The sequence below is a fragment of the Primulina eburnea genome, chromosome 12, assembly GCF_022965805.1.
Source record: "Primulina eburnea isolate SZY01 chromosome 12, ASM2296580v1, whole genome shotgun sequence".
Taxonomy (NCBI): Eukaryota; Viridiplantae; Streptophyta; class Magnoliopsida; order Lamiales; family Gesneriaceae; genus Primulina; species Primulina eburnea.
The window spans coordinates 2,826,345-2,967,196 of record NC_133112.1 but is presented as its reverse complement, the minus strand read 5'-3'; the positions used below and the strand labels follow the sequence as shown (position 1 = coordinate 2,967,196).

At 34.5% G+C, this 140,852-nt stretch overlaps 15 protein-coding genes, 3 long non-coding RNA genes and 4 pseudogenes across 37 annotated transcripts in view; 9 read left to right on the top strand and 13 right to left on the bottom strand.

Annotated features, from left to right (window-relative positions):
* LOC140807876 (uncharacterized) overlaps positions 1–1,805 on the bottom strand; it is a 4,964-nt gene extending 3,159 nt beyond the window's left edge. The window contains exon 1 of the mRNA XM_073164834.1: positions 1,627–1,805. Coding sequence (XP_073020935.1) covers positions 1,627–1,805 — 179 coding nt within the window. The remainder of the gene's footprint in view (positions 1–1,626) is intronic.
* Positions 1,806–3,034: 1,229 nt separating this feature from the next.
* Positions 3,035–19,216, bottom strand: LOC140807261 (phosphatidylinositol-3-phosphatase SAC1-like). Of its 5 annotated transcripts, XM_073164041.1 has the most exons (17): positions 19,153–19,215; positions 18,916–19,078; positions 17,952–18,156; positions 17,660–17,825; positions 16,647–16,869; positions 15,746–15,822; positions 15,030–15,217; positions 14,815–14,912; positions 14,096–14,229; positions 13,882–14,016; positions 5,920–6,313; positions 5,688–5,809; positions 5,371–5,478; positions 4,592–4,795; positions 4,021–4,209; positions 3,812–3,923; positions 3,035–3,598 (listed from the first exon to the last, which is right to left on the bottom strand). In XM_073164041.1, exons 2-17 carry the CDS (start codon positions 19,069–19,071, stop codon positions 3,350–3,352), a joined length of 2,760 nt encoding a protein of 919 aa, XP_073020142.1. In that variant the 5' UTR covers positions 19,072–19,078; positions 19,153–19,215; the 3' UTR covers positions 3,035–3,349. The 5 variants fall into 5 exon arrangements, 4 of the variants coding, with proteins under 4 accessions (XP_073020142.1, XP_073020144.1, XP_073020143.1 ...); XM_073164043.1 differs by having other exon boundaries at positions 3,036–3,598; positions 5,920–6,304; positions 18,916–19,215; XM_073164042.1 differs by having other exon boundaries at positions 3,037–3,598; positions 4,592–4,789; positions 18,916–19,214.
* A 1,086-nt stretch (positions 19,217–20,302) lies between these two features.
* LOC140808288 (uncharacterized) lies at positions 20,303–21,304 on the top strand. 2 transcript variants are annotated; one of them, XM_073165368.1, is made up of 4 exons: positions 20,303–20,565; positions 20,757–20,816; positions 20,904–20,950; positions 21,117–21,304. In XM_073165368.1, the coding sequence occupies exons 1-4, from the start codon at positions 20,398–20,400 to the stop codon at positions 21,202–21,204; spliced, it is 363 nt and encodes a 120-aa protein (XP_073021469.1). In that variant the 5' UTR covers positions 20,303–20,397; the 3' UTR covers positions 21,205–21,304. The 2 variants fall into 2 exon arrangements, with proteins under 2 accessions (XP_073021469.1, XP_073021470.1); XM_073165369.1 differs by lacking the exon at positions 20,757–20,816.
* Positions 21,305–21,962: 658 nt separating this feature from the next.
* Positions 21,963–24,851, bottom strand: LOC140808289 (uncharacterized). Its single transcript, XR_012112855.1, has 2 exons — positions 24,460–24,851; positions 21,963–22,268 (listed from the first exon to the last, which is right to left on the bottom strand). It is a non-coding gene; the product is annotated as an uncharacterized lncRNA (long non-coding RNA).
* Positions 24,852–25,300: 449 nt separating this feature from the next.
* LOC140807425 (proteinase inhibitor PSI-1.2) lies at positions 25,301–26,192 on the bottom strand. Its single transcript, XM_073164262.1, has 2 exons — positions 26,008–26,192; positions 25,301–25,694 (listed from the first exon to the last, which is right to left on the bottom strand). The coding sequence occupies exons 1-2, from the start codon at positions 26,054–26,056 to the stop codon at positions 25,507–25,509; spliced, it is 237 nt and encodes a 78-aa protein (XP_073020363.1). The 5' UTR covers positions 26,057–26,192; the 3' UTR covers positions 25,301–25,506.
* Positions 26,193–27,068: 876 nt separating this feature from the next.
* LOC140807426 (uncharacterized) lies at positions 27,069–30,206 on the bottom strand. Of its 4 annotated transcripts, none has more exons than XR_012112698.1 (3): positions 28,493–29,142; positions 27,210–28,017; positions 27,069–27,083 (listed from the first exon to the last, which is right to left on the bottom strand). It is a non-coding gene; the product is annotated as an uncharacterized lncRNA (long non-coding RNA). The 4 variants fall into 4 exon arrangements; XR_012112697.1 differs by lacking the exon at positions 27,069–27,083 and adding an exon at positions 30,177–30,206 and having other exon boundaries at positions 27,226–28,017; positions 28,493–29,131; XR_012112699.1 differs by lacking the exon at positions 27,069–27,083 and adding an exon at positions 29,875–29,889 and having other exon boundaries at positions 27,226–28,017; positions 28,493–29,053.
* A 2,836-nt stretch (positions 30,207–33,042) lies between these two features.
* LOC140807424 (myb-related protein 330-like) lies at positions 33,043–34,518 on the top strand. Its single transcript, XM_073164261.1, has 3 exons — positions 33,043–33,352; positions 33,460–33,589; positions 33,920–34,518. The coding sequence occupies exons 1-3, from the start codon at positions 33,220–33,222 to the stop codon at positions 34,479–34,481; spliced, it is 825 nt and encodes a 274-aa protein (XP_073020362.1). The 5' UTR covers positions 33,043–33,219; the 3' UTR covers positions 34,482–34,518.
* A 9,582-nt stretch (positions 34,519–44,100) lies between these two features.
* Positions 44,101–46,039, bottom strand: LOC140807927 (transcription factor TCP23-like). The gene has a single exon (XM_073164883.1). The coding sequence runs from the start codon at positions 45,364–45,366 to the stop codon at positions 44,191–44,193; it is 1,176 nt and encodes a 391-aa protein (XP_073020984.1). The 5' UTR covers positions 45,367–46,039; the 3' UTR covers positions 44,101–44,190.
* Positions 46,040–47,405: 1,366 nt separating this feature from the next.
* On the bottom strand, positions 47,406–50,622 carry LOC140807161 (probable alkaline/neutral invertase D). Of its 2 annotated transcripts, none has more exons than XM_073163882.1 (5): positions 50,513–50,622; positions 49,256–49,707; positions 48,722–49,153; positions 47,998–48,556; positions 47,406–47,886 (listed from the first exon to the last, which is right to left on the bottom strand). In XM_073163882.1, the coding sequence occupies exons 2-5, from the start codon at positions 49,676–49,678 to the stop codon at positions 47,591–47,593; spliced, it is 1,710 nt and encodes a 569-aa protein (XP_073019983.1). In that variant the 5' UTR covers positions 49,679–49,707; positions 50,513–50,622; the 3' UTR covers positions 47,406–47,590. The 2 variants fall into 2 exon arrangements, with proteins under 2 accessions (XP_073019983.1, XP_073019984.1); XM_073163883.1 differs by having other exon boundaries at positions 49,256–49,696; positions 50,513–50,613.
* Positions 50,623–64,983: 14,361 nt separating this feature from the next.
* LOC140806581 (receptor protein-tyrosine kinase CEPR2-like) lies at positions 64,984–69,048 on the top strand. Of its 3 annotated transcripts, none has more exons than XM_073163136.1 (3): positions 64,984–65,317; positions 65,843–68,524; positions 68,607–69,048. In XM_073163136.1, the coding sequence occupies exons 2-3, from the start codon at positions 65,950–65,952 to the stop codon at positions 68,984–68,986; spliced, it is 2,955 nt and encodes a 984-aa protein (XP_073019237.1). In that variant the 5' UTR covers positions 64,984–65,317; positions 65,843–65,949; the 3' UTR covers positions 68,987–69,048. The 3 variants fall into 3 exon arrangements, with proteins under 3 accessions (XP_073019237.1, XP_073019238.1, XP_073019239.1); XM_073163137.1 differs by having other exon boundaries at positions 65,810–68,524; XM_073163138.1 differs by having other exon boundaries at positions 64,988–65,145.
* A 2,277-nt stretch (positions 69,049–71,325) lies between these two features.
* Positions 71,326–73,131, top strand: LOC140807729 (eugenol synthase 1-like). 2 transcript variants are annotated; one of them, XM_073164691.1, is made up of 5 exons: positions 71,326–71,430; positions 71,660–71,794; positions 72,019–72,247; positions 72,356–72,559; positions 72,632–73,131. In XM_073164691.1, the coding sequence occupies exons 1-5, from the start codon at positions 71,368–71,370 to the stop codon at positions 72,829–72,831; spliced, it is 831 nt and encodes a 276-aa protein (XP_073020792.1). In that variant the 5' UTR covers positions 71,326–71,367; the 3' UTR covers positions 72,832–73,131. The 2 variants fall into 2 exon arrangements, with proteins under 2 accessions (XP_073020792.1, XP_073020791.1); XM_073164690.1 differs by having other exon boundaries at positions 71,326–71,541; positions 72,632–73,125.
* Positions 73,132–74,952: 1,821 nt separating this feature from the next.
* Positions 74,953–76,342, top strand: LOC140807012 (putative pentatricopeptide repeat-containing protein At1g17630; annotated as a pseudogene).
* LOC140808301 (putative proteasome subunit alpha type-4-B) lies at positions 76,133–78,077 on the bottom strand (annotated as a pseudogene).
* Positions 78,078–85,884: 7,807 nt separating this feature from the next.
* LOC140806969 (ABC transporter G family member 25-like) lies at positions 85,885–91,820 on the top strand. Its single transcript, XM_073163550.1, has 3 exons — positions 85,885–86,488; positions 86,711–87,572; positions 90,617–91,820. Exons 1-3 carry the CDS (start codon positions 86,378–86,380, stop codon positions 91,618–91,620), a joined length of 1,977 nt encoding a protein of 658 aa, XP_073019651.1. The 5' UTR covers positions 85,885–86,377; the 3' UTR covers positions 91,621–91,820.
* On the bottom strand, positions 91,763–99,526 carry LOC140806968 (ATPase family AAA domain-containing protein At1g05910-like). 2 transcript variants are annotated; one of them, XM_073163549.1, is made up of 11 exons: positions 99,407–99,526; positions 97,796–98,039; positions 97,518–97,619; positions 95,589–97,373; positions 95,320–95,508; positions 95,082–95,224; positions 94,078–94,323; positions 93,281–93,467; positions 92,915–92,980; positions 92,592–92,832; positions 91,763–92,226 (listed from the first exon to the last, which is right to left on the bottom strand). In XM_073163549.1, the coding sequence occupies exons 2-11, from the start codon at positions 98,021–98,023 to the stop codon at positions 91,865–91,867; spliced, it is 3,549 nt and encodes a 1,182-aa protein (XP_073019650.1). In that variant the 5' UTR covers positions 98,024–98,039; positions 99,407–99,526; the 3' UTR covers positions 91,763–91,864. The 2 variants fall into 2 exon arrangements, with proteins under 2 accessions (XP_073019650.1, XP_073019649.1); XM_073163548.1 differs by having other exon boundaries at positions 97,796–98,050; positions 99,407–99,500.
* A 695-nt stretch (positions 99,527–100,221) lies between these two features.
* Positions 100,222–103,646, top strand: LOC140808235 (uncharacterized). Of its 5 annotated transcripts, none has more exons than XR_012112841.1 (3): positions 100,222–101,512; positions 101,828–103,109; positions 103,305–103,646. It is a non-coding gene; the product is annotated as an uncharacterized lncRNA (long non-coding RNA). The 5 variants fall into 5 exon arrangements; XR_012112842.1 differs by having other exon boundaries at positions 103,231–103,646; XR_012112839.1 differs by lacking the exon at positions 103,305–103,646 and having other exon boundaries at positions 101,828–102,725; positions 103,023–103,167.
* A 1,583-nt stretch (positions 103,647–105,229) lies between these two features.
* LOC140807635 (beta-amyrin 6-beta-monooxygenase-like) lies at positions 105,230–105,974 on the bottom strand (annotated as a pseudogene).
* A 2,509-nt stretch (positions 105,975–108,483) lies between these two features.
* On the bottom strand, positions 108,484–109,953 carry LOC140807875 (NAC domain-containing protein 30-like). Its single transcript, XM_073164833.1, has 3 exons — positions 109,776–109,953; positions 109,314–109,585; positions 108,484–108,969 (listed from the first exon to the last, which is right to left on the bottom strand). The coding sequence occupies exons 1-3, from the start codon at positions 109,930–109,932 to the stop codon at positions 108,484–108,486; spliced, it is 915 nt and encodes a 304-aa protein (XP_073020934.1). The 5' UTR covers positions 109,933–109,953.
* A 9,493-nt stretch (positions 109,954–119,446) lies between these two features.
* Positions 119,447–125,046, bottom strand: LOC140807873 (uncharacterized; annotated as a pseudogene).
* Positions 125,045–129,324, top strand: LOC140807871 (uncharacterized). Its single transcript, XM_073164830.1, has 4 exons — positions 125,045–125,143; positions 126,626–126,858; positions 126,941–127,035; positions 127,373–129,324. Exons 1-4 carry the CDS (start codon positions 125,045–125,047, stop codon positions 129,322–129,324), a joined length of 2,379 nt encoding a protein of 792 aa, XP_073020931.1.
* A 1,163-nt stretch (positions 129,325–130,487) lies between these two features.
* On the top strand, positions 130,488–132,288 carry LOC140807301 (DNA-directed RNA polymerases II, IV and V subunit 10). Its single transcript, XM_073164098.1, has 4 exons — positions 130,488–130,621; positions 130,715–130,773; positions 131,422–131,516; positions 132,064–132,288. Exons 1-4 carry the CDS (start codon positions 130,586–130,588, stop codon positions 132,087–132,089), a joined length of 216 nt encoding a protein of 71 aa, XP_073020199.1. The 5' UTR covers positions 130,488–130,585; the 3' UTR covers positions 132,090–132,288.
* A 1,094-nt stretch (positions 132,289–133,382) lies between these two features.
* On the bottom strand, positions 133,383–139,721 carry LOC140807095 (embryogenesis-associated protein EMB8-like). 3 transcript variants are annotated; one of them, XM_073163774.1, is made up of 14 exons: positions 139,220–139,721; positions 138,611–138,700; positions 138,296–138,357; positions 137,469–137,569; positions 136,672–136,761; positions 136,170–136,292; positions 136,011–136,088; positions 135,587–135,672; positions 135,331–135,415; positions 134,779–134,835; positions 134,576–134,706; positions 134,427–134,510; positions 134,013–134,082; positions 133,383–133,914 (listed from the first exon to the last, which is right to left on the bottom strand). In XM_073163774.1, exons 1-14 carry the CDS (start codon positions 139,480–139,482, stop codon positions 133,510–133,512), a joined length of 1,725 nt encoding a protein of 574 aa, XP_073019875.1. In that variant the 5' UTR covers positions 139,483–139,721; the 3' UTR covers positions 133,383–133,509. The 3 variants fall into 3 exon arrangements, with proteins under 3 accessions (XP_073019875.1, XP_073019876.1, XP_073019877.1); XM_073163775.1 differs by having other exon boundaries at positions 135,367–135,415; positions 139,220–139,719; XM_073163776.1 differs by lacking the exon at positions 139,220–139,721 and adding an exon at positions 137,679–137,776 and having other exon boundaries at positions 138,611–138,680.
* Positions 139,722–140,852: the final 1,131 nt, after the last annotated feature.

Below are 140,852 nucleotides of genomic sequence, written 5' to 3'. Positions count from 1 at the left end.
CCAGATTGAATGTTTCACACTCGAACTATCTCTCAGCAACTAATACGAGTATTTCTACCAGATTTTCACGACATGAACTTGGCAAATATTGTTGACAAGACGGTAAGAAAACTTAATCCATAGAACCTAGAAGATTCCTTTAGAAACCAGAAGATTCTTCTATATCATTGCTTCAAATGCTGCATCCATACATTGAAATGGACAAAATGCCACCAACAGAGAGGTGGCAAATTACAATGGAGAAAAAAGAAATATGGATGCTAAGAAAGAGTCTCACGTGTTTATAAGCCACAGGCAGCTTCGTCTTCATTTTTACTCATATTATATCCAAATGCAGAGAGCTGACCAGCCATATATTCACTATCACTTTGGAAATCAAGTTTGAAAATGTACCAACTTCAAAAGACCCAAATTTTTCGAGAAATCTCAAGCTTTGTTCAAGAATTATGACCTCTGAAGTTACTGACAAAATAAAGAAGATAAAATCATGAAGTCATGGATCATATTTAGACCATTTAACACAATAGTCAATCGGCCAATGAAATCATTCATCATGGAGAAAATTATTCTGAAATTTTGAATAATATTTTATCCGCTGTCATCCGAATAGCATTAGCATTGGAGTAGGAGATTCTCTTTTGACGGCCCAATATTCCTTTTTCCATTCACAGTTATATTCCTCTTAATAGTGTTATCCATAACATTAAGAAGAATTTTAATCATTCACTTTTGAGAGATCGTCCCAACAAGAGACGAAACACTTAGTTCCACTTGGTGCTCCAAACTATACTACACTTTGCTAAAACAAGATTAGTTTGTACGAATTATTAAAAATTAAACGCATTAAACACTATATATAAACAAAGAACAATAAATCATAGACAACATTCGATCCATTCTATTTATTTTAAGAAATATCTCATACAAAATAAATTATTTTTTTGAAAAAATGAATCAAATGTTTTGTCGGCGTTTTATTGTAATGTATATAATTTTTAGTAATTCGCGCAAATGAGGCTTGTTTAAACAAAATGTAGCACGGTTTGGAGCACCAAGTGAAGTAGATAACTTGTCCCCATTAACAGGTCTTGTATTTATCCTTAGCCAGAACTAATGCATTTATACTGATTGTCTTCATAAGATTGCCTTGTTTTACCACTGATTCTTAAAATTCTGATATATAATGTATTCACGTGGCTGAGAGCACATAGTTGGTTTGTAGTACATGTTACAATTATTTCAGTTTTTTTCATTCCCATATTGATAACATTGGACACCCGAAGCTCCGGTAACAATTCATGATTTTTTTTCCTCTCAATGAAGATGGATTCTAATATTTCTCATAATCCACTCTAAGATGGTTCCGTTAACATGGACCATTGGATGTTGATAAAGGCCACAACTTTACTCACTTTCAGTAAGTGCACTTAAAAACATGAGCATGTATAGAAGCAAATAAGCACCCGTGAAGAGCAAATGCAGAATCTCCAAATCAATTTACCTGGTTATGTGAACACCCAAACGTCTTTATGTAAATTGTCCGCCCATCAAATGACACAATTAAAAAGACATGAAACAAGAGCTTATAAACAAAAAAAATTCATATTTAGCTTATTTTACAAAAACCTGAGAAAGACCTGAGTGCCTGGAATCTTTGAAGAATTGCAGGATGTAGAATTTGAAATACTGCCAGAGCTCCTATTCTTCCTTATATGCCTATGGTTAACACCAACAGCAGCGGCCAGTAGAACCCGGAATCCGGGTATTACTCCGCCGGCCACCAGTAAATCCTCCATGTCTTCCATTTACTTTGTGTTCAAAAGCTTTTCTTGGTTCCTTCAGCGTTTCATTTGGGGGAGGCAGTGACAGAGTGACTGGAATTTGAAGGGGCGTGACCATATGGACCGAATAAGAATGGGCCTAATGGATCAGAGGCCCCAGTAAAGAGAGTAGTCCAATAGAATAAACAAGTATATTACAGGCCCAGTACTTATGGGCCGAACGACATTAACATTATTTTCAAAATTTGTACAGATTTTATTTTCTCCCCAACATTCTTACATTTTAACACTTAAAACCCGAATTACCTGAAATTTATTACTCTTTTTTCCAACTTACACTTTATTGCCTTAGTTTAAGAAACATGAATTTAATAACTTAACAGTTAACCATTATTTTTATTTTCATGGAAAATAATTATAAATCAAATACATGTTATTTAACTGAAAATAAAAATAAAATCATGTATTTAAAATTATTTTTCGTTGAAACAGTTATTATTATATAAAGCAGATTGGGTCCCTCCGTCCATATATTGTCGCATGCTGTCAAAATCAGACACGACCCACCAATCCGACATGGTTCAACCCGAAAAAATAAGGTCTGAGGTTTTCGGAAAAAATGATCGGGTTGGGTTCCGTTGAACTGGAAATTTTTTTTTTTAAAATATATGTATAATTAATAAATATTGCTTGCGTTTTTTATATATTTTATATCTGAAAAAATATCTATTGTATATTTATATCATAAATTTTCATAATTTAATATTTATTTTGAACATTTTTCTATTTTTTAAATAATTTTTTATTTGATTTAATAAATACGCTTTATTTTTCTACTATTAGACTTTCAAATTTAAATTAAAAATATGAGAAATATTTTGTTATTATGTGTTTAAATTAAAATATTATTATAATTTTTTTTGAATTTTCTTTAAAATATTCAAAATCGGGTTATACGGGTTTATGAGTTGATTCGGGTTCAGGTTAGGGTTGAGAGTTTTCGGGTTGGCTCGAGTTCGGATTGAACAATTTTTGAATAGTACTATTGTTTAACCCGAACCAACCCAACCCATCCGAATTGACATCCCTAAAACCGAGCTAAGCCTCATGCTTATAAGGCCAACTCGAAAACATCTCGAATCTGCCGTTCTTTCCGGCTCAACCGTTTAACATTTCATAAAAGAAACCGGCCACAAAAATTATATCAGCATAACAATCGCGAAAACATAGGATGTGATAGGTTAAGAATTATAAAAACTTTTGCACATATCCCCTTAACTTGGGACATATATTAACCCTTGAGGTATTTTCACGTTACACCGTCAGATGGAATCACCTTGATCACTTGATCCAATAGATAGATAGAATTAACATTTTTTTCATTTACAAACGAAAAAGTAATTGTGTAATTCCAATAGATCGTCACCTTTCTTCAGTCAGGAACTTTAAAGGTAAGCCTTCAAAACTGCAGCCAGCTGGCCAGAAACTGCAATAACATTGCTGTTCTTCTGGGGCTTGTGTGCCAACGATGACTGATTTTTTAAATGATAGCGATGCCGCCTCGGCTTTTAAAGCTTGAGCAAACGTTCTTCACCGATAATCCATCTGGTTAGCTGGCTTGGATCGACAGCTAGAGCATTATATGATTTGGGGAAAATCCCGAGATCAGCACCAGCTTGGTCATATTCCTTGGCAGCGGTTTCCATTTCTGTTTCAACAGCAAAATCTTCTATGCAGTCGACCATGTTCACTCTAAGAAGATTGGTGTAATATTTTTCTTTTTCAACATCGTTCTGAAAGGCTTCTACTGAAGGTACCTGAAAAGTCCAATGAACTCAAGATGATACAGATCAAAGATGTACGAAAATGAATGCATACAACATAGCACACTGTAAAAAATGATGATTCTCCCCGACCTTGATCATGCTCATATAGTGACATGGTTCTACTGGAAAGCAGCATCCATAATTGTCCAAACTCTCTGTCCATGCACACTACGGATTAATAGATGAAGGATGCAATGTTTATACCTGAATAAGTTCAGCATAGTGCCGAAAAATCTCACTGTTTTCATCTTGATCACCTAACAACGTACCGCCACACCAACCACTGGTCTCATCTACCGCAGTCATTGCTAAATATCTATAAATATAAGATGGAATTTCTAAACCGAGTAGACAGCACACAAAAAAAAATAAAAAAGGAACGAGAAAGAATGAAAGAAAACAAGGTATATTACCGTTGGAAAACATCTTCTTCGTCACTCTCAACAACAGGAGAAAATAGATTAAGTTCACATAATCTATCTTTTTTATGATCATGAGCTCCCCCGTTTACAAATTGATGTGATGCCATCTTTGGTGCAGAGGTACTATCATCGTATTTTCTCTGGCCAAAAAGCCAATTTGGACTTTTGAGCTGTATTTCACTGCAACAGACACATTTTGGTCTTTTGTGAGTTCAATAGTAAATCTGATCAAGAGTGAAATGTACCTTCCACAAAAGGCAGATGCACAATTACCAAACTAGACACGATTCCAATTATTCTTCCATAGTCTAAAGCCGAAACAGAGAATAATATACTGTAGAAATAATTCTTTAACGAGAATCGCTGGAGTACAGAGCTTGGAAATGTAAACTTATATGATAGTAAGCTAAATGAAATAATGCATTTCAAAAGTATCGAAGTTCCAGTTAGTTAATTTCCTCCAAAATTCAAATGACAGATCTGCTCATAGTTTGCATACAGGTGGATGTCCATGATAAAATGATCCAAAAATTAGAAGTTGTTAGTTCAAGAAGATACTTACGCAGCATCAGGTGCCACACCAAAGCTTCCTGATTTTTGATCTAGCTCACTACAGAGTCGTACATTCTTGATTGAACAGCATGTTCTCTCTATCAATTTATCAAATGACGTTAACTTCAAACGTGAGAAATCTTCACGGCAAGCTGGAATTGGGGTCAGAGGAATTCTGGCTCTCAAAGGTTTGGCATCTTCCAAAGGACTGTAACTTTGCATCAACAGAATATATATCAAAGCACAGATCGCTTGGGAAAAGGAAATTGTGAAGGTATTGTAATTGGCCTGCTACTGATTAAAATGGTTTTAGCTTTTATAACAACCGCGTTACTCCATAATTTTTCCTAATGCCTTTTGTGGGAATGAATCACTTGAATAAAGCTAGTTAATGACATCTTAGCTAAAGAATAAATGTTTCAGTGGCCAACAATTTCTGAATCACTTAGCCTATTGCAAAAAAAAATCTCACAATCACTTGTGTCGAACAAAAAATATTAATGGAAACCGAGAAAGTCATGGAGAAGTTAAAATTTTAAATTAAACTTTCTGCATGTGAAACAGTAATATCATCAAAGCACAACTTTCATCATCCCTTCTCTCACTTTTTTCCTGTAAGTGGCAATAACCACTATTGGTTTCCAACATATGATTAAGATTAGTCCATAACAAAATTCAGAAGAATATAAGAAGAAAAGATAATTTGACATTATCAATTAAATTTATGTCTTGGCCTCCTAGTTTAGCACGAATATAGCCATTTTGCATCTGTGACTACTTAGACTATACCTTTCAGGCATGAGATCATCTAAAATTCCAGAAACATGAAGATAATAATCTGAATCCAAATCCCAAAGGGCAGGTTTTCCTTCTTGCGGTTGAAAATAACCCAAAAATCTGCACACGTCATTAAACAGGCTTATAAACCAGACAAAGCAGAGAACTCGATTCAGACATAGGGATTTCACAACTTAGATAAGATTTTAAAAAGTAGAAACACCAAGGCTCCACAAGAGACCTCACAAGAGTTCTACAATTGAAAGTTCCTCCAAAACTAAGACAAGACAATACAGACAGCTCGTAGATGTAGAAGGGGCTTGACTTACAAATTTATTGCATCCTGCTTTTCACCGTCTGTGTAAGCATTGCTGTAATATCGTTTTATAGACTTCAGAAATTCCCTAGACTGAGTTGTAGCTTTCCACTTCCCCTGCCTCTCTGGGAACACCTATATTTTGTAAGAAAAGCACCATTTAATCAAACTTTTTACAATCACAAGGAGAAGAAATGGCAATTGAAATGTTCACACATAGTTTGGCATTCAACAGGAAGGCATACAGTGTTGTGAGCTGCCGAGCCTCCATATTGCTGCGCCAAGGCATCACCCATGCTCTGGTACATATCCATGAGAGCAGCAGCAATGCTACTATCAGGGTCAACTTTTTGATTGTCCGTCATGCCCAATGCATGAAGTTGGTGACCTAAAGCCGCTAAGCCATAAGCATATTGGGCAACATTTGTACGATCCAAGCAGTCGATGCAGTTCGTTCGAAGAACTCCACTCTGATATCGTGATCCTACATAGCCATTAGTCTCTTTCCTACTCTGTTGACTACTTTCAGACTCCCTGTCTTGTTTGATCAAGGACGTCAAAGAATCGGTGCTGTTATTAATCCTTGAAAGATCTCCAGAGGTGGCTCTTAAATCTCTAAGAGAAGAATCCCTGCAAATACTTGTGATGCACAAAGGCTGAGACAATATAAAGGGAGGCACCGTCCCTCCCCTCCAGGTCACATTAAGAAACTGAAGCAAAATGCATGAAGGTTGGTTGAAACAATGAAAGTAAACAATTATAAATACAGAGGAAGTATCACTTTTCTAATCTTCACAACAAAAGATAATGTTTAAATTTAGCACTCATGTCTAGATGAAAGTCAACTATTATTACAAATGTGGGGAGTGCTACAATCTGGACAGTGGGCAATCCATAAAATGCATCATAAAAGAATAAAAAATATGGAAGAAAAATTTTTTATTGCATAAAATACATGTTCTATTGTCCGCAACAAAAGAAAAAATACAGAGAAGGCGGGTAGACAAAAAACAAAAATTGTAAAAACCCAAGAATTTAATGATATTACATTTGACTCATTCCATTTAATATCGATCAACTTCACTACATAGGCCCAACAATTAAGTCATAAGATTTTGTGCCTTGAATTAAAAGACCCACCAATGAGATGTCAAAGGATAGGGATGTCAATACCAAATAGTGCACATCATAAAAGGCTACTTAAGTTCTGAAGCCCAATTCTCATATTTTTTGGCTTCGAATGCATGCTTCAGACATCCCAGTTATCCTTGCACTTGAGCCCGGCCTTTTCATCTGCTACTAATTTTCCTCATTATTTCTATCATTCAACCCATTGAAATAGTTAATGCGTTTTGTTACCTCTTAATTACTGTTCAAAGAAATATGAGCTTAGTGGTGGACATTCCCTTGTTGTCATTGGAGAATTTTGTTATGCACACAGTTCCGAGCCACTTAGCCGATGGCTCATAAGTTTGCAGTTGGTTTTTGCTCTTTCATATTTGGTGTTGTAGGAGATTATTAAAGATATACTAAATATATTGTGATCATGTTTGATTGTATTATTTCTTAATTGGCCAAGTCAGTCCGTATATGAAAGAATATTATTAGGATTTGTGCATATCAATTAGGGTGCATTCAGGGAGATGAATTTGATATCAATGGATCTCGATTAGTTTTATTGTTTTAATGAAACAATATATCAAATCTTAAATTCACATCTTATTTACATATTAATAATATAAATTAGAATGAATTTCAAATGACATCATTATTGGATGAACTTGAAATTCATCCATATTAGCATGAAATATTATATAAATATGCAAGAGGTGGATTTGAAGTTTATGATCTTACATATCTAAAGAACAAAATTATATTTGAAATTCGTCAATCCAAGCGCAGAGATTTCTTAGTTAGAGTTTTTCTTTAATTAGTTACTCTTGTATATGGCAAAGTGTATATATATCTTTTACGAAGGTTGATGAATAATTAAGCAAGAAAATTTCTTTCGACTCTTGTTTCATGGTATCAGAGTCCAAGTTATTGTTATGTGTTGGACTGCTCTTAGGCCACCCGCTAATATCTCGTAAACTCCATGCTTCAGTTGTTCATTCTTGGACGTGAACGTGGTGTGTGATAGATCTCCAACATCGGTTGGATTGGATTCTTGGGAGTTGTTTATATGGAAATAGACAATACTCCCCCTAGAACAAGCTTTTGGAGTGGAGTTAGGCCAAAGTTCCTAATCTTAACATGGTATCAGCGTCACCGATATTGGTGCCTCGTTCTTCTTTCTTTTTCTTGTAAAACAGCCAATAAAAATTGCCTCTGAGGAATCTTCTACTGTTGAAAGCCAAGTCCCTCAAACACCCAAGTCAAAATCCATTCCAACACTTTCATTTGACAGCCACTCTCTGCAAATCACACAGCACAAATTAAAGGGCTGAATTTTCGAGAATGATTTCAGTCCATATTCTTGTCATCAAAGGGAGAGGAATAATTGGGTACTTGATAGGAGCAATAACAGCCCCTTCGACAACAGCGGTCGATTATAGCTCTTGGGAGGCAGGGATCATAAATTCTGTGGAGCCAAGTATTGGACGGACATATTTATTCTACATGACAGCTACGGAGATTTGGGATGCAGTCCGAGAAATTTATTCCGATCTTGAAAACTCATCCCAATGCTTCGAGATTCGGTCGAAAATTCACAACACCAAACAGGGGAGAGTTACAATTACTGAACATTACAATTCTTTAATGGAATTGTGGCAGGAAATAGATCTCTTATACGAGATTGGATAGGCATGCCCTACTTATGGAAAAAATACAAAAAGATGCTTGAAAGAAAGCAAGCATTTGATTTTTTGTATGGGCTCAATCCGGAGTTGGATGAAGAGTGTGGAAGGCTGCTCGGTGTGAAGCCTTTCCCTACTCTTCGTGAATCCTTTGTTGAAGTAAAACAGGAAGAAAGCAGGAAACGAGTGATGATGAATCCTTCCAACAAGATCCACATCATTTGGAAACACAAGGCTCTGCTCTCGTGACAAATAAACTAGACAAAGGATGAGGATTTCAGCAATCTGACAAAATTATGTGAGATTATTGTAACAAACCAAATCACACTTAGGAAACCTGTTGGGACTTACAAGGCAAACCCCCTGATTGGAAACCTCGGAAACAGCACTGGCAACTGAGATCGGCCCATGTGGCTGAATCAAATTCAAGCACTACTGCTAGTCTTGAAGAAATGCTATGACAATTTCTCAGCCAAAGTAAGATTTCTGCAGAAGCTGATAGTCAAAGCTCTAAGAATCATACAGCAGTCATGGCACAAACAGGCACAATAAGTCACACTTTTCTGTCAACATCACAGCAACCTTATTGTTAGATTGTCGATGCAGGGGCATCGGACCATATGACCGGGTCTATGGAGGTATAAGAAAATTACATCGAATGCAACACCAAGATCCACATGTGGGTCGCAGATGGAAAACATCAACAGGGCACGGTTTGCCTACCAAAGATGATACTGAAATCTGTCCTCTTTGTGCCTAAATTGACATATAATTTGTTGTTAGTTAGTAGGATAACAAAAGATATGAATTGTGCTGTGATTTATTTCTCTTCTCATTGTGATTTCAGGACCGTTCTTCGGGGAAGATGATTGACATTGCTGAGAAGAAAGATGGTTTGTATTACCTTTCGAGAGTCGAGGGTCCCAATAGCGTTAAGTCACAAAATAAAAGGTCTATGTCAGTTGTGTCAAATTCTGAAATTTTGTCATGGCATCAATGTCTAGGACATCCAAGTTTTTCTTATATGCATATTTTGTATCCAAATCTTTTTTATCAATGAAGAAAAACTTTCATTTCAGTGCGAGCATTGTGTCCTATCAAAAAAATCTAAAGTAATTTACCCACCTCACATATACAAACCATCTAGACATTTCCAATTAGTTCTAAGTGATATTTGGGATCCGTCTCGAACAATCAATTTGGATAAAAATCAGTGGTTTATCACTTTTATTGGTAACAATAACAGTGTACCCTGGTAAGGGTTTGTTGGGTGTATTAGGTGAAAGAAATCTGAGGCATTTTATTGGTTTAAACAATTCCACAAATTTTTCCTCAGATGTTTTTCAGTCCAAAATCCAGATTCTTAGAACGAACAATGGTCCGGAATAATTTTCGAATGAATTATGTCAATATCTAGGGGATCATGAGATACATTAACAAAGTTCTTGTATTGACACACCTGAGAAAAATGGGACTGCTGAGAAAAAATCGTTATTTGTTGGAACTAGCTCGATCAATAATGTTCACGAAATGTGTAAAGCCCTAGTGAGAGAAAAATTTGAAAATGCCTATCCCTCCCTACGGCGACGTATGTTGGTCGACATCATTCGAGGTTCTACTCCGGTGACTGTCGCCGGCTGCCGTCGCATCTCATCGTTCTTCTCCGACCACCGGGTAACCACCGGCGGCTCGTTTTTTCGGTTTCCTTCTGTCAGTTCGTTTTTTTTACCCACTTCTCCTTCATTCTCGGACCTTCGTTAGCTCCCCCATTTGTCATCGGCGCCGATAGACAACTGTTGGACGGCCGATTTCTATTTATATTCAACACTCCATTTCAGTTTAGTCTCAAAAATTTTTATGCCGATGGACTTCAGAGATGTGGTTAAGATTGAGTTTAAAACTTTTTCACTTAGAAAGGTGAACGGAGGATTTTCGATATTGTGGTCGGAAACAACAAGGAATGCGACTTATTTTCTGGAATTGGCTAGGGAAGAGGCAGCATGGGTCAGTTCAAAACTCAAGGAAATATTACACAAGCATCAACCATCGCTGGATTTCTATCGCCTCAGGGGAAAAAGCTCGACAGTAATATTACAAAGATTTGCTAACAGGAGAGGGCAGGTCATTGAAATCTCAAGATTCAATCTGTTGGGGAGGAAACAGAACATCATTGTGCCAAGCGGTGCGAACTCTTTTGGGTGGACAAGGATTTCAAACATACTCACTAGATTTTTGACAGCGAATGCTCAGAGACCGTTTAAAGCTACAGTCGATCATGAAAATACCTAATTTGTACTGGGGGAAAGCTATTCTTACATCAACCTATTTGATTTATTGTCTACCTTCAAAGACACTTCAATTCAGAATTCCTTTGAATGTTCTTGTCGATTGCTTCCCAAATGTCAACCCATTTAATCCATTGTCCCCAAAGGTGTTTGGTTGCACAGTGTATGTCAATAATAAACAATCACATAGAAGCAAACTCGACCCTAGAGCATTTAAATGTGTATTTGTTGGATACTGTCCAACCTAAAAGAGATACAAATGTTACTCTCCTCTTCTCAAAAAATACTCTGTCTCGTGCGACGTGACCTTTTTTTGAAAATACGATGTTATATTCCCACACCCGTCTCTAGGAGAGAATATTGATGAAAACAGACATTGGGATCTCACCGTGTCACTTGCTATATCACATGGTCTATCTTTTCCAAAGCCACATGATATTTCAGATGTCTTCTTCTACCCGGGAATTCTGCCTTTTTCGAAACAAAAAAATGACCGTGTCTTTACATCACCCACCCACTCGGATCCAAGTCTAGTCCTTACTCATATTCTTGTTTTAAGTCATCAAAGTCCACACCACGATCGAGACGGGGGAACTAAGACTTATGGAACCTCTTCACACCTATCGTCGAAGACCACAAGCTTCTCAGCAAGATCAATCATTGAACCAAGGATCGGTTCCTACTCTGAACAATGACTCTGAGCTACCCATTGCAATATGGAAAGGGGTAAGAGTATACATTAAACATCATATATCAAATTTTCTAACATGCAAAAAGTTGTCCTCTGCTTTTAAACCTTGTACAACAAAGATTGATGGCATTAAAATTCCAAGAGATATTGATGAGGCTCTTGAGGATCCAAAGAAGAAGGATGCCATGCAATAAGAAGGCACTGCTTGATACTGGAACATGGGACGTGGTTGACATACCAAATGATATAAAAGTGGAAAGAACCAAATGAGTGTTCAAAACGAAGTACAAGGCAGATGGAGAAGTAGAAAGGTATAAGGATCGTTTAGTGGCTCAAGGCTTCACATAGACGTGTGGGATATATTATGAAGAAACATCTGCTCCGGTGGCAAAACTCAACTTTATCCGAGTCTTTTTATCTCTAGCAGCTAATTTAGATTGGGAGCCAATCCAGTTCCACCAGGGATTGAGTTAGAGCAAGAATGGAGTAAAGTCTGTAGACTAAAGAAATTTTCGTACGGTCTGAAACAATCTCCACGTGCATGGTTCATTCAGTTCAGCTCTCACTCGACTAGGGCATATTCAAGCAAAGACTGATCACACTATCTTCATCAAGTGGAAGTTGCTAAAATAAAGAAGACACATTTTAATTTCTCAAAGGAAATACATCCTCGAGCTACTAGAAACAGGGAAGTTGGGCTGCAAACCAGTAAGAACTTATATATCCCTTACAGGACCAGACATTGCGTATGATGTGTGGTGAGTCAATACATACATGCACCTAATCAGAGACATCTGGAGGCAGTAAATCACATTTTGAGATACTTAAAAGGAACTTCTGGAAGATGACTGATGTTCCAAAAGAACGAATTAAGTGTTGAAGGATATGTTGATGCCAATTGGACAAGAGGTTGCGCCAAGCTGTGGGGAAACTTGGTCACGTGGAGGCATTGTTGTAAATGACGAGAGACAGTGGCGGGACGGTCAGTGACCGCCTATCGCTTTGGCCGCCTAGGCGGTTGAATTTTTTTAAGCAGTAACATTTTCATTTCAAGCTTATAGTTATTGGATTGTTTTGAAACCCAACAATTCATTATAGAAGACTCATTGCCCGTTTCTTGATGGTGATTTGCCAAAAATACAAAACCCTATAATCGAATGGCTTCTTCTCGTCTTCTCTTTACATTCATCGGCCGCTTCTTCTCGTCTTCTCTTTAAAGTTAATATTGTATCTCGCTTTCTTTTAAAAAAACTTGAAACCCTTGTTCAAATGACTTCTTCTTGTCTTCTCTTTATATGCCTAGGTCGCTTCTTCTTGTCTTCTTTTAAAGTTTATGTCGTAACTTGTTTTTCTTTCAAACTCGAAACACTAGCTCAAATGGCTTCTTCTCGTCTTCACTTTACACGCCTCGGCCACCTGCTCACCCGCCTCGGCCATTTATCCAGCCACCTCCCCATCCGGATAGCTTAGGGTCGCCTAAAGACGCCGCCTGATGCAAAGGCGGGATGGTTGAGGGCCACCTACCGCCTTCGTGGCCGTCTCAACTGCCATTTGGAACACTACACGGAGGAGTAAGAAACAATCAGTTGTGGTAAGGAGTTGTGCTGAAGTGGAGTTCTGTGCTATTGCTCAAGGAGTGTGAGGTTACATGGCTTGAGAGACTCATGCTGGACTTGCAAATTCCTATTCACAAACCCACAAATTTGCATAGTGACAGCAAATCTGCCACCAACATTGTGAAGAATCCAGTTTAGCATGACATAATGAAATGTGTGCGGATTGATCGAAGTTTACCAAGAATGAAATTGAGGAGGGAGGTATCAATTAATGCTACATCCCTACTCTTGAAAAGGAAGCAGACATCCTCCCAAAAGGTCTCACTAAAGCAAGTCATAAAGGTTTACTTAGCAAACTTGGAATGAAAATAATTTATTCCTAAGCTTGAGGAGGAATGTTGGAGATTATTAAATATACTGTGATTATATTTGATTGTATTATTCCTTAATTGACTTAGTCAGTATAGGAAAAAATATTAGCAGGATTTGTGCATATCAATGAGGGATTTCTTAATTAGAGTTTTTCCTTGATTAGTTACTCTTGTATATGGCAGAATGTGTATATATCTTGTACGCAGGTTGATGAATAATTAAGCAGGAAATTTCTTTCAAGTATTGTTTCAGGTGTCTAATGCATCACACACAAACAAAATTTGTCGTCGATAAAACCTGAAAGAGAATTATTCAGTTGCCGTAGTTCCTGAATAGAACGCTAAACCATAATTCATTTATTTAAAAATCAAAAAGTAGGAGATCAATAAAACCAAAGCAAGAACATCACTCAGATTATCCACATAGAAAAAACAGGATACTGGATTCAAAAGGCCTTGCAATTTGAAAATCACCCATATAATAATTAAAAATTGTGAAATAATACCTGCCGGTGCTAGTTCTAGAAAGTTGAACAGCCTTTCTGTTTGTAACCAAAGGCTTTCCACTGTAATAAAATCCCGTTAAATCAAGTGCTTCACTTGCAACACCACCCAAAACAGCCAACACATTGGCTGACTTGCTGGAAAAATAAAAAACACTGCGTAGTCGGCAGAGAAGAGAGATGCCATGTGGTACATACAATAGAAATACCCATATACCTCTTTGCGAACTTGTGAAAGTCCCAGTGGATAAATTTGAGATGATTTTCTTCTGTAAGAATCTGGTTAAGATACCCCACAGCATTAGCAAACTCACGCCTTAGCATCATTTCTCGTGGTCTTTTCTCAACTTTCTGAAATTCAATTCGTCCATATGAGGAAGAGCAAGTTGTCAAGGAACATCGCATGAAAAACATTTGATTTCAGCTTCCAGCTATTGTAGTAAATGATGCAACTCTTAGCCAGGAGATTCTTATGCTGAGTGAGTAAATGATGCCACAGCAATTAATGAAGCTGTTTTTCAGAAACCACAGGTACAAGAGAAATTGGGCATCAAAATCATCATCAAGAAGCCCATCAATTCACTAGCAGAGGCGGGATAGGGGCAAGAATCATAAAGCACCAGCCAAGTTTACGTAGTTTAGAAATATATCGTGCAATATAAAATCAGATGGCATATCACACCAACAGAAAATAAGACCCTGTGCCTTAGTGCTTGAACTGTCTGGATGATGAGTTCAGCCAGACAATTTATTGGATGAGCTTCAAATATCAGGGTGCTAATATAAAATTGTATCATCAAAAAGGTAAGGAAAAGGATAAGATAATAAACATCATGCAAATCCATAGCACTAAAAGAAAAACTCATAGGGTGGTAGCAATGTTAGAGGACAGGATATATAGTTTCTGAAAGCCGAAAAAGGGAACCTGGTACAAACCTTTATGAGATTAAGAACTATGATTGGATTGCCATATCTCTCGGCGAGGTCTTCAAAATGCTCTTTGGTAGCCTCATATGTAGGATCATATCGTTGTACTTCATGTTAAAAACCAAAAATTATCTAGGATTCTAGATACGAACAAACAGACGAGGAGTCTATGCCTAAAATGTCCATAAACAAAACAGAAAAACATATCATTCAATCTCACTCACATATAATATCAGGCTTTGGACTCAACCTTGAAGCTTCTTGAGACCAGAAAAGAGGAATGGAACCCCTCATCTGTACAACAGAACTCATTTTTCCTTTGCATGGCCCAGCATCTTCATCAAGGACAATTTGCTCCGTTTCAACATCATTTGCTACACGCCCATGATCATTAACCCCACGCTTTAAATAACTGCAACCAGTACAAAATAAGAGGATTTTAATCCCTAAAAATCAGAGATTTAATTGACTGAAAAAAGGGAAGTGGTTTGATTTTCCAACAGTTTCTACCTGTACATTTTTAAATTTCTCATACGTGGATAAAACAATTATTATAGAAACATTTCATTTAATAAATAATCAGATCTTATAAGAAGAAATTTATTTGCAACCATTACAACACTACATTTCGAAGTTTACGAGTCTGCAACACAAGTTTCAGTTATGCTGTTGGATCTGACATTATTCGCCAAGAAAAATAACTACAAAGAGAACATTAGATGAGCAAAGAAAAAACTTCTGTAAGGAAGAAATATGGTGCTTAAGCCAAAATTAAGATGGAAAGAAAAATGTATACAAACCAGCTTTTCAGTAATACAGTTAGAAAAATTATTCTGGTCGCCAACTAAAAAGAATGCAAGTATCGACACTAAAAAGAAGTTATATATTAACTTCTTAGATGAGACATAGTATAAACCTTGACTGCTTGAAAAAAGCTTACCGTGTCCCTGCAAAATGGCGTGAACGTCTCGAAACCAGAGAAACACAAATATCTCGTCCAAAAATTGATAGTCTAACCTACATTCCATGTGATTTAGAAAAAACAATCAAGAAGATTGTATATAAAAAATAATTACTTATTCTGCCATGCTAAAAAAAAGGTTTGTCCAATTTTCCTCCAGTATAGGACAGGGTCCATCCAAAAATGAAATCCAAGAATAAGTGAATTAAGTCATGAAAGAAATTAGGATAAGGATAGACTCCTTAGTTCACGCTCCTTGTTCTTTGCTATGTAAACATTAATCCACACTTTCCGAACACCAGTTTCCTTGTACATTATTTTCGGATTTTAGTTAATTTTTATGTAAAATTACAAACAATATATTGAAAATATTTGTTATTATTTTTTTATATTCTGAAATTATTATGATGTGAGATTTTTTAAGAAAATTAATGATACAACTATATCGTACATTTTTATAATTTCTAAAAATAATGTATGAATTTTAGAAAGTGGATGAGATGTGATAATTATGAGTAAGTTGTAAATTACTAATGGTTTTTATGATATTTTTTATGAAATGAAAAAAATTAATTTTTTTCTAAGTCGACATTACTAATGGTTTTTATGATATTTTTTATGAAATGAAAAAAATTAATTTTTTTCTAAGTCGACAGGAGTATTTTTTGTAAGTTGACAGGAGTAATTTTTTCTGAGTTGACAAAAAAGAAAAAAAAATGCTAGGAGCCTAAAGTGAAAGTTTATGGCAGTAATGACATCAACATAGCAGAGAAACATAGATGTGATTATATTCAATGACTACAAATTGAATGCAAGTAAGTTGTTGGTGAACAAGCAAGAAAGGATGAAAACATTAAATCAAAAAAACTAAATATGCAACCTGTTTGAAATGTCCATGAACCAGAGCTATAGTCCAGATGGTATTCTTGCATCTTAATCGAATTGCTTGCGTTAGAAAAGCATTCCAAACAAACATGTTTTCATATGGCATCCCTTCTTCTCCTGTTGATGACACATTTTTCTGTAAACTTTTCATTATAGGATACGTATAGCTATAGAAAAAATCTTTTGTCAAATCAACACTGGATAAAAGCTTCTTGTACCTGCAGAAAATGAAACAAATTTTACCAATGAAGAAACGTGTGAATAATGAATATGGCCTTTAAATCAATCGATAATAGACATATGCACCTACAGGTTTTTTTTTCATCGATAAGTAATAAATCCTTCATATATTTGTAAACCACAGGAAAAGGGACGAGAGCTGAAATGGGTGTTCTGCTCCGATATATATTGAAGACAATTGATACTACCAGATCAGTCATGTCCAAAATGGAACCAAACAATGCACAAAATGAAAATTTTGGACTGAAAAGATTAATCGATTTTCTCCCCAAATCATACGAATAAATAAAATCCAAATCTCGATCTAAAAAAACCCTGCTTGGCATAAGAAGGAGCTAGAGATGCCTGAAGGGCGCCTTACAGCCTTCAGGCACAACTTAAGCTCCATGAAAGGCGCGCCCTTCAGCTCGCCTTTCTCAAGGGGTGCGCCCCTCAGGCGAGCCAGTCGTGCGCCTTTTACAACTGTGATGAAGAAAGTTAATCACAAATGTTCATGTGATGATAGCAACACTAAAAGGGATAGCGGGTCTGATGACGGGATACTGGTAAATAAAATCATAAGGCAACTCTGCCCAATACTACTGCGCCAAAATACTCTTTTTTTTTTATCAGAAACTATGATTTAATATATTATAAAAAGTTGTTACAACTTTAGTGGATGAGCGGTCCACATTACATAGAATTCATGCTTCCACATTACATCGAATGAGCAATATCAGTTTGAACTGCGCCAAAATACTCTATAACGTAAGTAAATAGAGAAGTTACCGCAACTCAATTTTCGAATGAGCAACATCAGTTTGAACTGAAACGTGAGGAATGGTAATTATTTGGCTCTCGTCTATACTATATATAGCATGGCCGCAGATACTTCCAATCTGCCGACGCTTTGTCACCAGTATCAGATAATATGATTCCAAGAAATTAATGCAGCCTTAAACCAACAAAAAGGAATAAACCACTATGTAAGATTATGCAAGGGCACAAAGAAACTATTATAACATCAGAAATGCATTTAATAAAATTGAACTTCAATAAGTGATTCATTATCTAGACTTACCAACAATGCCATATACCTTGGCAACAAAATTTAACCCTCCAGTGGCACGATTTCCCTCAGCAATCCTTTGAAGCAAGCTCTTGACTTCTTGAGGAGGGTAAACCACAGGGTCTTCACTAATATTCAAATCCGAGGGTTCCATTCTATCAATCTTTAACACCCTAAAAAATCTCTTGTTCCTACTACTTCCAATCAAATAAAACCTCTGAAAATAATTGAAGGAAATGTCAGAAAGCATTAAAAATATGCATTTAAAAAGCTACCATTAGCTGTAGAAATTGTTGACTATGATCATACATCCCAATCCCTCAGATCGTAAAAGAGGCCTTAGCCAGTGTGACATAAAACTTTGTCAATGGCAGTTTAATAAAATCATAAAACAAAAAGGAGCTCTAAAATGCAACTTATGCTCACACAAATTCTTTTATTATTTTCAATTTCAAGGCTTCAACTCTTTGTATCTAAGTACTATGTGAGTTCACCTCGGAGATCGTATAGAGCACTTTGTTAGCAATTCAAATGGTACACACAGTATCTTTTTTATGCTGAAGAGTAAGTGTTCCTGTCAATACAATCAGCAAGTGGATGCAACAAAACAGAGAAGCAAATTTCTCGATAAAGCAAATTTCAATCAGATCAATCTTATTAAATAATCGAATGAAAAATAGAGGAAATTAAAACCAATAAACTATACACACCTGATATATACAAAAAAATTAATGACAAAATTATGCACTGTCAAGTAGAACAAGTCCAGTACACTTTCCATTTTCTTAAGAGAAATAAACGAACAGCGGAAAACAAAAAGAAAACTTCCCACAGAACCTCGGCCATCACTTTCACAACCAAAAAGATACCCTAACAGCCAAATTCGCTAGCTTCAACTTAAACCATGGAGAAACTAATTGGAACGAATAAAAAATTAATAATTCAACACGAAACCATCGATTAATTACTACATTACCGCGCGAGTTTCGTACAGGCGGAATTTCTCCAGAGAATACGAGTTCGGATCGGGTGTGGCTTCCGGATCATTGCACTGACAAATTTTCATAGAATTAGGCCCGGATTGTGGCGGAAGATTCACGGAATTTGATTTCATAGTCTCGGGTCTAGCCATTTGAAAACTATCCAAGAGAAAGGATCTATCAACTGATAAATGAATTAATTAAAATATTTGAAGGTTTCCTTCAGGCAAAACCTTGTGCCTTTACAGCTTTCCTTCTTTCCGCCATTTGTGCCCCTTCTTCCAAGCTCTCCACTAAATCGCATGCAACTAGAAAAGTGTCTATAAATCGCATTTATTTTGACACGTTTTATAAAATAATTCCGTACATAGAAAAAAATTCATCGATATATCAAAGTTCTTTGTTTTAATCCAAATACTAATATTAATTGCTATTTCATGAGATTTTAATTAACATTCAGACTCCATGTTTTTTATTTATTTTTTTCCAAGTTATTTTTTATTAGTAAATATAGTATAAATAAGTATATATTTTTAATGTTAAAAATTAATAAAAATATTTTTTAAAGGGGCAACTACAACCAAGTACCATATTTAATTGGCGTAATTGGATATTCAATTTTACAATACATATTTAAATGTAATATTAAAGTCCATTCAAATAAAATTTATTGATATAGTATTTCATCCATATTTTTATTTTTATTCATCATATGTATTATTAAGATCTGGAAAAGGTGGTATTAATTTAAAAAATATATTATTTAGAGAGAACTATAAACATATCATTTTATGTTTCACATAAATCAAATAATGAGTTTATTAATCACAAGACATATATTAATTAATAATTTTGAAAACTGCTTATTACAATTTACAAATTAAACAAGTGCTAATGAGCTTCAATTCTTAATTTTATAATAAAGAATTTTGAAATCTATATCAATAGAAATTTGCTCTCAAAATAGGAAGAGTATGTCTATTGTGAGACGGTCTCACGAATTTATATCTGTGAGACGGGTCATCCCTACCGATATTCACAATCAAAAGTAATACTCTTAGCATAAAAAGTAATAATTTTTCATGGATGACCCAAATAAGAGATATGTCTCACAAAATATGACCCGTGAGACTATCTCACACAAATTTTTGCCAAATAAAAAACGAAATGAAGAAATGAAAGTGATATATCAACTTAAAATTTAAGAAAATAATGATTAAGACCACATCTTTTCTGACATTAACAAGTTGTTTTTTTTTAAATATAATTATTAAAATATAAAATTCACATAACACTAAATATATATATACTAAATACCTCTAAACAATATTTTGTATGATATTATATATTATTATATGTATGTATGTATGTATGTATGTTTCGGTAGTAAAGATATGGATGCCATAGTTTCATTATCCATTCAAAGCTCAAAAATCTCTAAACCAGAAAAAGAACATTAACCCAGAAAAAACGTAACGATGAAGAATTTGTGGTTGATCAGTAGCACTGCCCTCATCACTCAAACATCGATGTTTCGCCAGCCCCACAGTACTGCCATCAGTGAGAAAGTAGGAAAGCAACAAAGTCGAGAAAGAAATATTTTCACACTACATGCAGCAAAATCTGCTGGCTTCTCAAAGATTTCTGTATGTACACGTACGCTTCATACACACACACACACACACACACACACACACACCCACTTTTTCTCAGATTTTTTTCTGGAAATTATCGTTCTTAATTTCGAATTAGAAACCGAGCAATTTGTTGGTAATTGGTATCATATATAAGTGGTTCACGGAGAGATGAGTGAGTATATTTCTCTATGGTGTTTCAGACAGGCACAAAGTGCCAAAAATGTAAAGGGCAAGGTGCGATTGAATGTCCGGGATGCAAGGTTGATGTTTCGCCATATGTTTTGATACTATGATTCTTGGACTGAAGAGGTTGTTCATTGTAATATTTTTTCCAAATTCATCTGCAGGGAACAGGAAAGAACAAAAAGAATGGCAATATATTTGAGAGATGGAAGTAAGTTAGCTCTATATATATATATATATATATATATATATATATATATATATATATATATATATATCCTGATTTGTAGACCAAATAAAATCATGATATTTAATCTGATTAATTGTTCGTGATCTTGATAATCTAATTATATTTCGAGTTCAATTAAATTGTGAAGGTGCTTCGACTGTCAAGGATTTGGGCTCAAGAGTTGTCCCGTTTGCGGCAAAGGAGGATTGACGCCTGAACAACGGGGAGAAAGATGATTAATATAATTCGAAGTAATCATGTACTTTACATTACATATATATGAGACAAAATCATGCAGCCTATTTTTATGCATTTTTACATGCGCCTTCCTGGAAACTTTACTTTCTTGTTATTGAATAGCTTGAAGGAGTAAATAAAAGAGCCGTTTCACCCTGCAGAAAACCAGGAATCCAGAAGGGATTGAGAATTCCGTAACAATATTATGGTTTATTTCATCCTACTCATGTGGACATTGCTCTCATGATAGCACGGATGACCAAGATTTGCCCATATAGAACCCACTTTTTTTTTTTTAAATTGTAAGTGTGGCAAGATCTTACCCGTTGAAATGAAGTGATGGTAGTGTCCACATAGATAGGATCTCATCTATCCAATCTTATTGACTTGACATCTGATGGACAGAAGCTTATTTTACTGCGCCATTTGATTAAGCTTGATTTGATACAAGTCTGGAGGCTCTTTTATCATCATTTACTAGCTTCACGCTTTGCTTTGGATGCACAATTAGGCTGCAACATAAACCGAGGAAGGGCAAGCCATGTAAACCCATCATTGCTTCTAATGCAGTATAACGAGAGACTCGAACTGAGCTTGCTCCTCGCAATCGCTTCCGATCAACAGCGCGCAATGCTATCGAACCATTATTTGGCTCCCCGGGTTTGCGTACAAGCATATCTAAATCAGCTTCACATTAACATGGGCAATCAGCCGACAAATAATGCTTCGAGAGTACACGTGCATCGGTTCATGAGAGTATTATATAATTTTATTATTTCACAAGATTCCACAAATTTATTCATGTGTTCTTATTGGATAAAAGTACAAGGTTATTATAAACCTTAATTCACGACAGAACCTTGCATTTATCACCCACAATACTCCAAGTTCCCATTTGAAAGGTGAAGTACACAGCCCTTTTGCAACTGGCAGCAGTTAACGCAACTAGCATTCCGCACTCTTATCCCATTGCAGATCACGTATTCCACATCTAAGCAGTACAGCTGAGTGCAAACATCCACTCCCATGGCTATGTCACTCATTCCCAACAAAAAAATGCTTACTGTCACCAAAATAAAAAAGTAGAATCGCAGAGACCATCACAAACAAAACGCACACAGTGAAATAATAAGCAATATTTCATGTCACTAAATTGGTAGATAAACGGAATAACGTAGCTTCATAATTTTAGCACATCTCCTAACGAGCTGTTAGAGAAGAGGATTTTGTGTATTTTTTGGTATGATTATGTTGCACGTTATCAACCTTTAATAGCATATTAATAAAAATACGTTTACCCAATGCTATTAGGATTCGTAATCCTAATCCCATTAGTATTCATTTATTATCATTAATTAAAATTTTCCTTCAAAAATTCAAGTTGGCCGATAATTTGCTTGTGTAGTAAGAGAGGATTTTGTGTATTTTTCTTGTATGGTTATGTTGCATGTTACCGACCTTGATAATATATTAATAAAAATACATTTACCGAATGCTATTAGGATTCATAATCCTTGTACCATTAGGATTCCGTTATTATCATTAATTAAAATTATCATCTAGTATATCATTCAAAGTCAATTCCTGATAATACATTATATATATTTATATATGTAAAATTAAATAACAATTTTTCATTTTTTAATCAATTGTTAATTAATTATCAATTTTAGATCCTTTTAGAATATTCTACTGAGAACCATGTACATATATAGTAGTCACAACTACTAACATTATTATTTAATTAGTAGATTCTAAATTTATTAAATAAATAATTGTGAACTTATTATAACCTCTATCGACGATCAGACTGAGCCAATGTATCGAGGGTACGAATCTTGTTCATATAATGAAAATTGAAAATTTTGAAAGACAAAATTTCCATTAATCCAATTTTTGCAGTCATCAGTTTTGTGAACTTATTCACTAAAACAGATAATTTCAATCTCCTCACTTAAATTGTTAAGCTAACTTCTGCAACTTCCATTACATGTAATCAACTTGTAAATTCTTTTATAAGCAATCTGTTTGATCTCCATCAAACTACAGTAACCAAATCCAATTCATTGAATTTGACTATCTCAACGAGGACACAGAATCCAATACTTGTATTATCCCCGATTATTCAAGGATACAAATAGTCGTGGGTTCACCACTATATTATGATTCATAGTAACATTATTCTTATCCGGTCTTATACCATAATTAGACTAATTCTTTTCATCAACTTATTGATCAAGAATGTCAGAACTCAAGTCGGATCGTGATAAGAACGTCTAATACCAGCGGCTCATGATCCCTTTGGTATTACTAATTGGGGGCGCAAGAATTAGGTTATGGTTAGCTTACATACGGTCCTTTCAACTCATATATCCCGATCGAATCTGGAACAATTGGTATATTGAGAGTTGTAAATAAATTCGATAACGATGTGATATATCTTTGAGTAATAATAGTTACATTGAATATGCAACTAGAGAACCATCTTCCCTAAATCATATATCTTACTCTAGTCAGGGATTCTTTATACTATCAACTCATCGGATCACATATGATATCTTCACCCATAAGCAAACAGTGAATCATCGACTACAATGCATTGGCTCCTACGTATTTTGAAACTACACCAAACCTCGTCATCTGATGATGTTCAATAGAGTCGGTAAACAGATCAAAGTGCATGCTAGTACGTAGAGTCTCTACGTTGTCCTGGGTCAAAGGACTAATAGTGTACAACCATAATCACAGACTATTCCACTAGATAAGTGATAACCACTTGGACATTTCGAGAGATAGTTGTTCAGTATATCATCAAATGATCATTTATCTGTAAGAATGGACATCTATATGCATTTACCAAAGAAACATGACGTTTACATCACTAGATGTTAGTCTCAAACTCAAGTGACGTTTATCTTTTTTTAGATGGTTGATTCGACTAGGAACCTGTTTAAAATATACGATACATTTTTTAATGAGTTTCATGATCTCACATTGCGAGAGAGATCTCGTGGTACCTATTGTATATCAAGGGTTTTATGTATGCAGCTTCTATGGATATACAGAGAAAGTAATGTCACAATAGAATAAAACTGTAAAATATTATTAAAATAAAGATTCAAACAAGAAGTTGGCTCGCCTTGAAGCCAAGCAAAAGGAAATCCAAATTAGCTACATGGTATATCTCCAAACAAGCAGTTGATCAGTGCCTGCTCAGATTTTATGATTTAAATATACAGAATAGCATCACTTACCATACAAAAAGAGGACCACAACTCGAGCCTTGTTAGCAGCTGCAGCCATTATTCGTCCCGCGGTTTATGTTTCTAAGGGGCAACCAGAGCTAAAAACAGAACTATTTAAGCAGATTTTTTCAAACGGTACCACTAATGAATTAGCTATCTCTATAGGATAATGCGTACGTAGTTGAAAATCGATGGCCTTAGGCAGCCATATAGTTGAATTCTAGGCAAATGGCTCGTATTATAGAAATTTGAATGGGTTTCTTTCTTTCTTTCTTTTATGACAAGTAAAACTGATTTGTCTTCTGAATTCTGCAATACACACAATCGTCAAATAGCATTAATTAGTCAGTTGATTTACTGCAGGTCTTTGTTAATGCCCTTTCCCTCAGGTCATGCCTGGAAAGTTGAATCACCCACCCGAACAATTTTTATGCAACGTACAGTTATCATCCAATGCGCATGCTTATTGAGCTATTTTGTAAAGTTTTTTTCCATATACAACCGGGGTCGGTAGGATTCTAATTCAATATATCTTGGGACAGTCATTATAATATTCGAATTCAAAATTTTTTTAAATTTATATATTTAGTATTAAATCAATTATATTTATAATTTACTTTTTTATTTTGACAAAAAAACAGATTAAAAATTAAATATATTCATTTACACTTATATTCGACTAACCAGTCTTGACGCTAGGGAGTTCTCTATCCAAAGGAAAAACTGTTTATATGATCTGTTTAATTTAATATGGCAGCTTTCTTGAATCGATCCCCGTTTCCGTGCAAGGAAAATGTCTCTTTGCAGCTGAACTACGGGGAATCAGCCAATAAATCATGCATTCCGAGTATATATAATATAATTTAATAACATGTTCATGTTTTTTTTTTATGTTTTGGTGAATGGATTACAGTTTGGATCTCGAACTCAAGATCTCGTTCCTTATTGAGATGCTAGTGCCGCTAAGCCAAAGTCCGTGGCATTTATTCTTGTGTTGTTTATTACATTGATAAAAGTACAGGGTAAATCATCATTCACAGCAGAAGCTTGCATTTCTCATCCACAATGCACCGAGTTCCCATCTGAGAGGTGAAGTATACAGCCCTTAGGCGCCAGGCAGCAGTTGCATCTTGGCGGATCCACTGTTGTCCCATTGCAAGTCATGTATTCCACATCTAAGCAGTACAGTGGGCACGCCTTCACTTGAATGGCTGCTCCATTCATTCCCAACAGAAAAATGCTTGCTATCACAACATCAAAAAGCACAACAAAAATGTATAATTTAGCAGCTGCAAATGCAAAGAATGAACATCTCTATGTATGACCTTACCATGACAAAATGTTTGTGTTAAAAGTTCGAATTCCTAAGAGGTTAATCCAACAACACTGACAAATATAAGAATATTTGGATTGTTATATGTTAAGCCACAACCCTTGTTCTTGAAGCTGGAAAGAGAAAATATATTCGAAGCTAAACGTTGTTCATCTCCAGACAGACATCAATATGTCGAGTGGATACATAAATTCGACGATTAGATGTGGGATAGATGCACTTACCATACAACAAAAAGATCACAACTTGAACCTTGTTAGCATCTGCAGCCATAATAGTTCCCTTGGTTTCTTGTTTCTGAATAGACAACCAGAGCTAAAAATTGAAATATTTTAAACACATATTTTTCAAATGGCAATTAATCAGCTATCTGTATGGGATGACGTGCAGTCAAAATAGTTGAAAATCGATGGCCTCATGCAGCAATAGTTGAATTCTAGGCAGATGGTTATTTATTCTGCATGCCCAATCGTCAAACCACATCAATTGACGAGTTGAGCCAATGAATCTTGACCAATCAAGTTAACCTTATTAGAGAATGTTGTCCAATATACATTACACAATCTTAAATTTTATAGTCAGCCGAAACGACATAATCAATATTTTATTACACACACATGTGTTCTGCTCCATATATATTTGAAGACAATTGAATACTAAACAGATCACTCATGTCCAAGATTGAACCAAACAATATGCACCAATGGATATTTTGGACCGAAAAATTTAATCGATTTTCTCCCCAGATCATATGAATAAATAAAATCCAAATTTCGATCTTAAAAGGACCCTGCTTGGCATAAGAAGAAGCTAGAGATGCCTGAAGCGCGCCTTACTGCCTTCGGGTGCAGCTTGCGCTCCGTGAAAGGCATGCCCTTCAGCTCGCCTTTCTTCTTAAGGGGTATGCTAGGACACACCTCCTAGGCGGCGGCGCGCCTTTTACAACTATGATGAAGAAGAAAGTTAATGATAGATGTTCATGTGATGATAGCAACAGTAAAAGGAATCATGGGTCCGATTACGGGAGGCTGGTAAATAAAATCATAGGGCAGCTCTACTGCGCCAAAAAATCGTATGTAATGCATCAGTGTGTAACGGAAGTAAATAGAAAAGTTTGCGCAACTCAGTTTTCGACCGAGCAACATCATTTTGAACTGCAACGTGTGGAATGGTAATTGTTTGGCTCTCATCTCTGTATTATATATAGCGTGGCCACAGTCCACAGATATACTTCCAATCTGCCGACCCTTTGTCGCCAGTACATATATCAGATAATATGATTCCAAGAATTTAATGCAGCCTTAAACCACCAAAAAGGAAGAAACCACGATGTAAGATTATGCAAGGGCGCAAAGAAACCATTCTAACGTCCGAAATGCATTTGATAAAATCGAACTTCAATAATTGTTTCATTATCTATACTTACCAACAATGCCATATACCTTGGCAACAAAATTTAACCCTCCAATGGCACGATTACCCTCAGCAATCCTTTGGAGCAAGCTCTTTACTTCTCGAGGAGGGCAAACCACAGAGTCTTCACTAATATTCAAATCCGAGGATTTCATTCTCTTGAAACTATCCAAGAGAAAGGATCTTTCAACTGATAACTGAATGAATTAAAATCGATTTGAAGGGAACTACTGCAACAGTTTCGTTTAGGCAGAAAATTACGCCTTTACAAATTTACTTCTTCCCGCCATTTTTGCTCCTCCTTCCAAGCTGTCAACTAAATCGTCAGCAAGGAGAACAGTGTCTGTAAATCGTATTTCCACTCACTCACAACGTTATATTAAAAGAAATTAAAAGTTATTTTTTATTAGTAAATATAGTATAAATAAGTATATATTTTTAATTAATGTTAAAAAATAATATTTCCTTCTATATTTTGATAAAATGATATTTGATTGATATCTCGAACTCGAAATCTTGTTTGTTATCAAAATCGTAGTGCCACAAGATCGTCGTGACATTTATTCATGTGTTCTTGTTATTACATCGATAAAAGTACAGGGTACATCTTCATGCACAAGCTTGCATTTCTTATCCACAATACTCCGAGTTCCCATCTGAAAAGTGAAGCGTACAGCCTTTAGGCGCCAGGCAGCAGTTGGTGCAACTAGGCCGATTCACTGTTGTCCCATTGCAAGTCATGTATTCCACATCTAAGCAGTACAGAGGGCACGCATTCACTCGAATGACTGCTCCATTCATTCCCAACAGAAAAATGCTTGCTACCACCATAATAAAAAACCACAACAATATAATTTTAGCAGCTGCAACATGCAAATAATGAACATGACAAACAAAACCTATTCAGCGAAACTGGTAGCCGTAAGTACTCGGAGAAATTAAATCACAAGCTATTGGTAGATGACCAAATAATTATAGCTTCATATATCTTGAACACATATCATAAAAAGGGGGGAACGTAAGCGTGTAATATAACATCTGAGATGGGCATATGTATATTTGTATGGCCTTACTATGATGTAAAATACTAGTGTTAAAAGTTTGAATTCCCAAGAGATTTAATCCACAACACTTAAATATAAGAATATTTGGATTTTTATTTACCCACAACCCTTGTTCTTGAAGCAGGAAAGAGGATGTATAGTCAAAGCTAAACGTCGTTCTTCTCCCAACAAACATCAGTAGTGCTGCTGAGATAAATTCGATGATCAGATATGGGATAGCTACACTACTTACCATACAACAAAAAGACCACAACTTGAACTTTGTTAGCATCTGCAGCCATAATTGTTCCCTTGGTTTCTTGTTTCTGAGTAGACAGCCAGAACTAAAAAAATGAAATATTTTAAACACATTTTGTTCACATGGCAAGTAATCAGCTATCTCTATAGGATGACGTGCAGTCAAGATGGTTCAAAATCGATGGCCTCAAGCCGCAATAGTTGAATTCTAGGCAGATGGGGCCGGTTATTATTCTGCATACCCAATTGTCAAACCACGTTAATTGACGAGTTGATCCAATGAATCTTGACCAATCAAGTTAACCTTATTAGAAACAATGTTGTTCAATGTACATTACACAATCTTTTAGATTTTATGATCAGCCGAAACGACATAATAAATATTTTGAATACACGCACTGAATCTTGGCTATCGGCATGTCGACCATGTTTAGGTTGCAGTACAAATCAAGTTTCCACGAGTTGCATAAATTTTACAGCCTTGTGGAGCAAAGCAGCAGTTGCAGGGGGGACTTGAGTTTCTTGGAACACTAGGAGGGGCAAGTCATATAAGTCCCTCTGATATTGAGGCAGTAAAATGGGCAGATTTTTGCTTCTGCGCGCTTCACAGTGTTGCATCCCATTACCAGAATTGCTGCAGATCACAAATTTCGAATTTATAAGTAATATAACAACATATATATATATATATATACACTTATTTCAAAGTAGAATTAATTAACCAAATAATTGCCTTCAAAATGATGCCATTTTCTTCCCATTTACGGGCCAGGGGGCAAAGAATCTACCCGAGCTGGACTGGAACAAAAAGATATAATAAAACCTGATCAGCAGGCAATGAAAGGACAGTGATGGGGACTGTGGTATACCACAAAAACGAAGAGTGAGGAAGAGATATTTAGAGGAGGTTCGGTTAAGATTAGAATTTGGACCTAACTCAATCCAAAAACTAGTTCAAGGGGAGAGGATTGTCCAACCTCATATATACAACTCAAAGGTTATTTATCTAACCGATGTGGGACAATTAACACACATCTCTCACGTCCAGGAATGAACATCCAACCGATGTGGGATAATTAACACACTTATCTCACAGGGACAATTAACACCCCTCTCAGGTCCAGAAATGAACATCCAACCGATGTGGGATAATTAACACACTTATCTCACGTCCAGGAATGAACACCGATGTGGGACAATTAACACACCTCTCTTATGCTCAGAGACAGTCCAACACATAACGGTGGAGCCCGGGCTCTGATGTCATCTTAAGATTAGAACTTGGACCTAACTCAACCCCAAAAGCTAGCTTAAGGGGGGAGGATTGTCCAACCCTTATATACAACTCCAAAGTTATTTATCCAACCGATGTGAGACAATTAACACATTCTTCCTCAACGTTCAATGATGCTTGAGTTCTGAACTTTACAGGGCTTGCATGATCTATAACCAGCAAACGAAGGAAAACTAATGTAGAAATTTAAAGACTCGATAATCTTTGTATAAATTGCAGAAAAATCCCGATATTAACTTAAAGTTGCTAAAACATCCTTTACTGGAAATTTTAGGCAATTTTAGTATAATATTGAAATTATTTTTACGTATTACCCTTTGTTTTTAGAGGGCTTACATTTCGAGATTGAATAGGATATCAGTAGAGAAGTCAACTGGAAACGTACCCATTCGAGATGCTAAATTTGCTACAGAGCTATCAGAATTTTTTTTTTTACATCTTTTTGTGCATTTATACAAATTTTTTCATGTGATGTTTTTTATTAATCTTATATAAATTTTCAGGCATTCATATTATAAAATAAATTAATTTTGATACAAAATATTCAAAATGTAATCATAATTATATAAATGCATTGTCAATGGTTTGAGTATCAAATTTTAGATAATTAAAAATATAATTGTGCATAGAGTAAGGATATTGTCATTTTACTAAAAATTAAGCTTGGAAGTAATTTTTCTTAAAACACTCAAATTTTAGCTTTTATTAACTTTAGACTTTTTATTTTCAAACAATTCGTACTTTTGCTTCTCACACACTTCAAATAATTTCTAGAAAATCACTTCAAAATAAGCAAAAGATCTCTCAAACACTCTCTTAATATAATTTAAAGCGATGATGTGCGGACCAATGCAAGTGCAACTCAAGAAAATGAATTCGACAACAACTATATATTTCGCATAAATCATGCTTTTATAAAATCATTAACCAAATTGTTACAAAGATCCTCGTCATGTGTCGTTGTCACACGATTCAATTTGTCGATCTATCAATATGTACACTTCAGAAATAATTGCATTCAGTTCAAGTGATGGTTCCTAGATGTCGAAACGGCCCATCGGGACAGGCCTAACTCGCTTTAACAGCTATACCTGGAGGTTGGAATTTAATCTATTCCAATTGTATTTACTATTTAGATTCCTCCTAGTATAAATAAAAAAGAAAGAAGATGGGCTCATAATTTGGCTACACAGTTTCCACCAAGCCTATAATCTGAATGGGCTCAAAATCAATTATTTGGATAGGGAAATCTTGATGCTTTTGGATACTATATATATAAATAATATAACATATCCTTAATAATTATTGCGAGTCTTCCAACTTGAATGATCTTGGTCAGATCGCTTATGTATGTTCATTTAATGTTGAATGTAATTGCAATTATTTAAAACCTATAAAATTTCATAAAGCCTGTCACGATATTTACGGATAAAATTAAATTATATGATATCATTTACATATATATATAATATATATATATAATTTTGTTATGTTGCCCACCAATGAGTGACATATACCGATTAGATGTGATAAAAAATATCAAAATTTTATATTCAATAAGTTATTGACATCTCATTTATGAGCATAAAGTTGGACACGGTTGGTTGACTACGTAACATAACTATGTGTGTGTGCACGCACGCGCATTCTGACCAATACAAACATTTTTCAACAACAGAGATTAGGCAAAAACTTGTGTGAAACGGTCTCACGGGTCGAATTCGTGAGACACATCTCTTATTTGGATTATCCATGAAAAAGTATAAATTTTTATGCTAAGAGTATTACTTTTTATTGTAAATATGGGTCGGATTGACCCGTCTCACAGATTAGTATCTGTGAGACGGTCTCATATGAGACCCACTCCAAAGATTAATCTTGATTTCAACCATGTGAGCTTTACAGCATTAAACTGACTCATACATCAAATAAATAGATTGGGTGCAATAACATTTTCGTCATTAATAGAGTAGATAAACCAACCATATGGCAGTTGTATAATAACAATCGACCTTTATAATGAAAACGTGAGTTGCACATATTTGTTCATCTGAATTCATAAGTTTTTGACTTCCAACAAAACCAGATTACAAGGAGTAAGTTTTTTTAACTGTTGATCAATGAAGTGATACTTCGAGAAGAATAGTAAAAAAAAAATTGATTGAAAAAGTGATATATAAGAGCTCAACAATCTAGAAATAAGTTAATGAGATTCAATGAGTATTATGTGTTAAAGAATAAGATTTAAATTTAATTCAACATCAAAAAAATAGTTTAACAGAAGGTTATCTAAATCCATATATAGAAATTTTAAAGAGTTAATTCAAGTAACGTGAGATATTTAACACATATCTTTCACACTCAAGAATGAACAAATGGAGCGTGAAGTTTACAATATAATATCGGGTGGCTCACATGGCAGTCTAACATATAAAAGTCACTTTGGACTCTGATATCACGTTAAGATTGAGAATTTGACCGAATTTATCCCAAAAACCAGCTCAATGAGTAATGATTGTCCACGTTTATATATTCAACTCACAACTTCTTAATTCAGCCGACGTGAGATATCTAACATAAAATTGTTGCTACACATCCAACGTTATTGTTTAAAATATGTAGGATTGCATGACCGGTGTTGAGCGGTTAATGGGTTTAACATATCCATCCTTGTTAATAACAAATTTATATTATGTATCATATTATAATTTTAATTCACAATTAATATCAACGTCTCTTATTGCTTAATTATTATTAAAGTGTTATGATTTGATATAATTTGATGAATTTATTATTTTTGAACTTTCTAATTATATATTTGCTTGTACTAATTGGAGTTGCGGGTCTAGTCTAATTGGATTTGTGGACGGAACGGGTCCAAGTCAACTTTTTTCTTAACGGGGAGAGTCATTAGATTGACCAAATCCCTACACGATCTAGTTTATCCTCTGATATGCTCAGCCTCTGCTAAATGTTTTGGCCGGTTCAACTCAATCGAACCGCCCAACGGGATACTTTACACTGAAATATATGTGTATATATAAATTTATACTTTATACTGAAATGTAATATGTGTGTGTGTGTATATATATATATATATATATATATATATAAAATAAAAAAAGGGCCTATTCATGTGTTAAAAGTGTACCAACCTACCAAATCCCCACCTCATCCACTAAATACTTGTCGTTCTCACCAACTTGGTCAAACTCCCTTTCACCTCCCTAGCTACTTACAAAATACAAGTTACTCTTCTATTTTCAAGTCTCGTCATCATCAGCCAATATATATACGCATCTTCCCCACTTTTCCCATTATTCGTAACCTCTCCCGTTCAACCAACCATCGGCACTTGCGAGAAATCAACAGAAAATTAAGGGTGTTCTTCATATTTCTGAGAGAATAAAGCAAACGCTTCCAAATAGATGGGACGCTCCCCTTGCTGTGAAAAAGCTCACACCAACAAAGGTGCTTGGACTAAAGAAGAAGACCAGCGCCTTATTAATTACATACGCGCTCATGGTGAAGGATGCTGGCGTTCACTCCCCAAAGCTGCAGGTACCATATAATCCCTCCACCCGCGTGTGTATCGAGATTTTGTGAGGGATTTTCTTGTTTCTTGAATTTGAAGTTCTGAGTATTTTATGGTTTGAGTGTATGTACAGGACTTCTCAGGTGTGGTAAGAGCTGCAGATTGAGATGGATTAATTATTTGAGGCCTGATTTGAAGAGAGGCAATTTTAGTGATGAAGAAGATGAGATCATTATCAGACTTCACAGTTTGCTGGGAAATAAGTATGCATGCCTTCCATTTTCGTATTAATCTTTGTTTGGATTATTAAAGATTTTGGTTTTTGGTTAGACTGGATAGGTAATTCTATTACTATTAGCAATAAAAGGGAAATCTTGGTTTAGTTTATAAAAAGGAAATAAATATTGTATTTATCCATGGTTGACAGCTATGAAAGTGAAATTGGAAAACAGAGTAATAAATTCAAGAATCAATCAAGATTTATTAAATAACGGGGTCACGAAATTTCTTGTCTTGGTTGGTTAAATGAAGGATTTTAATACTTCTGTGATTTCTAACATTGAAGATGGGCTATTTGTGATCTCTTTCAACAGATGGTCTTTGATTGCTGGAAGGCTACCTGGAAGGACAGATAATGAAATCAAGAATTACTGGAACACACACATCAAACGCAAACTTATTGGCAGTGGCATCGACCCTCAAACCCACCGTCCACTCTATTCCACCACCACGACCGCCGCCGCCTCCAGCACTTGCCTAGACTTCAGAAAATCCGCTCCAACGAATGAAAATATCGTTTACAAGCCAGTGACAGACAACTCGTCATCCGGCGATGACACCAGATGCAACAGCAGCACGACAGAGGAGTCTCAGCCTCCGCCGCCGCCACTCCCACTTCAGGAGGAGGAAACCACCGCAGTTGCACTGGACCTCGAACTGTCCATAGGACTTTTTCCTTCTCGGTCCAACTATAGAAAGAATGATTCTTTCAACTTATCATCAGCCGAGTTCAAGGCTTTCTACGACTTCCTGCGACCACCGGCGAGTTCGGCTGCGGTGGTGACGCAAGCCATGTGCTTGTGCTGGCAGTTGGGGTTTCAGAAGGGTCAGTCGTGTAGTAATTGTCAATCTTATGGGTTAGACAGACCTCGCTGACGCTCTCAATCAATTTGTACATGTTTAGATTTAGAAATTAATGCCCTTTTTATATTTTAAAATCACTGTTTTTTCACACTTTATCGAGTTCATGTACTTAGGATGTTTAATATATCTTTACTAAAAAAAGGATATTTAATTTCGTCTACTAAGTATAGGGGAATTACCTCTGTTTCGTCGTTATGTAGATGGGTATACAGGTTTAACTATTGCATTTTTTAAATAAAAGTGAAAATATTTTTCACGGGTCGATCAAAAATTTGTCTCATAAAATTGATCAATGACACTGTTTTACATATTATCAGTATTCATCATCTGCTCCGCATTATTCTGAATTTAGGCAAACATAAAATTAGTTGGGTGTTCGTTCTAACTAATCTGACCAGAAATCAAGTTAAGTTGATATTGTATAGATCTCGATCATAACTAGTTGATATTCTAATTTGTCTGATCGAGTCGAATGAGATACATAGGAAACTTCAGCATTCGGCCTCATCGAGCATATGCAATTTACTTGCGAAATTATATTATTATACCAATATTTGATCAATCTTTATTTTGTGATTCACGTCACGAATTTTTTTATGAAAAAAAGGCGGTGCGAAAGATTTTCTGGTTCAGTCCATCCGTTTTGAAAACAATTCATGCAAAATTAGTACCAACACACTAGATTAAATAAAATAGGAAAAGTCTATTAATTTGATTTATTTAAATCTTTACAGGCACACATTTGGTCCCAACATTCCACCTAACTTACAAGATGACATAATTACGGTTTTGTTTATGCCACCAAATAGTATTATTATTGTCGTGTGTTGAGTGGATAAATCATGATCATGATCATTCATTCAACTGTGATATATAATATGAGTGGTTATGATTCATTACTTAACACATTTTGTTGCACCATATGCCGAACGATAAAGTACAGTAACTTCGTAAAAACTAATTAACTAAATGGTGAATAAAATACAGTAGAGCAAAGTTTAAAGTAAACTAAACCCGAGATCTGTACGAAATACAGTATCCTTAAAACATATTCGTCACCTCCTGTATGTGCTTCGAGGATATTTTTGCATGTCTGTTTCTCAGAATACAACGGAGCAATCAGCAGTGACTTAGCACGAGACACTACTACGACGAACTGAAAACGTACATTCGCTTTATTACCAAAATTTAACGGAGGCCAAATGGAAAGTTAACAATATGAAATACAAGAGACTACTTGAAAGAGATAAGATTTTCATATGTTTGAAATGAGGAAATGAACACATTATTTATAAGCCCCAAAATGCACACTAAGAGTCATGCAAGATTAATTAACACAATTAATCTTCCAATTAACTCAAGAATATGAAGAGCCAAAAGTCTTCAATTAACTCAAGAATGTGGAGAGCCAAAAGACACTCTCACATTCATGAGACATAATTTTTATTCAAACTCTAAAATTGATTCAAATTTCTAACATATTTGTCATGTACAGAGTGGATGAGAGCAATTTCATATAAGTAGTATCTGTAAAGTCCATATTTACAGGTCTTGAAATCAATTATTTTTATTACATAATCTTTTACTACAATAGTGAAGATTCTTTACACGTATGAGGAATAAAATTTCTCCAGGACATATGATTTGGCTAATCACATGGCTTACGGATTTAATTATTAAACGGTCGGTTACAGACCTATATTAAAACGCCGTTAATCTTGACAAAATAGAAGCAAATTATGTAATATATTAATATATAATTATAACACTAATCTAGTCTGTCAGCAGATATATAACAAAAATTCAAAGACGATTAATATAATTAAAAAAGTTGGGTCGCTTGTGAGACGGTCTCACGAATCTTTATCTGTGAGACGGGTCAACCCTATCGATATTCACAATAAAAAGTAATACTTTTAGCATAAAAAATATTACTTTTTCATGGATGACCTAAGTAAGAGATCCGTCTCACAAAATACAACTCGTGAAATCGTCTCACACAAGTTTTTGTCATAAATAAATTAAACCGTCGATCATGATTTTAACTGAGAATTGCTACATTTTTACATCAAAATAATTCTCTACCACTTCATGTGATTTTTCTATACTACACATGAAGTGTTTCACACATAATATAGTTCAATTTTAGTTATGAACGAGAGATTTACACGATTAAATGATATTGAAATACAAAGAGAATTAGTATCGGTGAAAATAACAGAACTCGTTAATTTGAAGTAGCGTAACGTGATTTCACATCTTTGTCATTTATTTAATCAACTGATTGGTTTTAAATTTTAAATTATGTTATTATTGTCTTCATTGACTTTTGAAATCTTACTCTAAAATAAATGGGCAAAAACTTGTGTGAGACGGTCTCACGGGTCGAATTTGTGAGACGGATCTCTTATTTGGGTAATCCATGAAAAATATATTTTTTTTATACTTAGAATATTACTTTTTATTGTGAATATGGGTAGGGTTGACCCGTCTCACATATTAGCATCCGTGAAACGATCTCATATGAGACTCACTCAAATAAATATTACTGTCTCTTTGACAGAATATAATATATACGGCCATGCCTCATGCCCAAGGCGGCTCCGTATTAACGGCAATTATGTTTAATTTATTAGTAATTATTTAATAATTTTTATCATCAATTTTATAAATTATTAAACCAATATGTGAGAAGACTCAATGATATATAATATATGACCTTATAATATTTTTGGTCCCGTAAAATGAGCGATGTTGGACCAATGCACCTGTTACAACTATTGTCTATGAAATAAAAATATTTATATTTTATAGAATTATATAATTGGATTATTCTGGTGAATCAAATCTAAGATTTCCCAAAATCAGTTATCGATTAAAAAATTTTGATCCTAAAAATCTGATCCAAAGGAATAATGTTTCCAATTAGGCATCAGGAATTTCCAATCTTGAAGTTTGTAGGGTTTTCATAGGGCTAATAGTCGTCAAATTATTTTACTAAGATCATATATGTTTGGTAAAATTCTAGCTGAGAAAAAGAATCAACTGAATTTTATATCATAATAAAAAAAATTGGTAAATAAAAATTGTGAGATGGTTTTACGTATTGATGATCTATGATCATCTTCAACCCAATTCAATTATAAAAATAATTTTTTATGATGAAATTATTAGTTTTCACTTTATATATATATATATATATATATATATATATATATGAAAATATTTGAATATGGAATTAAGTTCTTGTGCTCGTGCTCCACAAAAAATGGCGCATATTCCTCTGCATATATATATACACCCATATACGCACTCAACAATAGAAAATATATACTTGCTTAATATGTCTATATATATATATATATATATATATATATATATATATATATAGTTTTGATATACTGCACACCTATCGTGTAAATCTATGTGAGCACCGATGAAGTATCACTCACCCATTGATATGATGCACACCTATATGTATATATATTGTATTGGATTATGCATTCCTGAAGATTCCATTAATTCAAGTAAGTATTTGAAATATATATTTTGTATTAACTATAATTATATTTAATTTGTGCGGATATATATGTATTATTTTCACACATACGTCACGTGTCCCTGCCTGCATCGGAATCGGGCAATTGCTGTAGCTAATATACATTTCTCAAAAACAATCGAGAATAGTTAATTTTTCAGGACCACTTGCACATTCGGGGTTTTTAATGAAAAATGAAGATAAGAGAAAGGGATATATGAAGAACACGTGAGCATGTTAGGCTGGTAGGTAACCGAACCTTAATAGTGCATGTTTTTGGTAATATTTTAACAATAAAACAAAAAGGGCAGGGGAAATAATACGGTTGGGTAGTTAAAAAGTGGGTGGGGGATGGTCGGGGATGAGTCATGTTCACGGTGGACTATTCGACACTAATGCAAGAATTTTAGGCCAGCCAAGCTAAACTTCAACCATAATCCAACTGCACTACACAAGTATGTCGCTGATCCAATAAATTTTCATCTTCACAATCCGATACGTGATGTCGTTGAAAATTAGGGGAAAATTGCTATATTGTCCCTAAAGTTGTCCAGTTGAGCTGTGTCAAGTCGGCCAGCCCTGCCATAAAAATGGAACGGATTAAGTTGGAGAAATCCCAACTCTTTTGAAAACGGTCATACAGGTTGAGCGTTGCTCTCCGTCGTAATATGCTTTTATTTTTAGTTTTTTAATAAAATTGTATTTTTAAATTTTTTCGAGATAAATATTTTTAAATTTTAATTTTATATATATATATATATATAACCAAGTTGCCTTGTATGTAACTATTCGTAGGATCGTGTGCATCTTAACTTGAATTATATCGAAATTTACACGTCACTTTATAAAAATAAAAAAATAAAAAATAGTCCTGATTCGATCTTTGATTATATTATTATATCAGATATCGAAATTTACACGTCACTTTATAAAACCAAAAAATATTTAATCTAAGTCCTGATTCGATATTTGATTGTATTATTATATTATATATACGTAGGTTAGTATGAACACAGATGACGGGCGTGGATTCTTGCTAAGATAGTAGGTCGGTAAAATAATATTAAGTCTATTGTCGAAATTTGGACATAAACACAATATACAAATAACTTGGTAAAATTTGTAGACAATGACACCAAAGTGAAGTACTCCTAGAAAAGTGGAATTATTTGGTTGAAAAAGGAATTAAATTTTTAAAAAATATATTATGTTGGGCGTGCCATATTTTAATTATACAATTCGAATACTTAAAATCATATATTAACAAGAGAATCATGTATATCTAGGTTACGGTTAACAGTGCCAGGCAAGCTTATATCAATAATTAAACTGACCTACCATCTAATTTGATGGAGTGTGTATAGTTCGTGATCAATTCGTCATATATTCAGTTTTTTACCAAGACTTTTTTTGACGAGTCTATCATATATATAATATATAATAGCAATGTCACGAGGGTTCCATATTTTTCCTTGAAATATCTCTCGCGATACTGACGTCAATCTGTTATGTATATTTATATATATATTATGATGATATAACCAAAAATAGGAAGCAGGAGTAGCCAAGTATTTGGTGGCAATGTAGGCGAGGACACTAAGGTCCCTATCTTTTCCAAATACGTCCCGATCGGTTTGATAAATGATAGCACTTTATACTAACGTCGCTATAAGCACGTCAGAACAAAACGTCGTAATTTTAGCGACAATTAGTAAACGTCGCGAATCCATCGTTTTTTATTTGTAGTATGGACTAAATTTTTATAAATAAAATTTTAGTGAGGAGTATTAAACCGTGATCTATCTATATTTTTACATACCAAAAATCTAGCCACCAGCTTGGGGTGGCTCCGTCCCGTAGGAAAAGCATAGATTATGTATTTTTATTAGAGATATAAATTTTGCTACCCCTACCTCCATCAAATTGCAAAATTGGATGCTTCTTTTAGTAAAAATTCAACCAGTTATCTAAAAGAGTGCCTATTGTGTGTGTATCATCAATAAAGCATAGTGTACGTAGAAGATGCAGATGATACAAAAATGAGGGTGGTGGTGAATTCCATCTAGGCTTAAAAAGAGGTTCGGATACGAACCACCCTGTCAAGCATCCTTGGCTTGGGTTTGAAAAATTGCGCCGTCTTCTCCGAGTCAAATAGTTGGGCCTTAAGATGGATACTCTGGCCCATTTTGAAGATTAATTCTCTTGCTCTCCTCCACCTTAGAATCCCAATACGAAAGGGCTTCTACTGGCCCACTTCGGCAGACCATTATGCCACAACCCGCATTTTCTTTAGCCCAATTCCAATAACTACCCAACCAGTCGTAAACAAGATTTGACGCTGATCAGGTTTACTACAAGATTCCGAAAAGGTTTTACTTCCTTGTGACGGAAAGCTATGGATGCCTGGTGCACCACCTTTTCCTAGCTAATTCAGCTCTCGAGTCATTGCAATTTAGACACGCCATGTCGTGTATGCCGCCAGTTGCTCAATGTCACTCGGTACGTGTTTTGGTTTGATTCCTATGAAAAGATGTTTACCCGCGAACCACGGCTTTTAGAATTTTGGAGTATCGTAACTTTGGGATATGAATTCGCTCTTTGGTGTATTCGTAGTTGATCTTTTCTTTGCATTCCAGCTATCTATGTAAATGAATGGATGTATCATGGATATTGTATTGCAAATGCAAACCCACAATTACAAGAGCAGTCAGAGGCGTAGCAACTAAGCAGCCTAGTTAAGTTTGAATCAACAAAAACGTAATACTAAAGCGAGTTTGAGCAAGGAAAAAAAGTCTTTCGAGGTTTTTTTTTTTTTTGAAAAGTGTGTGTGTGTGTTTTTTACGGTCAAATCTTGTAATTTATTGAAAAACTAAGATGTCATTCATTACATGATGAATCAAAATTCCCATTCTCCCACACAAAATGGGATGAGGAAGAATATCAAAAAGAGCGATGGAATGTGCAACTACATTTGCAGATCGTCGAACATGAATAAGAGTAACATTACTTTGAGAATCCAGGATAATTCTGATATTACGTAACCAAGGTTCTCTTTTGGTCTTGTGACTGCTTGTACTGCTGGTAGAGAATCTGATGTAACTTCATGAATCATTAATTTGCTCAGTTGCGAAATCTTTAACTACCTTCAATAGCAAGAAAACATAATTAAACAGTTGATAAATTTGTTTGAGTTGAATCGAGCTCCGATGGGATTGGAAAGAGCTCTTAGTTAGTCTTCGGTTGCTGCTGCTGCTTCTTGTTGGACTATCTCTCCAACTCGATGATAAATCATGTTTCATAGTATGATTCTTATAAAGATTATCAGTGTCTTATATCCCATCTAGCAAAAAGAAACCCCATAAAGTTATAATTGGGATTAATTTTTAATCAAAAAGCCGGTTCACCTTTTCTGGAAGATTCAATCAATTTCTTGGTTTCTTATCAAAATGGATCGAAGCCTTAAATTACAGTGCTCAATATATATGTAATGATCATTCAAAAATTAAGCAACACATATCATTTCAACTGACTGAAATTTAAACTCGAAATCGATGGGGTCCTTTGTTCTATTATTTACTGAAAAAACAAACTTTATCATCAGATTGACAACCAAGTATACATTGATTTCATGGAAATGTGGTAATTTTTTTTCACATAAATTACAAGTTAGTACAATGAAGAAAACGACATTAATTTTGGAGAAATAAGTGTTGAAATATATTCGCCTCCTGGAAAAAAGAATATGCTCCCGTATGTGTTATTCTTCGAGCCATGATGATATTCTTTGGGTGGTCACATCCAACATCACGAAAGCACACTTTTTTTTATATATATTGATATCAGATGACAAAGTTAAGGCAATTATTTGAAGAAAGAATAAAATATTTGATTACAAATAAAAAACATGATTTGTTAGTATTATTCAAAGGCAATTGAATAATATATATCGTAAGTGTAATCTTGAATATTCCAGTTGATTTATTTAAAATAAATCATATATATGATTGTATATAAGATCTCAAAAATACTAAATTCCTAGAAAAGTTTTCTGATAACCAATACCCTGACAAGTTACAAAATATAGAAGTTTCATAATATATATATATTCTTTTAGAAAAATAAAAACTGAACATATAAAAAGATGAAAACGTTCTTGTATCAATATTACAAAGAGTTATTTTTTAATACATAAATAATTAATTAATTAAGTAGATAAACATGGATTAAAATTGTATTTAAGAGAATAGTTTAGTTAATTGATAGTATAGATATAGCCTTGTTAGCTAACAAAGTTATCGATGCAATATATTCTTAGCAGTAGAGATAAGGTGTAATAAAGAGTTAAAGTGAAGGGAAAAAAGACATAGCATGCTTTACTAAACGTAGAAATTAATCCAAAAAAAATATTATTGATTACAAATTAAAATACCGACAAGATTAAAAAAACAAAGACATAAAGTGATTAATTAATATTTCATTATCACTTTAATTACCCTAATCCTCTTTCCGCTTTAAAAGCATGCAATTTATTATATAATTAACGATAAAACTCATTATATACTTGTTGTATATTATTTAGCTTTAGCACATGAGACGAGTTTAACCTACTAGAATGTCGTTATGCATGGGGAATGCTTCTTCATCTTATGTTTAGAAATATATATATAATGACCTACAGAGTAATTTTAAATTATTATTTGGCCTAAAATCTTTTGTGTTTGCAGATTTTCTGGCAGAATTGTAGCTTGAATCATACTATATATATAATAGTCAAATTATAACACCAAAAATAAGGAAGCGATATTAGCTTTTCCTTCTGTGTTAGAATTGAATTTTACTGTGACAAACTTCGTGTGAAACCAAGTTACGGGAACTTTGACAATAGTAAGAGACACGAATTGTGTTCAAATCTCACCAGCTGCCTGAGACGTTTAGTTTGTTAGATTATGTTTAGCTAAATCTCTCATCCTCATCGTATCCAAAAAAAAAAAACTTGTAACGAAAGCATGCGCAAGAAAAGAAAAACAAAAGTACAAGCAAAAAAGATAAATACTTTGCTCAAACATTCTATATATATGTATGTTTATATTCTAAAAAAATGCATGTGATACATGATGTAAGAAAATTGATCGAGCCCACCTACATGAGTTAGCTGTCGGGGTTATGGTGGCTTTTTTCAGTACTAGACCAGTGAATACGAAGCTTTTTGCACAATACAGTTGATTTTCATATAGAATACTTTGTATGTACGAGAGCGTAGCTCCCCCTCGCAACGAGGGCTGCCCCTGATCTCTGATTCACCTCCCGGATACCCGTATCAAGTGGAAAAAAGGCTATGAAAGAGCTTTCCAAGCGGCATTGCCCTTCTTCACTCACGCGATATTGCTGGATCGGGCTTGACTAGTGCTTAAGGCCACAAGGGGGCTATAGGATTATATATCATGAGAGTTATTACTTAATTGACTGGCCGGAGGTGAGTTGGAAGCAAAAATTCTTTGTTTTCATGTTATCGTCCGAAGGCCGATTAGTCTAGTAACTCTCTCTCTTAATGATCACGACTGAGTGTATATGGCATCAGAAAAACAACTCCTCAAGTATCAAATACATTAAATATAATGTATAAAATATATTATATATAACGACACTGTTAATTCCCCTCAAATTTTTATTCTGAAATTTCATAACATTTGGTAGTTACTTAAAACAGGTTTGATTTATGATGAGAAAATTATAAGGAAACTGAAAGCACTGCGGTTCGCTCAACAGAAAGAAAAGACAATCTTTATTTACTGATTAAAAACAATAATCATAAAAGAAAAGACTCCCAGAAAAAGTCAAAGTGAAACCCTAATCCATCCTCCAATCAAAATTCAATTAGCTTTGATTAAACAGCTTTTTAGCACAGAAATAATAATGGGTTGGGAATAACATGACGCAGTTACCAAGATTTTACAGTTTTAAGACAAATGCCTTATTTCTATTTGAAACCCAACATTCCAATGTTGTTAATCCTCAGAAAATTGCATTAAAACAGATTAAAGAAATGGTTTGAGTTTTGACAACGCAACAAACGGCAAATAAAAGATCTGCACATGACCAAGTACTTAGATTAATCTACCCAGAAACTAATGGCACACCAATAACTAACCAAGAAAAGGCAAAAATATTGGATTTGGGATGAAATTATTGAGAATCTTGGGGATTTTCACCGCCACTGTCACTATTTTGCGGTTGATTTCGATCCAAATTCATGCCCAAATCAATAATTCTACTGTTATTACCAACATTAAATGAGTTCATTGAAGCAAGCATTCCCATGTTAGTCTCCGTAACACCTAAACCCAGCTGCTGAACGGCCGGTAGCTGCGGCTGCGGCTGCTGCAGAACCATCGAACCAATCGGAACTTGATTGAACCGGCTGGCACCAGGAAACTCGAAACCACCTATTCTCTGCATGGAAGATGCCAGGTGCTGCCATTCAGGTTGTCCTACCGGTGCTGTGGGCCCGCCTCCGGTCATCGGAAGCATCCAAAAAGCACTTCCCACGTTGCCCACTGCAGGCGCCACCGCCCACATGGCGGGAGCGGAGATGTAATTCGATGTGTGAGTCGACCCGGGTTTCGGGTCTGATACCGGTTCTTGGTCTGGAAGACCTGTTCTTCCTGGTTTAGGTGACGCTGCGCAGCTGCTATCTTCTCTGAACCGTTTCTTCATGAAATTATCTTCTGGGTCTTGACCAAAGTTACTGTTCGATGTGAGCTGGGGGTGGAAACCCAGCATTCCGTGGGATCCGCCGATGAAGAGCGGTGCAGATTTCGACGGTAGTGCCGAAATGGCGGTGCCGCTGCTGCGTAACGACACGTTGAGGGTTGAAAAATTAGCCGGGAGAGTGCCGGTGCCTGTGGCAGCTATAATCGCGGGTTCAGCTTGATGTAGAAGCCACTCTATTGTTTCACCATCGGACTTGTGGCCCAATTCCTTGGTGAGCTGAAAAACACGAGCTGCGCATAAAGCCGGCATGCGTATGCGCCGCCCTCGGCCATCGACCTTGGTGTGGCGGTCTTTAGATGGTTTCTTTACAGCTTTGCCATCCACTGGATTGCTGTCGTTTTCGGCATTAAAGATACTCGTAGAAAGGGGGTTTGTAGTGGCTGTAGGCGTGGAAACGGGGGGGACTAAGCTTCTTGATTGCTGCATGGAGATGGAGCCCATACTGAAGGGGCCATGAGAAGGGGCTGGATCGGACCCTGAAGCGGGTTGGGGTTGACTTTGGTGGTGATGATGGTGAGAGATGAGTTGCAGGGAGGAAACTGATTCATGGTGGTCTGACTTGCCTTGGTTCTTGGTATGAGACTCCATGAATCTGGGAATTGAAGAGATGTTTGGAATTGGTGTCAAATATTCAAGAAATCAAAAATTTTCTTGGATCTCCAAAACATAGCGTAATTTATCAAAGTTAGAGAGGGGGACAAAGAACTTGTGAAAGATCAGATTAGGGGCCTCGGAATCAATCAAACTGGTCGTATTTGATCAGTATTAATGGTGTTTTTCACTGTTGTTGACTGTTGTCTTTGGAGAGAGAGAGAGATGCCAGAAACTGAGTGTGTGGATGATAAAGAGAAGAGAGTAGGTGTGAGAAAAAGTTAGTCTCAAAAAAGGAATCAGTGTGTTAGCTGAGAGGAAATTGGTTTGGTTGGGTGGGGGAATACTGTTGGACGGTCATGATTCCATGAAATTAATTCCGTATTCAACTGGTGTTACTTGAGCTTAAAATATATTGATATTCAAATGTAACAAGTTTTCGATTTTTACAATTAATGTTAGATTCAAGGTCAAATGTTGGATGTCACAAAACACAAGTTGGAGCAATTATTGAGACTGAATTCGCCAGCGACGGACCGGGCAAGAATTCTATGTACCAAGAGGTTCTAACAGTTATACGTTTATTTGAAGTTTCAATTACAACCGAGAATATTATTATCGTTTCTCCATTTGTTCTACTTCACATCACCATGTAGACATTTGTGATATAATTATTGATGATGCATTGTAATATTAATTATACCGATGATTAGTAGCTTATTTGCCACTAAAATCTTACATCCAAGACGAAGTATCATGTTCGAAATCTAATTATAACTTGTATCTGATCCAGTAGTAATTCTATAAACGTTATCTGATGTCAACAAATGTGGTGAGATATTTGTTACTTGTAAAAGGAAAGAACAATAGAGTTTAGCTGGCCTCTCTCCTTCAACAATGACATTAATGGTGTGTGTCAGACTCAGACACTGTCAAATCTGCTACAAACCTAAAGTATTATATCAACCGATCGGATGATGAATACCACAGAGTCGAGTATTGTTTCTTTCATTATTCTTTATTCGATTGTATTGTATGTGAAATGAATGACCAGTTTTCTAGTTGCTTAATTTATTGCCTTATTGATGATTACTTCCACTTTTCTTTATGGTATCTTATGAAACTAGATTCAAGTTCAGGGATTGAATGAGAGATTTCAAACCACTAAATTATCAATAAATAATGGGCCCTTATGCATTGGACACAGTCAATAGAATTAAGAAGGTAAAAATAGAAATTTACCCAGCTAATTGAAAGTCATCACTCCAAGTCTCCAAAAAGGCATCAGTACAAAGCGTTTCCCTTCAATAATTTTGAGTGCTAACCAATCAAAATTGTCCCCACATCTTCATTTTTTCTAAATAAAAAAAAAATAGTATCTGAAGACTTATTTCATGATGCAAAAGTGTGGCAGAATTTAATGCAGTCAAAATGGAAGAAGGCAGAGTAATACACTCAACCCAATCCAGTCCCCTTAGGCAGAGCAGGGCATCAGATTAGTACACGAGTGAGAGCAGGGACCATTTGGAGAAAGTGAAATGAATCATAGACACAGAAACAGATGAAGATTGCATATATAAGTGACGAGTATCCTATACCATTGGAAAATGATCCATTTAAAATGATATCAAAGTGAACTATATATGTATATAGACAAAGACGAACACGTTTGATTTTTACATGCAAATGTATGAACATTAGAGTAATCAAAGTGATTACTAGTTTGTGTAACTATTCTAATGGAGGTGAAAAATATGCAAAGTTGATGCATAAAAGACCTGCGATTTCAAGTAAAAAACTTTTTTTTCCCCATATCCAACCACCGTCTGACACCAAAATTTAATGAAATTTTGCTTGCAGATGCATAGACTATTCTCAGATCATTAAAGATTCTCATTAACTGGTTCTTATTCTTGAAACCTCTCATCCGAGATTCAAAAATAATTTCTTGTCCAAATTTCGAATATAAGATTCAGAATTCATATAAAATCTGAAAATACATTCAAGAAACGAAGCAGGAATTATCAAATGTCCTATTTTCTTTTCAAATATGAAGAGACTTCGACGTGTGGTAGTGTTGCATGACATCATATAGTACACACCTACGATAAGAGACACCACGAGAGGAATCGTTCTCTGATAAAGAAACAAAATAGGGGGTCTCACTTTTTGTTGCTCTTTACTATTACTTTGTTCGATGCAATGATTCTTCACTGAGTTTTCAGCACGTCCACGAGGAAGATCGCTTGATCACAGGTTTCATTTGCTTGTCTTCTTCAAGAGAAATCATTCCCAAGTGTGAAGGGTCCTCCAGCATCATTTTTGCCACAAGATATCCAGCAATTGACCATGTTTGGTATTTTCTAGCTTGTTTACCAATATATCTTCCTAGTTTTCCATCATAATATTCAGGCCAGTTGTCCTTCAGCAAACGGCTCTCCGCAAGATCAATTGCCCGTCTTGCGATTTGTGGGCGTCCAACTTTAATGCAAGCAGCTGTTAGAAGCCATAGAAGCACTGGTCCCCAGATGCATATAATTTAGAAAAAAAATGTCAACAAAAGGATTCAAAAGTTCTCAAATGAGTATTTATTTATGACAGCAAATTAAGAGACTGTGGAAAAAGGACCTGGCCAAGATCCTCCATTATGATAACTCCATCTCGTATTCTTTGGATCGCAGCCAGTTACAATTCGCCACTCATGATTTTCGATTGCTGGATAACAAATTTTTAGAGGCATCTCGCCGACCAGCTCCTCCCACCTCTCTTCAAAAAGGTCCATAATAGCAGAAGATTGCTCAGGAGTGGAAAGGGACGATAATATGGCAACACAATTTCCTAAAGCAAACCATCTAAAATCCATTCTTGCAGGACTCACGTTGCCAATAAAATAACCACCGCGTGTTGGCATAAAATCAAACACCCACTCAGGGATTGAATCTGGAATCACATTAAACTTATTTACAGCAGTGTGGGAATATTCTTCGGTTTTGTAGCGATATATGTCATTCAATTGTTGAAAATCAAGCCAAAAGTAACTTCTCATATGGTAGCTCAAGGCATGCAAGCGCTTCACTATTCTTTCAATGAACTCTTTGCCTTCTGCATCAGGCTTCAACATTGCCAAAGCACATCTCAGTGCCATAAAAAATAGTGCTTGAATATCTATAGGGTATCCGTAGATTCCCTGAGAAATTAAATTATGGCATAAGAATACAACTTTTTAAATGCAAGTGGCAGTAAGTGTTGATAATTAACTTAAGTTCAACGATAATGTTTCCAATATATTTGAATTCCAAAATGAACAGGCATTGAATAATATTATCAAGGTAAGTGTGTTAAGGTATCTCACCATTCTACGATCAATCATTGAACATCCATCAGCGCATAGTAAAGTTGGAAATGTGTCGAATCCTTCCGACAGACACAAGCCCATAATAAGTCTCAGTCCCCTCTGACACTCTGGTGTTTCGGCCAGAGATAGGTCTCCAGTGGATTTTGTATATGCACGAAGAAGAACTATCCACCAGAAACCAGAATCCACTGGTGCAACTCTTCCAATCGCACTCTCACCAAAATCAGCTACTATTGTATCTGTCTTCCGGACGGGGTCATGAAGAACTTTGAAACTGGCAGGCATGACACCCTCACCAAGCTTGAATCTATCTACTTTTTTTTCCCACCCTTGAAGTTGAAGTGTTTTCAACAGGAAATTCTTAACTATCTCCGGCTCACCATTCATTAAAAAGGCCAGTGCACTCGGTACAAAATCTCGAACAAAAACCTGCAGCCATAAATTGATGGAAAAAAATTTTGTTGGCATCATGTAATATCAGAGTAATCCGAATCCGAATGAATACCCAAGAAAATTTAATATAACTTCTACCTGGTCATAATTTAAAACCTCCTCGGAAGCGTGATCATAAGCAGCAATTGTGCCAACTGGTTGTCCCCGGAAGGAGACCATTGACCGGCGGAGGGCTTCCCAAGCATCAGCAACTATTGGATGTGGCTCGAATGAATTCCGAGTGGATGAGGCAGGGGTGTTCAGCGCTGATCGTCCCGGTGAATGTGCATGCTCGTAATTCTCTAAACCTCTTGTCAGACCAATCGATAACTCGCTTAGTGACCTTTCATCAAAAGATCTCTGTCTCTCTATGTTTAACCTGGGCTTATCAAGCAGCTTCGAGAGATCATAGTCATTGAAATCAGGGATTGAGCAATATGAACTCACTTTTTTAATTCCAGTTTCTTTAGTACGATCCATGCCACCATTCATTACATCGACAATAAGCTTCACTTCATCCATTATTTCTCTCTTTTAAACCTGAGTATCCTCTACAACAAGAAGTAGCATTCCCTCTCAGACCTTAATCGATATATAGAGCACACGAGTGATATAAGAAGATAATGGAGAAAAATGCTTAAAAGGCCATGTGTCTCAGCCACTATTCTTTACTACGCCAGGATGCTGCACTAAGTAGAAAGTCGAGAAACTTATAAACATCATAGACATCTAGATTAAACAGGAATCAAATTATTGGACATCGCATATCTGGGTATAACACCCAAAATTGATGAGCTTTCGAAACCCAATACTAGATTATGATGCAAGAAACAACAGAATGTGATTCATCAACAAGCAAAGCAACCGTTGCCAGCATAATCAACCTCCGAAGCTGACCGTTTCTAAAGGAGGAAATGTAAAATCCTACCAACCACTCAAGTTATCTAAAGTCATAGTATTTCAAACTAAAGTAAATGAAAAGAAAGAAACCACCAAAAATATATCCAGGAAAATGGGAAGTGGATAAAGTTTACATTTTTCGCAAGCAGGTGAAAAATAAACAATCTGCATTACAGACATCAGTAAAACGCAGAATAAGCTCATTAAAGCCTGGTAAAATATGAAAACACAGAACCACAAATTACAGATGATTATAGAGGAAAACAGTGTTGACCAAGGCATCGAGCTTTACAAGAATCTCTGAAAAATAATAAACAAACTTCCAGAAACAACTCAGATCTAAATCCCTTCGTTCACATACATCAAGAAACACACAGTACACAAGTAGACACACACACCGAGCTTCCAGAAATATGGATACCTGAGCACTGGAATGATACAATACAGAGAATTGACCAGCTCAGCAGCGGCCGGTTGGATTGCCGGAGGAGCGAACAAGAGAGATAGTAAGGGCGAAAATGGAGGAGAGAGGAAAAAAATTCCATGAACGCGGAAGCAGATACTTATAGACCACTGAAGCAAGAGGAAAAAGATTATAGTGTTAATATGTTAAAATCAAATAAAAAGAAATTTGAATTTTATTATATTCGTAAATTTGGAACAAAAAATCTTACTGTCCATATTTAAATTATAATTCCGTTCACATATATTATTTTTGTGAATTAATAATTGAAAAAACTTAAATTTTAGTTTCAACTTTTTGTTAGCCAATTTTACTTTTTATTTTTATATTATTTAAATACAAACATTAAATTTAAATATATCGACTCAAATAATAAATTTTTTATTACTTTATATTATTAATAAGATTTTATTTTTTATTTATATTATTTATTTTTTTTTAGTGTGTTCATATATATATATATATATATATATATATATATATATATATATATATATATTGTACAAAGTGAAATAATAATTTAAAAATAGGTAAATATGTCAATTAGGGAGTGTAATTAAATTTTTTGGGTATCCAGGAATGCATATTAAACTTTATTGATATAAGAGCTGAATTTTAAATTTAATATATAATTAGGGATTTTTCCCTAATTTACCCTTATATTATTGCATTGCTTGTTTTACACAATTTTGTTATCTAATGTAAATTCTTTTTGGTAGTTGAGAAAAATATTAAAATTAGATTTCATTCCAAATCTGAGACATCAATAGAATAAGCTAAAATATGATTAATTTCATTTTAATTATTGTTGTGTGTATGTTAATCCATCGCATGGGTCATGACTCATGATTACTTAAAGAAACAATTATATATTTTTTTTATATTTTGTATATTAATATATTATAAGTTAGGTTAGAAACTCTAACAATTTTGATTTTGATGGTAACAAAACTTATTATTGTGTTTCTAACATATTGACTCAAGTGTTAAATTGTTAACTCAATATGAAAGCTGAAACGTCCCGTGTTCTTTTGTTTAAAATGCACTAGATTTTTTTTTTTTTTAAATTTCGGACAAACACGAAAATATTTTTGTGCATGATCTAGAACATTCGCTAGCTAGCATTTAAAAATCAATTGCTAACGTCATAAAATAGAATAATCGCATGAGTTACCAAACCTAGAAAGCAATAATCGTGAAACGTATTTTCCTCCCCAAAACCATTCTAAAGCATAAATAAATGGTTTTAAAAATCTTTTAACGTGAAATCATATTCCATAATCATGAGTGCGGAAAAACAGTAGAAGCGCTGGTCCTCGGGTTGTGTGCACCTTCAGTCCAGTCATCTCATGTGTCAAGCCCTCCCTCAACCTCACCTGCATCCATCACACCTAGTGAGTCTAAAGACTCAACACACCAAAACTTTGTAACGAGTAATAGATATAAAATCACATGCAACAGTGAAAATACTTGTACTTAAAATATCATTTCATGAAAATGCATAAACTTGAGCATGAACATTTTCGTAAATATTTTCATGAAATGCATAACATGAACCTGAACCTTTACCTTTTCCTTGATCATAACATAACATGATAACATGACATAATAGCATGACGTGATTCTTTTCATGATCATAACTTTATCTTTTCCTTGATTGAATTCGGATCGTTAATTGTGACTTTCCTGGCGTGACATGACATGACATGACATGACGATGGTACCATCTACATGAAACCACAGTACTGGGCGGCGGGGACATCAGCGACACAAGATCGTCAACTGAGCCTTGGCCTATTCTTGATCATAACCTCAAATCCTCAAATCCTCATAGTCACAATTACTTCACTTTCATCAATGTATTCATGTTTTCATCACCTCATAAAATCATGCATGAATATATTTTCTTTTGAAACCAAGCATGCACCATGTCTTTTAAATGTCAACTTTAATCATAACATTTCATGGACATTTAAAAGAAATCATAAATAAATCATGAGCATTCCATAAGCATTTAACAATGAACATAATATCATAAAAACAGCATTTAGGGCACTGCTATGACCGTTACTAATTTTAGGTGTAAAAAGACCGTTTTACCCCTAGACTCGACAATTTCATTTCTGACTTTTTTCTTGATTTCATGACTCTAACATGTCCCAAATAAACATTTAAGCTTATAAGAATTTTCTCGTAATTTTATTAGGCTTAAAACTTAGACTTTTCAATTTATCTTTTATTAGTTATTTTAACGGTGTTTTAATCCCGAAAAATACCAAACTTTAATATAAAATTCCTAAATTCTAAATTTAGTCTTTTTATATTATTTTAGCTTTTATGGACCACGACCCGACCCTCGTGAGCCGTTTTCCAATTTTCTTTACTTTTAAAACTCAATTTGACACTCGAACTTCAACCCCGAGCCAACTTCCGATTTTCCGAGTTACCCCCGAACCATGTTGGTCCAAAACTTGACCAACATCATAAATTACCCTATTGGACCCTCAACCCACCGAGATACCATGCCCAAAGCAAAAACGAAGGTCCTAATCTACTCCAATGCAATGGCCGAGAATATTATTTTTTTCGTGGAGTCTAATTTGTGAACTTATGGCCCCAGCCCACACTCCAGCCCTTGAACCGACACCTTGAGCACTTAACAAGGACCCAGAGGACTCGCCCTAACCTAACCCACGAGCCCTGGAACCTGCCCTTCGCTCACAGAATTCAGCGCGCCTCCTGCACAGAACCTGTGCATGCGCGTACAGGACTCCTGCCAACCCTCAGGCTCGAATCTTAGCTTGGCTAGGACTCTAGTCTAGTCTCACCCAAGTCCCTAGCCAGCCCTGAACCGCTGCCAAGGCCAGCCCTCTCCCTGGTGCTTGAAACCCCCAACCCTCCCGCATGACAGCAACAACACGGTTGCATGTTCCGCTACTGTCGTTCCTTAAATTCTTTGTGGTGTTAGGGTGAGTGTTTAAGATTCCCAAAACATGCTTAATCCTTACCTGGTCTCAACCTAGTATCATGGCAGCCCCTAATTACAAACAAGACATGAATCGACACATGAGAACGTTAGTTCGTAGCACGTACACGTAAAAACCGAATTTTCTGGAATAAGACTTCATGTTCTTCGCACAAACATAATTTAAATCAATAGTATGATGTAATGGACGAGAAAAGAAGATATTGGCGTGCCTTTGCGTCGTTAACGCACGAAATACCGATGGCGATGAAGAACGGAGAGAACCGAGCTAATTTCCTTTGAACCTTGAAAGATAAACTGAAGCTCCTCACGACCGAGAGCTGCTGTTTTGCCGTGGAGGAGTTTTTGGTTTTCTGAAAATTCTTTTAGCGGCGTGAACGTGTGTGAGATTGAGTGGAGTGCTTAGCTTAGGGTTTAAATCTCTTTTTGATATGTTAATTAATTGTTAAAAAGGCTTAAGGCCAAATAAACTCTTAATTAAGCCCACTGGTGCAAGCTAGGCTCTTAATCAATTTATAAAATGGTTTTCATAAAAATAGTTAGTGAATTAAATAGCCGGACTGCTCAAAAGGTCGTATTTTAATTGAAAATCCAACACCGATAAAAATTAGTCTCGGCGTATAAAATCACCTCAAAATTTCTTGTTTCAAAAATACGAGAAGCCATCTCCCTCAAATCAATTAATTAAAATTAATTGTTTAATTAAAACATTTTTTTCACATTAATCAGCCCCCGGTCTCCGTTCCTCGATCGTCGCATGAATAATCTTTAAAAATGCAATTTCATGCAGAATGTCCATAAAATCATAATAAGCATGTATGACACATAATTCGATAGCAATTAAAATACAAGAGAATTTAATAATTGCATGCATATGGTTCGCGTGGACTTTAAATTTTCGGGGCGTTACAAAAGCTGAAACTCGAATTTAGCCAGACTGGAAATCTGGCAAGCTTTGGTTTTTTTATGATATATCACTGCTCGGCAGTCAAAATGAGTGGTCGCCAAGACGAATGAACAGAAAACTCAATTTGCGACAAGTGTTATATCACGTCAGTTGAGCTAAAAGGCAAACTGATGGTTGTAAGACCAAACTGATTGCACAAAAACAATAATTAATTGAGCATGAGCAGTTGCGGAATTTGGTCAGCCTGATCAGCTCATTATCCATATGAAACGATTCAGTGTGTATTACGAAGCTAAGATGATGATCCACAAATCACATTCACAAGTCAAAGTCTAAATCGAAACGTAAGATGCTGATAAATGATGATGAAGTTACTGGTTCTGCACATGCTTAAATCAGCGAAATCATACGTCATCGGTTTGGTTTAGTTGAGCATGTTCAACTGACCAGTTTCAGTTGAGCAGAGAAGCACAACTGACCAGTTTAGCAGATCAGCAGAACTGAACCAATTGACCAGAGCAAACTGAATGGTCGGTTTAGGCTTAGGAAAATGTCCAGGAAGGCGGAAATGACCGTTTCAATATCAAAAACAGTACATAAACTTTCCAAATGGTCATATTTTTGTGTCTAATGTGTATATCATTGTTGAAGTCTATAAATACAACATCTTCAAGATCAAATACAAGCTTTGGAAGGGGATTCAAAGCATGGGCAACCTACATGAGAAAATGAGCTAAAATGAGAGCAAACTCAATGTATGAGAATATATTTGAGAGATAAATACAATGTAAATGATTATATCCTCACACATATACATGAGTGTTGAGCTTCAAAGTTTAGTTGAGTGAGTATTTACACAAAGACATTAAAGATCATGTTTGTAGTCTTGACATAAAAGACGTTAAACAGTATACGGATTGTGAAGTTACGGCCTACAATCGAGAGTGTGCTAGGAGTTTCAATTAGACGAGAGATAATTGCTAAGTTGAAATGAGTTTGTACAAGGTGTTGTATAAAACAAAATCTTTTAGTAGATAATTCCCAAGAACAAGAAAAGGGTGACGTATGAATCATTAATTTCCGAACATCCATAAACAAATTCGTGTCTATTTATTTATAGCATTTTATTGTCATTTTTATTGTTTTAAATTCGAATTGTTGAAGTATTTTATGTGTTTTTTAAATATCAAAATATTGCTTACCAAGTTTTTGATAAAATGATTCAACCAAAATGTTTTTACTAATTCAATTTGCATATATTTTAAATGATTTACAAAATGTTTAATCGATTTTTACACATGAATTTTGAATGTTTTCCACTTGGTTTGAAAACTAAACCCGATTTACTTAATCAATATTTAATATTTTAAGAACCGAATTATTGTAAATCAATAATTATCCCCCAATCAATCATATCATTATATACATAGGCCAATTATAAAGCATTAGAAGTTCGCGTTTAGTAGAAATTCAAGCATTAAGAATATATTTAATTTTGAATATAATTTTAGTTATATTGAGTTAATATAATTTTAAGATCAAAGGCATGATTTTATATTAAGGAGAAATTATTATTCTATATTTTTGGTGTAATTTTCATAATATTAAAAAAAAAATCTGCTTAGTTTACATAATTAATTAAATTATGTAATGAAATGCATGGGGATTATAATGTTTATACCACTGTTAATAATTAACAGATATATCTTCATAAGAATTTGTGTTTGATAGTTTTTATTCATCGTTTAAAGTAGTAAAAATCAATTATAGATTATGAGATCATTTAATATAATTTATAATTTTATTTTTCTAATATATGTGTTTTCAGTAAGATTTCTCTTTTAATTAGGTAGGGATGTAATTGAGTCGAATTGAGCCGAATTCTTGAATGTTTGAACTTGGTTCGTTTATAATCGAGCTTTATTTAACAAATATATGCATGGCTCACGAGCTTATTCAAGCCTTTATCGAGCCTAAACAAACTTAATAAATATGAATTATACATTTAATTTTTCATTAAATTAATTTAAAATTAAATTATATATTTAAAGAAAATATATATTATTCTTATTAAAATTTGTAAATTTATTATAATAAAAAAATAATAGATTTTTCTATGTATTTCATAAATAATATGCAAAATCAATAAATCAAATAACAAAACTATTATTTTTCATCCAAAAGATTACTCATGAACTTACCAACGAACATGTTCACGAGCTAACGAGCCGAATACTGTAAAGCTTGAGTTTGGTTTGTTTATCTTAACGAGCCTCATTAAACGAGCTCAAACGAGCTTTTATCGAATCGAACTTCGAATAACTCACAAACGGTTAACATCCCTACCTTTAATGTAGTTTAGTGTATGTCGAAATATTTAGTATATATTATTATTTCCAGACAATGTATTGTATGAAAGTTTTATATATATATATATATATATATATATATATATATATATATAACTAGTATATTGTTTCGGAATATGAAGATATAATGTAATTGTCTGTGCTATTGACTCGACTGAACGTGATATTTGTTTATCTCGAACAAAAAAATTACAAAGAAATAATTAAATCTAACTAAATAAATTAGAAAAACTACTCGTAATCAACGGATTGGTCTTGTACTCTTGATCTTTACTATCGGGTGAATACTTCATTTTCATGCATGCATGGTTGGTAATTGTATATATATGAATAAAAAGAAATCTATTTTTATATAGCCTTTTGTATATTATTTTGATAAAACTTATTTTGTTGTTTAGCCATTTAAAATAAGAAAAAAAACAAGTCTAAAATTCGAACCGTCTCCGTCAAATTAAATATTAACTTAATGACGATGAGTGTGTGAACGGAAGATACTGGAGGTGGCAATTTAAATTATTGCCACTTGCGATAAATTGTAGGTATAGTTTTTATATGTTATACAATTATCGTATTTATCTTTGTATTCATCTCTCACACACATATATATGTGTATGCATATATATTAAGTGGACATAAGAGATAAACACGATTTATGAATATTATATATCATACATATGGGGTCAGGCAAATTTTTTTTTTGAGTAATTCTCTTGTGAGACGATCTCACGAATCATTATCTATGAGACGGGTCAACCATACTGATATTCATAATAAAAATTAATACTCTTAGCTTAAAAAGTAATACTTTTTCATGGATGACTCAAATAAGAGATTCGACCCACGAAATTGATCTGTGATACTGTCTCACAAGAGTTTTTGTGTTTTTTTTTTTTGTCAGTTATCATTGTTATTAGCTCCAACTTATAATGTTTTTACGAGGAAGAACGTCGGTTGTGGTTTGATCTTACAAATTAATATGTTCATCGTTCTTACAATAAAAATATTTATTCAATTTTACATACACAAATACTAAATATTTTTATATATCTTAAGTACAATGACATCGCATCTAACATATATATTTTCATAGATGAATTACGCATAATATGATGAAACTTAGCGGAAAAAACTGCCACTATGATATATAATATTGCGTTCAGGAAAAGCTTCACATAAAAGTCAATCAAGATGGAATGAATACTAAGAAGACATATTATTTCAATTTTTATAATTACGTCTATCGACATGTTCTCGCACGCGATGCGTGCTTGTTATGTGTGTGTATATATATGTTTTTAAAAAATTTAATGGTAAAAAATAGTAATAGATAATAAAATTTTATGATATGAATAAAAATTAATTATATAGTATAAATTACTATTTTATCGAATATCAGTTTGTTATGATTAATGATTATATTTTGAGAAAGTGAATTATTTTTTTTATCCTAGAGAACAGCCGTTTGAATTTATTATTTATTAAAATTAAAACGACTTATTTTTTCCCTCTCTAGATCTCTAATTTAGGAAATGTATATTCACGTCAAAAGTATGACTTAACCAATGACATTTAAGCCGACATAATACATCCCGTACTCAATATAAATCCAATAACAATAGGTATATTAGATTTTAGAGACGATTTCACATATTTATATTTATAAAATAGATCAATCTTGACTCATACTTATTATGAAATGTAATATTTTTTTATACAACAAAAAATAATATTTTTTCAACAGTTTCACAAAATTTTTTGCACTGGCCGGAAAGATTTTCTATTTTCCTTTTTTTTTCGGTCCAACCATAATTATAATGTATACGAGTCAAGACTAAAAAAACAGTACCAGTCGAATTTTAGAAATACAATTACTTATTTATTTATAGCAAAAGTAATACAATTACTTTTTTATTATATTATACCTTATAAAAGTACAACTCTTTTAAATAAAACTTTCTATTTACAAAGACTATTGGGCCTCGGTTTCATAAATCTATCGACAAATGGAATTCAAAATAAGTCTGATTGATTCTTACTTTATTCAAAATACATGTATTATTATTATACGTCGTGATTCACGACTCACGAGTAGTAGTGATTTTATATAATGTACAAGTTGTTTCTTATTATAAGTGGACCAAAAGCAACATCTCCATTATTCCAGTTAGGCCACAGAATGAAGGCCCAAGTTAAATATTCATAATATTATGTTTCGATAAATTATTAGTGGGTCGTGTGATACATGCGATGCATATTATTTAAAAAAAACGGAGAAATACATATTTATTTCTCGAAGAAACTGAAAACGAAATTTTTTAAATTTGAACTGAAATGTAGGAGATAAAATATGATAGAAATAAATATATGGAATAGTAAAATTTGTTATTAGAATTGAGAGTGGGTCTCATGTGAAACCGTCTCACGGATCATAATATGTGAGACGGGTCAACCTTACCCATATTCACAATAAAAAGTAATAATTTTAGCATGAAAAGTAATACTTTTTCATGGGTGACCCAAATAAGAGATTCGTCTCATAAATACGACCCGTGAGACCGTCTCACACAAGTTTTTGCCTAGAATTGATGTCATGGTAAGATGGCCACCCAGAAAATCCATCCAGATAAAAAAAAATATTCTGTTACTATCAGCTTGAACTGCTGCCATTAGCATGAGTAGCTTATCAGATGATTATATTTTCGCACGAGCTCAGATTTGTATCCGAGCACGGGCAACGTGAAAGGACCAAGTCAAAATAATCGTGGACCTTGTCCACCGAAAATCCCATTCTTACCCGACGTTCGCAGATCACGCAGAAATCATAACATGAACCACATTCCAACACTGTGGTCATTACCCGAGCATCTCAGGATGATCCACGATCTCGATACCCTATAAATAGAACATAGGTAAAATCGAAAAAAATGAGATAAAAGAAGAAGAAATAATCACGATCGTTGACACTCATTGTATATTTTCATTTATATCACACTCTCTTTCTGTGCGTATTCACTTTACTTATTTTAGCGTCAGAGTGGCTATGTCAGAAGACTAACGTGTCTTGTTCTGTTAATTGTCTCACATCGGTTGGATAAATAACCTTGAAGTTGTATATATAGGCTTGGACAATCCTCCTCCCATGAGCTAATTTTTGGGGTTGAGTTAGGTCCAAGTTTCAATCTTAACATGGTATCAGAGCCCGGGTTCCACCGTTATGTGTTAGATTGCCTATAATTAGGCCACCCGTTCTGCACATAATTGGGTCATTTGTAACCTTCACGCTCCAGATGTTCATTCCTGAATGTGAGAGGGGTGTGTTAATTGTCCAACATCGGTTGGATAAATAACCTTGGAGTTGTATATATGGGCTTGGACAATCCTCCTCCCATGAGCTAGCTTTTGAGGTTGAGTTAGGTCCAAGTTCCAATCTTAACATGTTCTTAGGTGTTCAAGCTATAGACGAGATTCATTTCACTTGGTCATCACTTAGGATAAGGAATGACAATTCCTCGTCCCGGGAAATTGCTCACCAATTTACTCGGAAATCATCAAGAATTATAAAAAAAATCTTCATTATACAAAGTTAATTTAAATTTGATTAATAGTAATTATAAAAAATCTAAAAGAGATGATAAATTTGTCGAAATCTCGCAAGTCGAAAATAAATAAACAAAATTAGAAAAGATCTCACAATCCCATCTGGCAAATCGAATTCTTGATTGGGCTTCACTCCCTACAGTTAGTGGGCTGTCTCACTGGTTTCTGTTACACTCTGGCCCACTCTGCTATTCCTCCGCTCGGCCAGCTCAAACGGGATCTACAGATTGTTCATGCGAGCTCCCCCCACGGAAGGGGCTATTTTCGACTCGATAATGTTCACCGTAAGAGTCAAAAGCCTAGAAATAGGGGTAATGTCGACATGTTTTAATTTCAATTATCGTAAAACTCGAGTCAAATGCATATAGAAGACGATGCAATAACACCAAATCTCATAAGTTACTGTAAACAATGCCTTAATATAAAAAAGTGTATTTAATTTCTTCACGTCTTTGTGAAGATTTCGACTCCAACGTTGAATATGAGTTAGCCAATTGGTAATTAAGTTTGTTACTGATAAGAAATATTATTCCGTCCTAATTATATAGACTTATTTCTTTATTCGCTTCGATTAAGAAATTCATTTAAAATATCAATTATATAAACAATTTTTTTTAATCATAACATTATTTAATGAGTGTGTTTATATGAATGATTTGTTATCGATGTAGCCAAAAAACAAGAGTATCCGAATAAGAGATCTGTATAGCAGTTAGTTAATTAAAAGATCTCAAATTAAATATAGATAATAGATATATTAATAAAAAATATTAGATTTTTTTTGCTAAATATGGTTATATATTTGAGACAAACAAAATTGAAATATGATAAATGTCTAAGCAACGTATACAAATTTTTTTTGGTGTCATGGTGATTTTTCACCAAATTTTTGCTTTTGTATCCCTAAAATTTCCTTCCACACCTAAGATCTCACTCACAATTCTCAACTTTCCTATCACTTCTTACGGTTTTCACCATTTGCAAAACACTCACAGAACAACAAACTACATAAATATCTTACTCTAAAATGAACAAATCCAAATGTAAAACGAAAATGAACCAAATAAATCTTAAATGTATTTTTTAACACCGTGTATTACATGATGCTTAGCAGATAGATTTTTTGTTTCTCAAGCAAGTTAAAGGTTTAATTCCAACTTGAGTCTTTTTTTTATATTTTAAAAATATTATACAAACACATAATACATATAATTAAGACAAGTAATAATATAGTATCTCACTAACGTTGGTGATATATTTGCATCGGAAACACCATAGGCATGATTTGACCCCACCCATTCTGTCGAGAATTAATGGGTTCATTATGATTATTTATCGGTGTGTAGTGATCCGAACTGTTCATTATCTGTACAGACACTGCCTGCACGGATAAGGTGAAACAATCCCACCTGATGCATCCCTTGTCATAATTATATGTATTTTCTTAATATTTTTTAATTTTATGGTACAAATAAATATTCTTTCAGTAGTGCACTTATATTTCACTCTATGCTATATAAATATTGCACTAAAGAAATTCTATAATAAGCGATCATAAAATATACACATAATTTTGTATGAGACGATTTTATGAGTAAATTTTATAAGTTTTTATATATTATTTAAATCAATAATGAAAAAATAATAATTTTTATATAAAAAATAATATTTATTATTATAAATGTGTAATGATTTGACAGTAAACTCAATCCTGAAATTTTAGAATTTGCGTTGGGAAAGGTGAAAAGATAACTGAGTGGATTTCACACCGACAGGTCAGATTCCAGGGGATGCATGAATGTTGTATCTGAAATGAGTGTCCAATTAACCTTGGCCCACTTTTTACTGGGCCGGTTATTCCTGGGCTATTTAGGTCAATTAGTCAACCCATATACCGACAAGGTCTTGGCCACTTTTTTCCTATATTTAATTAATTAATTAATTAATTAATTAATAATAATGTGGAAAATCAGACTTTTTTACGTTTGCTCTCTCTTCCTTTTTTTTTTAATTCAATATTGCTACTCCGCAGGGACAGTTTGATATCAACTCGATCCATATATAAATAAATATAATATATATATATATATATATATATATATATATATATATATTATTAAATGAGTTGGTGGTGTGGTGTCGTGATGCTTCTTTTTCTATCGTGTTTTTATTTATAAATAATATATAAAATTAATCACTCATCAATAAAAATATAGGCGAAAATATTTAGTTGGCATTGCCTTCACATTATAACATATCTGATATTTTAATTAATTATTACTAACTGTGGAGAAAATGACTTGTCTTATTAATATATCCATATAATATATATAAGAAAACAAAGTTAATTATTCGCAAGTTTTTTAGTACATTTCCAATCACAAAATCTATTTTAGTGCAAATTTTACACTAAAATAGTGCGATTTCTACACCAAATATAACATCCATCTCCAACTTATTTACTTCAAATCTTACGTCAAAAAAAATATTCTCGGAATATTCCATTTACTTTACACATATTAATTATTATATTTTATTTAATATATTTAAAATATGACTAATGTTTTATTATTAATAAATTTAAATAATAATATTTAAGTTTATTTTCTAAATTTATTTTTCTTTCGATTATTGTATTTGTATTTGTATTTGAATTATGTGTTTCAAATTGCATTTGTATTTCAATTATCTTTTACATTTTACTCATGAATTTTATTGTTATATTAATTTTTTCTATTTGTATTAAATTACATTAATTAAAAATCATTATATCAAATTAGTTTTTAAATATTAATAATTAACATAAATAAATATTTTAAAAATCAACAATTATATTTTTTAAAATTTTTAGGATTAAATATCTAATTATTAAAATAAATATTATACTGTTATTTTATAACATTTGCAATTTTTAATACATATATTTATAATAACTATACATTAAAAAAATTAAAAAATAAAATAAAAAAAATGACCGCTGCCATGCGCCAAATTTGGCGCAGGGGAGAGGGGTTGCGCTATTTTGGTGAAATAGTGCAGCCCCATTGGAGCATCGAAAGCTGCACCAAAATGGTCTTTCACATCATTTTAGCACAGTGTTGGAGTTGCCTTTAATCAACTAATTAATGCTATCATCCACAAATTCTATGTCAAATATTACAAATATATATATACTTTTATTTGTTAGTACTCATCTTGTGAAACCGGTCTACAATCTTCGTCTTATATTTACAATATTAAGTGATACTTTGACGTAAAAATTAATAGTTTTTCACGAATGATCCAAATAGGAGATCTGTCTCACAAAATTTAACTGTGAAACTGTCTCACAAAAGTTTTTATATGATTAATAATTCCATGTTTTCATATACTCTACGTTTCGAAGCATTAAATTATAGTGTTCAATTATATATAATATGTAAAATAACTATTTAACCTAGTCAGAAAATTAACGGGTCGGCCAAGAAGATCAAGTTTTGGAGGGAGTAGTTTTTCTTGAAAAAAAACCGACCCAAAACCTCCATCTTTTTTCTATCCTAACTAATCGATCACATGCATAATCAAGTAATGGTCTGCAGAAATGAAAAGAAAGCACTTGCGCAGAAGAAATTGAGGGATCAAAAAGGAGGAAACTTCTGTGGCTAAAATCGAAGCATAAAGCGTGTGAGTGAATCAATCCCATTTCTTTTTAATATAATTTGGAAATTAAAGTTAGTGATTTGGATATTGATCAATGTTTATTTTTATTCATTTTTTTTGGGATTAAAATAGCCAACAAGACAAACACGTTACGCACGTCGTGCAACATTCCAAAGAATATATATGATTTGTACCATTATACCACGATTTTATTTCTTTTTACTCACTTGAAACAAACAAACATAAGTACTGCTTTTTGCATTTTTGCTTATTGCAGTCTTGAATGAGTCTTTTTTTCTTTTTTCTCACTTGAAACAAACACAAGTAATGGTCGTGCATATGTTAAATGTGCACGATGAATAAGATGCATTTATATATATATATATATATATATATATATATATATATATATATAAGATTAAGATTTCACCTCCACGGCTTGTGCCATTTTATAGTGTTCTTTCTATCAGGTCCACTATATACGATACAATCTCAACATTAAACTTACTTTTTCAATATAACATCATTCTAAAAATCATTAATTCCATATAATAACGACAAAAAATCATATTCACGAATAATAATCATGGTTTGTTATAATTTTTTATTTTCTAAATTTCCTTTTTTAAAATTTATTTATATCTATTTCTTTCTTTCTTTATTATCTGTTTATCCATGCGAAATTTATATTTTGATTTGAGCAGTTGATGAAATCATATTTTTGCAAACATTTTATGTTATGTTTTATACTATATTTTTTGTTGCTTTTTGGCAGTTATGTAAACATGTGATGACAACAAAATATTTTATATATCTTTAAACCATATTTGTCATTTTCTTCTCCACAAAAAAAGTGAGCTAAGATATTGTTTTCACACGTAAGTACTACGAAATAAACAAAAAATAAAATAATATATGAATATATATAATATAAAATATGTATGTCACATGTCCTTATCCTTCAACTTCTATCGTCTTTCCTGTCATCATTTACTTCCACTTAAATACAATGTTTTCAAGGGAAGTTCTATTTGTTCCCAATTAATTACATCTTCTTCCTTTAGTGGGAAAACTTCTGATATCTCCCGATATTTCTCAGGTTTCTTGAAATTTTCTCCATGCATAAAGGTTCTTGTCTCTTTAACTCCTAGTGGCACTCCTTGGTTTTTAAAGTTTTACTTGGTAGAGATCACAAAAGTACTGAATGAATTGTAAAGAAGTTGCAGCAGCTGACTACGAACAAATAAAAGAAAGGATTAATCTTTTTTTAGATTTTAAGTTCCTTTTACAGGAGTTACAGGTACATAATAACCACCCTTGCTTTTTCTACTTGTATTGAAATCCCTTCTGTGTTATGCGTTTGTTTGTCTGAAGAAACATGAAACTACCCATTTGTAATTCTTTCTTCCAAAGATAAACACTTATCATTTACTTCTGCTAGCTTTAATTTTTTGGTTCTTCAGGCAAAAGAGAATTTGGCTATTTTGCGTTTGTTTAAATACATAATCTTGTTTTATCTGTAATCTGTAATGCTCAACTGAATTTGGATTAAGTGTCTTATTTTTCCAAGTTCTTTATTTCTTTTTCGTTAAGTGTAGACTTTGACAAAGGAATTGTTCAGGAGCTGTTGAGGTCTGGATTTTCTTGATCAGTTGCTAAGGTTAATAATGGAAATTGTATTAATTATAACCTGAATCCTTTCTCAGACACAGAGTACTTTAGAATCATTAAATAAATAGATCGGCGATATAATTGTAACATGTATTTATTTAATATATATAATCTTGTACAGGATTAATGTCTGCTACTGTTTGTGTACATTCAGCTACACCTGTACTCACCAAGGATGGACACCCATGGCAATAATGGAGATATCTGAATGGACTTGTCTCCCTTCATGAATTGACACATTTACCCTCCTGATTCTTGAAAATGGCTACACAATTGAATCCCTACCTTTCCCTCCAAATTCTAACTATTTTCTTGTCTTTTTTCCATCATTCCATGTGCATAACCATAGAGAAGCAAGCCTTGCTCAAATTCAAGTCACAGCTCATTGATCCCTTGAACTACTTGGATTCATGGAAAGATTCGGATTCGGATTCGGGTTCCCCTTGCAAATTCTATGGAATCACTTGTGATCAAGAAACCGGTTTCGTTACAGACATTTCTCTTGATAATAAGTCCTTGTCAGGGGTGATATCCCCCTCACTTTCTATCCTGCAAAGCCTCACTTCTTTAGTATTACCATCTAACCTTTTATCTGGAATCATTCCAAGCGAGTTTCGAAATCTTACGAATCTCAAAGTTTTGAATCTCACGGGGAACATCATGAATGGCACCATACCGGACTTGTCGAATCTGATCAAATTGGAGAGACTTGATTTGTCGGGGAATTATTTCTCTGGTGCATTCCCGGCTTGGGTTGGAAATTTGTCTGGTTTAGTTTCGCTAGGCCTCGGTGACAACGATTATGATGAGGGCGAAATTCCAGAGAGTCTTGGGAATTTGAAGAAACTGTATTGGCTTTATTTAGCTAGTTCAAATTTGAGGGGGGCAATCCCTGATTCTATATTTGAGTTGGAGGCATTGGGAACGTTAGATATATGCAAGAATAAGATATCTGGGAATTTCCCGAATTCGATATATAAGTTGAAGAATTTATTCAAGATTGAGCTCTATGGGAACAACTTGACCGGTGAAATTCCAGCAGGACTTGCAAATTTGACCCTTTTACAGGAATTCGACATATCTGATAATCAAATGCATGGGACTGTTCCGCATGAGATTGGACTCTTGAGAAAATTAACAGTTTTTCATCTGTTCAAGAATAACTTCTCTGGAGAAATACCAGTGGGATTTGGGGATATGCAGCACCTTTTTGCCTTATCTCTTTACAAAAACAGTTTCTCGGGGGAATTTCCGCAAAATCTTGGCCGTATTTCGCCATTGAATAGTATTGACATATCTGAGAACAAATTCTCTGGTGCATTCCCGAGATATCTGTGTCAAAATGGGAATTTGCAGAATTTGCTTGCTTTGGATAATGATTTTTCGGGGGAATTTCCGGATTCGTATGCCAGATGTAATCCTTTGCAAAGGTTGAGAGTCAATCAGAACCGGCTTAATGGGACCATTCCAGATGGAATTTGGTCACTTCCTAATGTACAAGTGATGGATTTCAGTGATAACTATGTCACTGGATGGATTTCACCAGGCATTGGAGATTCGAAGAATTTGAACGAATTAATGCTGTCAAACAACAGATTCTCTGGTGAGATACCTAAAGAACTCGGACAACTTATGCTATTGGAACGGGTTATCTTGAACGGAAATAAATTATCAGGGAAAATTCCATCAGAACTCGGTGCTTTGGAGCAGATAAATTCTCTGCAGTTGGAAGAAAACGAGCTCATTGGGACAATACCTTCAGAATTGGCCAACTGTCCTAGGCTTGTTAACTTAAATCTTGCTTGGAATTTTCTGAGTGGTGAGATTCCCGATAGTCTCTCAAATATGCTCTCATTAAACTCTTTGAATCTTTCAAGAAACCTTCTCATCGGCCCAATTCCAAGAAACTTGGATAAGCTAAAGTTATCATCTATAGATCTGTCAAATAACCAGCTCTCTGGGACAGTTCCATCCGACTTACTGGCGGTCGCAGGTGATATAGCGTTTCTTGGAAACAAAGGTCTTTGCATTGATGAGGAGAAAAGCACAGGACAGCTAATAAACACGGACTTGGGCCTTTGTCATGTGAAACGTGGCCACAAAAATTTCATCAAAAGTAAACTTGTTATGTTATGTATCATACTATTTGCACTGGCGATTATCTTAGTCGGTTTATTGCTCGTTAGTTACAGAAGCTTTAAGCAAAATGAGTTTGACATGGATAACAGAGTGGATGTGGAGAAAGAAAAACGTTCAAACTGGAAACTCGAGAGCTTTCAACAAGTGGAGTTCGACGTAGATGAAATATGCAGCGTAGATGAGGATAATCTGATAGGGACTGGAAGTTCTGGAAAAGTTTATCGACTGGATTTGAAGAAAGGCTTTGGAACAGTAGCCGTCAAGCAGATATGGAAGGGAAATGGAGTGAAACTCATGGCAGCAGAAATGGAGATTCTTGGAAAGATAAGGCATAGAAACATACTGAAGTTATTAGCCTGTTTAACGAAAGAAGGTTCGAACTTCTTGGTTTTCGAGTATATGGAGAATGGTAACTTGTTTGAGGCACTTCACAAAGAAATCAAAGTCGGCAAGCCAGAACTCGATTGGTTTAAAAGATATAGGATCGCACTTGGTGCAGCAAAAGGAATCGCCTATCTTCATCACGATTATTCCCCACCTATAATCCATCGAGACATTAAATCAACCAACATATTGCTCGACGAGGATTACGAAGCAAAGATCGCTGATTTTGGGGTTGCTAAGTTGGCTGAGCAAGTTTCTCCCAAGGGATCTAATGTCAGTTGCTTTGCAGGCACTCATGGCTACATTGCACCAGGCCAGTTGATTTACTTCAATTCTAGAAATCATATACATTAAAGTCCATTTTACTGATTATTATTACTTGTTTTCATATGCAGAGATGGCATATTCACACAAAGCAACTGAGAAGATCGACATATACAGTTACGGTGTCGTGCTGCTAGAGCTCGTGACCGGAAAAAGGCCTATAGAGGAAGAATACGGAGAAGGGAAAGACATAGTTTACTGGGTTTCGGCTCATTTAAACAATCGAGAGAACGTACTAAAAATTCTTGATTCCAAGGTGGTCGTCACTGAACTAGTTCAAGATGATATGATAAAGGTTTTAAAAATCGCCATTCTTTGCACCGCAAAGCTTCCAAATCCAAGGCCGAATATGAAGGAAGTTGTAAAGATGCTTATCGATGCCGAACCGTGCACTCTCAGGTCGCCCGACAGTTTCGAGAAATACGATGATAAGCCCTTTCTGTCTGGTTGATTTGCTTTTTTGGTGTTCATGTAGATAGTAATGTGTGTTATGTGCGTTGTTATTCGGTTTGTTGCGTTTTAGGCAATTCAGCGGACAAAACTTGTGTTAACTGTACTACATCGGTTGACTTAAATAACCTTGGAGTTGTATATATGGTCTTGGACAATCCTCCTCTTGAGCTAACTTTTGGAGTAGAGATAGGTCAAGTTTCAATCTTAACATGGTATCAGAGCCCGAGTTCTACCGTTATGTGTTGGACTGCCTATATTAGGCCACCCGTTCTGTCGATAATTGGGTCATTTGTAAACTCCACGTTCCAGATGTTCATTCCTATGCGTGAGAGGTGTGTGTTAATTGTCCCACATCGGTTGGATAAATAACCTTAGAGTTGTATATATGTGCTTGGACAATCTTCCTTCGTTGAGCTAGTTTTTGGATCTAAATTTCAATCTTAACAAATTATACTGCTTTTGATAATTGGTATATATAATATTTTTATATAAAAAAATGGTTGCTAGTTTGAAGATAAAGTAATATATATTAAAATAGATCAATTAACTAGTTGACCTTTGTAATTTAGATTTAGCTTCCGCTAGCAAATAATTAAATTAAATAACTTAGATGAAGGGAAAAAGTTTTGCTTTATGAATTTGCTATTTTGCCATTGATTTTTTTGCTTTTGTTTTTTTGTAAATGAGTTTATATCCATCCATAGGTTATTAGCAGGGGAAAAAAAATAGGAACGAGGGATAATAAAGTCATAAATCATTAATCTAATTTAATCTATTCTTTAATTAATTAAATAAATTAAATCTAATCTAAAAGTTTTATTAGGCCTTGAGGAAGAAATGAAGTTCCAATTTCATTTTACTCTATAGGCATGCTTGTTGCAATTTGATATATCATATATTAATGATTAATTTCTACTTAATTGCTTCACAAATCACAATTCATTTATGTACTTTATTTATTTTAATCTAAAAGTTTTCTTAGGTCTTAAGGGAGAAATGACGTTCTAATTGCCTTTTATTCTTTCGCAGTGCCAATTTAATATATCATCTATTAATTATAAATTTTACTTAAATTTTTTTTATCGTGAGAATCTATCGTCGCTATCTTGAAACGGTGATATTTACATCTTTAGAATTAATATTAGGTCATAACATGGACAATGCAGGTATCAATGAATGTTATGAAAACAAATCCATACGGAGAATAAATGATTTTATTACCATTGACATATTATTCGATTGCATATTTCTAAGATTAATGCTAACGTGGATCAGAGAGTGTACAACTCTCCGACAGCTGACTATGGAGAGATATTGTGTCCAAGTGAATTTGACTTGGAGACAAATGAAATTAATAAATTTAAAAATTCTCAGACAAGGGATCATTTTCCCATACCTCGCAACTATAACGACAAAAGATCGCAAATGGTAGCTCTATTTATCGCTATCTTTAAACTTTTTTCCTCGCGGAAATAATTAATCAAGAAAAACAACGAAAGCCATAGATCTTGTAATAAAAATGTGTGTTTGAGTTATTAAGAAACGTAAAATATTCAAAAAAAAGTCATAAAAACACGACAAATTAGTAGGTAAAGATATCAATAAAGGACATAATAGTTGAATGATATTTAAAATCCATACTTTTGAATGACTTTTGAATTTTACTTTTTTTTTCCTCTCTTAAATAAGAGAGGCTATAATTTTTTTCTATCCAATTTAGATCAGTAATCGGTGATCTTGATTCTTGACTTACTAAAGTCCTTTGTTCAATGATAAAATCGTTGACTATTTTCTGATTCTTGTGAATGTCAAGGGTTTTATTTTATGAGTGGCTCTCATGTGAGACTGTCTCACGGATCTTAATCTGTGAGACGAGTCAACGCTACCCATATTCACAATATAAAGTAATACTCTTAGCATAAAAAGTAATATTTTTTCATGGATGACCCAAATAAGAGATCCGTCTCACAAATATGACCCGTGAGACCGTCTCACACAAGTTTTTGTCTTATTTTATTTATAATGTCAATTAATTATGCAATTGATTTTTTTAAATATATATTAAATTTAATTTTTTTACAGAAAATATTTGATTTTTGTTTATAATTTTTTATGAAAATTTCAATCTATCTTCAGTCTGTTAAGGATTGTTAACCAATGTTATTTTGCTCCAATTTGAGTTTGGAAGATTTGTCCATCCTTGTTAAAAGATGAAATGTTTTTAAGAAATAATGGTAGCTGGATGGTGGAGCCCCATGCATGTTGTCTGAGACTCAATACATCCTATGACAAACAAGCTCACACTCTAAATATATATTGTGCTCTGCATTAACTTAATTTAGATCATAACATACAAAGCACTCGCAAGAGTACTTGAAAATGGAGGAAAATAAGAGCAAAATACTCGTCTTCGGAGGGAGTGGATACATCGGTAGCCACATGGTGAGGGCAAGCATAAAATTGGGACATCCCACTTACGTTTACTCTAGGCCTCATTCCGACCATGCTGAAGTGCTCAATGAGTTTCAATCCTTAGGAGCTATCATAGTGAAAGTATACATGCATCTATACAATCTTTTGTTTTCTGATCACTTTATTTTATCAAATCTCTAGCTGTTGGCGGCCGTGATATATACTAATGATCCGATGGCGATGTTGGCATGTTTTTTAGGGACAACTTGACGATCATGAGAAGCTTGTCTCGGCGCTTGGGGAAGTTGACGTGGTGATTTCTGCGCTAGCTTATCCTCAAGTCCTTGACCAGATTAATATAGTTGAGGCTATCAAAGTCGCTGGTAATATCAAGGTACTCAGAGAAAATATTTCTTCATTTTCAAAACTGATATGAACAGTCAAAAGTAGCATGCATAGCCAAGATTCTTGTTTACGTTATCATGAAACTAATATGATAAAAAGTTCGAGTTATTACTGTGTATCATGTATTGTATGGGAACTTTTAAAATATTTGAAGTCTTGTCAACTGGTTCTTGATATTTCTTGTAGTCTCAACTTTTTAGCTATAATTCTTAGAGATTTCTACCATCGGATTTTGGGTGCGAAGAAGATAGGATCAGCGTGTTGCCACCGTTTCAAGCGTTTCTCGACAAGAAGAAGAAAGTTCGGAGGGCCATAGAAGAAGCAAACATACCTTACACATACGTGTCTGCAAATTGCTTTGGTGCATACTTCGTTAATTATTTGCTTCACCCTTACGACCAAAGGCAAGAGATTACTGTGTATGGCACTGGTGAGGCTAAGGGTACGTAGATATAACACTAAACTGAAACTTCAAGTATTTCTTATTTCACATTTTAGTTAATCTTATTACATAAATATATTAGTATTGTTTTCTATTTCTTGTACGTAGCTGTGCTTAATTATGAAAAAGATATTGGGATTTATACGATCAAAGTGGCAACCGATCCAAAAGCATGCAATCGGGTGGTAATATTCAGGCCAAAAACCAACATAATATCGCAGCTTGAATTGATCTCTCTGTGGGAGAAGAAAACGGGCAGGAGCTTTAGCAAGATTCACGTACCAGAACAAGAAATTGTGACGCTCTCAAACAGTACGATTTCCTGTTTAATTCATTCAGACATTTGAAAATATATATTTTAAAAGGCCGAAACCACATGTGCAGCTTTGCTAGATCCATTCAACATACAAGTGTCCATTATTCACAGTGTGTTCGTTAAAGGGGTGACGATGAATTTTGAGATCGGGGAGGAAGATATCGAGGCTTCTGTGGCATACCCCGACCTGAAATTCACTACAATTGAGGAGCTCCTCGACATTTTCTTGCACGATCCACCAAAGCCGGCCTCGGCAGCATTTGAATGAACGATATCTCTAGAATCCTGCATGCATGTTGCTTTTATGGGACAATGGCCCCAAGGCTGGCCATTGATTTTAACTATGTTTGCCATGGAATCATGTACAATAAACATTATTGTGTGAAAATAATATTAACTCATGTACCATGAAGAAACCTTTGGATAAACTTGAGCCATATCCTAAATTCTTTCCATTATGAAGCAAAAGCAATCTGAATTGGACTCAATCTGAATAGGAATAGTTATAATCAACCCATTAGTTCAGCAGTAATTTCTGGTTCTACGCCTACTGTTGAATTAATTGGAGCAAATGGAACAATTCTTTTGAATATTTGTTATGGATGAATTTATTTGTCCATTAACTACTTATGTTATGCGAGGTGGCTATTGAGATTGGCCGATGGATGTCACAAAACTTAGAATTCCATGAGCTTTTTCTGAGCGCAAATGTGCAAATGCAGCAGGAGCCATTAATGAGGGACAAAATGATGGTAAATGTGCATGTTGAAATTTTGGAAGAAAGATAGAAAATATGATTAAGACGGAATTGACGGGGTCCGCATAAGCGGTGGAGCATGTGGTTTAATTTAATGCAAAGCGAAGAACCATACCAGAGCTTGACATGCCGCGAATCCTCTTGAAAGAGAGGGGTGCCTTCGGGAACGCGGACACAGGTGGTGTATGGCTATCGTCAGCTCGTGCCGTAAACCCACGTTTTTATATGTGTTTTCACATGGACGATTTATAGAGTCATCCCTTAATCAAGTTCCGGTTTTACTGGGCGTTTCAATTTTGTTTGCATAGTTTTCTAGAAAACGGACTTGCTAGGTGTTAGAGCACCTGAGTGAGTAAAAATAATAAAATCCAACTTCTAAAAAATTAAACGATTATGAATTTTTAATTTGATTGTTATTTATGATCTTTTAAGCTAATATATATTTAAAAAAAAAGATTGAAAGAAGAAGGATGTGAAAATAAAATAAAAATTCATAAACATGATTTATGTATGTAAAAAACCATAAGAAATTCTAAAAAATATAAAAACTTAACAAGGTTATGAAAATAAATGTCAGAAACTGGAATGAAAACCTAAAAAATAAGATATAAAAATCTCTCCTTCTGTTCACTTCTGAGACAGTTTCAACAACTCCCACTACTCCATAACTTCTGAACGTGCAGAATTGGCTTTAGTGACCTGCCCTAACCGGTTAGCTCTATTTATTGAGTCGGATTGCTTATCATTGTTGACCAAAATTTAATGGGCTTATTCATTTGGACTTATTGTCAAAAAAATAACGAGCTTACGATTTTGAGCTCAAAATCTTTTTTAGCACAAACAGTTAGCAGTGAGTTGTTGGGAATGTACGGGGAGATTGGACAGATGGATATTGCATCTAAGCTGTTTGATAGAAGTTCTGTTTTCTTGGAATATCATGGTGTCTGGTTTTACAAAAAAATTTGACTGCAGCAGGGTGTCTGCAGGGCGGATTTACGCTAGGGCCAACGAGGGCCACGGCCCCTCCCAAATTATTATTTTAGTTGAAATTATATATATCTATATTTTGGTCCACAATAATAAATTAAAGATCATGTATCTCAATGGCAAGGCAAATTTTCATTATATGTGGACCTTAGGGTTCGAATCCTGGCTAGGTTTTAGTATTTTCTTTTTTTAATAAATTATTTGCTTTTAGAATTTTTAATATTTTATTACTTTTAAATTTATCATATATGAAAAGTTTTTTCTATTATCAAATTCTGACTATGCTGGCTCTTCTAGTTTCAATCGTTACTACAAAACTGTCATTTTCAATTATGAATATCGTCAAAACTAGGCTTCAGAGCAAAATAAATGATGATTTTCTCTCGGATGCTTTGATGATATTTATTGAAAGAAAAATTTGTTAAAAATATTTGTATAAATTTTATTATTAATGAAGACTTTGAAAATTTTAAGGAACATCAAATTCTTTTTATTTAGAAATTTTCTTGTTAAAAACGTATTATTTATGTTTAGTTGAATATAACCGATGAAATTTTTGTATTTCTTCTTATAATATTTTGTATGTATTTTATAAACGGCCCCCACAAAATCGAAATCTTAGATCCGCCCCTGGTTGTATGAGATCTTCTGTAGGATGGAGGAAGAGGGGTGGCAGCCGAATTCGGTGACATGGACCTCGTTGCTTTCGAGTTTTGCTAGGTGTATCCAAAATGACAAGGCATGGTAATTTTTTGTTTTGATGAGAGAAAAAGGAATTAATGGAAACCGTTGAATCTATCGCTGTTGTCATATCAACATGTGCTGAGTTGAAAGTATCCATTAAAGGTGAGATTTTGCACGGGTGTGTAATGACTGCCGGATTTGAGAACCGTGTATTCTCGAGGAATGCGCTTATAAGTATGTACGGAAAAACAACGATGTAGAAAATGCAGAGTATTTGTTCTCAGAGCTGAAGTCAAAGAGCATAGTTAGCTGGAATGCATTGATATCGGCCTATGCTCAGACAGGATTGTGTGATGAGGCCTTTTCAGCGTTTCTTTGTTTGGATAATCGAGGAGATGATTTGAAGGTAAGATGGGATGTGATCACTTGGTCTGCTGTCATTAATGGATTTATTTCGGTGTAGAGAATCATTGGAAATTTTTCAGCAAATGCTGTTTGCTCAAGTGCTGGCCAATGCTGTAACAATTGCCAGCATGCTCAGTTTGTGGCGAATTATCAGCACTGCATCTTGGTAGAGAAATCCACGCTCATGGTTTCAGAAGATTAATGACTACAGACATTTTGGAGACAAATGGTTTGATTAACATGTACATGAAATGTGGTAGCCTGATGACCGTACATTTGTTATTCCAAAAAATGATTTACAGGGACATTAGTTCTTGGAATACAAGGATCACTGGGATGTCATGCACGGATATGGTCAAAGTTCTCAGAAAATGCTCGATCAGATGTTGGATTCTGGAATTCAGCGACTGCGAGATGGAGTTACTTTTGTTGCTGTTCTTTCTGCATTTAGCCATTCGTTGCTGAGGGACGTGCTCTTTCAACCGGATGACTCATGATTTTCAAATCGAGCCTCGAGTAGAACATTATGCTTGCATGGTCCGATCTTTTCGGTAGAGCTGGGCTCTGCAGGAAGCAAGTGACATTTTGAAAAGCATACCCATGGAACCTAACGAACCTGTCTGAGGGCCCTATTAAATGCGTGTAAAATGTATAAAAATATAAATGTTGCAGAAGAGACGGCTCTACAGATTTTTAATTTGAATTCTGAAGTAACAGATAGCTACATGTTGCTCTCAAATTTTGTACGCGGCCAGTGGGAGCTGGGATGAGTCCGCTACGGTAAGGCTCTCAGCTAAGATAAGGGGATTGAGGAAAATCCCCAGCCAAAGTTGGATTGAGGTGAATAAAAGTCTCGTGCATTTGCAGCTGGGAAAGCTTTGAACTTGAGATTGAGGAGCTCCACAGGGTACTTCAGGATTTGAACCTTCATATGGTGATTGAGAGTTGTCTATCCAAGGGAACGTTGAGGCCACAAGCCGAAGTTGAAATCTGCTGAAGGTTGGGTCCATCCTGCCTTCACCAACAGCTTGTTGAGCTTATCAGGTGAGCATATCTGAAACTTCACTTCCCCAGAAGAGAGAAAAATCTCAGCAAGTTCGAGCATTTCTGAATTCAGACTTGTGCTATCCATAGTCTTGCTGAGCACCTTTATCGCAAGCTGCACAGCCTCTTCTCTAGTGACGTCATCTTTGTAATCTGCTTGAGTATGGATTGAGCAGCCAGGTTATTAGCTCCAATTGCTGCAGTTTTCCAACCACCGAAATTTCCAATGCTGTGCTGATGAGAATGTTGGCATCAGACAAGATTCCAGCCACAGCACATGCTACGAGACATCAATCTCGTACATTTTTCAACCGATGTGGAGGTTTCAAGCAATTTGGAAATGGCTTTCTTTTCGCCAGCTAGTACGACTCCATCTGTAGCCAAAATGCCTATAGCACTTCTTGCATTTCCAATTGCTCCATTGCATACTCAACCTGGTATAGTCGACATTCTGGAGAAATATTGTTGTGCGGCTGTCATATCTTCGAGACATCTGCCAAAACAGACAGAAAAGCCATTGGTTTAAGATCATAATCAATAAAATAAGATATATAATTGCCGAACAACAGAATTATGACTCATTGAGAACCCATCAAAAGAATTCCAAGTTATTCACCTGACACTGCCCTATAATGAAAAGAATTGAGATCTCAGGGCATCCGATATCCGTTCTCATTAATCCATGTTAATAACTCTCCATCTCCTAAAAAATTATGGGGTCCACGAGCCACATATTCATTACATTAACACTTTCCCATTATTAACACACACATTCATTTAATATCAACTTTCATTATTTATGGGTCTCACTGTCCACTTACTCAATTTTTTTATTTTTAATTATTTCAATATCTTTCTAATATTTTTAAAATTTTACAACAAATATTACTAAAAATAAATAGTATTATTATTTTAAAAATAACTTAATTCTAATATTCATTAAAGTATTATTAAGAAATGAAAAACCGTCGCTATTAAAAAATCGCCGCAAGTACAGACTTTCATTAAAAAACAGTCGCAAGTAACGACGCTTTTCAAGTTGCGACGGTTTACGAAAAACCGTCGCTATTTGCGAAATAATGCCGTTCATTCTGATGAATTTCTTGGCTGCCATGTCACCCAAAATTAATAACTTCTACACCCACATTGGTGCATGAATATTAATGGGCGTTAATAATCACTCATTAATGCACCAATGTGGGTGCCCTCAATGGTAAAATAGGCACAAATGAAGTAGAATTGTCACCAGACCAGACACCAAGTCCAATAACACAAGAAAATAGAAGGGCCGTGTCTTAAAAAGCACCACAAACTGCATTTTAGACTTTGGGTTGCTGATACGAAGCTCTAAGCATTAAGAGGTAATAAAATAACTAAATTAACAAATAACGTGACAAAAAGCTCTGAAAAGGTACTTCTTGTTTGCATGGCACACAGAAGAGAGACATACGGGCCGCACACACACAAAAAAAAAAAAAAAAAACAGGGCCGTGTGCGATACGAAACATACATGCGTGATCTATCAAAAGGGGAAAAAAATCCCAAACCCCTAAACGCATTTCCGTAATTCTACCTTTACTCACCGAAGCAGCACAATCGCAGATCTTCCTAAAACTAATCATAATTCCCTAGCTGCCGGACAATCCTCACTGGAGTTCACTAAGCATGCCAAGAACTCACCTTCGCTTTCGAAGGTAAAAGTAAGCCAAGAAAAACAAAAGAAAGAAATGCGACACATTTTTACCTTCCAAAGGACAAGATTTGTATTCAAATCACACAGGTCCAAAGCATAGAAGAATGAATTGATTAATTAATTAATCAGAAACGAGAAAGTATGTATACCTACTTGCACCAGTGAACGCTAAATCGAGAGAGAACTCGTGCTCCACGAAACAATTGAGAGAGAACAGCTTTTGGCTTTGGCAGCAAGAGATTGATTATGTGATGAATGACGACGATGGGTGTTCATCGGTCGGTTCGGTTTGGTTTTCGGTTTTTTTCGGTTTTTGGTTTTACAAATATATAATCCGATATCCGAACCATTTTTCTTCGGTTCGGTTCGGTTTTCTACCGAAATGGTTCGGTTATTTCGGTCGATTATTTCGGTTTTGATACAATTATTTAAATTAACAATATAATGATATTATAAAATATAATATGTTATCTTTTTAAATGATTTTTTAGTAAAATATTTAAATATAAGTACAAATGAATTACATAAACAATAATCAACTAAGTATTATTCAAAATAATTCTTCATTCATTAATATCATCTCAATAAATAATATAAAATAAAAATAATATTATTAATTTAATTAAATTTCGGTTTTTTCGGACGGTTCGGTTTTGACATTTATAATCCGAAACCGAACCAAATTAATTTCTGTTTTAACATTTATATCCGAATTATAAAATTCGGTTTTCGGTTTGATTTTTTCAGTTTGGATTTTCGGTTTTTCGGTTTTATCCGAAGTTTGAACAACCCTAATGCCGACACTCTCTATTCTGATTTAACGGGCTGAAGACCCTTTTTTAATTAATAATGGGCCTCGAATGGATCCACGAGATTCAGATGTAAATGGACACTTAATAATAAAAAAACCTTTTTAATGGGCCTCTTTTGGGCTTATTCTGATGCCACGGTGAAAAAGGATCAAAATTCCATATATGAGGCGACACACAAAAGTACAATTCTCATCCACATTTTCTGATCATCCATGATTAAATTATTGAATATGATACATGACTTCGGACAGCTTGCCTTGTCTCTCCCAAAACATTTTTACAAGAAACAAGAAGGGAAGAAAATGCTTATACAAGAATCACTAGAAAGTAAATACATGCACGATAGATACAATATTGAACTAGTTGTAAGTTAGATAGCTGTGGAAACTCAACTCGGGTGACGAGTAAGAAGATTGTAACTATAAGGGCTCGATTTCGGAAGATAAACGGTTGATTCCGAAATGGCACAAGAGCTCTGGCAAGAAGAGTGTATATTCATGAATCCAAATCCATAACTCAAAGACCTTGAAATCTTGGATCTTCCCTTCCAAATGCTACCAAAATATTTTCCATGGTCATGTTCATCCTTGGAACATGCCACTAGAGCCGCAAAAAAGGGATCCCTTTTCAACGTCCTATTGCTAGTTTGATATTTCTTGGGAGAGACCTCCTCTTGATCGTGCAGCTTCCTGGAGTTGGAGTTTCCGGCGGGAGGCAATGGGAGGAGACGCCGCGCAGAGGGTTCTTTCTTTATCGAGGCCTGGCGTTTGGGCATACCGGGGATTTGTTCCCAAGAGAATGGGACTCCATTGATCAATTTTAGAGTTGTGGTTGGGCTAAATATTGGAGGGAATTCTTCATTGAGCGATAATGACGCTGATGATCCAATGGATGAATCAGACGAATCCGATGGTGATGATGGTGGCAACATGATAGACGACCGGCGAGGGGGCGGCCAGATTCTTAAGGAGGAACGGAGAGATTCTTCCTCATTTGGGTGGATTTCAGCTTCACTAGTAGTCATTGCTCTAGAGGAGTGGGAGGAGGAGGTGATTTGGTTTTGTATCTTACCTTTTTGTGTACTTGTGGAGAACATACATATGAAACTTTGTTAATATTTTAAATATATAAGATTATTAAAATGTAATTTGGTGAGTATGAACACGAAAAGGAAATAATAGTAGGGATAAACTGACAAATCGATCCTAAATAATAATAATGAAAGGGATGGAAACAAGAGTACATGAATTTGAAATTATGAGTGGTTCAAGTGGACACTAAGCACGATGTGGATATCGCCTTGACACACACATATGTATTTGTTTACGTATATACGTGTGAATACTTATATATATGAGCACTGATGATTTGATATTTACTTGTAAATCCAATAAACAGGTGATACACCATCAACGTTCACATATTGATATTTAATAAATGTGCTGATTATATATGAAATATATATCCAAAATATGTGGACAGACATTATTGATAGAAAAAAAGCCTGTGAGCATCTCTTTCATTTTGTGGCCAATTTGTGCGGCATGTGATGACTTTTGGACCGTGGTAGCCCCATTTCTTAGCTCCATCTTCCACCACTCTTATTATTACTCTTTTTGAAATTTCTAATCGAATCAATAATAACTTTCCTACTATGTGTCTATGTCTTTTGCCAGTTAAGAAGAGCACATTTTTTCTTTGAAATAAGTGTTCTCACATTATGACTTTTAATTAATGGAGATATCTATATTGTAAAATGATGAGTAGCTATGGTGGCATACATACAATTGATTAAAGAGATGTATCAAGAGATACGAGTGAGATGATGTAAAATTTCCACGGGATAGTAAACATTACCGTTATCGACTCGATTCACTTATTTTATATTACGCACGGTCTGGACATACATATCTAGCCCATTTTGACATTTATAGCTTTCATGCTTCATAAATACACGTGACATAGTTCGCGTGCATATATGTTTTTAACATAATTAATTATAATCACCTTCAAAAAAAATTTAATTATAATCAAAATGATATAATCTATGGCATATTCAAAGGTAAAACAATTGTGGGCCTAATTTGTTTCTGGGCCTCATCACAAAGTTGTAGAGTTAGAAGGTAAGTTGGGCTAAGAATGCATATCTCCAAATGTATGGATCTTCTATCGAGTGAGCCCAGTTTTATGGGCCCAATCTCATCGTCTGTATTGCATGTATAATGAATGATCAAGTAAACAAAAATTAGTGGTTTTTCGACAGTCCTAAATCCTAATATGCTCAAATATAATTGGAAAAAGATAAAAGAAATTAAGATTGATGGGTTATGCCGTAATTTCATATCAATCAAAATTTTACAAAAAGTCTACATTCTGAGCTTATTTCATTGGCTTCCATTTCCAAGAAAACAATATACTTGCATTATTTATTTATTTATTTTATTAAAAATAGATCTAATATTTCATAGGAAATCATATCTTATACATTAATTGTTGTTGAATCCCAAAAGGTCCTCACAGCCAATGGACTCTTTAATGGATCTTAAGAAAATAAAATACATAATTTGTAAAATATTCAAATTAAATTGATTTTTGCCCTGACTATCCAAATTCATCACACAAATAAAATGTAAACATATTTTCAACAAAAAAATAAAAAATCGTGTAGGTCTCCTTGAGACAGGTCGGACATATCTATACTCGAAATAAAAAATAATACTTTTAACATAAAAAATAATATTTTTTCATGAGTCACATCGTATCTCTTAATGCACAAAAAAAAATAATTACAATGTAAACATAGATTTAGTGGCCCTGTCTAATGTAAAACGCTTAATTTTTTTTTTAATTTTTTTTCCTTTTCCATGGCGAACTGGAATTTATGATATATTGTTATCAATACAAAAAAATGGCTTCGATATTCTCTCTACAATACTTCTCCCTTGCACATGTAATTAATATATTTCATAAATGACACATATATTTAAATAAAATTGAATTGACATGAGTTTCTCATACTTATCTAATATGGTTATCAACCTATAAGTTATTTAAAATCAAATATTTTGATTTTTCAGAGGATAGTGATGGCCTTAAATATTTGTTACAAAGTTGGTGAAAACATAAATGAGAGAGAAGATTTATAAAATTCATTCCTTTTTTAATCAGTTTTCAAAGGATAACTAAAAAAATGATGTTAATTGTGAATAATAATATTATTTTTATGAAATCTAAAACTCCATCAGAAAAACTATGATATTAGTCGTCTGAGATTTTCAACTAAGATTATATTTGGATTGGCGAATTTCAAATCCATGAATTTCAAATATATTCAAATGTTTTTTTTTGTAGTTTTAGGAAAATATGACCTTAAACTTCAAATTCGCATATTTTATGTTTATATAATGTTTCATGTTACCTATGATGAATTTCAACTTCATCCAATACTGAAAACTTTTGAAATTAATTATATTTTTGTATAACTAATGTATTATTAACAATAAAATATAATCGAAATTCATAAATTTTAAACACATCCATCTAAATACGACATAAGATTTTGAGAAATAATTTAAGATAAAAGAATTTAACTTCACTACTTAAATTTATAGTCTTTTGGAAACATATGAATTATTTGAATTTCAAATTTTTTTGAAATTTCAAATCTATCGATCTAAACACAATCATATATAACATCTTAGTTTTACTTTAAAATCAATCTCCATATAAATTCATCCTACGGATCAGCTATTCGATCCAACGTAATCAATATCATTGTATAATTTGGCCTGAAATTTTAGCAAATCACATAAACACACCATAATATAAATTCTCCCGACCATGATGGATTTACTTAATCCGATTCTAAAATATAATTTATATTAACAGTTAAAAAGGTATTCAGAAATTGCACCAAACTGTAAGACAAACACTATGGTTTCAATTGATTTACAAATAATCACGGTTTGTATTGGTTTCAAAATCAACCAAACTGTAAAAATTGGTTGAGTTCAAATTATATATATAAATAAATTAAATCGATCCAAATTGATTATATTGATATTTTTTAAAAAAAATCATGTAATAAAATTTGCTAATTTAATATGATTTTTACTAGGTATAAGCATATTTTATTTGATTTTTAGTTTGTATTATATTATTAGTGAGTTGTGTAACAATCCATTGTGTTGAATAACATGTTTTAGCCTAAATAAGCATACCTAAAATTCTAAAAGTTTATTTTTTTTTACAACTTTCATAAATATTTTAATATATGGTTTTTACCCATAATCATTTTAGTTCAATGTCAAATAAAATATTTACTCTAAATTCTATCAAATATTAAATTACTACTTTTTCGAAATTACAATATCTAATACTGTAATTAACTACAAAACTTAAAGCTTAAAATCGGTCATCCAAACCATACCAAACCGAAATTCATGATTTGAGTTGGTTTGATCCGAAATTTTGTAAAACTGATAAAACATGGCTTGATTTGAATTGAATTATTTATTTTTATCTAAATATAACCAAAACATAGTTGAATACCCCTAATCCACGACGAATCTTGTGATCCAAAACAAAAATAATGTTACTCGAATATAACGGATCCGGATGATTAGTCGATCTGGGTAGACAAATGATGCCCTAGTCCTCCTGAAAAGTTGATACTTGGGGCTGTCATTTGCATCACGAACAACGTAAGAAACGCTAAGAAACACATGACGAAAACCCTCTAACGCTCAAGTCTTTGATCATCATAAAAATACAAAGCATTTCAAAACACTGTCATTTGCATCACGAACAACGTAAGAAACGCTAAGAAACACATGGCGAAAACCCTCTAACGCTCAAGTCTTTGATCATCATAAAAATACAAAGCATTTCAAAACAAACATGGATGTATATACCTTAAAAAAATGGAAGGACCTTTATATTAATTAGTTTTCCAAGATGCACCAATGACTTTGAAGGTGATCTCCCAATTTTGGAATTAGTGATCATTAATCATTATTTAGGCTTTCTCATTCTGTAATTACATTATTACTTATAATTCTCATACTCTTTGATTTTACCATAATATAACCAATTATGTTATTACCTGTCTTCTTGAAAATGAGAGAGTGAAAGGAATAGATGGGAACTGAAATCTGTTTGCAAGCAAAAGTCCATAAGCTGGTAGACATTCCAGGCTGTGCTTTGAAATTAACCATGGAATTCTGAACCATGTTGGAAAAATATTACTAGTACGATAATGTATTAATTTGTCACCTTTGAGGAAATGCATCAAATACCACACAGCATTACATGTCAATAAAAAGATAAGATGTCGAGTTTGAGATCCTAAATTGTAGACGCCCCACCACGAAATATCGAAAATAAAAAGGAAAAATATCTTACTGGACCAAAGAAAAAAGGGAAATAAGCGAGAAAATTGGATGAGGATTGGGATGACTGAGGTTGACCATATATCCCTCTGTCACTCTCATACTACCCAATGTAGCGTGCAAATTCGAACCACTTTTTTTATTAGAATAGAACACAAGTCTCACGAATTTTTATATATGAGACCGATAAAAAATATTGATATTCACAATAAAAAGTAATTCTCTTAGAATAAAAAATAATATTTAATAATAGATGATTCAAATAAGATATCCATCTCACAAATTACGACGTTTTTACCTTTTGGATTATTAGATGTACAGATTGATATTATAGGAAAATATAATTTTTTTATGAATGAAGTAATTTTAAATACAAATATTAGTGTCTATAGAAAATAAAAAGTATAAATTTTTTGACAAAGACAAATTAATGGATTAATACACTGTTCTCAATTTCTGGGAGACGTAGACAAAATGGACCAGGTGGATAGGATTATAGGAACAATAGTCTTCCTTGATTAATTTTATTTGTGTATGGACTTACAAATAATAGTTTCCTATGTATATGTTGGACTTTATACTTTATACTTTGGTCTATTTAGATTTTTCATTTTGAATGGAAATTAGACAAGCACTTAATGATTTTGATAAGTGAATGATAAATGTAGAAAGAAGAATGTCTCACATAAAAAAATAATTTTAGCATTGACGAATTTATATTTAATTACACTTTGAAAGAATGTAATAATGATTAGTTAGGAGATTTTCTCGAATACACCTGCATAGGAGAGTAAATAAAGGGCCCGATTTGCACTGGTGCGTTGAATGTCAGACCAATCAAGACAAAAATGCCGATCAAGGTTAACCTAACTTTTGCTATTTTGCTGAATTTTTGTTTTCGAAATATTCACTCCAGATCTTTTAGGATGCGACCTTTTGGTGCCCATATAACTGACTGCTGACCAACATTTGATCTTTCGGATGGCTAGCTGTGACTATACTTATGAAACCCGAGTGTCTATGAACAGAGGCAGCCTCAAGTTTTTCAAGCACATCTCACACTCAAATATTAATTTCAATTATCTTCTCGTCTCTGCCTATTGATGCTCTGCTACTCAGCTCTAACTCGTGATAAAATTTAGGTACTTTTTCAGTTCGCCGTCGTACTGTTTTTACGGTAGGTTACTGCTAGTTGTTTCGTTGTATTATGATAAACACTCATCCAACTTGATCTTGAATCACATACTGAAAGTGACGAATATGTTTTACGGACACTGTACTTCGTACAAGTATCGATTTGTTTTATTATTTTAGTATTGCTTACTATATTTTCAGAGATTGTTCCTTGTTTTCGGTTCGGATTTCCGTATCTTTTAAAAAATAAAGTGTTTATAGTACTTATTTTTTTTCCTAGGATATTGATTAACAATATATATTAAACTATTTATCATCACTTTGTCTTTAAAATTCCAGAATTTCAACTTTTTTTGTATCAAATTTATGCATATATATTCAACGTTTATCTTTTCCCGTAGTTGCAGTTGAGCTGTGCCTGATGTCGTTGTATTCCCCTATGCATTCCCGCAAATTCAGGGCTGATTGATGTATCACCGCCCTTTAATTCTTTTGAGTAAGAAAGAGAAGAAGCTCAACTGAATGCACGAGAAAGCCATTATTTGTGAGCAAAATATAACGTTAAACGTTGAAGCATATAATGATGTAACTGTACATCATACATGCACACACATTGATCAGGATGCATGCAGATAAAGTACACGTGGCTTTATGAAATAACTCTACGTAGCAAATGTGACGTCGGGTGTCTGAATTTGGCGTGGCAAGAATTAGGAATAAATAGAGACGGTGTGGTGTGGTGTGGTGTGGTGTGGTGCGAGAATAACGAACTGTACTCTTCCGCATCACTCTTCTCTTCCTCTGTTCACTTCCTTTATTCACGTCATTCCACTTTCCCGTTCCCTTTGCACTACGCATCCTCTCAATACAGGTAAAAAACGAAGTGGAATTAAAGAAAACAGAGAACAATGCTGGTGTCTTGTGAAACAACTGAAACTAATTCTTCCGATGGAGGAGCTGCAAATTCCCAACAATCTTCCTCTCATGGTGTTCGATCTTCGTTTCCAATCACTCTCAAGGTAACAATCTTAACAAGAAATTTGAGATTGAGTATATATACAGTTTAACAAACTTCGAATTCTTCCAGCGAAAGGAACTTGTTGATTAAAAAGTGGCATTGGTGGTAAAATGAAGATGCTTGAGCTGTAATCTGAATATTTTTAAAACGTTGATGGAAGAAAAAAAATTGGCCTTTTCTTTCTAAAAAATACAGTGTTGATTCAGCTGTATAATGAGTGCAGTTTGCGGACGTTTCATACAAAGTAAAGCTGCCTGAATGCAGCGTGAAATCAAGAACCAGAGGACTACGAAACATGTTCACTGGAGGTCCCACGACATTGCCAGATTTAGAGAACCCGGTGGCGATGATTCACCACCATCAAGAAAGAACAATCTTGAATGGAATCACCGGCTGGGCGGCACCAGGGAAAATTTTAGCCATCCTGGGCCCCTCCGGCAGTGGCAAATCAACACTGCTCAACGCACTCGGCAGCCGGCTCCACCACGGACACGGCCTTACCGGAAGTATCCTCTACAACAACTTATCAAAACCGGTTACTAAAAAAACCGGTTTCGTGACTCAAGACGACGTGCTATACCCACACCTCACAGTTCGGGAGACCCTTGTTTTCTGCTCATTACTCAGACTCCCGAGTTCAGTACCCAAAGAGGAGAAAATTTCTGTCGCCGAATCTGTGATCAACGAACTGGGTTTGTCGAAATGTGAGAACACGATAATCGGCAACAGCTTCATCCGCGGGATTTCCGGCGGTGAAAGGAAAAGAGTAAGCATAGCGCATGAGATGCTGGTAGACCCAAGTCTGTTGATATTGGACGAGCCCACTTCAGGGCTGGATTCAACAGCGGCGTTCAGACTAGTGACGACTCTTTGTGGGCTTGCAGCGAAGGGGAAGACAGTGGTGACGTCGGTGCACCAGCCGTCGAGCCGTGTTTACCAGATGTTTGATGATTTGCTTGTGTTGTCGGAGGGAAGGTGTATATACTTCGGGAAAGGGAGCGAAGCAATGTGTTATTTCGAAAGCATTGGGTTCTCGCCCAGTTTCCCCATGAATCCTGCTGATTTCCTGCTTGATCTCGCTAATGGTACATTGTCTCTATTTTCTCTCCACACATTGATTCACACACTACAAAAAAGATCATTCTTTTAAATTCTTTAACCAGACAAGTAATATGATAAAGCAAGACTTGGAACTTGAATCTCCTTCTGTTTGTTGTTGATTTTTTTTTAATTTTTTCAATTATTTTTTTTCTGGATTGGGATTCCTATTAAGGTTCCAATTGAAGTAGGTGATCGACATTAAAATGGACCATGCAAAATGATTTTTTTTTTTGGTAATTTTCTTCAATTATTTGACATCGGCAGAAAAGTCCGATGACTTGGAAACAAGTCAGTCTCGCAAGTTGGGTAGATATTGTTGGCAGATATTGTTTCGAGGGTCAAATCAATTTGACTTTGGGACCAAATCGATATTAAATTTTAGTACATAATTATTATATTGTCAGTAAATTAATTTATCTGAATAAATTAAATAGGTAATTGAATGAAGGGTATTTTTTTTTAACCCAGATCAAATACATTGAGGAGGTCATCAGATTTATTTTACAAATTTTCCTTGAATTATTTAAATAATAGAGTCGAGAATGGTCGTGAATAAAGTAATAGAATTTGAATATTTGAGAAGATTGATTTCAAGTAAATACTATTTCTATTTTTTTTAATAAATAGAGTTGTTGGTAGGAGACAGTGTTGATTCTTAGACGTGAAGATGAAGGGATATATGAGATATCCAACAATTACTTTTTATATAATGTTTTAATTATAACATGAAATCTATCCATCCTCTTAAACTTCATATTTAGGTTGCAATTAGATTAAGTAATTTGAAATCCGTGATTTCGAATTTATTTTCAATCTTAAATAATTTAAGCAGAGAAAGCTCAAATCCATTTCTACCTGCACTTTAATTATATTAATAAGAATGTGTTTCAAATGATTATAAGTAATTAGGGAGATGAATTTGGATATTTTTGCTGCGTAAATTATCAAATAAAATAAAAGGAAAATACGTTTAAAATCCATGAAATTCAAAATTTTAACACAAACTTGGTTCCTTTATGGTCTAATTTGTTGAGAATTGAGATGGAAAGGAGACACTTTTCGGTTGGAATATTAAGTGTACAACATAGAAAACTTATTACATCATGAATCTACAATTAAAAGTGGAACTTTTTTTCATCTTTGCCTCACCACGTGTCCCCTACCTGCAAAGCTTTTGGGTCATCATGCTTTGCTTCTCACTTTTGTGTTTGTTGAATGGTAATGTTTGCATGAGTTATGAACTTTATTATGCGTTTGGTTCGATTTCAAACATACTCTATATCAACATGACATTTTCAATTTTCTCATAATTATTTTTGAAATCAAATCTTACTATCTAAATCATGTCCATCGATGAATTTTATTCATCGACGATCCAGATATTACATCCTTGGTATTAAATAGGCGACTTGTTTTCACGAAATTGCTGGATATGGATTCAATTAATAATGGATTGTTTCTGCTTTGAAATTTGATTACTATTTCATGGTGTTCAATCCAGATATTTAATGACTTTAAATCTCATACATGAATGGATACATGATATGGGTTTTCTTAAATTTGAGGTTCATATGAGACCAAACTCCATTTGATTTATATTTATATTTAAGTTTGACCAATCATCGTATCTTTGGAGTGGAAGTTGTTTGAAAGAGACAAGTTATGGTTCTCCTAGAGAGTAGCATCTTTTTCATATAAATCTTGAGCAACTTGTAGTATGTATCATTATACTTATATATTCTTGAATTGGATTGTACTAGCTTCCCTTAGCATGTGGTAATCCTTATTTAATATTTTTTTTGGGATAGACATTAATATCTCATATCTTCAGAATGAATGGATAAGTGTAACAACGATATTCAAAACCAACTCATGTCATATTATTTGCCATAGAATTGTTAGGGTTCGGGTGTCGGTGGTACGAGACTTCTACGGTCTCAGAGAATTTCGAGGGTTTTGAACTGAACTGAGAAATGCCTCCCACTTCTGCTGTGACTAATTGAGTTCATTTGTGATTATGATACATACTGAAATTTTACTTTGTTAGGATACCATCCAATAACTATAAAAAGTGGGTTTTGGCATATGAAGTGTTGTCTACAAGATTGTTGACGCAATTTGTTCTCAAATTCTGCATGATTGATGTTTAATATGTTCACTTTCATTATCACCTTTGGACACTTTATTCAATCTTATTGAGTTGCACCAAGTAAATTCTCATGGTGCACTTGAAAAAAATCTGCAAGAACAACACGTGTAAGATTTTATGCAAAAGGAAGTCCTTTTTTCCTAAAATAAACTTCGAAAAATTGTGAAGGAAGTTGTAATAGTGGGTCAAATCCATCAGCAGCATAATGTTGAGTGGACTCCCCACTTGAACATCACCACTAGACAAGTTCTGTTATCTTCCCTCTTCTACTTATTGCTCATCATACACCCAATAGTTGATGCACACTTGAACATGCGCAATATTTCATAGTATATTTTTAATTTACTTGAAAATGACTTTAATTTCAGTACACTATTAAATAACAAATGAATCTCTTTTTTTTTTTTTTTTTTTTTTGTATTGTAACTATACACGCAAAGAGGCCACATTGATTTTTTTAATTCAAGCCACCCACGAACGGAAATCAGATGCCAGAATTCTTAGTCATTACTTTAATTGCCTTATCTTACATTACACCACAAATATGGCATGCTTTAGTTGCTCATACAGTGTAATATGTCGAAAGTTGAGATGCCAATTGGAATATTGTTACTCAAGCATCTGAAGCATGCAAGTCTCCTGACTTTAGGCTATGAACATGACATTTGCTTTACTTTACGGCCTTTTAAACTTGTTGTCGTTGCAAAAATTGTTTATATGGCCGACGTATAGTTTTAAAAAATGGCGTTTCAAATCAAGGATGGCTCCAATGGGGGACGACATGGCATTTCAAAATTCAAATGGTTGAATTTTTTAAATCGTGTGTAATATATAAATCACATCATCTGATATGTGTTTAATACACTTTTATGAACGTAGGGGTATGCCAGCTTGACGGTGCAAGTGAGAAAGAAAAGCCTAATGTGAGACAAGCCCTTGTATCCTCTTACAACAACTTATTGGCTCCAAGGGCAAAGTCGGCCAGTATGGATACCTCACATACAGCGCCCAATGATCGAGTGATTGAAACGACTAAATATTATGGCTGCACTGGACATCTTTCCACATGGTTTAATCAATTCAGCATTCTCCTCCAAAGAAATCTCAAGGAAAGAAAGCCTGAAACCTTCAATTTTTTGCGAGTTTTTCAAGTGATCGCAGCCTCGCTACTAGCAGGTTTCATGTGGTGGCACTCAGATTACCGGGACGTTCAGGATCGCCTCGGCCTTCTCTTCTTCATTGCCATTTTCTGGGGAGTTTTTCCATCCTTCAATGCGGTGTTCGCCTTTCCTCAAGAACGAGCCATTTTCACGAAGGAAAGAGCTTCTGGGATGTATACATTGTCATCTTATTTTATAGCTCGGGTTACGGGAGACTTACCTATGGAGCTAATCCTCCCCACACTATTCATCTCCATATCGTACTGGATGACAGGGCTAAAGCCTGAGCTCTCTGCTTTTGCACTTACTCTTCTTGTTGTGCTTGGTTATGTGCTTGTTTCTCAGGGGCTCGGCCTTGCACTAGGTGCACTGATCATGGATGCCAAGCAGGCTTCAACAATGGTCACTGTCACGATGTTGGCATTTGTTTTGACAGGAGGGTACTATGTACACAAAGTGCCGTATTTCATGTCATGGATAAAGTATGTTTCCACTACATTCTACAGCTATAGGCTTCTCATCAATGTTCAATATGGAGACGGGGCAGGGATATCAACGTACCTTGGTTGCTCATCTGGAAGACAAGACAGAGCAACCTGCAAATTTATTGATGAGGACATTCGAGGCCAAATCCATCCTGTAATGAGTGTAAGCATATTGATGATGATGTTTGTAGGATACAGATTATTAGCCTATATCGCATTGAGGCGACTCAGAGCTTAGTACAGAAGAAGTGAAATGCCACAATTACTTATTTGTTGGAGAAGCTGAAGCTGAAAAGGCGCTGTGAAGGGCTCATGATATCAATGAGCTTTGGATTTGAGTCAAGTTTACTTCTTTAGCTTGGACAGTCAAAAAGTGTGGAGAACTGTAAGAGGTGTCGATGGCATTTGAAATAAAAAATATTCAGAAATTTTAAATAATGAGAGGCTCAATCTCGTTAAGTTGGAAATTTTTTTGGTCATTGCTAAAACCTGGATGGATCTTCGGCAAAATCTAACAAAAAACTTAGAATTGATGCCTTGAGATCTTCGACCTTAACCTTACTTTTTGTTTCAAATACACCTTTAATCACGCGAGTGTAAAGTCTCTCGAGCTGTGGAATGCTGTAATCTTTTGACTGCTCCACGAACAGATTCTTGATTGACTCGATTCGATTGGAAATCTCTCCATCAATCATGGACACGTCCTGGGAGACATCTCCAGTCTCGTGATCAGTAGTTTCATCACGCACGTGAATAAAATTTTGATGTTGGTGCTGAACTACACCATTCACTTCGGTATTTTGTGACGATTTTGGTGGAGCTGAATCAAGCTCTGATCCCTCTTCTGCTACCAAAACATTGTGCCAACGAGGTCCCAATATCACGCACGTGAATAAAATAAAACAATTAACAGTAAGTTCCTAAAAGGAAAATCAAGTGCGCACACTTGAAAATTAGTGCCAAGGCACATCTTTGTGAAGAAAATCACATATATTTAGTCCTTGAAATCCACGTAGAGTCGCATAGAATAGTTGATGGGATGAGTTTTACTGAAGTAGTCATTGAAAGAAATATGAATTGGAACCAACAAAATGATGAAAAATACGGTAACCATGTTAGTTTCAGGACTAATTGATATGCCAGGGAGTGGAGAGAAGTTGAGCAAAATAGGTCGCCAAGTTCCAAAAATTAAAAGGAAAGGAATGATACCTGCATGAGAGGCATCCATATGTTTTTTAGGTCTTTTGACCCCTTCATAGTCTTGATCTAGATTAACTTCAGGCTGGGCGTTACGAAGACGTGCACTAGCCCTAGTCATCTGGACAACTGGAGTTTGTGGGAGTGCAGCTTCCCCGGCATCATCAGGCAGGGTGATAGGACCTCCTTCATCAGAGATTTTGTCACAAAATGCGACCAGGGAGGGGTCCATCTGGGATAGCATACCATTCACCTGAAAAATGAAATGCTTTTTAAAGATAAAGGCTGGAACCTGCACAGGGAAAATTAAAGGAGTAAGTGGTAGATGAGCATACTGCATCTCGAAGTTCATGAGCTCTGCTGACAATCCTTGCCCCATTGTAATCATCTCCATTGTATTTCTAATCACAGCCACAGAGAATGTAAGAACGGGTCCAGTTCTATTGTACGAGTAACAACATTTATTGACAAGGTAAAACTAACAAATGGAGGGAGCAGTAAATCTTGCAAAACTAAACAAGCAAATCGGTTCACAAATTTTTAGACCAGCATTTCACAAACTAATGAACTGTTTCGAAACAAGGAACGAATGTATGCCAAACTTTTATAAATACGGTTGGGTACACCAGAAGGAAGCCCTGGAAACAATACCAATTCAAGAGAAGCCTATTGTTTCAAGGTTGATATCATTGGTCACACACCTTGGCATTAGTTAAAATGAGATTGAAATCCTCTAGGAAGGCTTTACAAGTGATATATTTTCCACTGTCAACACGCTGCAGCAAAGTGGCCATGTCCATGGGATTCTGGATTATTGCACGATAATTTGGTGCATCTTCATCCATTACAGGATAACGGAAGACACTAAAGCGCTTATCATATAGTATCCTATAAAGAAGAGGAAGAAATATTAAGAAGACACAACTTTGAGAACACCATGAAAAGCCTACTCGAAGTTATTGTGATACTCAATCTTGAATCACGACTGGTTTTAGAGAGACAATTGTATCAACTGCAGATATAAATTGGATACAGAAAAAGAGTCAAAAACAAAAGAAAATATAGCTAATAATGGCCACATCAGAAACACCACCAAACTCCATGCTTTCAGAAGCAACTGCAAGCATATATAATACTTGGTGCTGTAGCCAATATAAAGCATACACAGAAAATTGATACAAGAGTCTTAGTTCCTAATGAGAAATTCACACAAGGGAGTCTTAATTTCATGGTAAATGAAGTGGAACATTATGTCGATATATTCTTACCAGAAAATTACAGAGACGAAGCTCAGAAAAGAAAGATATGAGAAGTATACTGATAAAAAAATTTAACTTTTGGGACATAATACATTTGTACCACTTCAAAACCTACAGAAAATAAAACAGAACGCCCATATTATATCAACTACACTGTATATAGATCACAAAGTGGATGCATTCAAAGCAACATGCCACAGATACAAACCATTGAGATCAAGTAAAAAACAGAAGCTAACCGATTGCAAACATCACGAAAGCACATGCGCAGTCGACGAAGTGCATGTCCCTGAGTTTCAGCTTTTGCTCTCAATTCAGAGGCCTTTGGTCCAGCATCGACTTTTGGTGCTTTCACAAGTTCAGGAAGGTCTTCAGATCTCAGAGAATCTTTTATTACATCCTCGGATTGAACTGACAATGCAGCTTCAATGAGCCGGTCAAAGAACAAAGATCTGTCTTTGGAAGATGGTGCCGTTAAATGCAAGCTGTCGGAAAGAAAAAAAAGCAATTATATCAAATTGGAGCTTAATTTAAAAGCATCTTAGAGATTTCCAGTTTGAAGGACTGATAATCTGGAACGATAAGAAACCATAATTTTTATGTTAGAAACGTGGGAAATAATTATCTGATCAATTGTTTATTAACAAAACACAGTCCAGGGACAAACAAGCAATCTCTAGGTATAAACATAGGAAAAAGCATATAAAAGCCTCGAGACAGTTCTTCAAACTTCACTATACAGAATAAAATATTCAATTGTCCCACGAGAGACTTTTCTGACTATATTAAATTTAACCATAGCAGATAAGCGTCTGACTATATTAAATTTAACCATAGCAGATTGCTTATCCGCTATTGTAAACCTTATTATCTACTTTAATAAAATTCTGTTTCCTATCCAAAAATAAAAAAAAATTAACCAAAGCAAAAAATGCTACTTAACACAGAAGGAAGTTTCAATCTTCCCCTCCACCAATTTAAGTAAATCCCAGACCATAAAACACGGTACGTGAACCTGAAAAGGTAATTAATCTGTTTGACATTGGATTCTCGGAATTCAGCTATTCCAATACCTAGAAGTTTCTGATGTTAAAATGAATAAAAATATTAGAAAATCTTATAGCAGGAAGGAGAAAAAAAAAGAACAGTTTAACTTCTAGCAAACAAACAAAACGTCTGCATTTGCATGCTCAACAGACTTGATACAACTGGATGTTGCGATGTCATTTTTCAAAATACATACACATTGCGTTCAGAGAATATTGAGGATGAAATATCGCATATCTCGGCAAGTGACATTGAGGATGTTCCAAACAGCAATACAGGCAAGTCTGATGGTAATTCTTCCATCAGCGACCGAAGTACAGCCCTAAGTAGATCGTGAGCCTAAACAAAATACAAACATTTTACCCATAAGATGCTTACCGAAAAAAACCGAAGAGTCGCCAAAAACAGAAACATATAAATCAACATCCACTCACACTCTCCCACCACAGGTGAAATTGAGGCAGATAGAGTATTGATGGCATAGTTCTTCTGGCTTCACCAAAAACGTGCACCAGTGCTTCCTCGGGAGTTTTGGCCCCAGGATCAGAAAGTAAAGAAGGCAATGCAAGAGAATGAACTGGAAATTTCTCTAGTTCATGTAAAACTGCAGGCCCTATATGATCCTGTAAAACTAGTGCAGTAAGTATGCTTAGTTAAGATCATGCATTAATGATTTATAAGAAGAAGGAATCAAAACATTTACCAGTCCAACACCATCATCGCCACAAAGTAAAAGCTTAGGTCGATAGACGAGGGAAATTGCAGAGCCATATGAAAGCATAGAAAGCTTGGTAACTTCTGATGAAACTGTTACAGCAGGGAAAATGTCAGAAATAGTACTCATGACTCTCTGAAGATGTCTTTGTAAACAGGATGCCACAACAGGAGATAGGGGCCTCGAGTTCACAATGGAGCCTCTATGAGCAGCAGGAGTGATTGTGGACATCGCTTCGACAAAGTGATACTTATCCACCTTTACCGAATCAATGTCAATCAAGAACTTGTCATCGCTTGTGTAAACTTGTGGATATCTTTCACGAAAAGCACGAATGGCAGCTTCAGTACATAAAGCCTTCAAATCAGCTCCACAGTATCCCACACAACTGGCTGCAAGCTCCAACCTTAGATCAATTGAAGGAGGTTGCTTCCACTTACAAGTATGTATGTCCAATATTTCAGCTCTTGCTTCACAGCCAGGCAAGGGAAAATTGAACTCACGATCAAATCTCCCAGGGCGCCTCAAGGCTCCATCGATGGCATCAACCCTGTTGGTTGCTCCAATCAAGACTACTTGCCCACGAGAATCTAGGCCATCCATCAAGGCGAGTAAAGTTGATACAATAGAATTATGAATTTGCTCTTGTTTACTGGACCGAACAGGAGCGAGCCCGTCTATCTCATCAAAGAAAATTATTGAAGGCTGATTTTTTTGAGCTTCTTCAAATAACAGTTTCAATTGTCTTTCAGCTTCACCAACCCATTTACTCAGGACATCAGCACCCTTTCTCATATAAAAACTTACTTTCTGCCCCGCTTTTGAAGCAGCACAAGCCAATGCTCTTGCAATCAATGTTTTCCCAGTGCCAGGAGGACCACATAGCAAGACTCCCCTGGGCGGGGTAATGTTGTAGCTTGCGAAAAATTCTGGATATAAAAGAGGGAAGAACACCATTTCCTTCAGAGCATCAATATATTCAGAGAGACCACCTATATCCTTAAAACTCACAGGCTCATCAATTTGTACAGGCTGAATATCAGCCCCTCCTTTGGAACTAGGACCAGCGGTTTGAATACCGGAAGTCAAATTAGAAAGGCTATCATTTTGATGAACCCAACCAGATGCGGCATTATTCAATCCCCAGGTTGTCATTCCATGCAAGTCTGGTCCCCCAAGCAACCAAGGAGCTCCAAATCTCCCGCCACCTCTCCCCCAAGGTATTGGAGGACCTTGATCAAGCTCATCCACTAGAAGGGAATCATCAGAATCATCAGCTCGTGTCATGCGATGACGTTTGTGAACTCGTGACCCACCTCTTCTCCCATCTCTGCCTACTTTGCTTCCCATTCCTTGCTGCAGTATTCTTCGTGGAGAGCTTGGCCTATGTTTACTCTCCTCAATAGAAAGCCTGCGAACATCTGCACGATTTCGGAGATCATACCGTCGTCTACCTTCTTGCTCTTCACCTTCTTCATCATCACCATCTTCTTCCCCATCCTCGCGATCATCCTCACCAGCACCTTCATTTTCACCCTCCCCATCATCAGCATCCTCCGGGTCATTTGCATTTTCTGGAACGTCTCCCCTTTCCTCCTCAGATGAACTCTGTTCCTCATCAGATTCCATACTTAATGCTTCCCTAGAATCTACTTCTTGTTGACCTTGAAGTCCACCACGACGAGGTCGAAGTCCTTCACGACGAGGGGTCAATTCATCTTGCCTCGCATTATTGTTGTTTATTCGTTTAGTAGCTCTGTGAAATCTAGGAATCTGAAACACAGTTGCTCGTATTTTAGCACAAGGAAAAAATATCATTGAAATACAGAGAATATTGAAGCCTTAAAAGCAGTTAAAAAAAGCTAAATGTTATGGATTGCATAAATATTTCATCAATGAAAAAATTACAAGACTTACCATTAAATCATTGTCCTCTGTTCCAGAACTATCAGTGTATTCTTCAAGACTCGTTGGAACCCTCCTTGTCCTGGTAGAGCGCCGAAGATTGGTAGCCACTGACTACAAGAAGAAAAAGTCGCACATTAATTTTCCATTTTTTTTTTCAATATGTGAAGCACTAGTTTATAATAAGAGACCAGGAATAGCAAGTGATAATTTGAGTTTGATTCTAATCAACTAAAAAACACATAATTCACTAATTGTTAAATGAGAAGTTAATATAAAAAGTTACATACATTTGCATTTGATGATCGTAATGGGTGATTTCCAGGACGCAGCATCTTTGCTATCTGTACAGCTGCTGTCCTTGTTTTAGTCTTTTTCCTCTTATTTCGCAAGACAGCGGTGGGACTATAATACAAGTATTGGCGACCACAAAACTTCGGCCTACTTTTAAGCCTATCACTTGTACGAACTGGCCTAGAATCAGGCCCATCCTCTTGTACCGATCTTTTGGAATACATCAGAAGCAACTAGCGCCTTTACATGAACTTCAAAGAAAGCCGGAAAAAAGTTAAAAATTTAAAGACTGAAACACAGAAGGCAACATCTTTTATCACATTCGAAGATTAAAAGTGACAAACATATACCATATGGCTGCAAGAAGAAAAACACTATACCGTGTAGTGTCTTAAATAATTGTCAAGGTTCACACACAACAAAAATTACTGTGCAGTTAAACTATAAATTTTAAGAGTGGAAAATTAACCACTACAAATAGGATCAGGGAAAAAAATTAAACTTGTGGACAAATTCAATTAACATAAAATAGTAATCACATCTTGTTCTTTATATTTCCATGGTTTTAAATGTTTTTTTTAAGTTCGCCTTCATTCACACATTAATTGAATCAAGTCACCAAGAGTTAGAAAATAAGCTCCATCCGGTTCTCCTTCCTTCACCCTGGTGCCACTAAACTCCTAGGCTTCGTTTGGGAGTTGGGATTTGGAAAGCGATTAATGAAAAGGAAATGAAATTGTAAAAAAATGATTGTATGATTTTAACGGGAGTAAATGAAAAGAAAACGTGTTATAGATCTACAGAAAAATTTTCCTTTCAAATGTGGGTGGAAATGAAAGGAAAACTAAAATTTTTCTCATCTTCTCTCTTCCAACTTCCAAATTAATCCAAGTGACGTAGATAACTAACGGTGATGAAAACTGGGATACAAACAAAAATCGATCCGATCTGAAAGCAAGTAAAAAATTTACAAAATCTGAAATATCATGTCTGGATGGCTTAAGTCAAGACTCAAGATCCATTAAAAAAATGATTTTACACCCAATTTCTCTTTAGAAAGGCAATATATGCCAGTTCAAACTTCGTTAATCAACTACTCAACCCATAAACTAAAAAATGAATTAACCACTTCTAAATACCTATCCTGAATGAATTACAAAAATACAGACAAATTCAACGCTCTCTAAAATCTAAAAAAATAATGTAAGAAAGCTTAAAGTCCACATACAACATTTTACTTTACAGCAACTTGAAATCTATCTACCAAATTTATGTTTCTTCTCCAATTATTGTTCTATCACATGCAATAAGCTTTTCAAAACAAGAATTCAGTTTTGTAATAGTGCTTAAACAAAATAGGTGATAAAGTGACGACTATAAACCAAAACATGAACAAAATAATAAAAGGAAAAAACCGAGAATACATAAATGACTAAATATCATACCACGAATTCACGCCCCATGAGAATGTAATCAGTAAAATTTCGTGCATGCGACGCACAATGAATGAAACAAATCAATAACAAACAGATACTTCAGAAAACTAGAGCTAAAAAAAATCATATTAAAAAATACGTATGATGAATCAAAATCAAACAAGAAATTACCTTCCGTGATTTCCAGCGATGCTGCGAAAACAGGTCGAGTGAGAAACTGAAGGAGGGCAGGCGATACAAAGGAAGAGATTTTTAGCTTGGTTATATGTTTTTTATTTTATTTTTGAATATTAATATAATATAGTATGTTTATTTTTTGTTTTGGGTTGGGCTTCATGATGCTGGACCAAATTTCAACAAGCCCATTATATCAATAATAAGCCCGATTAATTATCATCTTTATTTTTAATTAATTTATTTATTTGACAATTTTATTAAACAAAATGAAAATTGTTCAAAAAATAGAAATATACTTTCTAATTAATTAAATATTTTAAATTAATTAATTTATTTGACAATTTATTAAACAAAATGAATTTTTTTCAAAAAACTAAAATATATTTTTGAATTAATTAAATAATATTTTTAGATAATTATTTCGAATAACTTAATTTTTTTTTTAAAAAAAAAGCCCATAAAAACAAGAAATAATAAAAGAAATAAAAATAAAGATAATGTTAAATTCCCCTTCCTCAACTAAAAATTATTATATATAAAAAATAATATACAAAAAAAATAAAAACTATTATTAAATATAAAAAACGAATATATAAAAAGACTTTGAAACTATTAAATTAATTAAATTAAACATAGAAAAGGAATATAGAGACAGTAGCAAGTACAGAAGACGATGATAAATCTACAATTAAAATATTTTTTGGGTTATTTTCTTATTTATAAAATTGTAGTAGTATGTCATACAAAATCCAATATATATACACTCTCGTGGAGAAATATGTTACTAAAAAAAATAGACTGAACAGAAATCAAATCGACGGGGAAGGTAGTGAAGGTCAAATTCCCGACCGTCGAAACCGCAAAGAGAAGAAATTCAATCGTCATAATTTCACATGATTCTAGCTTTCGGTAAAAATCTAGCTCGGCCATTGGTATTTCAGTGAGAAATGGAGATACAAGGCTCGGGCTCACGGCAGCTGCAATGCGTGGGGAGACTGGAAATCGCGAGGCCCAAGCCCGCGGGATTTCTGTGTGGATCCATGAGTTGTGACCACTGATGAATTTCATGATATCTCCTCGGTCGCCCTGGTTCCTTCTATCCATACGCATGTATACGGCTGAATTACCGGAACTTCGTGTTTGCCTTTTTTTCTTATATGCGTGGTGCACCCTTCTTTTGAAATACGTGCCAAAAATGTTTTATCTGCATAATTCACGTGGAAGTTTGAATTTTTACATTGTCACAGTGAACTTGAAACTTAGCTGCGTTGTCATTTTTTATTTGATTGATTATTTATCAGATTCGTATATCTGAAATTGGACCAGAGCGAGTGTTTCTTGATGAGTAAACTGATAGAATATAGTGGTTTTTTCTGTACGAATCTAATTTTGGTAAATCTTAGTAGTAGAGGTAATTGAAATGCCTTCTTTTTTTGTCTGGAGCTTTAAGAGTGGTGGTTGTTGTTTATGTGCATCTGAGTGATTTTAGAATTCTGGATCATCTTTTAGAGCATCCAAATATTCTGTATTTGATCGAGGTTTATGAAGTTTCTCGGTTTGACTTGTATTGCTTTGATTGGCTTCTTGTTGAGTTAACGCAATATTCTCATGTTTTTGAAATGAGACACTAACTTCTTCAGTTACTTCGTCAATAACTAACCCTCGTGAAGGATTCTTTGGTCAGTCGCTCCTCTGCATCCCTCAAGACTTTTGCTATAGTTTCATCCCCAGGAGAAACTTTAAGTGTCTTTCTCAAGTCAGACACAACATACTTCCTTTTCGGGTTGCTTCTCAGCTGCTGATTGTGCTTTGTTTTGGGATGACTGGCCTGTGACATTACTCCTCCCTTGGAGATCATGGTTGTCCTGACTACCATGGAGGAGAGTACTGCTTCATTACAGTTTCAGCATCTTTCCAAGAACGCATTTGGATCGTCTCATTTCTCAAGTTGTTGGAGTATTTCAAGGATTAAGCTTAAATGGCATTTGTTCTTAAATTCCTTCAGCTTTAACTCAGGCCAATCTCGTTCCCATTTGAGGAACAATGGTGCGCCATCATGCTCAAGGTTGAAAGAGAGCAACCCTTCCTTGTCTTTCTCAGGTATGCATTGGTATCTACAAAAAATTTCACATTGACTAAGCCATTCCAAAAGATCTATTTGGTTATTGTACCAGCGAAAATTCAGCTTCAAATTTTGAGGTACATAGGATAAGTCATCCCCTGAGTCCTTTGGAATGCTTTGCTATCGTCTTTACCTTGATCTCGTTCTTCCAGTCTAATGGTTAACATACATTTTAATATCTCCTCTGATTGATCAAGAAGAGCTTGTTGTCGTTTTTCAGCAGATATCTTACCCCCTTGATACTTTTTCATAAAGGCTTCGAATTAATGTTGAAATACTTGGAATTCCCCCAGGACGGCTGGAAAAGCTACGGAAGGACTTCCTGCAAGTTCAGCTGAACTAAAATCTGTATTAAGAAGAAAGGATGGGTGTGCAATGAACTCAGACGAATCAGGGTAGAAAGGAAAGATCTGGGCAAAGCTGGAACAGCTTTTCCCAAAGCAATTGATGCGTTTAGACAAGTTGAGGACCACATCAATCTCATTTTGATCAACTGCAATTTAGGCCATGGACGCCGCTCATTAGCAGAAGATATGGCATCAAGAATTGAAAGTCTCAAGAAACATGCTAAATTCCGAAGTGCATGCCGTTGAGACTGCCAAATTACAATACAGTGAAGCATTAAGGTATTATGGTTCCGCGAAAACAGAACCAAATACACTTGCTGAAAAAACCGGTCCTGTCTCTACCAGTTTGAAAAATGAAGTGAGCACGCAGCTTGCCCATACATATCTGAAGCTTGGCATGCTATTGGCCGGAGAAAATACTGTCGGCAAGATTTATGAAAATAGTGTGCTAGAAGATTACACTTATTCTTCTGTCATACAAACTCAGAGGGAGCGGAGGAAACATGAAGTATCGGCAAATGATACAATCAGGGAAGCTTTGTCACTATACGAGTCACTGGGTGACTTGCGAAGGCAGGAGGCTGCATATGCTCACTTTCAGCTTGCTTGTCATCAAAGAGATTGTTGTTTGAGGTTTTTGGTGTCAGATCAAATGAACAATTTGGCAAAAGTTGAAAATAGTGTGGTTTAAAAGGTAAAGCAGTATTCTTCCCTGGCCGAAAGGAACTGGCAAAAGTTCATGGATTTCTATGGGCCAAAAACACACCCTGTGATGTATCTGACTATTCTTATTGATTTGTTAGCTTTGTCTTCAAGCATCTTAAATTACCTTCACTCTACTTCGGTTTGTTTGTGTTCTTTTCTTCTTATATCCTCTGGTTTGAACTTATATTTTTGTGTCTTTTTAATTATTTTTATTATACATCAACTTTTATTTTGAAATATATTATCATGATGGACTATCACAAGAAGATGCTGTATTGGTGACTATCCATTTCTGACCGTTGCTTTACCGCGTGCTAAGTAAAAATTGCATCATTTACTTATGAAAAAAACTTGTGTTGGGTTCGTTTGGATTAACTTTCAGCTGTTTCTAAACCTTTTTTAGCGTTTATACTGATTTGTTTGGTTCGTCTACCAGCTGCTTGACTCTGCTCTAACTAGGCTGCTTGAAGGGCGCCATTTATCTGAAGAAACATAACCATCACCAAACGACCAAAATCCAGAGGTATGTGCTAAATTTTGGGTTCAGCTGCCAATGTTGTTGAAGAGTATGTTAGCCGCACGTTCCACAAAAATAAACAAATTTCCATCCAACATTCAGCAATCTCCATCAAATAAATCTTCAGATGCTAAAAAGTTCACCGAGCTATATAGAATGTCATTGAAGTCCTCTGATTTTAGCCAGTTGTTAACCATGCAGAGGTTGTGGACATCATAACTTCCATTGTTATCCCAGACGATGGGATAGTTTTTCGTCAATGTCGTGAACCATAACTTCATAGGAGAATATAGGGACTGGTGCATCCATGTAGCGGAGTCCAAAATAGTTCAGAACTAAAATCTGTGTGATGCTTGTAAGTCGTGTTAATTTCATAATGTGTATACCCATCTCTACATGGGTATTATATATGCTGCATATGTATCACACTGTATCATAAAAATGTGGGTAAATATAATGTTCTTCCCCCATTGTAACAGAAAATTGATCTAACCGTCCCAAGTTGTTATGATGTCTTGAGTTGAGACCTTTGTAAAAACCTTCCTCACAATACAACATTAACATTCATTACAGTGATGATTAGACCGACAACAGTAGGTAAATTATATCTGCAATTATTTTTAGGACTGATAACACAACTTATTTGTATAACTAATATAATAGCACGTCCAAAAAACAAGCAATATGTAACAAACAATGTCAAAAAATATAATTATCAAACTACTTCTTTAATTTGTGTGATATTTATGCTGCATCAAGTCACATGCAAATGTTTTCTAGATACCAAATTTCATCCTAGCTCATAAAAAGACTCAAAGCTGTGGATTTACACAACTGTTAAAGCAAAATTTCCTAGCATCAAAGTATTTTGAAGTAAAATGTAAAGTTAGTAAAGAAACCTAAAGGTTTCGAGAACAACAAACAACAATATTTCAAAAGAAAAAGTAATGAAGGAATCATTCCTTGCCGAGACTACAAGCCACACCACCTTTCACTTTAATATATTCTTTTCTTGACCTTGCAGCTCAATCTTGAACTCATCACTGCCCTATAAATACCTTGGGGTTTCAACCCCAACTCTCACTATCTCATATACATCCTTCGAAGTAGTTTCTACGACCTTCAAACGAGCTGTGCTCGAATCTTGCGCGTGTTCGTACATTGGTAATAAAGACCGAACAGAAAAGTCATTGCCCTCCATCGATTGATTGCTTTGTGCAGGAAGCTTAGTTGCCGTGTGGTCATTCAATTCGTGAAAAAAGTTTTGCCTGCAACATACGTCCATAACAGCTAAGCTTCCTTGCACATGGCTATTTATGGGTGGCCATGGCTTTTGTGTCTGGTTTTAATCTCCTATGTTTTATGCAGCACATCGCTTGTCTGAAGTAGTATTTGTTTGTCATTGTTTACATATTCGAGATAAACAAAATTTCAAGTGCAGTGCTGCTTGATAAATATTTCTTATTGTTCGAATATTCATATCATTATTTCTTTTAACCCAAAAAAAAACCCATGTGCAATTTTTTTTATAAATTTATCCAGATGGTCCTGTTATCTCTAGCTGTGTAGCCGAAAAAAAACTGTGATATTCGATAATTTGAATGACACAAGTACTCGAGGATTGCCATTTATTTATCAGACACGCACACAAATATTACTATACAACATAATTTTTTATTTTCTTTATTACATTCAGATCTCTGTCATTTCATATTATACCAATGAAAGAACAAGAAAGTGAAATGGGTTTATGTTTCATGAGGATGGAAGCGAATAGGCAGGCCATAAACCGGTGTAGGCGAAGCATAGTACACTATCTTCTCAGTCGGAATATTATCCTTTTCAAGTTTGAACCTTCCGACTACATTGTGCATGAAAACCAACACTTCTAGCCTAGCATACACTTTTCCGGCACATTCGGGGTCCTATCCGAAAGGGTTCAAACGTGTAAGGAGCCGGTCCACTACCCTCAAATCTTGATGGATCGAATTTCTAGGGATGTGGGAGGTGCTTAGGATTCTCGCGAGATGAATGCACCGTCCAAAACGTCTGCAAGGTGATCATTAATGAGAATTTAGTAAAAGATTAGTGTATTATAATGTCATTTAAGACGAGAGTTTGGATCATATTTACTTACTTTCCATCCCTTTGGATGGTAAAACCAGCATAGGTGAAATAAGTTGTTGTATCTCTGAAAGCCCCTTGAGCAGGAGGCATTAAACTGAGTGATTCTCGCTCAACACTCCAAGAATACTTCATCTTTTCTATATCTTCACATGTCAATAGCTCATTGGGGCCTTTTGTTTTTGCTATCTCCATTTGTTCTGCAACAAGACACATTTATGAGCTTATGCCTTGAATTAAATATAGAGAAAAAACCATTCTTGGATATTTCACAAATGTGTCAATACCTTTTAAAGCCTCTTCATAAATATGGGGAAGTTCTGCTGGATAATTCATGACAGAAGTAACAGCAGAACTTGTAGTCTCGAGCTAACCACTAACAAACCAATGATACTGTTAGAATTCTCCATTTCACTTGATAACTGGCCATCTTCATCTGTCGCAAGCAGCTTTTTCGACGACAAATCTCGACCCTCAGTTTCCTTGCACTTGATCAACTCGTGTCTCCTCTTCTTAGTAATCATCCTATTTTATTCATTAAGGTCTTCTTTAAAAATATGGACCCAAAATGGAACATAGAAGCACCAACAGTCATGGCCACTAAATGAAAATATTTTTTAGAAGTATTCCATGACATTTTACATATATTCCAAGATATATATGGAAAATGATAAGATTGTCAAAACAACATTTTACCAAAATCCCTGACCTCGTGCAAATAAGATTGTCAAAACAACATTTCACCAAACTTCCATGCAAAAAAATCAGCATTTCACCAAACTTCCATGCAAAAACACATATGTCAGTATTTGCTATGAAGATATCACAATCTTCCACAACTGTTTGAATATAAGATTATAAATTAGCCTCATTTTTATTTTCTGAAAATTTAATCGAAGCTGAAAAATATACCTGTTTGTTTGTTAGCGTGACCTACTCCACTTTAATTGCCCCTACATTTTCCACGCTTAGTTTTTGCAACAACTTAATACATCCCGATGTCGACGGAGATATGGGAACCAGCTCGACCAACAAATTATGGCTAACAACATAGGTCTGGGATGTGATTTCCGTCTCAACATTTGATAGTCCTTGCCCCTCCACAGAAGCCGCCACAATTGTTTTGGCTAACTTCAGCCGGCAGTTGTTATAATTCGGAGTCTTGGAAGTTATTATGTGATAAAATTAAATTATTTTTTTCAAATTTTTATTTAATTATTTTATAAAAATCAAAATCAGGTTGAGTTGGGTTGATCTAGTTGAGTCGAATTAGTCGAATTCAGGTTGGGAGTTTTTAGGTTGGTTCAGATTCAGGTCGGGTTCGGGTTGAACAATTTTTTAATAATATCATGTGTCAATCTGACTCGATCCCACCCTAATTGACACCCCTAAATCTAGGCCGTCTTTGAACCATTCACGCCTCAAAACATATATAGTGAGTACGTGTGTTATATATGTGTCTAAACTGTGCGTGGGTTCCTCCTGGACCCTGGTTAATGCGTGCACGCGTTCTTGAGAGTGGATGCGTGTGTGGGTTCCTCTTGATTGTTGCGTTCATGGGCTCTCTCGGGTTGTTGCGTGTCTGAATTCCCGAGGGTCAGTGCATGCGTGAAGTTCGATGGTTGCAACGGGTTTATATACGGATTCTGGTGGGTACTGAATCTACACAAGGGGCTGCGTGCTTTGGCTGCAGGCGCGAGGTTGAAGGTGCTTGACTTGGGGAAAATATGAAATGGGTGATTTTTTAAAAAGTTTCTTATCGTGTGTGTGTGAGAGAATATAAGTATGCTGAAAAACTAGTGTTGATATAATAGAGATAATCTTCGAATCTGTGGTGTTACATAATAGTATCGGAGACAATATTTCCTAGTACCGTGTGGTTGTGGGACGATCCAAACAGAAGCTGTGGACATGCGACGCCCGATGCTGAAGAGGATGGAGAGTGATCGTTAGTATCAAGAGATTACATTGACAATGACCATCTTATGGTAGGTTTCTAGGCGAAACGAACATAAAGGAACCAATCTCACACTAAAATGAGATGGATTTTTTTAAGACTATGGGATATGAGATTGTATGGTTGAGAAATGCTTAAAATATTTGTTAGGTAACTCTGATTTTAATAATTTTCATTTTTTTTGGGGAGCTAATAATTTTAAAACTTCAAAGTTACGGGTGCTTGACTTGAGACAATTTTGGGATAAAAAACCCCTTGGAAAAGTTTATCAAAAATGTGTTAATGAGAACATATTCACGTTGAAAATACGATTACAGCACAATGAAGACAATAATCAAATCAGATGCGCTACTAGTATGAATTGGCCTAATATAACTCTACGTGTCAAAAGACCCAAAAAATTGTTTTAAATTAAAACATGCCATATTCACTCTTATTTCCAAAAACCACCACATGATAATAAAGTATTTCATCTCATTCGACAATTGAGAATCTCGGTTTGAAGCTTTTGCTTCTTCAGCAGAGAGCCTTCTCACTCTGTGTTTTTCCTATTGTTTCTATTTATTTCATATCTGCATGTGACAATACTTTATCTATATAACTGATAAGCTCATTCTACTATGAAAATACGATTTGAACAATTTCATAAATATTAAAAAAAAACATTTGGCTTTTTGTTCAACCTAAAGAAGTTAAAACATGCAAAAGATGATGCCTAGTTGGAAAAATCTGCAATTGTTGCAGAGAATTACTTGAAGAAAATGGACTAATATATCTCAAATGCTCACATTACTTATAAAATTTTGTTGATTATGTCGATTACAATAGCAAGTACAGAGCGAAGTTTTTCGAAGTTAAAAAACTCATCAAAATTTTTCTCCGATCCAAATCTTAGATAGTTATTTTTTAAGTCACTAAAGTAAATTTCAAATTAATTTCAATTACTCCCCTCAAATACTTTCTCAAATTCAAATCTTTCCATCCAAACGCAACCATAAAGTTCACAACTTCATACATAAAAAACAATCACCAAGGTAAAATCAATATCCCATCCATAACACTGTCCAAATTATATATTTGTTCTCAAAATAATGAATTGCCGATTGCCAAAGGCATACTAAATTATTTTAGAATTCCAATAATGAATATCCCATCCATAACACTGTCCAAATTATATATATGTTCTCAAAATAATGAATATCCCATCCATAACACTGTCCAAATTATATATATATATATATATATATATATATATATATATATATATATATATATATATATATATATATATATATATAGCTACAAGTCTGGAAAGCAGTCAAATGCATCACTATAGGAGAAGCTTGTGTCTTCATATGATAAGGGATGATTAATTACTTCTCTATCAAAGTTTTTCCAACCGTTAAAACGATTGCCAAACTCATTTCTTTCATCTTCGAATCCTTCATTTTCCGCAACCCCGTGCTCCAAGTTATTATTATCATTCGTCGTTGGAAAACTTGTAGAAATCGAAGGGCTATCGATCTTCCGAAGCTCGACCATCGGATTCTGATCAAAAGGGTTGACAACAGCAGTTGTCCCTTGTTGAAACCGATGAAAACTCGTTCCACAATTATGCACAACAGTGCTACTACTTGGAGTGCTCGAGAATAATATTGATGTTGCCATATTTTGATTAATGGCGGTGTCTCTGGTGTAGTAGTTAGGGTTGCTCCAAGCTTCAAAGCGTTGGTTTTGGGTCGGACTCGGCTTCATGAATGCGCGACAAACCACCCATCCTTCTTCCTGTTGCATAAATTTATGAAATTATAGATAATCATTTATGTAACATTTTAAATTTTATTTTAACTATATGCTACATACGAGGAGGATAACTCAGACATTCATCTCTCCGAGAAATTTCAATCTACCCTTAGTATGCAACTCCGAGGGTGTATATGAGAGTGAACATTTATCAATACATTGGAACCATATTTTGACATAATAAAAAATAAAACATGAAATTTATTTATGAAAAAAATAACCCAAGCACGACATTTTACATATAAAAGTTAATGTCTATGCCCGTAGTAGAATGCCAAGAATCACTAGTATATATGTATATGTAAGGTGCATGAGTGTGCCCGTACCTGCGGAGGTCCATGTTCAGATGTTTGGAGGCGATATTCGTGCATGATCCAATCGGTTTTTCGTCCGTTGGGAGCTCGTCCTTTGTAAAACACCAACGTTTTCCTCATTCCTATGATTCTTTCATTGGAAAGAACTGCCTTGTCCCTCCCTGTGGCCTTCCAGAAACCTGCGGTTGTTGCCCGGTTGGTTCGAGTCCCCGTTGGGTACTTTCTGTCTTTGTGACTGAAGAAATACCACTCGTTCCGTTCTTCATGTCCCAGTTTGCACTTGTCTGATTAGTAGCTATATACATTAGTTTTAATTTCAAGCTGCTAGACTAAAAGATCTAAGATTTCAAATATCATGTTAGAAGTATTACTTATTTTTCAATAAATTTTTTTATGAAAGGAATGTGAATCAATTAAGAGTAAATCACAATATTAATTCATTCATGATTAGAATTAATTAATCAGACAACTTACCTTGAATGTCCCAAGGCTCCATTTTATAGAGATCAATTTCAATTATCACATCAAGATCGATTTTCAAAGAGCTGATCTTTCTTTTGAGATAGTAGCCGACGAGTTCTTCTTCCGTCGGGTGGAATCGGAATCCCGGAGGTATACAAGAATATTCCATTGATTTCCTACCAAAAAGAAAAAAAAATTGACACAAACTATGTTTGCAGAGAAAGAAATGTTTAAAAAGCACCCGGAATATATTATGAATACATCTTTTCTTGTTTAGGTTATTTGTAAAGTTACATCGATTTTGACAGACATTCCCCTTAATGAAAAATGTCACAAAATTTAAAGAGAGTGAAATTCACACAACGTAACTCTGCAATATGTATTGTGAATCTGCCATGATTCATTTCATACGATCCATTCGTGAACATAATGGAATGACATAAACATATGGTCCCAAAAATGATTTCTACACGTGCTTGAAAATCGAGAGCGATCCACGTAAACCAGATGAGAGTGATCGAAATTATTGTAAGAAAAAAATATCGAATTTCATTTATATTCTATCACTTAAATATAATACAAAAGGATTTAGATCATGCTGATTAATCCATTTAATAAAAAGGTAAAAAAAAAAAAAGACCATGATATTTAATACGTGTGTGTGTGTGTGTATAAAATGTTGGATAGTGATCGAATTCATGAGACGAAGTATATCGAAGACAAAAGCAGGAGGTAGGCTGGTTGTGGCCGTGAAAACTGACTTTTTGAGAGGAATGGGGATGTTCGATCATTTCCTTTTGAGTGCATTATATTCCACTACACCATATATTCTTGTTGCATAAATTACGAATTGGGAAACATCACTGAACGTATAAATTAATATATTATCTATATTTTTATACAAGTCACCTAGATTAATATTAATATTCAATTTCGGTCTCTTGTTTGTGTTTGTTTTATTTCATAATTAATATAATAAATCTTGTTCTAATAATGGTATTACATGTTAAATTTATACTATAAATTTGTGTCTTAATCTAATATATTGAATCATATTTATATATATATATATATATATATATATATATAGACACACAGACACAGACACACACACTCTGGTAAGGTGTGCTAATCATTTTCTAACTAGTTTAATTACTTTAAACAGAGCTCAGTACTAGGCATGGCTTTGAACCCTCCAAGTTTTCAAAGCAAGAAACAATTTTTTAAACCAATAAGGCTAATGAAAATTAAATAAAAATCTATGGGAGATTATCCATACTCTCTCGTGCCGATCCCGTCAGCATCGCTTCACGGGGGAGACAAGTTACTTAATCACACATATATCTATATACATATCATAGATTGATTTGAGTCTTGATTCAAATTTTTTTCACAAAAATCGTGCATCTAATAAGTGAGTACCAACTCATCGGTGCTCGTATAAGTGTGTGCAGCATGTTTATTATATTTTTGATCAAATCATGCAGCATGAATTGAAGAAAGCGATGCAAATTCATCACTTCATTATTTAAGTTAAAACAAGTTCATGCATGATCCTTTAAGCACCCACTTAACAGTGTGTGTGTGTGTGTGTGTGTTGAAGAAAAGAAATTACTAACCTGCGGATGGATGGATGGATGGATGGATGGATATGTCCTTCAGCTGGGAAGAGAAAGGGGGAGATTTGAAGCAGTTTTTGGCAGACTTATATAAGAGTGGAAAGGTACAGGTTGGCTAAGTGAAGGGAATAAAGCGTAGGATCATCAAATGTTGTTGGTGATTGGGTGGTCGGGGGTTGTCTATTTATACCATATAATTAGAAATTTCAAATACCCAATAAAATACAATTTTATAATTATTCTTAATTATAAGTTAACATTTAATTTTCCCCATTTTAGAATGACTTGTAGGTACCCAATATTTGAATGCGATGGCAGATCTCTGGTCATATTTATGAAATTCAACAACAAAAAGTGTATTTTCACATAAATTGCAGATATAAATTTAAAATTATTCTATATATGGATACCAAATTACTAAAATAATAAACCATTAATTAGCTATGTTAGGAAGATGCATTTTGTTATAGTGCGAAAATAGTGCTAACTCTAGATTCGATAGATATCATTTGTCGAAATATGTGGGGTTTATGTTTGACCACGCATAAAAATATTTTTAAATTCAACGATAGTCATTAGATTTACCATTACGATAATATCCTCTGTATAGGTTGAACTCAGCCTGTTAGTCAATTAAGTTTTGATGATTTAGCGAACTGAGCTAAACATAACAGAACAAAAATAGCCATGAGCTCAACTAAAAGATAGTTGAGCTAAACTGAATAAACATTCTTTGAAGAATCAGTTAAACTACTTAGAGTTACAAAGCAGAATTATTGGATAAAATCTTGTATACATACCGTCTCTGAATTGTCAGAAATCCGTCAACATTAACTACAATGTATGATTTGTCAGAAGTAGGGATGTAAATGATCCAAACCAAGCCGAACACTATCAGGCTTGAGCTTGGCTCGTTTAAGATTAATTCAAGCTCAAGCTCGAGCTCGAGTTTGATTCGAGCTTTTATCATCTGGCTTGAGTTTAGCTCGTTTAAGATTGAGCTCGAGCTTTATTCGAGCTTTTATCATCAGGCTAGAATTCGACTTGTCTTGAAACTACTAAGCTTGTGAAAAGCTCGAGTTCGACTCGTTAAAAGCTCGTTTATCATGTTAATCAAGCCGGGATCGAACTTGGTTTATTAATAGCTCGTTTATCATATTTAACAAGTCTGACTTGAGCTTGGCTCGTTTTCGAGCTCGTAAAACATACAATTGAGCTCGAATTTGAGCTTGATTCGAGCTTGTTAAAATTAAATATATCGATGAACTAATTTTATATTAGACATAAAAGTTTAACTTTTATTAGTACTAATATTTTTATTTGTCAACTCAACAAATGAGTCAAGCTCGAGCTTACGAGCCACCTAAACGAGCCGAGTTCAAGCTCGCGAGCCTATTAACGAACATGTTTGCGAGCTCACGAGCCGAATACGCTTAGGCTTGAGCTTGGTTTGATTAAGTTTTCGAGCTCAAAATCGAGCTTGAGCTTGGTTTGATATGATTAACAAACGAATTCAAACAAGCTTTTTATCGAGCCGAGCTCCGAATAGCTCGCGAACGGTTTGGTTTGTTTACATCCCTAGTCAGAAGGACAATGACGTGAGAAAGACGAGATTAACGACTGCAATATTTGTAACTGATATAATATTTGATTTTACTGACGGATGAATCCAAGTGTATAAATAGATAAACTTGTAAATCAGTTAGGCTATCTGGAATTATCACATAAAGCCAAATATTTAAGCTTTCAATAGCCCAAATATTTTCAAGACTTCTTAACACAGACTTAAACATTATTTCAGATTAGTAAAGATCAATTTGTTCTTAATTTCTTTCATTTCGAAATACATGTAAATTAATAGTTAGTGTATTATTCAGTGTTGTTTGAGCAAGTAAGCTAAACTAGGAGTTTTCAGTTAGATAGTGATAAAGTATAACTGAATCAGATTGTTACAAAAGTTGTAATTTTCAAAATTTTCTAGTGAACATTCATCCCACAAGGAAGAATGAGTAACTTAAGAGTGAAAATTTCCGAACATCAACAAACATATTTGTATTGTTTATATTTCAGTCAACCTACTCTTGATAACTCAACTGTTTTTCTTACTTAGCCAGAACTTATCTGATTAGTCAACTGACATTAACTCAGCGAGAATTACAAAATTCAAAGTTATTAACTCAATCGAATTCAGACAAACTAGTGTGATTGTTTATTCAACCTTCTTCTAACCAATCACTCAATCCTAGCACAAGTTATTTTGTTTTTGGGATTAAAAAAAGGTCATTAAGGCAGCTAATTGATATGTTTACATACTATTGATTACGCGTGATGGGAGGCAGATAAATAAAGAGTGAGTCTTATGTGAGACCGTCTCACGGATCATAATCAGTTAGACGGGTCAACCCATATTCACAATAAAAGTAATATTTTTTCATGGGTGACCCAAATAAGAGATCCGTCTCACAAATACGACCCGTGAGACCGTCTCACACAAGTTTTTGCCATAAAGAATGGGTCTCATGTGAGACCGTCTCACGGATCATAATCTGTGAGACGGGTCAATCCTGCTCATATTCAAAATAAAAAGTAATACTCTTAGCATAAAAAATAATACTTTTTAATGGACAACCCAAATAAAAGATCTGTCTCACAAATAAGATCCGTGAGACCGTCTCACACAAGTTTTTGCCTTTGCTTTAACAAGTATTTTAAAAACGTTTTTAGCGTTTTATAAGTGAAGAAATTGTGAAGTATGTATTTGGAAAATGTTTTTGTAAAACGTTTTTTTTTTAAATTTAAAAACTATTGTCCAAATATAGTTTTTAAAAACAATTGAGATGTATTTTTTTATGTTTTAGAAATGAAATTAATGATAAAAATTAAAACATATTACTTTTTAATTGTAAAAACGTTTTTATATTAGTTGTCCAAACACATATTTATTATTAAAACAACTTTTTAAAACTTTTATGAATTTTTTGTAAAAAACACTTTCATAAAAAAAATTATAAATACTTGTCTAAACATAGTCTAAAAGATTTTTAGAATTATAAAACGAGATTCATCACCATACTAAAAGTTAATTATTTTAGGAGTTTTAATTTTGATTAATAATATCGATTATAACTAATCTCTATCCAGTTTCCATATCTGAATTAACTATATCAATAATCATCCGCTTCTTTTTTTAGAGTAGGTCTCTTGTAAGACGGTCTCACGAATTTTTATCTGTGAGACGGGTCAAACCTACCGATATTCACAATAAAAAATAATATTCTTAGCATAAAAAGTAATATTTTTTCATGGATGACCTAAATAAGAGATATGTCTCACAAAATATAACCCGCGAAACCATCTCACACAAGTTTTTGTCTTTTTTTTAATCAATAACCATATGATTTATTGAACATATAATGTTGTTTGTGTAGTATATAATTAATTATATGAAGGTACATAAAACTCTGTGAGATGGTCTCACAGATAAATTTTGTGAGACGAATATTTTATTTGAGTCACTGATAAAAAAAATTATTAATTTTTAACTTGTTAAATCGGCAGCTTAAATAAAGCACCCGACCAGCATGATATATAAAATAAACAATTAAACCTTTAAAATTTTTGTTGCTTATCATGGTCCATATTTGTTTGAGATTAAAAACAATTAAGATTTTAGCTGTATAGTTTTAAACTAATAAAATATTAACTTTGAGGCTACTTCCTCTTCAATTTTGACAGATTTAATTTAGACAAAAACTTGTGTGAGACGGTCTCACGGGTCGTATTTGTAAGACGGATCTCTTATTTGGGTCACCTATGAAAAAGTATTACTTTTTATGCTAAGAGTATTACTTTTTATTGTAAATATGGGTAGAGTTGACTCGTCTCACAGATTATGATCCATGAGACGGTCTCACATGAGACTCACTCTTTAATTTAATAATCGATTGGATTTGGAGGTTCACAAATCACAAGCAATTAATTTTCACCACTAAAATCTCTTTTCCCCCCTAATTTTTTGGCATTAAAGACGAGTAAGGATTTTTGTACGTAAGAAACCCGAGTCGTCATGTTTTATAATTTCAAAAATAATTATATAGTTTGAAAATTTTAACTATTTGAAACTAGATATATAACTAAATAAAAAAAGAAAAATTATGTTTTATAATAGTTTTTTTATGTTAAAGAGTGAGTCTCATGTGAGGCCGTCTCACGGATCTTAATCTGTGAGACATGTCAACCCTACCAATATTCACAATAAAAAGTAATCTGTGAGACATGTCAACCCTAAGGATGTGTTTGGTTGAGTGGATTAAATAAGGATAGATTAGTAGTCAAATACATATCGTTAAAATTTTAAGATGTTTTAATAATCATTTTGACCTGGTTTAAGATCCAATTTTATTAATCAAATAGTTATCCATAAAATTGGATCTTAAACCGGGTCAAAATGATTATTAAAACAACTTAAAATTTTAACGATAAATATTGGACTATTAATCTATCCTTATTTAATCCACTCAACCAAACACACTCTTAGCATAAAAAATAATACTTTTTCATTAATAACCCAAATAAGAGATCCGTCTCACAAATACGGCCTGTGAAACCGTCTCACACAAGTTTTTTTCTATGTTAAAAGTGATGTAATCATTTAAAAATTCAAATATATATATATATATATATATATATATATATCCGTGAGACCGTCTCATTCAATTTTTTGTCTTTTAGGTAAAGCGTAAAATCACTTCACGACTCCATTCGGTTAGTATAGGGTGCTCTCTTATTATACAATAGTATATGTGTGTGTGTAGGGGTGAGCAAAATATCGGTCAAACCGAGAAAACCGAAAAAATTTAGAAATTCGGTTCGGTTTAATCGGCTTAATCGGGTTATTCGGTTTAGAAATTTGGTTTAATCGGTTTATATATACATATATATATAATATATATGTTGGACCTCAAAATTAGATAGGATGCATTTTTATTTCTACTGAGCTTTTTACATGATGGAAAGTTGGAAATCCAATTCTATTGAAATAAACCCAACTATTGGCTTCGTTTTCTTAATTATTTGAATCATGTATTAAATTCAGTTGTAGTTTTGTGTAAATATGTTTAAAAAGTTTATTTAATAAAAAAATCGGTTATTTCGGTCGAAAACCAAAATAACCGAATTTTTATCGGTTCGGTTTCCTCGGTTTTCTTTTCAAAATTCGGTCGGTTCGGTTTTCCAAAAAAATCGGTCGGTTCGGTTTTCGAAAAGTTCGGTTCGGTCGGTTCGGTTATGACCGATTGCACACCCAGTGTGTGTTAATACGTTGCAAGATTAATTAATGGAATAGTAATGGAAAAAACTAATAATTCCCATTGCATGGGACAGCATGGTTCTTTTTGTAATTAACTTGCAATTAATTAGGAATCAAAACTAAAAGTTTAAGGCAAAAATTTGTGTGAGACGGTCTCACGAGTCGTATTTGTGAGACATATATCTTATTTGGATCATCCATGAAAAAATATTACTTTTTATTGTGAATATGAGTAGAGTTGACCCGTCTCACAAATTAAAATCCGTGAGACGGTCTCACATGAGACCCACATAAGTTTAATTAGTAAGTACTAACTTATCCTTAAATGTACAATGTCGGGGCCCTTTAATTTTTCTTCACTTTTCAATGTTCTTATATTATGAGTACGAACTTAAATAATAATGTTTTTTAAAAATAAAGAAATGTACAAACACACAACGTATGCAACAAATTTTTTTTTCTTCTGAATTTGACCAACTTTGCTATGGCTTTGATTGGAATTGTAATCAAAAGTGAGGCAAAGTAAGATTGAACAAAGCTTTCGGAATCGATGTTGACGAGTGTGGTAAAAGTAGAACGAAAAGTGTGAATTTTTTAACTGATGAATTTCTCCTACGCATGGCTATATCAACTTTTGTTTTAGTCACTCATTTTGCTTAGCTGATACATGCATCAGTTCTCAATGCTTAAAGTTTTTTCTCTCAATTAAGAAAACCATTTTTTTTAATATATGATGCCGCATTCATTAGCATGCAGAATATTGCAAACTTTCAACATTTTGACCACTCTTCCCCAAAAAAAATTAATTAATTAGAATTATATATATATAACATCTGATTATTACGACGTTTGAAACAACTAAATTAATAAATACTAAAAAAAGATTGTTCCTTAATTTAAATAATTTGATTAGTTATTGCCCCACACCTTAATTAATTAATTAAGACGTGGACCCTGGGAATCTGCTAAACAATTCAAACAGTGTCCTTCAAGGTTTGCAGCAATCTGTATAGCCCTTTCCGACTCCGAAAAGGTGATGCCCCAAATAGAACTTCGCTTTGCAGAAACAATGTGCATGGGATCTTCAAGCTCAAGAGTCGTAACATGTAAAGTTCAGGCCGATTTCAAATCCGCGGCAGGCCTTTGCTTGAATTCTGTTATAATGTGAATATTAAACAGAGAAAAAAGAAGCACAATCATTTTAATTTCCATGGAATTACATGCATATATGGTGCAAACACATATCTGAACAAATTAAAGCCTGAAATGATTCGATTGCGGTGCATCGAGTAGTTTGAACACTTTGGCCAGGTCTGGCTACAAAATCATTGAATTCCTATAGATGATAGTAACGGAAAGACAAGAGAGGCCAATGAGCTTAGAACCCATCAAAACACTCCCAAATTGCTTTTTTTTTCTGGTTCTTTTTGGGTGGAAAAATTTTAATTACATTATTCTATATAAATATGTGTGAGTGTGTGTGTGTGTGTGTGTTCATAAGTATTGTACTGATTAAAATTATATAGCATCTATTATTATTTATATATATATATAAAAATCAGAAGCAACAGATAATATTGATTTATATTATAAAGCATTATTTTAACTGAATGTACTTCTTATCAAGTTAGTTGCATAAAGTTTACTTTTCTAAAAAAGATTATTCTACTATGTACATGCATGTATATATCATGTGTATCTCTTGTTCGTGTGAGTCGTTCTCCAAAATGTATCTTTACTAATCCAATGGTATTTTGGATTGAACCCTTCCGCTAGGCGGTAGATCTCATGACATGATGCTCTTGTTGAGAGACGATGAAAGATCGCGCTACAGGAAAGTATTTTTTGAACATGGTTGCCAAGATTAAATGGGATATTTTTTAAACAATTTATGTATCTATCAGTTTCTAAAATTTCATCCATAGATATCTTAAAAGGGTGAGATTGCTTTAGCAAAGCAAGAGTAACAGTGTAAATCAAGCAAGGGAGTGTTTTTGGGGCGGTTTGTGGGACTAGGGAAGATTCTGGTGGGGATAACTAAGCTTGAAAATGACTTCAACAAAGCTTCTAGATCTAGTAGGAGTGGCCGAGTGGATCCAAGTTACCATTTATTAACTGAGACTGATTGTGACATGCCTCCACACAAAGCCAAATATTGTCTCTCATTACATCATAGGACAGCAATGGTTTGATGATTGATGTATTACAAGGTTATTCCCTTTAATCCAAATTGGATTTCATTGCTTACTCAAAAAAAAAAACATTTTTTAACCCCAAAGCATCCTTTTATTGGAAAATAAGAGGGTCCTCCATCTTTTATCCCTATTTAACTTTCAAATGACATTAATAAAATTTGAAGAATTAATCCAGCTTGATTTCATGATTTTGTAGCTAATTATGTCATATTAATCTTTAGAGGAAAAAGAACAAAAGTAAAAAAATACATTATATCATGGTATTATATACTTAATGAAAAGTTTCTTTCCTCATTCAATTTAATTATTTTGTGAATTGTATAATTATTTTATTGGGCATTGCTTGGATTGCAAGAGGGATGATCATACGAGCCGAAAAGTTGTACTCAGATGATTGCTTCATTTCAAGCTACAATCAATTACGGTGTTCTTGGAATCATTTTTTTATCTTTATGGACCAACACTGGGGATCCTCCGCGTTGAGCTCCATAATTACACAAGGACCCGGCAAGAAGTTTTGTCTTATTTTAAAAGATTAATCGATGACACGTACTTAAAAAAGCTTTCTTTGTTCTAAAAAGAATTTTACGTCTGTTTGAATACAACAGTGAAATAAACTTTATTTCAAACAAGAAATCCAAGAAAACCTCGAAGACAAGCCCTGAGTCATGTTTTCATGCACGGTTAAGGTTAACGCTTTGCCTCCCGGCAGTTGAATCCTTTTCACGGTCCCCAGGCTTCCATGGATGACTCCCCTCCCATTCCTGTTTCACGGACTCCTGCTTTGGCCTCTTCTTTACACCGACTCTTTGTTGACGCCTCCTGGTGCTTTTCTACCAATGATTTTGATCGTTTTGCCTTGTTATATTGATACCAGTTTCACTTCAGGGCTAATTTTTCTCGGCTCGTGTTCATTTGCAGCTAGCGCTGCAGCTTCGTTGCAGGCTTCTAATTAACTGCCATGAAGCATATTAGGCAACCAAGTTACCAACAATGAACAAACACGTATTTCATCTCTCCCTTTTAAGCTCTTTCTGAAGGTGTATCGGTCCAAACACTGGTATCACCACGTCCTTCTTTAGAGCTCTCACTAAACTTAGTTGAGTGCTAGCTGCTCACGCCAGACTAGGAGGGAGAAGCTAATATCAGAAAACGTAAAAATTGAACAACTGAACTCTCAGCAACAATCAACTTTCATGCATATTTCATATTTTACAGATTTATTTTTAAAAAAACAATTTGGACGAGGTGTTTTATATAAGAAACGGAACTTCAGACAAGGTGATTAGACATTTAGACTTCACATCTATTTGATTTGTCTCTTGACCCTCGATATTGGATAAACTTATAATCTTATTATCATCTAAAATTGGCAAATCGCTAGAGGCGAAAGATGGCTAGAGAATTTTTGACAAGATAATATAGTCGCTTTTATAACATATCTTTCATCGTCACACCTAGCCACTCATTGAATATGCATTACGGAATTCTCCAAGGTAAGATGATTAACATAACTATTGAACTCAGTTGTCGACTCTAATCTTTACATTTAAGGGTCATGTGCATTCTGCTACAGTCGTCGTAGTCAGAATATTAATTCAGGTGGAAACCAGGTGGGTCTAAAGCTCCAACTAGAATAATTTTTCGGGTATCTCTGCAAGACTGCTAAATGATGTGAGTCCCCCATATTTCTATGAAAATTTACACGACGTGTTGGGGATAAAAAATAGTCCGGGTGGGGCATAGACAAAGCCGGTGCAAACGCGGTCCCCAAGAGGCTTAATTGTGTACAGCTAGCATAGTATATTGTAGCTTTTAGAAATTGAACCTGAATTATGAAGGTGCCGAAAAAGAAAGTGTGTATATGACAGCATTGACCCTACCTTTCTTTCAGGAGGTAATGTCGTCGTCCATTCTTCTCTCTTTGGGGCCACTTTAACATCCGACTCTCCCAAAAGTATGTCATCGCCCTCCGTAGATATACCTACCAGATAACAATTTCATTTTCATAACAAGATCATTCTCTTTAGCTAAATATCTTCGAACCTATTCTTACCAACATGATGATGATGATGATGATGATCGAATCCCTACAATACCTGATAAAGGAAAGCCAGAGGTATGGCACACAAAAGATAGCAGTTCAGATTTAATCAATTCACAAGATTTTTGTCAATTTTTTAAAATGACATCCAGGAGCAAGTATAATAGAAGAGCACGGTAAAGGATTAATGAGAGGTGTCGAAAATGGTTATATATGAAGTGTCCGAGTGCAACTCAAACTTAAGGTTAAATTTGCATGTTCTGCAATGGACTTGAAAACTTCAGTCGCGAATATCAGACCACTTAAGCTGACTTTAAAAGAGAAGATATTTAATTTAACACATTGACTGTCTACAAGCAAGTCTTTTAGATTTCATCGCCCACCCACTTCATGCATATGTATCACACGAAATTTTCCAGAAAATATCACACCTTGCAGACGTCTCCATTGTGCAGCCTCTCGCATGACTTTCAGCTCTGCCTGCATAAAATTAAACGGTTTCTGTCAATAAACAGCTCTGTGGTGCCTGTCACTCTGTATACATAATACAGTGACATATGGTACCTGAAATGATTCTTGTTCCTCCTTCGCCTTTATTTTGTCATCTAATGCTCTTTTCGCTGCCAAAAGATAATATGCTTATGATGTAAATCAAATTTCTTATCTGTATTATAAATTACAGTTACTTTGTAGGCTCCTACGCAAGCTGTCCAGGCTACGGATTATTCCATTTTTAACATAGGCTCCTTGCTATCGTGGATTCTTTGAGGTCTACAAATTGTGATCAATATCTTCAAAAGATCCAGGCACGTGACAATATAGAACGACAGTTATATTATCCGAAACATGCCACTAAGGCAATAAGCTCCTATGCACATATCAAGTTCAAATCATGAGCCTGAGCATTGTTTACATTAGCACGCAAGTACGTAAAATTCACAGAGTTGAAACTTGTCAAAGTACTTACCTTATCAGCATCCTGTAAATCCTTAAATGCTTTGTTCAACTTAACAAATGCTTGGTTAGCTTGAGGGTGAGAGCATTTGTCAGGATGAACCATTAGAGACAATTTCCAATACCTAAATATCATATTATATGATATTATTGGCCACATGTTTCAAAAAGAGCTGCTTTCAATCACAATGGGTATTCACATACATCAAACAAGGATATAGCATGATCTACCATAGAACACGGCTATATTTTTCTAGTTTCTGAGATGGTAGGAGTGCTATAGAACAAAGAAATTGAATGTTACAAACAACATTTGACTTGCGAATAGTATGAGAATTTTCTGGTCATCCTAAAATATCATCACAAGTGTACCTTTTCTTTATGTTTTCAGCTGACATATTTTTATTCATCCCCAGAACATCATATGGACGAGCTTCTTTAGCTAATCTGAACCTAAAATATTCTAGTCAATCCCACACAATGATAGTTAAAAAATCGATTGCATAAGCAACCACCAAATTAACATGCTGCCGGATGGAAAGTAAACAGAAAAAATATTTCTATCAGGAGAAATTTAAAAAGTTAGAATTGTGTGCCCATCAACTAAAGAGTAAAATTCAGAACAAAACTGAAAATTCAAGGAGCGCACGAAAATGAAAAGATAAACTTTTGCGAAACATATAATTAAAATTACTCCAGTTCTCATGAAATTGGACTGACCGTCTCGTTTCCATCAAGAAGTTAAAGTAGCTGGAAACAGGAACAATATCGTTTCCATTAAGAAGTTAAAATAGCTGGAAACAGGAACGATACAAAGTGTAAACACATACCCACACACAAGCAAGCACGGATTTCAATATAATAAAGAAAACCCGTGAAGAAAAATATTGAATCGATAAATTGCACAAGAATTTGTAGAAAAATAGAAAACAGAGCAACTTGAATTGCTGGACTGAAGATGGCGTGCGACGGGGGGAAGATTAGCAGAAACGCCGATTCGGTGCTTTCCACTCCACGAGACTCTCCTAAGTCGGGCTAAATCTTTACAAAAAGCGTGCTCCACATACGGTTCGTTAATGCGATTTGAACTCTCCAACATTTTTAAAGCAGGCCCTGCTGGACTAGTATTATAAAATAATATCGATTTGTAGTTGGAAAATTAATGGGTATATAATGAAAAAATTTAAAATAGTGAGTTGACATGTAAAGAACGAATTGGTTATTAAATGTTTTCCGATCGACGTTAATGTACAAATATATTAAATGCATCTGAAAAAGTGATACAAGAATTATTTGAGATTAATGATTTAACATATTTTGATAGATAAAATTTACAAAAATAATTGTATGAACCTTACCTTGGTGGTGCAATAATTATAGTAGAGCAATCAAAACGTCACGTATGTACTGCTGAATTATATAAAATATTTGAATTTTGTACCAGCTACTAGTTATAAATTTTATTAAAATGACAAAAGTCCGATTCTACGTAAATTAACATAATTATTTTGTTTATCAAATTCGTGATAAACTTGTGAAGTTTATAAGATTTTGTGACCCGAATTCACATCATAATATCTTATTTCTTTAATAATTCAAATATTTTTACGCTAATGTTAATCTTTCTTTTTCATAAATAATGACTTGAAAAAGGTGTGCGAATCATATTCCCGTAACATAGTTTAATAGATTCTGTATATATAGACACACATATATTTATCACAAAACAAAATTTATATGAGATACAGTTTCACATATCAATTTTATGAAATAGTTTTACGTATCAATTTTATAAGACAGATCTTCTATTTTGGTTCAACGAAAAATTATAATTTTTTTCTAAAGATTATTTTTTATTGTAAATATGAGCAGAATTGATCTGTCTCATCGATAAATATCCTGAGACTGTCTCGCATTACATTTGCATTTGGAATTCAAGATTTTTATATTGGGAATAATTATATTCGATAATAATTTTGTGTATATAATATGGTTGTTATGAAATATGCATAATCATTAGGCACCTATATATGTGTTAATTGTGATGTATCTTTGTGGTTGTCAGATCATGTATTTCGTGACATTAGTTTACAATCTTAATAATAGATAGTTTTATTTTTTAAAAAAATAATTAAGTCAACCCTCTTTAAAATACATTTCTTAATATACCAATTAACGTATATTGTCTTAATATAAGAAGAATAGTTCGATCTAGAATTGTAGTAAATATTATCATATAGATTTTTACAACTACCAAAAGAAATTATTATTATTTTAAAAAAGAAAAACAAAAAGAAATTATTATAAATTAATGAACACCATTAGGTGATGCTTGCTTATATATGTAAATCATGTGCAATAATTGGTCGGCATGTCTGACTAATTATGAAGCAAATGGAATCGTATATCTTGTCTCCGTTTGAATATACAAATGCATGTGCTGTTTTTTGGATAAATCACACACGATTGTTCGAGAATTACATTACAAGTACGAGATTAACAAATAAAAAGAAGGAAACGTATTCGTCTTCGAATTAACCTCAAGAAACTGTAATTTCCTAATATATATTAAACCAAAAACTAAGAAGAAAGATAATCACCATGCTCGTTTCTTGATGGAACAACGAGAATTACGGTGGACAAGAACTTTTTTCAAGATTTTGATGAAAACTAGGATCTTCGGTTTCTTCCCAGAAAACCTGTGTCCATTTGATCTCGACAGTTTCAATGCTTCGATGCAACTTACTTGCACCGCTCGTCCAGGTGATGAATTAGCATTATCACAAGTTTCCGCCGGCATTTTCACACAATTTCTCGAGAAGTGTACGTCTTCGTTCAAATCCTCCCACAACACGTCCATTCTCTCGTCTTCGTAATCGCCATAAGAATAACTCCGTCTCTGAGTAACTGCAGAACTTTTGGGTTTCAGTTCTTGGAACAAGCAAAAATTGAAATGCGGTGGAGGGACGGCGGTGGTGGCGGGGAAATTCGTGTTGTTGTTGTTGCGAGTTCTGAGTTCTTGGGAGGAAGAACAAAAGTCGAATTCTTGGTAGTGGTTTTGGCGGGGGAGCCGCCATAGAGGCGGGGACTCCATGAAATGCGGTGGAGGGACGGTGGTGGTGGCAGGGAAGCTGAAGTCATCATCTTCTGAATCGGCGGCCATGGATTTGGGATTCTTGAAGTTTGTGAAGAGATACTGTTATAGAAGGTGGAATATGTATTCGGATTCTAACGGCTATAACTTGTCACTTGCGGCACTAGTTAATATCTTCTCGTTATTATTATTGTCATTAAGTAAAGGATGGGGGGTCGTTTATTAAATTTTCACCAAATCTAGTTAATGAGAGAATTAAGATGGTAGAGTATTTGAAATGACAAAAACTTGTGTAAGACGGTCTAACGGGTCGTATCTGTGAGACGGGTCTCTTATTTGGGTCACCCATGAAAAAGTATTACTTTTTATGCTAAGAGTATTACTTTTTATTGTGAATATGAGTAGGGTTAACCCGTCTCACATATTTTGATCCGTGAGACGGTCTCACATGAGACTCACTCATCTGAAATTTCGTGAGAAGATATCCAACTCGATCTTATTTCATGAAAAAATATTATTTTTTATATTAAAATTATTGTTTTTAACTTTAAGTATGAATCGAATTGACTGTTTCATAAAAAAATCAGTGAGCTTGTCTCACAATGGATCTTATTTATTACATTCACGTTTGGAATTTGAGATTTATATATTGAGAAATTATATTCGATAATAATTTTGTGTACATAATATGGTTGTTATGAAATATGCCTAATTATGAGGCACATATGTTTCATGTTAAATGTATAACAAATATATCGTGCAACAATATTCATAATAATTATATCGTGAGATTTTGTTATCATTTTATGAGATTTTATATTGAATTTTTCATGAGATTTTGATAAATTAAATTTTTATATTTATTTTTTTATGTTATAAGAATTATCGTATAAATTTGATTGTATATGTAACATTACACTTGTTATAACAATAGTTGTTTAATAAAATATCAAATACTCTTAATTGGATAACACAAATCTCTCACTTCAAAACAAGAGTAAGGATGTCCAAAGAAATTTTCATTTATTTATCAAAATATCAAAATCACTTTTGAAGAATCAAAATTGATGTGAGATCGACTTTGATGTTTTCATGAAATTAAGCAAAATCTAACAAAAAAAAATATGTGAAATTAAGAAAAATTATTTTTAAGTGATTATTGAAGAACAACTTTTTTTTAGAAGTCACAAACATACTTTATATTTATTCCGTGAAAAATTCTCTCTCTCCATTCACAACTCAAAATCTATTATGTGTACCTACGTGAGTACCGCTATGATGACGTCATGTACATCTAATAAGTGCATATGACCTCAGCCGGTGCACACATAGACGCCCACAATAGGTATTTATCATATCAAAACTATATATATGTATATAGTTTTGACATATGAGCACTTGTTTTGAATACATATGTGAGCACCGTTGAGATGACGTCGTGTATATTTAATAAGTGAATATTAACTTATCGGATATTCATTATATCAAAACTATACTGCGGAGGTGATCAGAGGCGGAGCTTGCTGCAGCCCAATGTGGGCTGCTGCCCACACTGGGCCAAAAAAAAAAATTAGTATATATGGCCCAAAATAAATTAAATTAAAGCCCAGCCCAATGTTTTTAAAAAAGAAATGAAAATGACGTGAAGCCATTTGCCAATTGCCATTACTCATTCTGGTTCAATCTGTTTCCCATCGCCGCTGCAGTCCCTTTTTCCGAGTCACCTGCGCCCGTCGCCGCTGCAGTCCCGACTGGAGCTCCGACCAGCGCCAAAGCTAGCCCACACCACCGGCGACCCAGCAGCACAATAATCGAAGAAGAACATTCTCTATTCCAGCTGGTTCAGAGCTTTATCGGCGTGAGTTCTTGTTACAAATTCAGGTAAGGTTTCGGGACTTTCGGCTTGGATTCTTGGTAGTTTTGTATTAGTTTGTTGAGGTATTGAAATCGTAAATTATTCCAGCTCCTTTTCAGCTACTGTAGCAAGATTTCAGGCGATTTCCGGCGAGTTTCCGGCGAACTTCCGCCGCTACTCACCTCGAGACAGTCATAGCTCAGGTTAGCTTCGTTTTTGGTAATTATTTGACTCGATTTCAGCCTTTATTTGTCGAACGACTTGAACCAGTTTGTGCTTTGAGGAATTATTGATTTTGTGTTATTTTATTCTTGAAATTGTTTTATCAGAAAATCAATAAATCTACAATGCATAGATTTTTTAAAAGAAAAGATCCAGAACCAGAAGAACAAAAAATTGAAAATGTTAGAGTTGAAGAATTTGATTTCTCACAGTTACCGACAGATCCTGGACTAAGAACTCCAATTTGTGATTATAATGCTAACATTAGAGATCAAGTACGAAGGGCATATTTGCAAAAAGGTCCATGTCAATCTTCAGGCTATGAATTCCCCAAACGAAAATTTGGAGTAAGCCAATGTAGACGGTTCAATCCTTCGTGGTTCAAGGAATTTGGTGATTGGTTGGAATATAGTATAGAAAAAGATGATGCGTATTGTTTGTATTGCTATCTCTTCAAGACAGCTAAGGGAAAACAAGCCGGAGGAGAGACTTTTGTTAGTGAAGGATTTACAAATTGGAAATGTAAAGATAGATTAAATATCCATGTTGGTCAACATGACAGTGAACATCATAAAGCTCGAATGGATTGTGAAGCTTTGATGAATCAAGATAAGCACATTCAATCGGTTTTTCACAAACAGTCAAGGCAAATGCGGAATGATTATCGTATTCGTCTCAATACTTCAATTGACTGTATTAGAGTTTTGTTGCGACAAGGGCTTTCATTTCGGGGTCATGATGAAACTGAAAGTTCACTTAATCCAGGTAATTTTCTTGTCCAACTGGAATTTTTAGGTGCTCATAACAAAGAGATTGATGATGTGATATTGAAAAATGCTCCTAAAAATTGCAAGTTAACATCACCTGATATTCAGAAAGAAATAGTGAATGCTTGTGCCATTGAAACGGTTAATGTTATTATTAGAGATGTTGGTGATTCATTGTTCTCTATTTTAGTTGATGAATCTCGTGATGTGTCAACAAAGGAGCAAATGTCGGTTGTTATCCGTTATGTAGATAGTAGTGGGCATGTAAATGAACGCTTTGTCGGGATTGAACATGTTGCTAGTACTACAGCATTATCACTTAAGGCTGCCATTGATAAGATGTTCTCTAGATATAATTTGAGCATGTCTAAGTTGAGAGGACAAGGTTTTGATGGAGCAAGTAATATGCAGGGTAAATTTAATGGTCTAAAAGCACTCATTTTAAAAGAGAACCCATGTGCTTTTTACATACATTGTTTTGCACATCAACTTCAACTAGCTCTGATAGCTGTTGCCAAGAAAAATCTTCCGATTTCTAATTTTTTTCGTGTTGTTGGTGATGTGGTAAATGTTGTTGGAGCATCTTGCAAACGTTCTGATATTCTTCGAGAGAAACATTCAGATTTTATCGTTGAGGCATTGGAGAGGGGTGATATTTCAAGTGGTCGGGGACTTAATCAAGAAACTAGCCTCCAACGTGCTGGGGATACACGTTGGGGCTCACATTATAGTTCTTTGATCAGCTTAATTTCCATGTTCTCTGCTGTGAGTGATGTGCTTGAAATAATTTCAGAAGATGATTCTAGTTCTCCTGATCAAAAAACTGAGGCATTTAATTTATTGGAGTCAATACTTTCATTTGATTTTGCATTCAATCTACACTTGATGAAACATGTCTTAGCAATTTCGAGTGAATTGTCGACGGCATTGCAAAAAAAAGATCAGGATATTGTGAATGCAATGGATTTGGTACAAATATGCAAACACCGACTGCAAATGATTAGAGATGAAGGTTGGGATTCATTTTTGGAAAAGGTTTACCATTTTTGCGAGCAACATTACATTGGTATTCTCAAAATGGATGATATGTTCACACGTTGGGCACCACGTGGTCGTCCCCATCGTAATCGACCAGAAGTGACAAATTTGCATCACTATCGTGTGGATTTATTCTATGGTGTTATTGATATACAGCTTCAAGAGTTAAATCATCGTTTCTCAGAGGCAGGTATAGAGTTACTACTTTGTGTAGCTTGTTTGTGTCCACAAAACTCTTTTGTGGCTTTTGACAAGAAAAAATTGATGCAACTAGCTGAGTTTTATCCACAAGATTTCTCAAGATTTGATCTCCTTATGCTTGATGATCAACTTGAAACTTATATATGTGATATGCGTTTTAACAAAGCATTTCAAGGATTAAAAGGACTTGTTGATCTTTCAGAGAAGTTAGTTATGTCAAAGAAAAATATGGTGTATCCGCTGGTTTATAAGCTTTTGACATAGGCATTAATTCTACCAGTTGCGACTGCGAGTGTAGAGAGAGTGTTTTCTGCCATGAAAATTGTGAAAGACAGGTTGCGCAGTCGAATGAGTGATGATTGTATGAATGATAGTCTCATTGTCTATGTAGAGAAAGAGATATTCCTAACAATTGATAATGAAGCTATCGTAAAGAGGTTTCAAAATATGAAGACTCGAAAAGAACAATTGTAAGGTAATTATTTTGTAATTTTTTATGATTAACTTTTGTTTTGCTTTATTAATAATAATATATCGTCGCCTACACTGACTTACAAACCTAGCTCCGCCTCTGGAGGTGATCTCATGTAAATCTAGAATTTTTGCAATTTTTGTTCAAATAATCCTTTAAGAATGTAAAAAATATAGTAAATTTATGGAGTGAAAATCTATTTCTCATTAAAGTTATTAAAGTAGCATTTATGAAGAGTAAAGTTGATATTTCGATGAATTAATTATTTGTAAAATGTCAATGAAAAAATTATGACCTGGTACCATCATTAAATTAAAATATTTAACTTCAATTATAAAATCAAAATTTTAAAAATCACTACATCGAAAATATATATGAATTTAATAATTGTAATAAACTTACATCTTTTTAAAATTATTAAAAAATTATGATAAACTGAAAACTATGTAATATAGTACATTTATTTCAATTATTATGTTAGAAATTTTGGAAAATAATTTGAGTCTAGTATTTTTTTCGAAATAATAACTCATCGAGTCGTAGTAGTGGGAAAAAAAGTAATTTATGATGATTATTAATTAGTAAATAAGGCTAATTTTGAAAATAATTTGTTTTAAATGGGTACGAAAATTAAAAAGTAATATTTTTAGCATAAAAAGTAATATTTTTTTATGAATGACTCAAATAAGATATTTGTCTCACAAAATACGACTCGTGAAATCATCTCACACAAGTTTTTGTCTAACTTCTTACATGAGAAAATACCAAAATATTTACTTTCATAATTATCCTTCTTAATCCACTAAAAACTTTCAAGTCAGACACTCTTTCACATAAAAAAAATCTAAAAAAAATTTTCTTTTAAATAGAACATTTTTTTTAAATTAAAAATAATTTTGTGTTAAATTTTTAATATTATTTATTCAAGTTAAAAATAATAATAAGGTGTGCATTTTTTTATTGTTTTTATAAAGACCCGACCCAATTTATGCTGGTGTGACGAAATTCTTTTCGTGTTTTACCTACCGGAGAGAAACCCTAGCGAAGGGCAAGATGATCATTCCGGTTCGTTGCTTCACATGTGGGAAGGTCGTCTTTCACTTTTTGTAGTCTTTGTTTAGATTTACTCGTGCTTAATACTTGCGTCGATGATTTGATTTTCTTGGAAAACCTTTCTTTTAGGTGATTGGAAACAAATGGGATATGTATCTTGACTTACTCCAGTCTGATTACACCGAAGGGTGAGTTTTCTTGCATCGGGGTTAATGATTTGTTTCCTGTAAGAGGTTAATTTAATGTTCTGATGTTGATATTTGCTTTGAAGTTATGTTCTCTTATCTTCGGGTCAAAGTGCAAGAATCGCAGTTTGTTCTGGAAACATCAAAGTTAAATTTTGATTCGCGTAAATGAATCTTAATTTTTTTCCATAAAGCAGTGTGAATGAATACATTATTCATTTACGGATATGGTTTATGGTGGTTTCTTGCCTTTGAGATTCATCTATTGATGAAAAGTATCTTTTCCTGGTTCTGTACCGGGTAACATATGAAAGTGTCACTAACTTTTTGTTTTATTCTTCTAAAAGTAAATTTGAACGAATTCCTTGAACAATTCATTCAAATCCGTGAGATGAAATAATCCTTGAATACGACACCTGGTAAATTGCGTGCTTTGTCATGATCTTGTTTCGTTAGAGAATATTAATTTGGTAGAAGTGTGTGATAGGATAACCTTTGTATAGAAAATTGCAGTTTAGCTAGTTAAATAAACTTAATTCATCCGTCGTTTTGACTTTTGAGAAAGAAACGAGGACGAGTTATTTAAAATTTATTTCCCATTTATGTTATCTTTGTACGATATCAAGGTAACCACACGAGTTTTCTTTGCAGCGATGCTCTAGATGCACTTATGCTTGTTCGGTACTGCTGCCGAAGAATGCTGATGACTCATGTTGATCTCATCGAGAAGCTTCTGAACTACAACAGTCAGTGTCATCTCCCTTATCTTTAAATCTCTCCTGCTCTCTATTCTTAGTGTCTGCATGATTGATCTCTTTGATCGGTGGTTATGAATGCCAAAATCTATTAATATGTCCGGTCACGGACTCTATCTGGTTGAATGGTTATTTATCATTATGTTAATTCTTTTCTTCTTTACAAATTATGTTAATTCTTTCCTTCTTTACAAATTATGTTAATTCTTTCCTTCTTTACAAATTACAAGCAATGTCAAATCTAGTGTTGTTATGATTGCTCTATGCGGCTTGGACCTATGGCAAACATTCAAACATGTGAAGCGACTTAAATTGGCTTTCTGATGAAATTGATACATGTAGTGGAACATTTGAGAACTCGTTAACCACCCAATACACGACACTGTGTTCCCTCGAAGAACATGTCACAATATGAGTTATTGCTTATTGAATCTGTTCATACTTGGATGCTAAGACAGAATCCTAAAGCATCCAAGTAATATCACCCTTGGTTTGCTGCTCTCCATAGTTGGAACTCACTTGGCTCTCTCTCTTACAGCTTTGGAGAAATCAGAGGGCAGTTGATGCAGCTTGTACTAACCTTATTTGCGAGTGTGTATCTCGCAGTGCATCGTTTTGTTTCCCCACCGGTCACCGGTGGGAGGTTCATGTTAGCAGTGTAAAAGAATAACTATGTAAAAATCTGGGAAGGCAAGGTGGTCTTTGAATCATGTGACCTTTCGAAGGAAATCACCTACGAAATATATAAGTATTTTTTTATTTATTTTCCTTGCCTCTCAAGTCTCGACACTTTTGTGTTCTTCTTTACTTCTGCTGGTGCATAACACAGTTATATGAATCCTTATGTCGAAGATGCCTTTTCTTATTCATTTCTGATTTCTTTACGTTATTAAAGTTAAAAATCTAACTCGTGTATTTTGATAAATGTTGTAAAATCTTACTGTCATCGTTTTGAAAGTCACAACTCGAAGTTTTTTTTTGTTCTAAAAAAGAAATTATACTTGATTGTGATTGTTCACCTAAGGTTTCCCCTTTGTAATCGATTTACATTTTTGTTCTTTTTTTATTTTTCTTTGTTTCTGGAAAGTAAGGTTCAAATGTTTTTTATCAGCCAGATGAATCCGTATTAATAAACATCATCTTGGAAAAGAGATTATGGTTGTGGTACATTTTGAAGAAAGCATTGAAACTATGCAAATTATTAGAAGATGGAGAGTTGGAGATGACAAATGGAGGATCGTGGTATTTTTTTTATGTAACAAGTAAATTGGTCTAGTACATAATGGTATTGGCAAGTGTTTTCAAAATCGGATCGATCAGTCGACCGGTTTGATCCGAAACCAGTCACGGGTTTGTTCAGACATCGCTTTAAAACCGTTTTGATCGGTTAGAACACATGAACAGGAGTTTTCGATTTTTTAAATTTAAATTTCTTATTTTTAAAATCTTAACTTTACTATTTTATTTTATGAATACATTATTATTTGAAAATTTCGACTTAAAAAAATTATTTTAATAGTATTAAAGTGTATTTAATAGTAAATTTGTGTCAAAAAAATTATATGTTTGCAATTTTTTTTTTATAATTAGAAACACCACATATCGTATATGTAAATGACAGTTTTGATATCTTGTACACTTACCGTACATATTTTGTGAGCATCGATGAGGTGTCACCCACTCATTGGATGCGCAATTTTCTATATTTCATCACATCCAATTGGTGAGTGACACATCATCGTTGCTCACAAAGATGTGCACGGTAGACGTGTTAGATATCAAAACTATATGTAAATGATACGTATCTAACAACTTAACACAAAGTTCGCAACAACTATCACAAATTGAATTAACGAATGATAAAATTATTTGTAATAATATCATGAAACGAGACTTGAGCGGTCTTAAATGTTTCTTGAAACTTAATAAGAAGCGTTATGCAAACTAGTACAGGAACTGTGATAGATTTTAATTAGGCGGTTTTTCATTGTAATGCTCTTTTAATCTTCTTTTTGAAGAAAAAACCAAGTGCTGCCCCGACTATAGGCCAAGTTGATAGAATGGCTACATAAGCAAGCAACCAGATGGACCTCTTATTTTGTCGCGAAATCTGATATAAGCACCTTTCAACGACAGTTGAGCCCTTTGAATCCCCACCTTCTTCAGAGGTTTGAGCCACAAAGGATGAAGAATCCGGTTTTCTTGGATCAGTGACCTCATGGTTGCCTGTATCAAAACCGGTTCTGTTAGTCTCATCAGATGTCTCCATGATAGCACCATCCGTTGGCTCATTTCCCATTGCAGCCACCATTCCATCAGCTACGTTGAGATATGGGCCTTGATCTATCGAAGATTGAAGTAGTGCAGAATGAGGTCCACTGCTTTCTTTCTGAAATGATGATAGTAAAAGTGTAACCATTATTAGCCAAGCTTTATGCTGCGAATGTCCTGTCGCTAGAAAAGTAAGATAGTGAAACAAACATCCACCTTCTTTTGTATATGCATGTAAGAACTCGAATATAAAACTTCGAGAAATTCATTAACGGCTGTCACCCACCTGTGGAGAAAAGAACACTTCAAATTCAAAGATCCATGCCAAATTTCTGTGAAATTGCCATTTAGCAGATCATGGTAGAAGTTTGCTTTTAAAACTAGTTCGCATTGGCTGACTGGTCATATTGTGTAGAGGGAAAGGCCTAGTTGCATGATAATATTCCTATTTCATATCAATGAGGCCAACCTATAAATTTGTAGTGGATTCATCAAGGCGTAAAAAACTGAGCACAAGTTGCATGCTAATAAATTTGTAAAGATAAGTGAAATTTATATTTTCACGCATCAATGAAGACGTTAGTTTACAAAAAAAATGACAAGATAGGTATAATGTAGAGAAAAAAGTACCACAGGCCAGATGCAGTGAAGCCCTCAAAGAATGCCAGGTGTCCACCATGTTGTGTTGTGGCTAGAACGACGTTTTTATTTGCTCTACAATAAAAATTAGTTATGGCGGGTCAAATGAACTGTAAGAAGGCAGGGAGATGTAAACATACCGGCACTCATCCCAAGGAATGGCTTCTCTGGTGCAAACCGGGTCGTCCAATGCACTTATGCATAATAGTGGAACTGAAACTTGTCCAATAAAAGCAGCACTGCTACAACGTCTATAGTACGTGTCCACAGTCTTGAAGAAAGAAAATGTATTTCAATATGCTTCCAACGAATACGAGAGGGAGGAAGAGCAAGAGAGAGATACCTCATAGTTTCCAACTAGACAGGTGGCATGAGTATCAAAATCCCGAATAGAACGTGACTACAAAAAGACACATATTTAACCAGAAAGGAAGAATATTCTATACAAGTAGCTCATTTCTGAAACACAATATATCGCACAGGGAAAAACATGCTTGAAAATAAGTTGCATTCATCATTCATGTTACCCATGTTCGTTTCACTAATTCCAGAACAATTTAGATTAAAACATTTACAAAACTTTCAAGAAGAATCAAGTTTCAAATGAAGTAAAGGCCATCAATCTAGTGGAAGACATTTGGGTAAAGCTATACATTTGTACATGACAAAGAAGTCCAAAAAACACTTAGGCGGACGAACCGTGTGAGATATAAGAGAACAAAGCTACCGGGGAAAAGGTAGTCTAGTTTAATCAACTAGTTCCTTGCCCACATAAGGAGCATTTAAAATTTAGCAATTAAACAAAATATTAAGGCAACCAGCGGTTTGTACAAATTTCGAAGGAAAAAACAAATTTTTAGTAAAAACAATAAAAATCCCAAAAAAGTAAAAGTACTTGCTCGAAAAGTACACAGCACTGCAGAAGACTAACTTTTTTGATACCCTCCCAGTTAGCAAGGCGAGAATAACGAGTTTCATGCCTGCATAACACAATCATATAACACAATAAGTTAGTGACCTTTTATGCCAGCTCAACATAAGATAGCTTCTTGATAGAAATAAGTGAATGAAAATATTGCATCTTTGAAACAGGACTAGAATTCTAAATGGACTAACAAAGTTATATATCATTTCAGAGGGTAATAACATACAATTGTGCATAACCTTGAAGACCAATGGTAAGAGCTCTGTCATATAACTTTTGTACAAGTTTTCGAGATATAAACCTGGAACCAATCTGTGAAAGTGGAAATAAAAGAGAGAAAATTCTATTAAGTTACGAGATTGTATTATGTATAAGATGTTCCACTCAAGAAAATAGCTTCCGAAAATTGATAATTGACTTCTTATCGTACATGAAGGATTGGATGATGTCTTTTTCTAATATTGTCCAGCTACAGATATCCATTTTTTTAAACCACAACTTTTATGGATACTTTATAATACTGAGCACCAACACAAACCAAAAGCAGCAGCCTTTTTACAAATAATCAGTCATATAAATTGTGTCTACAGTTTCTTAACAAAAAAAATGATACGACTTTAAACCAGTACTAGTAGTTCACACAAACTGACCAAGAGATCCCAAGGAGAGCAAACTGCTACAGCACCTGCAACCGGAACATTCTCCCCATCCTCTCCAAGATATTTTACCTACAAAAAAAATTAGGTACCATCCAGTTACTAATACTGTCATTCTGCTCCATAGAACAAGGTAATACACTGGGAACATACCAAAATGTTAGCACCAATACTAGTTCCCACAACAAACAATGGTGCTGCATAATACTTTTCATGTAGATAGTTAATGACATCTCGCACATCCTCTGTCCATCCAGCATTATAGAAACAATCTGACTGCAGAAATATAATCACTCAGGCCAAAGTCAAGGGTCAGAAAAACAACTGTGATCGATATCTTTAATGAGAAATCCTGGTTGGCCATCTAAACTTAACAGCTCCCACTCAACCTCAACAAGAAACTTTAAAAAAAGTTTTACTGTAATAATCATCAAATCTTTCACAAAGCAACATATAAGAAACAACAAATTCCAAGCATCGAAATAGAGAAGCATTGAAATATAGATATTGCAGGTGCTTGTATCAAACATAAGCACACTATAGCTCCTCTGAAATAAATACTTCCTCGAGAGAGAAGTGAGACGTTTTCACAAGTAGTTACACTTCAGAAAACCTACCATCCTTTGCTAGCATCGCCAAGGATCCTAGTACTTACAGTTACAGAAACACCACCTAATCCTCGGTGATTGCTGACAACCACATTCCAACCATGTTTTGCTGTATTGAAAACAAGATGTTTCATATACTGCAGCAAAAGTCAATTAGATAAAGTCAATTTCCAAATAAAAGAGATTCAAGTTATCCAATGATCATGTAAATTAAAAAAGAAGCAGACATCCAATCACTAAATGATTCTTAAGGATTTGCCCTTCCTAGTGTTTTGTTTGATTCCCGACAATAAGTAATGAAATTAAACTCTGATACAATCCATTCATCCTATAAACAAAACATAGCTTACTTGTCAAAAATTCCATAAAACATGGTAAGCTGAACAGCAAGATAAGAATGCCCAAACCAGCCAGATAACCATTAAAAGGTCCATATAATAGGTTTCGGAAAATGGATTTGCCATATAAACATGCTTCTTGCAACTCTTGTTTCGTTATTTTGCTACTAGAACTCTGGATTAGATTTTAGGGTTCGTTATTATGGATGTCTTTCTGAGCATGCAGTATTTTTTCTCTCTCCTCTCTTGTTTAGTATGCAAGCTTCTGATGTTTTGGATGGCATACTGTTTACTTGGGTTATCAATGAAATCACCTTACCCATTACCCAAAATTGCAAGAGACAACTTTTAGGCAAAACGGTCAAGTTTGTTTACATTTTTCAGTTCATATTCAACTAATGATGACTTCCAAAATACAAAACAGGTACAGCACTTAAAACATCGAACAATTTCTCTTATGACAACAGACAAAATCTGTATTCAGTGGACCGCAATCCCAAGCTCACCGGAGAAGCCGAATCACTTGTCAGTCCTGGAATCATAACAATAATTGGAGTTGCATCATCTTCAGAAATAACATGGCTATTTGTAGCATCTACTCCAGATACTGCCAAAAAAAACTGAAAGTCTTATACGAGAAGCAAGCAACCACACCTCTTAAACAAAAAATAATCAGTTTTAAGTGTCAGAAGTTGGAATATAATAGGATACTCAACAGACATAAACGTGTGCACAGGTGGGGTTACTAGTTGCCAGATATGCCATATTTCTTCCATCTATTCATACCACAAACATGCACACCAAGCCCGGTCCTCTTCAGCCAATCCAAAACAAAGTAAGTGGTGTAAGTTTTCGTTTTTCTATATCTGTGGAGTGATGTTTGAGGTAGACGACATTTAAACGCGATTATAGTTAATTTATAATGTCAAAATGAAAGAACGATGATTTAAAGATTGATTTTTGCATAAATAAATTAATCAAGAAAGCCCATAATTGTATGTTGTGGTGGTGGTGTTTTTTTTTTTTTTTGGTGTTAATGTAAAAACTGAGTGCAAAAGATATCAAAGTAAATAGATAGAGAAGATATAAATGACGAAGCTTCTTCCAAGGAAAAAAGAAAAAAATAAGTATTGGTAATTGAGCAATTGTACTCATGAACATGAAACATGACAACTGCAGCAAGAATAGGTTTAGCATTCTAAACCCATTTATGGAGCTGAAGAAGCTATGTTGGGGAAAAACTCTTTTTATGATGCATGGTGTATGCTTGCATTCTGTATCTGCTACATGCCTCCGCCAGTCAAATAACAATATTAGGTATCATTCTCTTTACCATCAGAATGCATTAACCAATCCAGAGCAAAAGTCCCACCATCAGATGCATGAAACATTTGTCTGAGATAAATTTCAACACAAGCATTAGAGGGGAGTATCCAGATAATTTCAATAGCATGAACAAGTTTCTATTATTCCTGGAAGATTTGAAAAGTGAATATAAAGCAAATACTACGGTATTATCTTACAAAGATCAAAACATTCTAACACCATAATATGCATATTGCTCTGAAAGTATGCTATCTATTTTCAATTTTCCCGACAAAGAAAGTAATGCACTTGAAATCCTTGAGTAGAAGCAGAAATACTTCACCTTCGATAGCTAAACACCGGAGGCCTCCCAAAGAAGTTTATGAAAGAAGTTTGGAAATGTGGATTTGAGAGCCAGGGTGTCGCCAAATACCTATTCAGTGCCAGGGTTACAGTAAAACAATATATCAACCAAAGTTGAACTGGAAAAAAGCAAGCTAGATTATAGCTACAACTATGAAATTTCCCTGCCAGTCATCTCTAATCTCGAAGAGGAATTTGGAGGAAGTAATGTTAAAACAAACATCCTGAAATCTAATGAAAAATTGACCTTCGAAATGAGAAAGGATCACTAATAAAGAGTATAATTACTTTTTATCCCTCGCCATCTTCAACAACTAATAATGCAGATATTCTTCCCCTAGCCTCCACCAAAATTCATATCCAGAGGCCAGCATTACCGGCAGAAATGCAATCAACCATAAAAACCCGAATCATAAATGCAATTACATTTCAGCACTTAAATGATTTGTTCTTTTAACACCAAATTGTTTATCGATTCAACTATCTGCTAAGCCAATAATTTAAAGCACTTGTCTGAACTCTACTATCAAGAAAGTTCTCATTTTAGTTTTACTTTTGTTTTTGCAATTTTTTTAAAAGAGAACTTTACCTCCCATGAAGCGTCTTACACTTGGATACGACTGCACGATATATATCCGAGCTCGGATTAAACGTCAAGGAAACCGGATCACCGCGAAATCCAGTAAAAAGATCCTGGAAAAAATGGAACTCCAAAAAATTGTACAACAAAATAGTGCAAAAGAGAAGAAACCCAGCAAAATACTTCCAAATGGGTATTGCAAAAGCGGTATCAAGTAGGAGCTTATAAGGAATTGCCGGAGGTTCAAGAATTGCTTCAGAGCAATCATCCATGGAAAGAAAAATTAATCGTTTTGATTAAATGTGATCGAAATTTCAGGTATTTGCGTCGGTTAATGATTATTAATTGAGCATGTTGCCATTCTGGTTTGTGGGTTTGAAAGTTTGGGAGATGTGATGAAAATGTTGGTCCTGTTTTCGGAGTTGATGGGAGCAGGCCAACGTATTAATGGCAGAAGAGACGGGTGAGGTGTTGGTGCGGTTATCTGTATTCTTTTAATGTACAGTTTGAATTAAAGTCGTTGGACTGGTTAGCTAATACGTAAAGCTCCTCCTTGAGACAAATTTATAAGCTGTCTGAGAATTTATAGTGATTAAAGAAATATGTTATAATTTTTTTGGAAAAAAATTTTTAAAAAATTTGCGATACTATTAAATATTGTTCAAAATTTATGATTTACTGGAAAAATTATTTATTAAACTTAAAATTATATAGTTTTAAAATCGATCACAATATTCTAAAACTAATTTCTGTAAAAATATGTCTAGAAATAATCATTTGAGCTTTTTAAGTATATTATCATGCCGATGATAAAAAAGGTTTAATAATACCAAAATATTTTAATTTTCATAATCTTATTTTATCCAAGGCAAAAACTTGTGTGAGACAGTCTCACGGGTCGTATTTTGTGAGACGGATCTTTATTTGGATAATCCATGAAAAAGTATTACTTTTTATGCTAAGAGTATTACTTTTTATTGTGAATATGGGTAGGGTAGACCCGTCTCACAGATTGTGATCCGTGAGACGGTCTCACATGAGACCTACTCTTTATCCAAATGTTTTCACATCTTAATTATTACTAGATCTCTTATGAGACGGTCTCACAAATCTTTATCTGTGAGACGGGTCAACCCTACCGATATTAACAATAAAAAATAATACTCTTAGCATAAAAAATAATTTTTTTTCATGGATGAGTCAAATAAGATATATATCTCACAAAATACGACCCGTGAGATCGTTTCACACAAGTTTTTGCTCTTAATTATTACTAGACAAATGCACGTGCGTTGCACGTTGAGAAATAGAGATAATCTGTATATGATAACATTATTTAAATATGTTTAAATTATTTTTGAAAGAAGAGTAACTTTTGATAGATAAATATTTAATTATTTGATTACAAATGAAACCATCACATTTTCTTGTCTTTGATTTGAAGACCTCCTGAAATGATTTTGCACCTGTCAGTTTTTATCTTTTTAGCACTTCTTTTGTACTCGGCAATTGGTTCATCATCTTGAATCTCTATATCATCTTCATCTTCATGGATCTTCATGTTTCTGTTTATATTGAATTCATTTGATTTTTCTATCTTTGGTGGTAATTGCTTTGTTTAGTTGACTTGATAATCTTCCGA

What these genes read in the sequence shown, in the direction of transcription:
- LOC140807424 (XM_073164261.1), top strand. Translation starts at nt 33,220, where the DNA reads ATGGGACGCTCCCCTTGCTGTGAAAAAGCTCACACCAACAAAGGTGCT. An exon ending in TTCACTCCCCAAAGCTGCAG is followed by an intron (nt 33,353 to 33,459) that starts GTACCATATAAT and finishes GTGTATGTACAG; the next exon opens with GACTTCTCAGGTGTGGTAAG. An exon ending in CACAGTTTGCTGGGAAATAA is followed by an intron (nt 33,590 to 33,919) that starts GTATGCATGCCT and finishes CTCTTTCAACAG; the next exon opens with ATGGTCTTTGATTGCTGGAA.
- LOC140806581 (XM_073163136.1), top strand. Translation starts at nt 65,950, where the DNA reads ATGGCTACACAATTGAATCCCTACCTTTCCCTCCAAATTCTAACTATT. An exon ending in TCATGGCTACATTGCACCAG is followed by an intron (nt 68,525 to 68,606) that starts GCCAGTTGATTT and finishes TTTCATATGCAG; the next exon opens with AGATGGCATATTCACACAAA.
- LOC140806969 (XM_073163550.1), top strand. Translation starts at nt 86,378, where the DNA reads ATGCTGGTGTCTTGTGAAACAACTGAAACTAATTCTTCCGATGGAGGA. An exon ending in CGTTTCCAATCACTCTCAAG is followed by an intron (nt 86,489 to 86,710) that starts GTAACAATCTTA and finishes TAATGAGTGCAG; the next exon opens with TTTGCGGACGTTTCATACAA. An exon ending in CCTGCTTGATCTCGCTAATG is followed by an intron (nt 87,573 to 90,616) that starts GTACATTGTCTC and finishes TTATGAACGTAG; the next exon opens with GGGTATGCCAGCTTGACGGT.
- LOC140807875 (XM_073164833.1), bottom strand. Translation starts at nt 109,932, where the DNA reads ATGGAATATTCTTGTATACCTCCGGGATTCCGATTCCACCCGACGGAA. An exon ending in GGAGCCTTGGGACATTCAAG is followed by an intron (nt 109,586 to 109,775) that starts GTAAGTTGTCTG and finishes GCTACTAATCAG; the next exon opens with ACAAGTGCAAACTGGGACAT. An exon ending in CTGAACATGGACCTCCGCAG is followed by an intron (nt 108,970 to 109,313) that starts GTACGGGCACAC and finishes TTTATGCAACAG; the next exon opens with GAAGAAGGATGGGTGGTTTG.
- LOC140807871 (XM_073164830.1), top strand. Translation starts at nt 125,045, where the DNA reads ATGGATTTGGGATTCTTGAAGTTTGTGAAGAGATACTGTTATAGAAGG. An exon ending in ACTTGTCACTTGCGGCACTA is followed by an intron (nt 125,144 to 126,625) that starts GTTAATATCTTC and finishes AATGACGTGAAG; the next exon opens with CCATTTGCCAATTGCCATTA. An exon ending in AGTTCTTGTTACAAATTCAG is followed by an intron (nt 126,859 to 126,940) that starts GTAAGGTTTCGG and finishes AAATTATTCCAG; the next exon opens with CTCCTTTTCAGCTACTGTAG.
- LOC140807425 (XM_073164262.1), bottom strand. Translation starts at nt 26,056, where the DNA reads ATGGCTGCAGATGCTAACAAGGTTCAAGTTGTGATCTTTTTGTTGTAT. An exon ending in TGTGATCTTTTTGTTGTATG is followed by an intron (nt 25,695 to 26,007) that starts GTAAGTGCATCT and finishes ATGTTGTGATAG; the next exon opens with CAAGCATTTTTCTGTTGGGA.
- LOC140807161 (XM_073163882.1), bottom strand. Translation starts at nt 49,678, where the DNA reads ATGGATGAAGTGAAGCTTATTGTCGATGTAATGAATGGTGGCATGGAT. An exon ending in CAATGATTGATCGTAGAATG is followed by an intron (nt 48,557 to 48,721) that starts GTGAGATACCTT and finishes TTAATTTCTCAG; the next exon opens with GGAATCTACGGATACCCTAT. An exon ending in TAATGGAGGATCTTGGCCAG is followed by an intron (nt 47,887 to 47,997) that starts GTCCTTTTTCCA and finishes TCTGGGGACCAG; the next exon opens with TGCTTCTATGGCTTCTAACA.
- LOC140808288 (XM_073165368.1), top strand. Translation starts at nt 20,398, where the DNA reads ATGAAGAATTTGTGGTTGATCAGTAGCACTGCCCTCATCACTCAAACA. An exon ending in TTGAATGTCCGGGATGCAAG is followed by an intron (nt 20,817 to 20,903) that starts GTTGATGTTTCG and finishes ATTCATCTGCAG; the next exon opens with GGAACAGGAAAGAACAAAAA. An exon ending in AATATATTTGAGAGATGGAA is followed by an intron (nt 20,951 to 21,116) that starts GTAAGTTAGCTC and finishes TAAATTGTGAAG; the next exon opens with GTGCTTCGACTGTCAAGGAT.
- LOC140807301 (XM_073164098.1), top strand. Translation starts at nt 130,586, where the DNA reads ATGATCATTCCGGTTCGTTGCTTCACATGTGGGAAG. An exon ending in GTTGCTTCACATGTGGGAAG is followed by an intron (nt 130,622 to 130,714) that starts GTCGTCTTTCAC and finishes CCTTTCTTTTAG; the next exon opens with GTGATTGGAAACAAATGGGA. An exon ending in GAAGCTTCTGAACTACAACA is followed by an intron (nt 131,517 to 132,063) that starts GTCAGTGTCATC and finishes TCTCTCTTACAG; the next exon opens with CTTTGGAGAAATCAGAGGGC.
- LOC140807261 (XM_073164041.1), bottom strand. Translation starts at nt 19,071, where the DNA reads ATGGCTAGACCCGAGACTATGAAATCAAATTCCGTGAATCTTCCGCCA. An exon ending in GGTGTGGCACCTGATGCTGC is followed by an intron (nt 4,210 to 4,591) that starts GTAAGTATCTTC and finishes TGTCTGTTGCAG; the next exon opens with TGAAATACAGCTCAAAAGTC. An exon ending in GAAGAAGATGTTTTCCAACG is followed by an intron (nt 3,924 to 4,020) that starts GTAATATACCTT and finishes TTATATTTATAG; the next exon opens with ATATTTAGCAATGACTGCGG.
- LOC140807729 (XM_073164690.1), top strand. Translation starts at nt 71,368, where the DNA reads ATGGAGGAAAATAAGAGCAAAATACTCGTCTTCGGAGGGAGTGGATAC. An exon ending in AAGTCGCTGGTAATATCAAG is followed by an intron (nt 71,795 to 72,018) that starts GTACTCAGAGAA and finishes TATAATTCTTAG; the next exon opens with AGATTTCTACCATCGGATTT. An exon ending in TGGCACTGGTGAGGCTAAGG is followed by an intron (nt 72,248 to 72,355) that starts GTACGTAGATAT and finishes TCTTGTACGTAG; the next exon opens with CTGTGCTTAATTATGAAAAA.
- LOC140806968 (XM_073163549.1), bottom strand. Translation starts at nt 98,023, where the DNA reads ATGTATTCCAAAAGATCGGTACAAGAGGATGGGCCTGATTCTAGGCCA. An exon ending in TCATTTTAACTAATGCCAAG is followed by an intron (nt 92,981 to 93,280) that starts GTGTGTGACCAA and finishes GGCTGTGATTAG; the next exon opens with AAATACAATGGAGATGATTA. An exon ending in CTCATGAACTTCGAGATGCA is followed by an intron (nt 92,833 to 92,914) that starts GTATGCTCATCT and finishes TTCATTTTTCAG; the next exon opens with GTGAATGGTATGCTATCCCA.
- LOC140807927 (XM_073164883.1), bottom strand. Translation starts at nt 45,366, where the DNA reads ATGGAGTCTCATACCAAGAACCAAGGCAAGTCAGACCACCATGAATCA.
- LOC140807095 (XM_073163774.1), bottom strand. Translation starts at nt 139,482, where the DNA reads ATGGATGATTGCTCTGAAGCAATTCTTGAACCTCCGGCAATTCCTTAT. An exon ending in GCTCTCCTTGGGATCTCTTG is followed by an intron (nt 135,673 to 136,010) that starts GTCAGTTTGTGT and finishes CCACTTTCACAG; the next exon opens with ATTGGTTCCAGGTTTATATC. An exon ending in GTCTAGTTGGAAACTATGAG is followed by an intron (nt 134,707 to 134,778) that starts GTATCTCTCTCT and finishes TCTTTCTTCAAG; the next exon opens with ACTGTGGACACGTACTATAG.